Source organism: Aquila chrysaetos, chromosome 4, assembly GCF_900496995.4.
Source record: "Aquila chrysaetos chrysaetos chromosome 4, bAquChr1.4, whole genome shotgun sequence".
NCBI classification, from domain to species: Eukaryota; Metazoa; Chordata; class Aves; order Accipitriformes; family Accipitridae; genus Aquila; species Aquila chrysaetos.
The window spans coordinates 53,897,550-54,001,525 of record NC_044007.1 but is presented as its reverse complement, the minus strand read 5'-3'; the positions used below and the strand labels follow the sequence as shown (position 1 = coordinate 54,001,525).

Below are 103,976 nucleotides of genomic sequence, written 5' to 3'. Positions count from 1 at the left end.
CGCCCGGCCGCCGCAGCCGCGCGGGCGGTTGACGCGCCCGAGGCCGCCGCCCGCCGCCTCTGCCGCGCGGGGCGGGGGATGGCGAGGGCCCTGCGTTGTCGGCAGGGCCGCCGGCGGGCTCCCGTCACCTGGCGGACGCATCCCCCGGGCAGCGGCGGCCTGCGGCGCCTGGGCTGAGGCCGGGCGGTGGCCGGTTGTAGGGGTGGCGTAACGGAGAGACTTGTCCCTGGGGCTTCGGTGTGGAGGCGTGAAGGCCTAGTTCGTCTGCCTCAAACCGGGCAGTCGAGATCCATAAGCTGTGGTTTGTTCTTTAATGCTTGAAACACTTTTCCTCCCCTGGAGGGGGGAGTTGGTGTATTGTCCAGAGCCTTAAAAATCAAATTTCGATTAAAACTTTTTAAAAGTTCTTGGTTTTGCAAAACCCTCGTGACTTTTGCATTGTGCCTTTATAGAAGAATGGCAGGACTAGAGTAGCAGCAAAACTGCAGCTGAAATAAAATAATTCAGGAAATAAATACAGTCTTTTAAGGAACCAGAGAAACACACTTGTCAGGAAACTGTCAGGATCTTTTGGTTTGTCATTCATTGTAGGGTAGACCAATAGCTTTTCCTCCCATGATAAACAATAAGGACATAGTTGGGATACACTTTATAAGCAAGCTTAGAGAAAGAAATTCAATAATCACAATTTATGTGCTCAGGCTTCTGGAAGGTGCAGCTTATGCTTCTGATGGCGCTAGCTCAGAGAAACTGTGTTACAGGTTTTGTGTGTTCTCGTTGCACTTGCAGTTTGTTCTTTCATGCTGTGTCTTGTTCTTATGTTCTGAGTTTATGCACAGCCTTTCAGTGCTGTCAGTTGAGTGTAACACTTTAAAGAGTTCCCTCAGTATTTGCTGTCATTTCTGAGAGAAGTCTCTGGTCTAAGCGTACATAAATGTAAGTGGAAACATTTGAGGCTGACATTTTCATTGCCTGATACAACTGCTTGTACAGATTGAGATCTAGAAGGCATATATGGCTGGACACTTTGATCTCTGACCTTCAGTCCCTCTAAAAAGATGATATCCCCCACCCCCTGTTGTAAATTAATTACTTTCAAGCTTTGTGGTACAAAATTGCATGTTCACTGATCTCTTATTTAGAAGTGCTCAAGGGGTATGTGTAGTCTTCCTAGGATAGGAACATGAAATGAAAAAGAAAACTGTCCGAAGGGACACAGTCCTCCTCCTACTTGCTCTGTCCTGCTTGTCTAGAAAAGGTACAAGCAGGAGTGCTCAGAAGAGTGCAGCTGCTTCTGTTTTAAGGACTCTTAGCTGTGAAAGGAAAGGATTGTGAGGGCATGTAGGAGAGGTTTATAAAACAGTGAAAGTAACAAATGAGTAAGAGAAAAAAAAACCCTCATGGAAGCACTGTGGTTACACTGTAAGAAAGCAAATTGCATAGTGAAACTGAGCACTGCAGAGTTTTGTGAGAACAAAGAGCTTTTGTGCTACCTGGTTAAGAGAGGAAGGGTCTCTTGAGGGTTTTTATACAGGCTGTGACTGAGAGCCCCCTCTAAATGATTACTTGATGAAATTTGGAAGGGCGTATCAAACCTCATTACTTATGAGTTTGTTAAGCAGAATTTTGTTTTTCAGCATACTTGTAAAGTATTTCCTGACTGGAGACACTGTGCTTCCATTTTAGAATGCTAACTACTTCAGGGAAAAAAATGTAGTGAAATATTTCATCTAGTTTCAAAATGAATATGCCAAGGGGGGGGAAGGATGGTTCTAGCTGAAAACCTGAAATGCAGGCACTTCACTTGCATGAAAATAAACTTCTTGTTATTCAGCCTATCTGCAAGCTGGTTTAAAGAGTACCTGCAGTTGCAAAGTTCTAATTCTGCAGTATGAAGTATTTTGTTCTATTAGCAACTGAGTAATCATTTTCAGTCCTCACGGAAAAGAACTTTCTTTGCTGGAAAAAGGAATATTGCTTATACTGATCTCCTGGATTTTAAAGTCAAATGTCATGTTAATTTTCAAAATTAATATTAGCAGTAGTTACCAATTATTTGTTCAAATTGCCATTTGATATTTCAGATGATGCTCAGGAATGTGTTTTTTATGTGTGTGTGAGAATGTATTTGTCATTATGTCCTGCCTGCATCTAATTTTTTCATTCAAGGAATAAATTAAGTATCCGATTTCTTTGTATTAAGGGAGAATATGAACTAAGTTCCAGCCCTGGACATTTTAGATAGTAGATATTTTGTATACAAGGAATGAAAATCGCGGTATCTTCACTAGAATAAAGCACACGGCCCCTATAGCAGAGCTTGCTGCAGTGGCACAATCTATTGAGTGATACTGGATGCTACTGCCTACATATGCTTTGTAGGTACAAAACTACGAATTCCAAATTATGTAACAAAAAGCCCTGCTGCTCCTTAACAAAGGTTTTGTATCTAAGAAGAGGAGCCTGTGGCATCTTGCCTTTAGAACTCCATAGACCTTTGACATGGCCTGTTACAAAAAGTACCTTAGTGAGAACTCCTGAGGTGTGAAGCAAAACAGCATCATTACTTGAAACACTGAGGTGCAGGACAGCATCATTACTCAGAAAACTGTCTGAGAGACAGAAAGCAAAGAATAGAAATAAACAGTGAATTGTCATCATAACATGCAAGCTAAGGTAGATGTGGAGAAGTGGGTTACTGAAGTGCTATCTGGTGTTTGGGGTTTTTTTTCGTTTCCTTCTCAGTAACTTGAAAAAAGATGAGCAAGCAAATAAAGTGGCAAAATTTGTGAAACGCAATCCAGTTGGTTAGTCAAGAGGACTGTAAAGACAGTCCGTGGTTCTGAGATATCCGACTAAGCTGATAGCAGATTAAACTATATTTTTAAAAATTGAAGGCAACACAGGGAGGTGGAGGAGCGGGAGGGACAATGAACTGTTTGTTGGCCCTCCTGTGGTTGAAATTAACTCTGTCAGCTGGGCTTTGTGAGTAAAACTCATTTAAGTTCTCACTGTTCATTGTGTACTTTGTTAACAAAAATACGTGACATGCTCATTTAAAATCCAATGGAAATAATGGCTCTGATGACTACAGATAGGATATAACTAGTTGTGGAAAGTGTGCCTAAGATGGCTGGGATTTCCAAACTGAGAAAATACTATAGTTAAAAGTATAAAAATAGGAAAGATGATCAGGAACTTCCAGTCTATCTTATAAAGCAAGAAGAAGGGACATGGAGATATATTAAAAAACATGCAGAACTGATAGGAAGATATGTTGTCATTTGATTGAAATGTGACATTATGTTTTCACATAATGAGAATTAATAATTTAGTGAGATTTAAACCATTTTTTCTTTCTATGAATAGAGAGGAGATAAAGAACTAGAAAAAATAAATAATGAAATTATGGCCGGGAGACATACAAATCATATACTTTGGCCTTAGGATAAAATATCCAAATAGTACTGACCAGGAAGAGTTTAAGTTGGAAAACAAGTCATCCTGTACCTGATCATAGTAGAGTTTTTTGCACCACTTTCCAAAGCCATATTTGGAAGGAGGACACCAGACTAGATGGATAGTTGTAGGATTTAGCCTGGCAGCTCTCCTAGGTTTGTCATGGAACTCTTTGAGGGAAACCGTGGCGATACCAGGAACCTCTGCGAAAAGTGAACTAGCAAGAAGCTCTTGCCATTCACCCACCAGGGACAAATGACTGCAGCCAAAAATGCAGTGGTCATGAAATGAGTTTGATAGCAATCCACTGCATCTTGTGAGTACCAGAGTCACCTCTCTCATGGGAAATGAATGAGGATGGACCAAACCTTAAAAACTTTCTTCCTCTGTGAGACAAAGAAACATGACTGATTCTTGAACAGGTACCTGAAGACATGTCTCTGACAAATACGCTCTGGGAGAAAACACAGTTTTTAATTTGTGGAAAGGTTGTTGGAGTATTAGATTAATGTCCTCAAGCATTATTATTTGAATAGAACACTGTTGCTGTTATGCTTGGAAAGATTTATTTTTATTTAAGACCACATCTGAAGAAGTCCCTTCAACCACACTCTTACAAGTCATAAAGACTGGGATCAAATACATCATTCTCTCCTGTAAGATGTGTTAAGAAATACGGAAACTTCATAAATACATTGTCACAGAAAAGGTCCTGCTATGCGTGTGGGAGATTATGCTTTTCAATTCAAGTTGATACTGCTGCTACGGGGTCTTATTTGAGTATCTTCCAGCCTTTCTGTAGCTGAGCATCATCACCACTTGCTTTTTCTCTGGAAGGCTGCTTCCTCCTTTTACTCTTCCTCTCACCTTGGCTTCTGGCACTGTTTTCTCACTCCTCCCTTTTACCCTGGACTAATGGCTGCTTTCTCCTGAGCCATCAAGGAGTGCCTTCATCGCCAGCTCCACTAGCAGTGGCCCCATGGAGTCCAAGCCAAAAGGCCATGCAAGACTGTTTGGCTGCTTAGTCATTTAAATGTCTCTGCACGGCGTTGTCCCATGCTCCGGGTTTTGGGATGGTGACACGGTAACCGTTGCCCTGTCTTTCTCACTGTGGGCATCTTTTGCTGTGCAGAGATTCTGTCTGTAAGCACATATCACAGAATTTTTGTTGTAGTGCACTCAGAAGATGGCTAGGATTTAAGGAGCTTCTAGGCTAAGCATCTGTGTGCTCAGCACCCAGGATAAAACACCTGAGGAACATCTTCTGAGTAATCAGTCAGGTGAAAAGGTTGATCTTTGCTGGTTGCTGGAAGAGATCCTCAGCAGTGCTGACTTGCCATGCTCTGATTTCTTGTTTATTCCTTTACAATTTTATATCTTTCAAGTTGGTTGTCTTCCTCTTAAAAAACCTACACTTGCCTGAACAGTGCAGCCTCTGGCTATAGTTTTCCCTTTCTTTTCTTGTGTGACTCTACTCTGCAGCTTTCCTTATGACTTTCTTTCTTAAAACAGATGGCCAAACCCCTGGGAGGGGGAGAGGACAGTAAGTCACTATACTGTATTAGTCAGGCAGAGCCCATTACTTTGGTGTCCTCTCTGCACTTCAAATGTAATGTAATGACCCTTGCTAATTACAACCAGCCAGGTAATTAGAACTGGTAACTCCAGATGGTCTTTTCTAGGCAGAATAGTGAAGGACTTCACTTTCAGCTGGGTGGACCAGTGGTAACGTATGACTGTGCTAGTGTTCAGTGCTGTGAGAAGGGCCATGTGATTTCTACTGATAAAAGGCATCCACTATTCTGAATCCTGGTATGAAAAGTGAAACAAAATTCCATACATCTTGCTTGTTTCAAAATATTTATACGCATTCCGTTACCACCTGTCTTTCCTTCTGCTGTGGAGTCTTGCCAAACCGATAAATATTTTACTGGAGGTGAAATGGAAGTAACAGACAATTTCATGTGCCTTTTAAGTCTTAGTCCTGTGCAAAGGGTTCTTAAGACTAAAATGCTGATCAGATAAGACACTGCCAATTAAAATAGTGATCTCACACATGAGGTGCTAAACACCATACAGATCACACATCACAAAGACTCCTTGTTATCATGAAGCTGTTGATAAGGACTTCTGGAATGGAGGGACAACACAATCATCCTGTAGACAGAGACGTGATCCTTTCTACTTCGGCCAAATACTGGGACTGGTAGACCCTTATGAACTGGGGTTCACAAAGCGTGTAGAGCATAACAGACCTGGTGTCTGTAATGCTTTATATAGTACCGTATGCTCGGACCAGTACCATGGACAGTCTCAAGTGAGCAATAAATAATCTAGAATGTTGTTTTGCTCAGCAATCATTACCATTGCCTGACCTGTAATAAGTAACAATTGCCTTTTATTCCTCTAGTAAATTTTTAATCTGCAAATCTGAAAAACAGACAGCAAAACAGCGTGCAGATACTCTTCTGCCAGGTCTTGCAGTTGTACTGATGCAAACCGACACCTGCTAGAAAAATGCTGTAAACAAATAAAGTTCTACAGAAAAAGCGTGCAAAATTAAGAGTTTTCTCAGGCTGACTGAGCAGTCTCTGCCAATCTCCTGATACGGGAGTGAAGATGGTGGTGCACTTCTCTGAGATATGACATTGGCTAAGGCATCAATGGTCCGTCATTCAGTGAGGACAGTGAGGGCTGTATGAGTCTTCTGTGCTTCTTCCATTCCTTAAAAAGCAATGGATACCATAAAAAACTTTCAACAAGCACATAAACTATAAAACTCCAATGAAGATTACTGAAGATACAATAGTCCTATATGGTAGAGACCTTTGCAAGGAAAAAGACCGCAACAGCACATGATTTCATCATGCCAGGACTCTCACAGCCAAAAATCGGGATAGAGCAAGTGTTGAAAAAACAGGCCAATTCCCTGTTCCGTATGCTACTGCCAAAAGAGGAAGGTTAACTGACTCAAAAGGAGACATTAAGGTTTCCAGCATTAAAACAAAAGAGTGCTCCCCAGAGAAGAGTGGAAAGATAATATGTTAGGCTCTTCAGATTCTTTGCAGTGCTCAGAATACTTAATACCAAATAATCTATAGAGTAGACATAGGCAAGGAGTAGTCAGTACGCTTGTCCACGAAATCGCCATTGCTTTGCATAGAGTCACTTGGCATGAAAGACCATGGACTTCCTTTTTGCTATAGAGCATTGCTGCAGGGAGTTTCCCCTCTTCTTATTGAAAAGGGAATGTCTTCAGCTGTTGGCCTTTTCTTCTTCTGTACTCTTTACAGAAATAAGATTAAAATATATACATTGTTTTTTTCAATTCTACCGCAAAAGGTGGAGCAGGGATGAGAACTCCCATTAAAGGCCAAAGTACACAAAATATTAGAAGTCTTACAGTACCAGAGAACAACATATTGTCATCCAGCTTGGAACTAAAGACATGCATAGATATGCAGTGCTGTACATTGGCAAAACCCATGAGGAGGGTCTGAGTAGCCTCATACACATGAGCTGAAGGGACACTGCAAAGTTAAAAAAGCCTTACCAGGCTCATACGATGCACTCAAGTACTCCAAAAAGAACTACCCAGTTCTTGACAGTGATGCAAGTTTCCGACAACAAAATTTGAAGAATAACATATACCAGGGGCAGAGAACAAAGCTAAACGGAGTTCTACCATGCTTCTACAGCATCAAGTGGTTTTTTTTGGTTTGTTTGTTTGTTTTTTTATAACTAGGTTAAAAAAAAAATCAGGTGGAAGAGTGGTCATGTAAAGGAAATCATCCTTTAGTGCTTAAGAGAGCAAAGGCTGGTTGGGAAGATTAACGCCAAAAGGATATCTACATGCATAAATCAGTTGTCAAAGTAGCTTGGACCTCTGTTCCTTAGAGTTTTTAAAAAGCCGTTTATTTTTAAAAATGTTAAGACAATTTTTATTCCTTTGCAATTTATAGGAAACATGCTTCTATGTCTTTCCTCTACACAATGCATGTTTAACAGCAAGGATAGTCAGGGAATTAGTATCTGCTGCTAAGATAATTACCTAGTTTCTCCAGGAAAATCAAATTAATTGTGATTTTTATGTCACATTTCTATACTCGCAGTAAGAATATATTCCAGAGAAACAGGTTTAAGAAATTTTATTGAGTATAAAAGTACATAAACTTAAGGCATATTAAGTAAACTGTACAAAAGATACACTAACAATAAATGAGGGAACTCTATACATACAAAAGCCAAAAAATTTACAAACCACTTGAACTACTGAGATGTGCAGGTGCCAGTGGTACATTCTGATTAAGACTTTACATTCTGGTAAAAAAAGAAAACCAAAATTAAGAGCAGTAATTATGTTCTAGTCTTTATTGTCTAAATTTAAAAGCCATATTCCAGAATACAAATAAAAAGTAACTGACTACCCAACTTCAAATATCACACAGGAGCCGTGTTCAAGAAGCATTGAAAAGTTACCTACATTTTAAAATGTGAAGCCATATTACCTAGTAAACATTGGCCAATGTTAATCTATGTTACATTAGGACAAAAATCCCCATAGTATTTTACAGAACCTAGGTCAAAGCCTGAGCTGGTTCTAAAGTCAATTCAGTTTAACTGATACACAGATCAATAGTTCAGCCCAATAACAAAAACATGTTACCAGCATTACAAATATGGACTTTTTATTACTCAGACTACTTTAATTTCAGAATATTACATTTGCCAGTACATGAAGGAAGGTCGTTGTGACCTTGATTCTTTAACCCATTACCATTGGGTTAGTATTAGTCCTTAGAAATTACATTTATTTTGCTTTCATTTACTGAGTCAACTGACTACTCCACATGGCGAAACACCCTGCAGATACTAATAAAGTCAAGAACAGTCAGTTAGAGAAGCAGAGACAAACAGGTACCAGGCAGCCAAGAGAGAGCATAGCCCCTAAATAAGCACATATTTTAAAGGAACATGATTATTCTGTATAGTTCAGTTTTGCTTAATTAGAAGAATATTGCTTTAGATAAAAATATCAGAAAGATCACAAAAGAAAAAAGCTTCTAAAGAGAAAGAACTGAGATTTTATAAGGATTAGGCTGTTACAGGAAAAAAAAAAAAAAGTAAAGAGTTTGTAAAGGTAAAATGAAAGAGGACGACATAAAGCGGCAGAAATACTACCCACCAGTCAGAAAACTTTTGTAGCTGTCAAATTAAACTTCTGCAGTACAACAAAAGAACAGAAAGTTAGAAGCTTAAATAATGCCATCATTATCATAATATCTGAAACAAAATACTCATACCAGTGTCAGAAGATTCACACCCTATGTTAAGGACAATTGAGTTTTATATATGCTCTGCAAAAATAGCCTAGAATTAAAGACAATTCAGTTTTTATTTACAGTCTCCATTCAGATAGTCCAACTTAAATTTTATTGTATATCCTAGGAATCTGCATTTCATTCCAATATTGTGTCTAATTACAGAAATAAGGAGCAACTTCATTTAGCTATCAGCTGCTAAAAACTTTTGAACAGACCGCGAAGTTGTTTTTATCATTGTGTATTTAAATCAGTGATATTTATCACTGAACTCTCAAAACCACTCAAGGACTTCAATACCTTTATTAGGAAATACCATCATAAACTAAACTATCCAAGATATAAATGCTGATTTTCTTTTTTTTAAAACACAAAGGTATATACAGAGTAAGTAAGAAGATATTACTTTCACATAGCACCAAACAAAGTAGTACATGTTCAAAACATGGGGTTACATTTTCTTCAATGTATTTGGACTGGAGCCGCCCATAACACTAATTTCACTGCTACTTTCCTGAGGAAGAAAAAAAAGTCAAATAGCATCTGTCCTACTGGTCTAACAAGAAGAATGCAGACTCATTTTAGACCATTTTGATGTATCCAACATTAGCCAAATCTACAGCTAGATTCTACAGTAGAATCTAGTAGATTCTAGACAATTCTAGATTGTAGACAATCTACAACAATCTGATTAGCTATATTGCCAGAATTCATAAGTTGTCCTACTTAGAGCTATCTCTGGTATACATATTCAAGAAGTACAGTGAGGATTCATCTGGGACTATGAGCAGTTAGAGACAGAACTTTGTTTTCAAACTGACTATCTTTCTCTAGACTACTTAAAAGACTACTGTATAACTACTACTGATCTTTTAAAAAAGGTTTTTGTAAAAAAAAACAAAAAACAAACCAAACCTTACTCATGTAAGAGGGGTCTCTGGGCAGTTTCATAGATAACTGAACAAGCAGAAGACTGAAAGACATTTACATTTGGTCTTGCTACTAAAAGAAAGGATTGGGAAAGGATATGCACTGTCATGCCTGTGCGCTAAACACTTAACGTATATTACAAAATGCACAAACTATATTCCAGAAAGGAAAGCATAACTCTCTTCTCAGTTAGCAATGTTACAAGTTTACAAAACCCCCTAGTTATTTTTAAGTAGCAGTATCTCAAGTTGTCAGTACCCTCTGCATTTGTGTTGTCACTTGCAGTTCCATCTTTATGTCCACTCTGGCTTGTTATTTTAACAGGTTAACTGTACTCTTGTCTTCTATTCCTACAAGACCACAAATGATTTGATTATAAAGAAACAATGAAATTAAATTGTTCTACAGCTGTCTTGTCACAGATGTTTGTAATCATGTATAATATTTTGCAAGAAGGAAGTGTAAGCAAAGACTTTTTTAAGAAAATGCAAATATATTGTTTAATTCTTTAATGTATTTGTGTCAATAAAACAAAGGAAGTTCATAAACATTTCCTTACACTTAAAACCAGTTTCACTGCTAAACACAGGAAGTACCCATCCTTTTAAAGGGCACCATATCAGAGTTTCAGAAACACAAAATTTTCATCTTCACCATTTTGGTAATTACAGACTTTCAGCCTTCTTTTTATAACTGTCTAGAATTCTGGTCAAGATTGACAATAGATCTTCAGACATGAATTCTTCATAGTCTCTGTCAATTTTCACATTCTGTTCATCAAGATATTTCTAGAAAAGAGTTACAGAAAGTTTATTAGAACTATCATGGTCTCTATTGTACTGGTTCTGCTAAAGCATTTTAAGCAGTCATTGCACTGGTTAAGTGATTTCAGTTAAACACTTCTCTGAAGGATGTCTACCAGAAGCAGATTAAACCTGACAGGATGTTACTGCTGAAATTTAACGATCAATTCTGATTATTTATACCAAAGGTTTTGTCAACAAATTTATTTAACTAGAATCCACAGACTCAGTGCAGCAGCCCTAAATAACTGATACTTTATTGGAAAGAGTAAGTTCTAATTTCCATGTATTTACTGCAGTTGCAAATGTCTCTATAGAAAGATTTAATTCTGAATATCAAGATTTAGCTTACCTCTATAGATACTACATGAGTAGCAATCACTTCTAAAAGACGATTCAAGTTATCACCAGCTTTCCTGCTCTCTTCTGTTGTTGTTTGCATAACAACTTGATATCTAAAATTAAAGACACTCAGAAACTCACGTCCATAATTACAAAATTCCTGACATATAAAACAATCACTTCACCAAGTCTGATATATCGTCATGTTTAGCCATAATTTTTTCTATTAATATTAACTTGAACCAAGTTAGATTTGTATATTAATACTCCGAAGAAAAAGGACTGTATTGTGCTAACTGGTAAGAAACAAAGTACCTTAGAGTCAGAATAGTCTTTCAGACTTTAGGCTGCAAAATGCAGTTGTCACATAAGTTTGGAAACAAACTCGTTTCCTTACTACAACCAAATATATATGAAAAAAAGTTACATGGAAAACAGGAGTTCTGATGCAGCAGACAAACTTTCTAGCAAAATATTAAGTGTCAAGGAGAAACATCTTTCAATTGTGAGTTTTTGAAATTCACGTACTGAGATGGATACCCGCTCAACAAGGAATTTAATGTTAGGATTCAAGAAAATGTCTATCCTTAAAACACATAAAACCCAACATAAACTACACAAACAACTTGAAGTTATGGGCCTTACTGTCGTTGAAGATCATGCAATTCTTTTGTGGCTTCACTGAGACCTTCATTGACACCACTCTCAAGTAATTGTTTATGCTTCTCTAACAATTCCAGTTCATTTGCACATTTTTGCTCTTCCTCTTCTGCTTCCTGTAAACATAAAGAAAGAAAAAAAAAAAAAAAATTGCATAACTCAGGAATAATTAGGACTTTTTCCTCTCCTATATGTTACCTCATTACATCCTAATACTTGAATTCAGAATTCACACAAGTAACTCCAAACTCAGAACTAAAAAAAACCCAAGGACAAACCCCCCAAACCTAAAGTTGCAGGCATTTTCTGTATTGTCTTCCACCCAAAACCAGCCTAACCTTCCCTTTATTTCTCTAACCATATTTCAAGGTCTATGTTGCAGCTATTTTCCCATGAAAGTTCCTCCAAAAAGTGTTATTTACATACTTTAAATAGGTTAGAAATGGAACATCATGAACAATTGTTTCTAGGTTAAAAAAATAAAATCACATTTGAGTAAAGAAATTGCTTTTCCCCTTTGTGTCTGAAAGATGAGTAGAAAATGTAAATAATCATATCTCCAAGGAGAGTGACACTGCTAACACTATACTTAATACAATTAAATGCACAAAACCAAACTAAATTCTGCCATCAACTAAATATGCAATTCTGGTAAATTAATGAAACATCATCCCTCAAAAATAATTTTAATACTGAAGTCTTATGGATAGCATTTTAAAAATTACATGAGGAATTACATTACTATGTCATCTTATAATCATCCAGTTGCAACTGTGTATTTTATGAGCTCACCTTAAGAGAAAAGCATATCCAACAGCATAGATCAAAAGATAAATTTCAGGTGTTTTTGAAAGCAATAAACTAAATTAATTGCCTTCAGCCACCCAAGCAGGTATTAGCAATGAAATAACCCTGTTTTGTTGTTATAGCATAGGAGCTTGGATTTGAAAGAGCAGATATGTTAAACATTAGCTTAGTTCAAAAAGCACTTTTCTCCTGGGCACCACAGCTCCACAAAAGCCATGCTGTTAGAGAAGCTGGGAGGTACTGAAGCAGCTACTTAGTTGTTAACTGAGAGGGCTATGTTTTCTTGCTAAACTGGAAGTGAGGAAAAGGATAGGGACTGCTCCCCCACTAGGGAAGAAAAAACAAAGCAAGCAACAGTTTTATATCATTAAAATATTTAATGTGCTTTTAGTCAAATAACGTTTTCCTTAGTTTTTAATGTGATTAAACACGGTTACTAAAAACTCTAAGTGTATTTATTATATACAAACTGAAAAGACAAGGCAGATTCTGTTAACTCTAAAGTCTCCTTCAAGCACATGCTTTGAGGCATCCTGAGGTCAGATGATTGCCACTGCTTTTATTACTGGATGTAGTAACTTATGATTTACAGCATCTGCCAAAGTATGATGTCACATTCTCTTATGAGAAAGAGAAAACTGACTCACTCAAATATTTCTGAAGAGAATGAGAGAATCCTGCAAGAGGAATGGAAGGAGGCAAGGGCAGAGGTCCAGACAAACAAAAATGCAAACCAAAAACTTATGTATAAATATAAAGATTAAGGATAAGGATATCATTAAGGATAAATTGTCATCAACCTATAAAAAGTTCTACCTTAAGTTTCTGATGGTAAAGATCATCCAGCTTTTCAGCTTCTTCTTTCAGCATTTTCACACTGCTTTTCTTGTCCACTACCATTACATTCACCTAGAATGAAAACATGAACAAGAAAATATAATTCAAAAGGAATTCCAACATATAAATCCATGCCATCACAAACAACACATGGTAGCCCAGAAATATTTAAACTGGGCCAGGCTGGGGTGGCATTAACTTTCTTCATAGCAGCCTGTGTGGTGCTTTGTTTTGGATAAGTGGCTAAAACGGTGTTGGTAACACACCAATGCTTTAGCTATTGCTGAATAGCACTTGCACAGCATCAAGGCTTTCTCTCCCTCCCACGGCCTCTCAATGAGTACGGTAGGGGTGGGCAAGAGGTTGGGAAGGCACATAGCCAGGACAGCTGACCAAAATTGGCCAAAAGGATATTCCATACCATATACTGTCATGCTCAGCAATAAAAACTGAGGTAGGGGAAGAAGAATGGGGAAATAAAATTCTCTTCCTTCCAACCCATCCTGAACCCAGTATTGCTAAAAATCTTCCTGATGACAACTTGTCAGTGATGGTAAGCCACACAACAGACTGGAATGGGCAACTTATTAAAAATAAATCTTTCTGATGTTTGTGGTCAAATAGCTGCATAATCTTCAGTACAGGGAATACACATTATTTCAACCAACAGAAGGAGACCCTAATTCTCACAAAAACTTTTAGGTTCCATCATGATTAAAGCAATCTTCTCACAGCTTTCCTCCCCTCCGCCCTGCCCACAAAAAAACCCCAACCCAACAAAAAACCCCAACAAAACCAACCCAAACAAAAACCAACCCACCACACCACACTTAACCCATGCAAAAAGTCAAATAAGACCAGCAGATAACATTATGGTATCTTAGTCCTAATCTTCATTAATGAACACACCTGTTCCAAAGTATCTTCCAAAGTCATTTTCCGTTGAGTAGCTTTCCTAATTTCTTCCTCAGTCTGGTTTATGATCTCCATAAGGGGAGCCTGTAATATGTATGCAAGAAGATCTGGCTGATGCAATTTGTTAGTTTGAACTAAGATGTACCTCAGTACATCTTTTCCCTCTCCTGTTTTTATTTAGGCTGCTGTACCCTCCAATACCAAATTTCCTCACTATACTATAATGTTGTTATGGCAATGCATCATACAAGCTTTCCAATGAAGTTTCATGGAGAGGTTAAAAGAGACCTTTCCAACATTTCCAAAGAAACACACTTTTTGTGAGTGGTAACAGAAACATTGTGTTGACTCTACTTACCTTGATCTGAGTTCTGTATTTGACTAGGCAATTTGGTCCTGCTTCAGGATTAAATTGAATCTCAAAGTCATGGCCTTTGGAATTCTCAGCACTTACTGGAATTAATTTCAGCTTTCGAGCCAGTTTATGATACTCTGCCAGTTGCATTTCGATCTGTTCAGAGGAGAAAAGGGCAAAAATTGTAGAAGAAATACAAGTGAAAAGCTTTGCAAAAAGTATTCATACAGTACTTTAAATATGTTTCTGAGTTGCTCTGTACAAACATGATGCCATGTCATGCCACAGTATGCAAGAGCTGTATGTATTGACAGTCCAGCAGTTTGCATTGTTTGGATTAAGTACTGTTTTATGATTCTTTCAGAGTTTGCTCTGCAAGGTTTCTCAGTGTGCATGGGTGAGACTGAATGGTTTCACCTGTGGTTTTCCCTAGTCATCTGCCATATTTTTTCCTGCCTCAACTTTTTGAGGATTAGTTGATAGGCAAGGAAAGACATGCTTGGAAATAATCCAAATAACTAAACCAATGATCAGTCATCATGTTGACAGGCCTTCTCTCATTGGTTTTGACAAGAAATGACCCATGGCCACACATCCTAATAACAAAGTTTAACATGAGCATACCTCTAGACAAAGCTTATTAAATGCTCTATGTTCTGATTAGTGAGTGCCATTTATATGCAAACACCAAACAACATAAGTATTTTTTCCAGTTTTATGTGCTTCAGACTTGCACAGTATGAGGAATTTAAGTTAATACCAAGTGTTTCATAAAGCATAACCCTGCCAAATGCAAAATATACTTGAAAACTTTTTTTTTTAGTTCTCCATCTAGCAAAGCAGAAGTTTTTAAATCCTACCACTTACAGGACCACATCTTTTCATTCTGCTTGAGGGAATTTAATTTTCCCCTTAAAACCTATTAGAACGTCCACATAAGGGACCAATCTGGCCCTAAATGCATGCAGAGACATTGATTCAAAGCACTAGTTTTGCATTACTTCCTTGCTATGAAATCTTAACATTAGCCTAAAATTGCTTGTGTTGTCAAAGCAATTTCAAGCGAATGTTATCAAACCTCTTGATGCTGTAACAGTGAGCTGACAGTGGTGCATATTCTAGCTATGTCCCTTATGATGCAGAAAAAAAATGAAAATACGTTTCCATTATGCTCAAAACAGAAAAGGGAAAAAAGAAACATTTTTCAGAGAGATTATAAACAGAAGCCATTCTTGTCACTTCAGCCTGTTAAGACATATCTATACTGTTGTTAGATTATTTAGGGAAGAAGTTAGCAATAGTCCAAGTCCCAAGTTTAAGCTTGCATGATGAAAACTGATAGCCACCTCTCAGCATAGTAGGGTTTTCACATACCGCCTCTTTATTCCTCGCGTATTTTAGCTCCTCATTCCACAGCTGATGTTCTTCTGCTTCCACTTCCTTAGTCAGCTTGTTAATGGTTTGCTGCAACTCATTTCTCTCATGATTTATTCTCTCAATGTCCGCAACTGAATACTTTTGGTTATCAAAGATGTGCTGGAGCCGGGCATTCTCCTGCTTCATTGCTTCTACTTCCATTTCTAAGTTCACAAAACATTTGTTAAATGGATGTAAAATACCAGCCTATATAGTTAAATCTAAACTTTCTGTATTTTTATGAGGAAATAAAATCTGTATTTCATTACTCTAGCGTACAAACAGCTATCAGCCAAAAAATCTCTTTATTAGCAATCCATTTTGGAAAGTTTATTTGTAGTATCATCATACACTAAGTATCTCACTCTGTCCTGAAGCTGAGAATTACAATTACTTTCAACCTATTTCTAGCTTCACTATCCCATTTGTGACCAAGGCCTTCTTACCTGTTGTTTCAACTTCCTCATTAACGCCTTCCATTTTTTGATCAAGGATGGCTATATGAGATTCCAGATTAGCCAAATAAGCTTGGTATTTCTGGACATCTGCTTGAAGAGATGATTTCAGGTTTCGTAGTGATACTCTACGATCCTAGTAAATAGATGGAAACAACAACCACTATTATATTAGTCTAAAATAATGATCTGACTTTCCAGACAAGGCAATAGAGTAATTGGTCAACTTCAGTGGTATAAATATAAAGAACGTCAATAATTTTTTATCTCTGTGACAGTGAATCAAGTTAAGCATCTTTAAAATAATAAAAAAAAAGGCTGATAAGATGGTTTGTACCTCAGTCCTCGTACTTCAGCATTTAGTCTTTGATTTGCATTAGTTATTGCGTTAAGAAAGTTCTTACTACAGGTAATTCACAACTTAAGTATAATAATACACAAAGGTCAGATAAAACTCAGGGCAAGGAAAGCTGGGAATACAAGCAGCACATTTTGCACAGTATGCAGGAGTCTCAATTTGCCAGCTGTGCAGCCACTAAACTATTTTTAAACTCATGATGTATTAAAAGCAGAATCCATCTTTTCAAACAAAATAATTTCCCTAAAATATGTTGTTACCACCAAATCTCACGCTCTCATCCCCCAAGAAGTTCTCATACCAACCCCTTTTGGAAAAGGTAATGTTGAAGTTCAGAAAAAAAAAAAAATGGTACAAGTATTTTATTAGTATTTCAGCCAATGCAAGATCTCATTACCTGAAAATATCTGCACAATATCAAACAAATAGTGACTGAAGACTCCACAGTAAATGCCTTGTACTACAATGGAATAGAGTCTGTAATAACCTGGCCTAATTAAAATCTCAGAGCACTGAAAATGATTTTCCATTTGTTGTAATGTATCATGAGTATCTTTGTTTGATAATGACAATAATGATCAATAATAGAAAATTCAACTCCACCATATAAACAAGCGTAGACACAATTTACTAACCGGCTCACTTTCCTTTTCTTTTTCTAGTCTTGCAATCTCTTCCTGAAGTCTTTTGTTGTCAGCTGCTAAACCTTCTATCTGGAATTCATCTATATTAAATAAATCCTCTGTGGGGGGAGAATAAAAAAAAGAAATAAAAAAGAAGGGGGACAGTTACAAATTAATCTCACTGAATATCATCAGCTAATCTGAATATCTGTGCTTTAGCTTCAGCACAGTAAATACCCATTATGTGGACAATTATTTTAAACTGAAAAAAAAAACAACCCACACCCTAAAAAACAACCAACAAACCCATCACAAAGAAAATAAGCAAAACACCCAAAACAAACAAGTAAAGAAATGAGTTTTTCAGTTCTCCTGTCACAAGAGCTCAAAAATCACTCCTGTGAGGTCAGAGTTTGCAAACTCTCATACAGCCCACACTATAGATTAGTGGTTGTTAGATAAGTTTCATCTGTTCCAGCTTCACAAAGTAGTCTGATTTGTATACTCCTTTCTCATCCACATACTTCCTTGCCCTCTTGAGACATCTTTTCCCTTACTTCCCTCAAACTTAGCCAAACAATGTCATGATTACTTTTTCCTACTAATATCTAGTAACAGTCTGGTAGCTTATGTTTCCCCTCCAACTGATGGTTTAAGCTTGCAACAGAAGTGTCCTTAGTCTGGCTTTTCATAGAAGGGCACAGAAAGCGAGAACTGTGTTTCCTCTTTGTTCTCATATACTGCTTGTATTTCTGTAGGTAATGAAATTAATGTGTCAAAAAAATTAATAATTTTCCATTTCCCTGAAGAGAAACACAGGTGCATGCTGAATCATATGTGGGAACTTCACAACAGAGTTTGGAACTTGTGCAGACTGTTTTCAGAGCTTTTAGAAGCTGAACTTTCTTACTCATCAGATGTGCATCCTCCAGTAATACTTTTCTTTTTTTAGTTGTTAACTTTGTCAGACAGAAACAAGAATCATCTTCATAGATGGAATTTGCATCTGAAGAACTATGTACTGCTTTTCTGTCACAAAGCCATTAAAAACAACAGGGTTACACAGGTACAGATGACAGCAGAGCATGGCCTCTCTGTCAGTACTAGTAACAATGCATAAAAAGAAGATAATTAAGTCAAAGTAACCGAGAGGTACTTGGGATTTTCAGGTTCCTCACATCACTTTCACCTGTAAACTGAGCAAAACTCATGCTAGAAGAGAAACCAGTAACAATTAAATACTTCATTAAAACATGAAAACTTACTTAATTTTGACTGCACTTCTGCATCCACTTCTTCAAAAGTATCTCTCCCTTTCATGAAGAGCTCGTAGCACTTTACAGAGTAGTCCATGAAAAGCTGAAAACAATTTTAAAAGTTTTCATTTCAATGACTCAAAGGGCTTTAAAATATCTAGATAGTCTAAATCTACTCAACCAATGGAATTAAACAGAAACCAAAAATATCTTTCACTGGTTTGACTGCACTTCTGTAAAAATCAACTTTTATTTTCCTCCCTTTAAACATAGAATGTCAAGAGATTATATCCAGGCAGAAGGCAGCATCTAGAATTCACATTAAGAAAGGTCTGGAAATACTTGATACATTTTTCTGGGATACCTAACAAGGATAGTAGATACAGTATTTAAGAATTTATTATCTTGAGGCATATGATCCTCTCAGGCTAGTTTATGGAAACATTAGGTCTGTTTAACAGACCTCTTCAGTAAATATGACCACTATACTTCAGATGTGCAGATGTCAGAGAACTGATCTAGAATTAAAGAAAGGTTACCCAAAAAGAGTTTACTGGAGGCTTTAAATTACAGATCTTTCAGAAGCAATTACACCCGTATTGTAAATTTTGTTTTGACATATATGCATATGAATCAGTGTATAAACACACATTTAGTTTAAAAGCATTTTTACTTGTCAACTGTCAGGTTTGTAACCTTAGTCCAAAATTATGATTTAATTTGATTTTTGCAATTTTCTAATTAAATGTTCTGGCACATCATACAACCCCTTCCAAACATCTGCTGTGAGTTAACACTGAGTTAAATCTGAATAGTACTAATAACCTATGATAAATGAGAAAGCAAGCAACCTGCTGGATTTTTAAGTGCCTGAATTACATTGCCACCCTATTTTGTGGCTCAGAAATTAAACATTACAATGAATTTTTAAATGGTAAACTGAGTAGATACCAGCAGAAGCCAACACATTTATAATTAGGTCACTGTCTTTACACTGTACTGCTGTTAAACATGGAAGATTCAAGTGCTAAAGAGAAATACACCTGAGACACTACTAAGACAATTAAACAGCATGACTCCCTTTCTCCACAAAGGAGAACAGAAACAGTAGCAACTCCGAGAATAAGGCATTTCAATTTAATACCCAGTCTGCACCAATAGACTGGCCGTGATGCCTGCTCAGGCAACTAGTTGATGAGGCTTTTTATATAATGCTACTATACTTCCTAGAGAACTCTGTGAATATAAAACTGAACAGAATATATATACACAGATAAAATTGTTGTCATATATTTAAATTCTGTTGTTACAGCATATGGCAAAATCCACTTGAACAATTCTGATAATAATTTACTTTTTATGGTACCTTATTATGTACAATTCCATCATCTGTCTCTCCTCCCCAGCTCTGTCCATCATCAAACGATGGTGCATTTTCCCTCATAGCACCATACAACTGAAAGGCACAAGTGTACATACAAAGAGTAAGTGCGAATATCCCCATTAGTTTTCATATTAGTTTCACATTCATGATAAGAAGCAGAGTAACATCGGATTAGGATTTCAGCAAGCAGGGCGTAATAGTGCTGCTTCAGAATGGGACCAATCACATCAGGGTAAGGAGCCTGTGCTTAGTTAACTAAAAGCACTGATGAAGAGGTATTAACTGGACATTCAACACTGCCAAATTGCCTTGCTAAGCTAAACACGTCTTTTCAGCAATAAAGGATGGGATTTTCATGTGTGCCCAATTCAGCAGTGGTGAACTTCTGTCACGGATTCCAAATTTTGCTCAGACCTGAGCTGGCAGCAACAGAGAGTTACCACTATTAAAAAAGAAAGAAAAAACCCCCACCCAAACATCCTCCCCCCCCCTCCCTGCCCCCATACAACAATCACAGGACACTTGAATAATTGCTATTGAAAATTCCATCCTTAGACTTCAAATTTAAGAGAAGATGGCAGGTGTCACAAGAAGATCTACACTGAAGATACATGATTATGCCCATAAACTTTTCACATTTTTACATATGTGTAAGTTGTCATTTTCCCCGCCTTTCTCATACACAAATTTATCCAGTGAACAGAGTTTAAAAAAAAAAAATATCATCATAATATAACATTAAAAACTCAGTTTAAAAGTTACTAAAAGTAAGGTTAAGGGCTAGATCCCAGATGGCAGGTAAGAACACATACCATTTTGTTTACATCAATGTCAAACAAAGAGATTTTTAGAAAGCATTTAAGAGATCTGTATGGAAACTAACATTCCAGCCTGAAAACTGGAAATGTTTGGCTTAAAGAAGACAAATGCTACCTTGACACAATCAATTAACCAAACCAAAGCTGTCACGATCTGAGGCCACGTATGTGGTGCTCCCACTGTGTACATGGAGCTTTTTGACAAAGGAAAGGGGTACCTACAAGGTAAAAGAAAATATTTTTAATAGCTGTGGCAAACAGTGATGAAAACTAAACAGCACATTTTTACATGTAGGTCAAGGTACAGAAGGAAGAACAAACTCAATTGTACTTTATACAGTACATCAAAGGGAGGTAAGCTGAGTTCTTACAGCGCTATTTTATTCAATTATCATGGGTTTCTCATTTTGCGATTCACAGAACATCTCAAGTTGGAAGGGATCCATAAGGACCATCAAGTCCACCTCCCTGCTCCTCACAGGACTAACTAAAACTAAGCCATAGGACTAAGAGCGTCGTCCAGACACTCCTTGAACTCTGACAGGCTTGGTGGCGTGACCACTTCCCTGGGGAGCCTGTTCCGGTGACCAATCACCCTCTCAGTGAAGAGCCTTTTCCTAATCTCCAATCTGAACTTCCCCGATGCAGCTTCATTCCATTTCCTCGAGTCCTATCACTGGTCACCACAGAGAGATCAGCACCTCCCCACTCCACTGCCCCCCTTGAGGAAGTTGTAGACTGTGATGAGGTCACCCCTCAGCCTTCTTCAAGCTGAACAAACCAAGTGACCTCAGCCACTCCTCATAAGTCTCACCCTCAAGGCCTTTCACCATCTTGGTTGCCCTCCTCTGGACACACTGTAATAGTCTGATGTCCTTCTTATATTGAGGTGCCCAAAACTGCACACAGTACTCGAGGTGTGGCTGCACCAGTGCGGTGTAGAGTGGGACAATCACCTCCCTCGACCAGCTAGCTATTGAAGAAATGATTGAAGAAATGGACTTTTTTTTGCATATCCAAACATCAGGAACAATGAAGGCCTCATACAAAGAAAGTGTAAACTATTCCTTCATATACTCCTTAGCCCCTTCCTATTCAGCTTAGTATGTTGCCTTGGTCTTGGTAGCGGCCAGACCTGTGTCTCTCCTTCTGAAGCTACTATGGGAGGAGCAATGGGCGCTGCAGTACTACGGAAAAAGGAGTGGGTGCCCTGGGAGCACGAGGTGATTCATGATGAGACAAAGACCTCAAAGGAAAGGCAACAAACGCAAGGAGGGAGTAATAGTCCAATGGATGACATTTAGACTTCCAAACTGGGTGTTTAATCGTGAAGGATTTCCTTACACATAAAAACAAACTGATACACAGGAGTGCTGTTCTTAGAGGGCAAGATTCTTGCTTCTTGGGTCAAATGCACTCTGAAAACAGAAAAGCAGCTGGCAATCAGCTTAATGTCATGCAATTACAGAAAAGAATTTCAGAAAAGCTGCATATCAAAGTATTAATATTACCTACAAACACACAAAGGCTATACTGCTAATTACAGGCATTCTCTCAAAACCTTCTACAGATCAAGGAACACAGAAGTACGATTTTATTCCATCTTTAGACTGACAGCTGCCCAAAGTTATTTTAAGAACATAGGACAAGAAGCTACTGATAAACTGACAGTTCTAAATACACACTCGTGAGCCATTCAGCCTGAGAATTTTTTAAAATGAATTATTTAGGTCCATTTTCTAGCTCTCAAAAGACAACTTAAAGTGAGTTCTCAAAATAAGTCTTTTTATCCAAGAGTACACTCTGATTGCAGCAGAATAAAGGCTCTTGAGAGCAACTTCCTTTTCAACATTTCAGCTTGGTCAGCAGTTTCAAATGTTATAGGTCAAAACAAAGTTTTATTAAAATACTGAGAAGTGAACAGAACAGATTTATACCTACATCTAAGGAGCCCTGGTGCTTTGGCACCATCATGGGCTCGAATATACAGACGTAAAATACACTTCACTTTATTTTTTAATGAGACTGAAAATTCACCATTATCAACAGGCAGAGAATTTTTTTTCTTGGAAAGTGTTCGTGCATTAATGATTCCAAACACTTATTGCACAGGATTAGAAATAAAACACCCAGCTACTTACTGGGTTTTTTTTCATCTCAGTGGTCATTTTTATTATTTCCACCCCCTGCTTTGAAAGCAGAATTAGAGAAATTACAGGAAAAATTATTTCTAACTATATGAACTGGATCCAACATTCTGAAATTGTTTTAGTTCTTGGATTTTAACAGAATGAACCAGAAAAGTCTGTAAAAAAAATTTGTGTCAGTCTTTCAAAGTTTAATACAAATAAACATCATTAATTAGATTTTACATTACAAAGCAAGCTTCCAAGAGCCTATAGTTCTGCAAGTTCAAATATAAAATGTATAGTAGAGTCTGAGAATCAGAGAGTAAACTTAGAGCTCAACAGAAGTGAAACAAAATAATCACAACATTGTAGTTTCAGAGTCTCATCTGAATAAAGAAGCCTATCCATTCTCCCCAACTATCATGCAGAATTCTTAGCTTTTAAATTTCTAGCTGTATCATATCTATTTAGCACAACAGACTAACAATAATGATCTTACCCAAGCTCTTTAAAAACTCTGGGAATTTCCTCTTCAAATTTTGAGTCAGGCAGTTCATAAGAAGGACAGAGAAATCCATAGATAAAAGTGAAGATTTTTAAAAAGTCCTTAACAGATGGAGACTGTAGCGATTTCATGGAAACATTGTGGGCATAACCATTCTCAACAAGAAACTGAGAAAAAGAAACATGGGATATTAGTTACTAAATAAAATCTAAAGTTGAAACCATGAAAAAAAATATTTTCATTAGTATCTTTTATGCCTAATAATGTACATTTAGAATAAGTTAATAAGTTACCTCACAAAGCTGCTTGATACATTGTTGGATGAATGCCTTGTCATGAAGTGGCCTGGGATCCTTGATCTTTTCTGTACCGAACACACCATATTGACTGTTGCGTGAACCTCCAGCCCCACTAGTTCTAAGAATAGAAAACAAACAGAGTTCTTGTGACAACACATATAAAGAAGAAATCTCTTAATGTTTAAGTCACTACAATTGCTATTTTTATGTTTGTTTTGCATTTGTTATGCAAAGGGATGCCTGAAGGTTTCTCTTAATTTAGGCTGATTGGAAAAACATCAACCTGGAAGCCACAATGCACACATACAACAAAGGGACTATTGCATCCTAGATGAATATTTTCTTCAGTTTATTGAAAGAAATAAGAGTTTTATAGAGCAGAAAAATATCCCAAAGATGAAGAAACAAAATGGTGTAGGTGATTGAAAATAATGGGTGAAACATTTAAGGAATATTTAAAAGGAATAGATCCCTGCAACAGTGGGGTCCTATGAAAGAAGATAGCGGCAAGACATCAGAACACAGAAAGCCATGAACTGAGCTGAAAGATTAAAGAATTTTGGAAGGTTTGCATCTTAGAGAGAAGAAGAAACTAAGGCAGAGTGTACTGGAGGTATCGTTCTTCCTTAAATAGGCAAATATATTGAGGAGCTCTTAAGGTCTGCAGTGCATATCATTCCCAAGAGGAAGAACAGCTCTCAAAGCAATTCCTACTCCACAGAATTATTGTTTAGTGATCAAAGAGTGGAGGAAGGCAGACGTGAAGGTCTGCTGGTCTCAGATCCATTATTCCCTGTAATGAAAATCTGCCAAGAGAGAAAAATTACAAAGTGATGTGGGACTGTTGTTTTAATTTACAGTACAGAGATCTAAAGCTATCAATACCTCTTCCCAAAAAAGCTGACTTTTCTTTCCGAAGTTCCAGGTGTAGGTTTGCTCATGCTTAGCTTCCCAAATGTACCTCTGTCCTTCCTGAGGGATAGGGAGAAGGATTCAAGTGACTATTTCTACCATTTCATCTTTTGCTCACGTGAGAAAACTATAAACACATGCATAAAAGCCTAAGAATCTTCAGCATAACTTTTCTAAGATGCTGCTAACTGATTTTAATGCATTATTTGTCCATTATCAAAACTACTTCTGCAAGAAAATTTATAATATACATTTTATACACACATGCACCCAGCAACCTCCTAAGAAATATGTAAGAAAGTGTTACAATTTGAAATGTCATGAGTATACAAAGAGATTAAAGAAAGTTTTTTGCAGAACGGGAGCGCTTGTGCACACATCCGTGGCTGCAAGGAGTTTTCTTCTCGCTGCTCCCATTTTTTTTTAGAGTTGCTACTTAAACACTTAAACACACTACAGTAAATCTCTTCAGAGTTAGTTGTATATACCTGTTCTTAGCAAGATGATCAGCAACACTTACATCTGAGGTGTTTGAAGACCCATCTTGTTGTTGTCCTGCACTCTCAGTGCCATCATAGATTGCCGACCACTGGTTCCGGCAGTACTTGAGCTTCGTCTCATTGTGACTAAATCGTAAATCACAATCTGTCAGTATTGGAAAATCCAGGATCTAAGAATATTTGCTTTTTTTAAACATCACAATGACTTTTTAAAGGGTCAGAATAAGCAAGTAGATCTGTACTTTGGACCAACCAGTGTGACAGTTTTCAGAAATACGAAATACTTGGTTCTCAAAAAAAAAAAGCATGTCAGACTCCAGAACTACAAAGCAGCAGCCACAGCCCACAGCCTTTCAAATTAATTATGTTATTGATGAAAGTGCCAGTGCTTGTTCAAAACCTACTATTTTGCCTTTATTTATATCTGGTCATTTCTAACCTACAGGTTCCAAAAGCAAAACAGCTTAACAAGTTTTTCAGTCCAATCAGCTGGGAGAAAGGTGACACGAATGTGACTACTGTTTCTAGCACTTCAGCCATCCATTTATTCCTTAGCCATTAGTTCTGAGCCTGCTTATTAATTTAGCAAATGATGTCACAATATCATAGCACAATAACTGGGAAGCTTATTCTGAGATAATATTATGGCTATCTTCAGACTACACACACACAAAATACAAATGAAACTGGAAATATTGAACTGTCCCCACAGTGGTATTAAGTGGGATTTTGAGGTAAATAGAATTAACTCTGCAAAAAAATGCCAACTTTTGCCTTCTACAGAGGATCTATTTTATTTGTGGGATGGGCTCAAATGACTAAATTATAACTAATCAAAAAACCTTCATTACAAACATTACCAAAACACATCATCAATATAAACTGCGTTTCACAATCACACTTCTAGTTCCACTTCTCGCAAACCATGACAGGAATTTAGGTTAGGCCCACTTTGTAGGGCAGTTTATGCATGACCTCATTTTCTCTGGGGAAGAAGCTGCATTCTTCCATCACTATACCAGGGATCCACCGCAGAGAGCGTAAATTGTTTTCATAAACATGCCAAGCGACCAGTTTAAGAGCAAAGTTTGCTAGAGTGAACACGCCAGCAGAAGAAAGGTAGAGTGCTGCAGAACTGGGCACAACTACACCCGCTTTCATTAACTGCGCGTTTAGGCGGCACCAAAGGCAGACAGGGAAGCCGGTAGCGCCAGCGCGCCCACACCAACCGCCCGACGCTCCCCACCGCCACAGAGCCCGACACCCTCACGGCCGTGGCTTTCCCCCGGTGCGCGGCCTGCCTCGCGGACGACCGCCCCCCTCTGCGAGGAAGGCCTGCGCCGCGGAGAGACCCTTCCCACCAGCCCAGCCGCTGCCGTTACCGTTACCGGTGCCGACGCCTTCCTCTCAATTTCAAATCCGCCCGCCGAGACGTCACGCAGCGCGCCGCAGCGCCGCAGCGGTCGACGTCACAGCAGAGCGACGAAGAAGCGGGATAAGGCATGAAGGGACGCGGCAGGGCGCGTCGTGTCGTTGCTTCCGCTTGCCTGGCCCCTCCCCCATCCCCCACAAACCGCCTGATTCCCCTGGAAGTTCTTAGGAGAAAAGGTCGTGGCTGTACAACAAGGTGGCGGCGCTGATGGGGGACGGAGCAGCGGAGGTAAATGTGTGAGGTACTGCCGTGCCGTGGCAAGCCGCGGGGCTTTTCTCCGCCCACAGCGAGGGACAGGCCGGAGGGCAGCCCCCTCCCTCCCTCCGCGCCGAGCACCGTGCACCGTGCACAGGCTTCAGCAGCCCTCTCCTCCCCTCTTCTCTCCGCCGCGGCGGTGCGGAGGGTGCTGCGCCGTCAGGCCGCTCTTCCCGCCGAGCGGCGGTGGGATGTGGCGGCGGGGGGCGGTTCTGGGGAAAAACCCGGGCTCCCAGTCCCTGTGTGCCTGCGGGCAGGGGCACTGGGGCCTGGTCTCTGCTGCGCTGGTGCCGCGGCTGGCCCTGTGCTTGTGCCCCTGCTCCCGAGTGCTGTCAGACATACCTAGTCTTGGTTCGTGTAATTGCTGTGCCATAGTGCTCTTTTCTAACTTGTTGAAAGAGTTATCTTAGAGTAAATCTATACTGTATAAAATGATAGAAACTTATTTAAGACTTGCTTACTAGAGAAAAGTGAAATAGGTATGAAACAGAAGTCATGATGGGGAAACCGGCTGAAGTCTGAAGTTTCTGCAGTGTGTCCTGTGTGCGCATGGACATGTCGGTCAGAAGATAGGTGCTACTTTATTAAACAGTGATAGTTCTGAAAAGTGAACTCTTAAAAAAATTCCCACAGGAGGAGTTTGCTCCAGGAAGTGCGTATGATTACTAGGTACGGTCTCAGGGAGTTGATTTTTCTTCCTGAAAAGGGGAGCTGTGATGTCTGTGGTACATCGGCTGACAGCGGGGTGGCTCGTGGATCATCTCTCTTTCATCAACCAGTGTGGCTATGAGATCTGTGACTCCTTTGCATACCCTGGTGGTGTCACCCTCGATACTTCTGTCATATCTACTGGAGATTGTCATGCTACTTCTACCTTTGCTGCCACCTCCTCATCAAGAGATGGTCCTATTCCTGGCCCTGGAGATGTGATAGAAACAGAAAGTAGAACAGCAAAAATGAGATACATGTTTCGGGAGGAGTTCTTTGACGTTTCTAAGCCCCATATAGCTGCAGCTCCTGAGGAACAGCAGTGGCAGGGATGCACTGAGGTGAGTCTCACAGAAATAAAGGCCAGCAGCAACAGAGAGGAGCACCGAGAAGGAACCAAGAGTGGCATCAGAGATTCTGTTGCCAGTGCTAGGAAGGTATGTTCTTCATAATACAGTAAACTACAGTAATCCCCTGGTAAATAATACGCCACTAATATTGTCTTGCACATTTCAGTTTCCTGAGGTTATGTAGGAGAGCAGGAACTTGTCCACAATAGATTTCAAGATGCACAGATAACGTAAGCGCTCATGAGGATATTCTTGTGTCCCTTATGTCAGTAATGTGCATCCTATGACTCTAAAGCAGTGGCTTGCTCACAAAATCTTCTGATATTGGTTGTCATCAGGCACTTGAGCTGAAACTGTGGTAGTCAAGATTGTGCAGATTAACAAGGAGGGGAGGACAGTATGAATTTACTTTCAATCTGTAGATTGTTCAGTACTGTTCCTTATGGACCAAAAAATATAAAGAGTTGCAGGTCTAAACTAACAAATGTAATCATGAAGACATAGTTAATTTTCTCCTGTTATTGGTAAACTGCACTTGGCAGCTGAACAAATACTTTCTAGTATGGGCGCAGAGGAGGCATGAACGTGAACTGTGGCATGCACTAGCTACCTTCAGATCCCAGTGCCATGAGTAACATAACACAGCTTTAAGCCTATGTACCTTGAGAATGCCTACAGCAGCCTAGGTATTTGGAGATCACCTTTTTGCTAATTGGTCTTACACTTGTGATGGAAAAAGATGGAAAGTTTCTTCTGCTTTTAAAAGTTAATCTGTACTTCAGGTATGTGTGGTTATTTTATTCCTTTCATCATGGAGTAATGTGGATTTTTTTTTTTTCATTGCTTGCTCATTCTGCAGAAACGTAAAAGGAAATGTGTGTTCAACCAAGGTGAACTGGATGCTTTAGAATACCATTCAAAGGTAAGTCTGAACAAAAGTATGTTTTGCAAGTACATGAAACCTGACTTTGGGCATGTATGGAGTGCAAGACATAATTGCAAACAAGTTCTGTTCTTGTAGCTTTTTCCACTAATGGGAAGGTACTCTCTCCATTCCTTAAATGAATAAGTGCACACAGAGAATGTCTTCTGTGTAGATACATATGAAACAAACTGAACATGAAACTGTAGGTGAGACATTTTGAAGAGCTGGAAGCTGCATTCACAAAATATCTTTTATTGCTATGGGTAACTGAGCATTATATAGTGATGAGTTGAGTATTAGTTGAACAGGAAGTGACTCATTTGAAGTAAACAGTGTAACCTATTCTGAAGATCAGCTCATCTTTAGTATATCAGGACGCTGTGCTGAAGTTACTCAAAGCTCCTCTGACCAAATGCGCTCCAAGATGTCTTGTTCTGCTAATGCGAGAGAATTTTTCACTCTAACATTTTACTTTGTTGTACTAAAGCATCATGAATGAATTAGAATTCAAGTCTCTATTTAGGCTCGCATCAGTGATGTACTGGTGAAGTTACAACTGAATTACACTGAAGCATTTTAGTAGATCCTAGAAATGTAATCTGTGGATCATGTTTGATGTATTCTTACTGCTTTCCTAAATAGTGATATGAACCTGAACTAGGACCTACGCTTGCTTTCTTTCCTCTGACAAAGGTGCTAGTCATATTTGGCTTTTTGTTTAATTCTGTTCCTCTTGGACTATGTTTAAATGACTAAATTTTTCTTCTACGTGGCAACAATTTTGTAGTAAACGTGCCGTTTGCTATGATACAGGGTAGAGGTCCTGTAATTATTGTGAATAGGCTATGCATGTGCAGAATCACCTTAAAGGAGGGAACTTTGAAGCTCAACATCAAACAGAGGTTTATGAGTTTGAAAACCTTTAAGCTAAAATAAAGTAATTCACAGTAGGAATAAGGGAAGAAATGAAGAGAAGTTTGATGTCTTGGGGGCCGTGTAACTTCAAATGATTTTTGGTGATTATGCAAAAAAGACACAGTTTTGAAAAATTTGTGATCCCAGTTAGCCTCCGATACCATTCACAGATTAGAATGTATTGGTTTTTACTGTATTTGTAGTGTTAAAGGTTGTAGCTCTGCAAGTCAGTTCAGGTTATTTTGGCACTTGTATCTTTAGAATCGTTTTCAAAAAAAAAAAAAAAAAAATTTGTGTCTGTCAGTGAAAGTAGGCGTTGAATCCATTTATGAATTTCAGTCGGAGTCAACACAGGGAACAGTACAAAATATGCTAAATTCCTTCAGCAGCCATTTGTTAAAACTACTGTTTAAATTGCTTGATAGTCAAGAGGCTTTGTCCACCTGCGAAATAACACATGGGTGTAAGAAGAAAAGCCATCAGCATTAATTCAGCTGTACAACTTTTAGCATTTCTAAAGATATATTTATTAATTCTGTTTAAGTAGTATGAACTTTTACTATCACAAACCTAGGTACTTAAAAATTATGACTTTGTCCCCTCAGATGTCTAGATGGTGGTGCTATTAAAGAAATTATTAAAAAACCATATCCTTCTCCCCATATTAATTTGGAAATTGTAATAAAGAGTATTTTGTAAAAACATCTGTAAAGTTGAGGATTCCATAATTATGAGCTTTAGAAACCGTAAGTATTTGAAACCATTAGTAACTGTGATAATTTGCCACTGTAACTGGCAATATTGCTGTTCTCAGTGAACAAAAATGCCCCATTCATAATTAAAACTCGTAAAGGCTCAATGATCTGGGAATAAACTAGTTCTCTACATTTTGCAATGAGAGCATGCTGAAGTGAATGAGAGTGTATGTAGATCCAAGAATCTTGTCTTCCTGGACTCACTGGCAGGTTATTTGAGAGGTGTGTCACTTAGAAAAGTTGCAAAACCAAATTCTAATAATGTAATTTGATTTCTGATTGTACTTCCATATTACTTTTAAAATGCATAAACTATTGTTTTTCAAAGTGAATTAAAATGTGGGAAAATAATGATTTTTAGATCCCAGTATACATATCAATTAAAAATATATTTATGGGCACAGTAACTTGAAATTAGATTAGAATTATAACTTATACTTCAAATTATAACTTTGAAATTTATGTTTGTTTGAAATAATAATATTCCACCTCTGTTGTCTGTGAAATGTTTTATTCAGTAGTCTCTCACTCTTTCTTTTTCCAGGCTTCTAATTGTTGTAACTTTACTGAAAATACAACAACAAAAGTTAGCATGGCCTTGTTATCATGCCCTTGTAGCTTTTGAGTCAATGATCTCAGTGTTTGGCAGGGATCCTCTTCCCGCTCTGCAGGTTGAAAATGTTTTGATTTCTGTTGCATTCCCTGATCAAGTAGATACTTGAAAGATTGTTTCTTCTTCCCTTGTTTTTTTTATGACCATACAGGTCAGGAACCTCATTTGGGAAGGCACATTGCATTTAGTCCAAGAAGGACTCAAAAGTGGTTTTCTTCACCGCAATACTGCAGAACTCAGTTGCAGGAAGAATGTTGTTCCTGGGCACATTGGCTGTGGGTTGGCTGAATTATGTGAAATGGCAAAGCAGTTTCCAGCTGTGAATGAAAGTGACCATCAAGCTGTACATGTGCTAGATGATGAAACCTCTATTCCAGAGCAGGACCTGCTTTCGTGTGTTACAGAAAACAGCTCAAATTCTGCAAAGATAGTTGTGTTAATGGGGCAGAAGTACTTGGTGCCACCAAATAGCAGTTTTCTTTTATCTGATATTTCGTGTTTACAGCCCCTGCTAAGCTGTAAGTATCTTAGGCACTAGAACTTACCACTTCTCTCCTGTCTGAGAAGGGCATTTAATGTCAAGATGACTAAGGACTCAGTGAAGAGATTTTAATATACAGCATCACACTGATAGGAAATGCCATTGCAAGCTTTCAAAGTGGTATTTCTAACTTTGTGCAAATAGGTAAGGGTTTTCAAAGAAATCTTGAGTGGTTAGGAGCTCATGTCATGGGGGGATTATCTATCTCCATGAGGCTCCTTTAAAAATCTCAGCCAAAATATGACAGTTTGAGAGCATGTTCTGAGCCACTGTCAGTACAGAAGTCATATAAACGCGTTAAATTGGGACTAGCTATGCTTCTGGGTCCCTGTCCCACAGAATGAGGCTTTAACATAGGTAAGTCCATGCTGATGTGCTGCTGTTGGGGTGGTGTTCATGCTGTCTTGGTTTTTAGCTAGATTAGACCATGGGAGAGGGATGAGATTATGCACCTTAAAGCAAGGGTTCCCTTACAGATTCATCATGTTCAGCGGCAGGGTCTATTTAGATTGGCATGAACTGATTGTGAAATCAAACCCAGTCTCCCCCAGAGAAGATAAATAACAGTTTGAGAGGCTGCTGCCCCTAGCTGGAGGTGAATGCCACTTTAACAAGACCATGAGTAGCAAACATGAGTTGACTTCTCAGCTGCTACATTTCAGCTGAGAGTATTGGCTTAAGCCAGAATCAGTGATGGGGAAATGGTGGGGTTTTAGAATTAGTAACTCCTCTGTAAAAGTAAATCAAAAGCTATCCAAGCCAGTATCCCCAGCCTTAACAGGCCATGCAGAAAGCTTTAAGTTGACAACATGTGGCAGTCTTCACTGTACTTCATTGTTCCATTAGCTTTCAATTTGACCATTATTATTATTATTATTATCAGCAGCAGCTAAGCTTCATCAGACAGTCTTATAGGAAAGATGTTGCCTGTGAGCAAGAGCTGGGCATTACTGCTCTTCCCTCTAATCAGTAATTTTAGATTGTTAGTTATGTATGTTTCCTCCCTTCTAATGTGCAACTTAGATGTTCACTGATTTTTTTTATTTTTTTTTTTAATTAAGAAGACATGCAGGAGGTGGAATCTTATTATCCACATAATAATTTTATATTTGAAGTCCAGAATTTAGCCAGTTAGCTGTTTTCAACTGTATGAAAGAAGGAAGATCGCTATCACTGTGCTATCACTATGCACAGCTGTTTGGATTCTCCTGGAGGTCAGAGAGCAGTCCAGGAAATTTGAGAAAATGCTTTTGAAGTAACCAACAGTGAATGTTAATATAATGCCATGACTTTAGATTTTTTTTTTTTTTTTTTTTTGAGAAGGTCTACTGTCCATTTTAATTACTGTTTTTCTTCTTCCCTTTCACCTGCCGGAAGAGAAATACTTACTGCTGGTCAGCCCACTGTCAGGATAACACCTCCAATGTTAATAAAGGAATAAGATGTAGAAAGCACATTTAACGGACATTAAAGATTAAGCTGTTGTTCTTATTAGCTATTTAAATAATTAGCATGAGACTCAATGAAGGAACAAATATGTTCTGTGGAAAAAATAAAATTGGAGAGTCCTGGTTTTTTTATGGATATGTCCTGTATCTTCTGTCCTCCAACTAAAGTAAACCCAGCTTCTCCCGTGAAAACTCTTTCAGTTCTATTCCTCTTGTCCATTAATCTCCATTTCATATACTGAGTCTAGCGCTCGGTCTCTCTTCACCTCCAGTAGTGCAAAACACAGTTTTGCAGGGTTTTTTTTCCATGGCTGGTTTGTAGCTCTGCGTGTCCCAATTGGCTTGCTGAAAGATCAAACAGGACAGGAATCTTGTGTTCAGGGCTGCAGCCTTTCACTCAGCTGGGTGCCTTATTACATAGCTTTTGTTAGGAAACTCAGAGAAATTTTCATCTTAGACTTGCACTCTGCTATCAGTTTTTTTCTGTGTAAGTCCCCAAGTTGTTCAGAATTTCTTGGAGGGATCTAACACAGATCACATAAACATCCTTTCCTTAGGTAATCAGCCCAAAATTCTCTGAGGTATATCATTATCTGAATTAAAACAAGCATGCTGGAAGCTTTTAACTTCTTATTTGGAAAGAACAGAAGAAAGTTGTGAGTTTGCTGCGTAGTTGGCTCTTTAAATGTTGTCTGTATGTGGGTAGTTAAGCCTTTATGAGTTTTAACTAGTAGATTTATTTTAAAACTAATTTACTGGCTTTTTTTTTTTTGTAATTTCACTTCCCAGACAAGAAAAAATATGATGTAATTGTGATTGATCCACCATGGGAGAACAAGTCTGTTAAAAGGAGTAACAGGTAAATTTTACAGTAAAATCAAACAAACTGTCATCTTAGCTTACAATGGGTAATTAACATTTTAATGTACTGATGCACTCCAAGACCAATAGAACTGTGAGACTGTAGCTTAAACTAGCAAATATTTTGGCACATGCCTACCTTCAAGTCTATGAAATATCTTGGGGATTTCACTGAAATGGCTTGGATACTTTGCATACAAAATATTTGCAAGAGTAGATTTTAAATTACCTAACTGGTGAGAGAATGTTAGTCCTTGAGACCTATAAGGAAAGTCTGGAGTCAACTGTTTTGTAAGGCCCAGATCATGCAGATACTCATTTGAAATTATTAGCGTTAATTCAGTGGGCATAGAGCTGGATAAATAAGTATTTCCAGGACTGAGGTTTTTAATTATTTTTTTTTTTAATTTGAGCTGTAGTTTGAGCTTCAGTCTGATGGGTAGAAGAGAGAAAGTGATAATGCAGCAGTAAAATCCTCAAGTGCAATAGGAACTTTATGAAGTCATTAACTTAAAATTTTTATGGGCTTCCTTCTCCCCTGAGTAACATCAGGCTTATGCCAGTGGAGCTCTCTTGATTATCATAGAATTGTACTCATGTGAAAGAAGGACAGACAGAAAATAATGGCCTTACAACTTTCTAGAATAATGTCTACTGTAGCTTTTGAAGTTTGTTATGAAGATATAATTTGAAGATGCAGAGACTGATTAGTAGGTTTTACTTTGAAAGCCCTACAGACACCTCTAGAAACTCAGAGTTAAACTCATTCAAGTGTCTTTTTTAACTATGTAAGTTACTCAAAGGAAAACTGTAGTTATTCACAAGCATGAATTAGCCAGCAAGACCCCCTCTCCCTTACAAAATAAGGGCCAAATAGTGGAAGAGCTATCACTGCTGTTAGTTACCTTGTTGACGGCTAATCTTTGTTAAGCATTTGACATCTGGGTTGTGAATCTTGTTTTCTCTGGACAGGCTAGTCCAAGAATTATTTTGAATTTTATCCTTGTTACCTGTTTCTCACTGTTTTTCTCACTGTTGCATTGTATAGGGATCCCAGGTACTCTGATGGTGGCTGTTGATTCCAGTAGGCAGCGTGCCAATGTTTTTGATGCTGCAATTTTGTAGGTTCCATGAATTGCAAATCACTAATAGTGTAGAGTAGCATCATGAGAAAAATGGTAGAACAGGACAGAATCTGGAAAGCATACTGTCTTCACCTATGTAGCATACAGTTAGCTCAAAAATTTGCAGAACTGTTCTGAATAACCTAGAGAACTTTTACCATGAATGGTAATTTAAAAATAATGAATAAGTTCTGCAAATAATTGGAGAAGTGATTACTCTTTTATGACCTTTTAACTTGCCAGTCAAATTAGTGTTGCCCTTGCACTTGTAAATGACTCGGTTGTCATTCTCATTCAGAAGAGGGATTGCTTATTATGAAAAGTGAATAATGTTACGTTGACTAAAGAGCTACTTTTCACTAAATAGCTTTGTTCTGGTGAAAAGATGAGAGTATTGAATTACATATGATAGTTCTTAAATTAAACATGGGCTTTTAGACTTCTTCAGAATCACAACTCGTAATACTTTATTTGGGGGAATAGTAGAAATATGTAGTTAAAGGTTCTGCTCAGTAAAACTTAAGTACATACACTAATGATTTTCTAGCAGATTCTATCAGATTTGGCCACTGGGTGTCAGTCTTGATCCATTTTTATCACTTGTGTTGTCAGGAGATAATTCTTGAAATGTCTTGGCTGTGTAATTTCTTTATCCATTTGTGTTGCTTTGCAATTTTTATATTTGGTATATGTTAACGTGCTTTCTCACTGTATTGGCATATAGATACAGCCACTTGTCTTCATGGCAAATCAAGCAGATTCCTGTACCAGCACTAGCTGCTCCAAATTGTCTTGTAGTCACGTGGGTGACTAATAGGCAGAAGCACTTACGTTTTGTTAAGGATGAACTTTATCCATATTGGTCTGTGAAAACACTTGCTGAGTGGCACTGGGTAAAAGTAAGTTCTCAATTTGTTTTGTTGCTTTCTTGGAGACTGAGAGGGCTTGCACTATGACACTTTATATTCTTACACTTTGTGTATTTACTGCTATGTGCTTTTGTATTTCAAAGGTATGGTATCATCAGTATCTTCCTTTTGATCAAAGAAAATGTCTCGGAAAAAGTTGTGTATGAAAATCTTCCACTGTGTATTTTTAACTCCTTTGTGTTAGATTACTAGAGCTGGAGAATTTGTATTGCCTCTGGATTCTTTACACAAAAAGCCCTATGAAGTTCTTGTATTGGGAAGAGTTCAAGGAGATGTAAAGGAAACCTTAAGGTATGCCAGGATATTTATGGTAAATGTCTTTTTTTGAGGCTGCTAGGATTCTCTTTGTATATATCACTTGTTCATAATATAATGTCCCAAAATCTTCTCTTGGCATTGTGATAAATGAATTTAGTCTCAAACAGGATTCCAATCAAAGTTTACAGTTTATTAAATGAATAAAGGCAAGCAAACAGCGCTGGGTGCGTCGGGAGTCTCTGCTCTACCAAGATGCACACTGTGAAAAACAACCCAGCTTCTTTTATAGTCTAACATCAGTTACATCGTGTCCTTCCAAAAGACTCTCCACCTCCTGGTTGTGCAGGTGCAGTAGTTCTCCTAGAAACTTCTCGAACTCTCCTCATTGGCTGAGGGGTCTTCAGTTCTCCTAGAAACTTCTCGAACTCTCCTCATTGGCTGAGGGGTCTTCTGTACAATGTATCTCCGACCAAGCTCCTCACTGCTCGGGCATGACAGCAGACAGCCTGTGCAACAGGCGACACCCTGCACAACAGCAGCTGTGGCCATCAAAACCCAAGCAAGTTCACAACAGACACCTCCCCCCCAACAAATGCATATAACAAATTGCTTACACACTGCCACTTCAATACACCCTCTATTCATACATACTAAAGATCACCCCGTTCGTAACCTCGCTTAATACTATGATAAATGTCTCAGTTCTCCCCTAGGATCTCTTGTTTAACACTGCGCAGTTAACAACAAAACCGGTTTTGGGCTGGCAAAAAAGAACTATATACATATCATCTGTTTCCTCCTGGCCTGTGGTTATACGAGGACCAACAAAATGGTTAAAGATTACATATACAGTGAGGGTCACATTTTATTATGCGGCCCTAGCATTGTTTATATTGACATGAATCAGATGAACACATTTCACAATCCCCCATTTTCTTTTTTGTTGATACTGATTCGTGTTTTCGTTTCCAATCGTGTCAATACTTGCCGAATTGGTTTCAATTTTGGATCTTCCTTTGTTTTTATTATCATCAGAGAATGAGTTGTTTCTTTCCCTGATTCTGGATCAGTAGGTACTGCAGATATCTGCATTCCTTGTATAACCGAATGTATTAGTCTGGTAAAACAAGGTATTAAACATGGAATTATTAACAATCCCCCAAATACCCCCAATACAACTATCCCAATTTTAGTAAGCCAATCACCGCCCATAAAGTTCTCCCATAATCCTCCTAAGTTTATTCCATTCCAAGTCTGAACTGGGACATGCGCAATTTTCTTCATTTCTTCTACAAGGTCATCTACAGCTTTTCCTTTGTCATCAATTTCTAAACAACAATTACTAAGATTAAATTTCCCACAAACACCCCCTTCTTGTGCTAATAAATAATCCAAAGCTAAGTGATTTTGATACAAAGCGGTTCTCATCTTGGTGGTTTTTTTTGCAATTAATCCAAGTGCATCTCTGGTTTTATTTACAACTATTTCCACTACAGCTTGTAACCTTATTATTCTATTAAGCATATATATTGGGGTCCTGTAGCCCCAGGATCCGTCTTCTGCCCACGTAGCTGGATCATAATAGGCAATGATTCTCTCAGGAGGCCATTCATTATCTTTCTAATTCCCAATTTGTAAGCTCTGTTTATGATGTCTTTCTCTTAACTCACTTGTTTCTGCATACACTTGAACGCCTAGCCGCTCTCCCCGATTTATGGGTAACAGGAAAAAACTGGGTCTTATTGTTCCTAATACACAAGATCCTGCCCAATTCTTGGGTAAATATGCATAAGCTAATTTACCACAAATCCCATAATATCCTTCAGGAGTTGGCCAACCATTTGGTATATTTGTTCCATCGGTCCAATTCTTAAATTGATTATTCATTTCTAGTGGGCTTCCCCACCTATCCCAGTTATTCCGAGTTTCATTCCAAAGGTAACCTCCCTCACATTCCAGGTTACCTACTTGTCTTCCATTATCCTTTAGATTTTGCCAACAACTCCTTCCAATTATACTCGTTTCGAGTAGCCATTGCTGTTCCCTATTACCCTTTCCCATTGTTTTCCATACCTGGGAATTACTTATGTTGCTTTCCATAGCCTCCCATGGCCATCGTTCACCTTGATTTGTTCCACCACAAACATAACAATTAGTTACATTTAATGATTTAGCAATGTTTTCAGCAAGATTTACAAACAGATTTTTAGCCACTGTGGGAATTTCATATTTCACTCCTGTCTCTACCTCATGATAAAATGAGTTAAATAATATTCTATGCCGTACTGATTCCTTTGTTTTTTCCTTAATTATTATCTGTAAAACAACCCCTGGATCTTCCCCAGGTCCATAAATTAATAGTCCAATTTTTACATTTTGTTGTTTCCATCGTTCCAGATTCCACATAGTTAGGTTGACAGGGTTGCAAGAATGGGCTGTACAATTGGGGAAAACTGTCCCGTTTTTAATCTCTGCCTCTAGTTGAGTTCCTTTACATTGTCGGGGCCATCCCCATGTGGAAGCGGTGCTCCAACAGGCACAACTCCATCCTACGCGTCCACAATAGTGATCGCTCCTGGCACTAATATAACAATTGGAAGGTTGTGTTGATTTAGGTCTTGGACATATATACTTTTCACTCTTACTATACTTCCTTCTCCAGCCCATGTTCCCACAGTTAGTATATGGGCCATCATCTATAGCATCACAGGCGTCAAAAGTTACTGACACTGGAGTATTCAAATTGGCTATAATTTTGCTTGTTCCAATTAATCTACCGTTTTCCGAATTTGTCCTGATTTCTGCCCAATATTGATAGGGAAGTTCTTCTGGATCATAGCATATAGTCCTGTTTCTTTCTGTGCATAAAGCATACTGGGTTAGGTTATAAATGCAGCTTCCTATTTTCTGACCTTTACAATCATAGACAGTATGATACACCAAGGTTTGGGAGGTTACCCTTCCCTTTCTAGTAGTTACCACACATTGACTACAGTTGTTTGTAGTAGCCAGGGTCAAAGAAATCGCCCCAAGCAGGACTAGAAGAGGTCCGGTAAGAGCCATAGCGGTTGGCGGTCACAGCCCGAAGGGGTTGCAGCCCTTGGCAGACCTTATAAGCTGCACCACCGGTTCCCTATCCAGTCTTGCCCCCTTCCTTAATCTTAAGGGGTGGTCGCAGGGTTGTAGGGTTAGCTTTTTCCAATTTATATATTATGTCCCAACTATGGATAGTCTACGGTTATCTCTTTATGTTCCCAATTAAAAAAAAAGAAACACTCCCTTATTAAATCAACAACAATAAAACCTGACCCACGGTAGCTCATGCAATGGAGTGGTGGTTCCACAGCGAATACACAAGAACTCTAAACTGTTACTCAGACGATGTTCTTGTCTTCCCCCTGGGGAAATCATGTACTTAAAACACCTAGAACACTTAGCTCTTAGAAATAAACAACACCGTTTACACAATGGACAGGCACTTGTGCCAGCTCCTCTCCAGGGACTTGGAAAGACTTGATCTCTTACCAGCCCCCCCATACACTAATACATTATAATTTCATGGGAGTAACTTCAATGAAATTCCCACAGCAACTTAGCTTATGTTCTTAGGCTCAAATTTCTTCATGTTTTTCTGATGGTTAGCTTAGTTTCTCCAGGCTCAGATGTGACTTTCCACTCCTTCACTGGACCTTTCACTCGTGACACATGTGTCCACCCTTTTTCACCAGTTCTTACAGCCGTTTCTGTAGTTAATAAAACAAGAAAAGGTCCTTCCCAGAGGGGAGATAAATTTCCTTCTTTCCATGTTTTTATTAGAACTTTTATCTCCTGGCTCTAGCTGATGAATTGCAAATCCTAAAGGTGGTGTTTGGGGCATCACCCCAATTTCTCTTAACTCTTTTAGTCTTTTTCCAATAGTAATTATATATTTTTTGATATTATGATCCTCAACCACGTTATTCCCCAGAGGCATTCCTTGAAAATAAGGCATGCCATATAACATTTCATATGGCGATAATCCAGTCTCACTGTGTGGTTTGGTTCTTATATTTAAAAGCACCAATGGTAAGCATTTTGTCCAGGGCATCTGTGTCTCAATCATCAATTTAGCCAATTGCTGTTTGATTGTTTGATTCATTCTCTCTACTTTCTCCGAGCTTTGTGGATGCCGTGGGGTGTGATACTCCCACTGAATGCCTAATGATTGACATAATAATTTTATTATTTTAGATGTAAAGTGTGTGCCCTGATCAGAGTCAATGTACTGGATTATCCTTAAAATTTTTACTATTAATTCCTGATGTATAAGATTCCTCCCTTGAGTATTAATTAAACCTCTTTCTTCCCAAACTTTTCCAAAAGTGTGAACCACCCCATATGCATATTTGGAATCTGTAAATATAGTCCCACTTTTTCCCTTTAATAATTCCAGGGCCCTATATAGGGCATACAGCTCACAAGCCTGAGCTGACCATGATGGGCTTAGAGGTCCTGATTCTACAGGCTTTAGGTCCTCACCTTAGTCTGGGTCTCAATTACCTCTAAGCAGTTATATTGTAATTTCTCCAATGGTTCTCCAAACAAAAAATGTGCTGGACTCTGAGCAGAGGTTACCCTCAGTTCTAAATTAGGGGAGTCAATCAATATTGCTTCATATTTTAGGATCCGGCTATCTGTTAGCCATTTTTCCGCTTTTTGTTGTAAAACACTTCTGACATTATGTGGAGTATACACTTTTAAAGGGGCACTAAAGGTAATCTTTCTAACTTCCTCTATTAATAATGCCGTAGCGACCAAAGCTTGGAGACAAGCAGGCCATCCTCTACTTACTGGATCAAGTAACTTAGAACAATACCCCACGGGTTTCTTAATTCCTGCCCAGTCTTGAGCAAGGACTCCATACACTGTCTTCCTTGGGGTTGTTGATGATTCCAGTGGGGATCCACATTTGGCCATTTCTGATCTCCCGGGGGTCCTGCCTGATTCTGTCTTTCCCAAATTCTCATTCCAGCTTGTCTAATCACCCCTTTTTCCTCAGCAGTAAATAAAATCCCTAAAATAGACTGTATTTCTTCCCAGGTATAAGTATTGGGACCTAGGAATTGATCTAGTTTTTCAGCTACTCCGAGGCGATCATCTAATAGGGTCCCCATTTCTTTCTTAAAATTTCTTACATCTGTGGTATTTAATGGGACTGCCACAAACCCAATGCCTCCTTGATTGCCTCTGAGGGGTACCCCTCGTAAGGTATATAAAAAGGCTCCCTCAGATGCGGCAGTCTTACTTCTTGTACATGCAGCCAGAGGTTTTTCTAATTCCGGTGCTGTTGGTGGTGGAGGCAGGGACAACGGTGGTACTGGTGGCGGTACTACGGCCACTGTAGGGGGAGCCACAGCAGGAGGTGGATTATTAAGATATGGAGGCGGTAAGTTATCTAGTGGCTCCCATTTATCATCTTTTTCTTTTCCCTTTTCGTTTTTATCTTCTTCTTCCTCAAACTTCTCATCTGTTTTTAATGCAAGTATTGAGGCTGGAAAAGGATGTGAAGTCCTGATCCATAATTCTGCATAATCACTTTCCTCCTGACTAAAAGGTTCCTATGAGTTAACATATATATTTAAAGCCTCGCAAACCCAATCTTCAGAAGATCCAAAAACAGGCGAAAAGACATGTGGTCTTAAAGGCTCCTTTGGCCATTCAACCATACAATATTGAACTAATTTTAATTTACTTTTTCATTTTCTGGGGCCCCTTTCATTCCAATTTTGAATCATTATTCCTAATGGACTTTCTGGTGGTATATCCGGTAACTTGCTCCCTTTCTTCTGGTCCTGGGTCTTCGACTTTTTTTTTGACCCATCTAGGAATTTTACTGTGGCAATTCCTACAGCCCTTGGTCACCGGTAAGAGTGTCTTGCAGGGGGTTTAGGACCTATCACCCACCCACGAATCCTATAGGAATCGCTTCGGTCCTTCACCGGCCAAGTCCCTCGCAGGACATTGGAACCACGTTTAGAAGACCTCCACAATCACTTCGGAACTGAGTTCCATCTCAGTCACACTCTTACACACACAGGCAACCGAATCCCACCCAACTAAATGGTATACTCCTTTAAACACTTACGACTCCGTCGTCTTCGTTCGGGCAAAATAAACTGCTGCAGCCGGCAGGGGAGCTCAAAAAAAATTAAATTCTTTGCTTGCCCTTATTCCGGTTCAGGATGGTGTTAGTCCCGATTCGACCGGATCATGAGCCACCAAATGGTGGGGTGCCCCTCCTTGATCAAGTCAGAATGCAGGAACTAAGACCATCCCGGACGAGCCCCCAATTGTGATAAATGAATTCAGTCTCAAACAGGATTCCAATCAACGTTTACAATTTATTAAATGAATAAAGGCAAGCAAACAGCGCTGGGTGCGTCGAGAGTCTCTGCTCTACCAAGACGCACACTGTGAAAAACAACCCAGCTTCTTTTATAGTCTAACATTAGTTACATCGTGTCCTTCCAAAAGACTCTCCACTTCCTGCTTGTGCAGGTGCAGTAGTTCTCCTAGAAACTTCTCGAACTCTCCTCATTGGCTGAGGGGTCTTCTATACAATGTATCTCCTACCAAGCTCCTCACTGCTCGGGCATGACAGCAGACAGCCTGTGCAACAGGCGACACCCTGCACAACAGCAGCTGTGGCCATCAAAACCCAAGCAAGTTCACAACAGACACCCCCCCCCCCCCAACAAATGCATATAACAAATTGCTTACACGCTGCCACTTCAATACACCCTCTATTCATACATACTAAAGATCACCCCGTTCGTAACCTCGCTTAATACTATGATAAATGCCTCATTTCTCCCCTAGGATCTCTTGTTTAACACTGCGCAGTTAACAACAAAACCGGTTTTGGGCTGGCAAAAAAGAACTATATACATATCATCTGTTTCCTCCTGGCCTGTGGTTATACGAGGACCAACAAAATGGTTAAAGATTACATATACAGTGAGGGTCACATTTTATTATGTGGCCCTAGCATTGTTTATATTAACACGAATCAGATGAACACATTTCACCGCATCATCTTTTGGCTGATTGTGGACCTAAAAATAGCCTTAATAGCTTTGGGATAAGGGAGTGCTTTAGTGAGGTTAAAGGATGGAAACCTTTGTCTGTTCTTCATATCTGTCTGTGTTTGGGAACTGGCTCAGATAAAAGCCTTGTGGACAGGGCTTCCTTTGCTGACAGATTCTCTTGGACCATGAGTCCTTGGCACAGGCTGATGCCATTTTGGGGACGCTGGTGTTTTTCTACACGTGAAAACATACAGGACTACATTGTTTGTTCTCAGTGGCTTTGTATGGCTATTGTTAACCCTGTTTTGTCTAAAACCTCAGTGATTTCATAAACTGTCCTTTTATATATTATGGCTGAGCAACATTTAACTTTCCTTAGACTTATCTGAAGTTCTGAGAGCTGCAGCATCACATTTGGTGGTATTAATTCTCATACTTCTTTTCTTGTTCTGATTTATACGACAGGAAATCTGAGGATGTACTTCCAATTCCAGAACATAAGTTAATTGTCAGCATACCCTGCAGCCTGCATTCACATAAACCCCCTCTGACTGGTACGTTTTGTTTTGTTGCATAATGGTTCTGTAGGGCAGACTTGGATATCTGAAATGATGTACCTAGAATGAGATACCTTTATATATGAAGTGCCTTAATTTCCCATATGCCAAGCAATTTTGCTCAACAGGACTTGTGGTTCCTCAACATTTCTAAAAATGTTGTCAGGAACCTAAATCTTGGTCTCTAAAAAGCAATGTGAAAAGTAGAACTTCAAGCATTTATTGTATGAATATTTTGGGTAGACATGTAAAAAAAAGTTGCATTTTTAAAATCTGTTTTTTAAATGCTGCATGAACAGTTTACAGATACTGTATATATGAAGTTATGCCAAATGACCTAAAGTACCTTGCAGGGTGGGGATGAACTTTGGGAATATATAAAATAGGATATCTTCTACTTAGTTAATAAAAGCAGAAACCTCTTTCTTTATTATGTCATCCTGAAATAAATGTTTTTATTTCTGCATGAGTTGTTTATACATCTGCAGTACAGTTGTGCCTTGAAATCCAAAACCTTATTTTAAAGCTGTTAACAACAAGCAACAAATAGAGCATGCCCTGCTTATTTCTGAGGAGCTGTATTTAATTTACTGAAATTGATGCAGTAACTCCATGTCCTCGTTTCAGCTGGGATAGAGTTAACTGTCTTCCTAGTAGCTGGTAGGGTGCTATGTTTTGAGTTCAGTATGTGAAGAATGTTGATAACACTGATGTTTTCAGTTGCTGCTAGTAGTGTTTAGACTAATGTCAAGGATTTTTCAGCTTCTCATGCCCAGCCAGCGAGAAAGCTGGAGGGGCACAAGAAGTTGGCACAGGACACAGCCAGGGCACCTGACCCAAACTGGCCAACAGGGTATTCCATACCATGTGACGTCCCATCTAGTATAGAAACTGGGAAGTGGGGGCGGGGAATCGCCGCTCGGGGACTAGCTGGGTGCCGGTCGGCGGGTGGTGAGCAATTGCACTGCGCATCATTTGTACATTCCAGTCCTTTCATTACTGCTGTTGTCATTTTATTAGTGTTATCATTATCATTATTCGTTTCTTCTTTTCTGTTCTATTAAACTGTTCTTGTCTCAACCCACGAGTTTTACTTCTTTTTCCCGATTTTCTCCCCCATCCCACTGGGTGGGGGGGGAGTGAGTGAGCGGCTGCGTGGTGCTTAGTTGCTGGCTGGGGTTAAACCACGACACTCCAGCCAGCCAGTTAGAGTGGGTATAAATTCAACTTTTCAGAATTGTCCAAAGGATTTGAAGATTTCCGTGTGTTATGTTACCTTTTGCACATTTTTCTGGAGCACTCTTACTTTTGACTAATTTCATCAATAGAAAGTTGTACTACTTTCATCGTTATAACACCTGAGTGCCTTACAATGCTATGGTAAGAAACATATTTAATACCTCTCACAAAAATGGTTTAATCGTCCCCCAAGGGGAAAACTCATGACGAATCGTGCTGTGTAATCACATCAGAAAAGGCAGGTGGAAGAAATGCACAGTGCTGTTGGAGAGGAGAGGCATCACAGTTTGCTTCTCTGACATGCTTTCCTTTTTCTGTTCCCAAGGAACAGAACAACTTCAGTTAGGAAGCTGATCTGGACAGTTGTTATATGTTCACAGAGAACAGACCCCACCCCCCCCCCCCCCCCCAAAAAAAAAAAAAAAAAAAAGGCAGTTCTAGGAGAATCTTTTTGCAGTTCTGAAGCCACATTTTTAAGATTAGGGCTACAGCAGGAAGTATGTGTGTTGGTTTAAGATAATGAATGGTAGGGTAGTGATTTGTGAGACAGCCACCTAGGGCCTCTTCAGAAAACCAATACTTAGCAGCACACTCAGACACAAACAGGAAACTTGTGAGATATCCAAGGGTGCAAAACAGCAGGTTTTATGTATTACAGAGAATTCTAGTGCCAGAATGGTCCTCAGAACAATTCTTTTGTAAGGCAGAAGCTAGAGACCATATTGGGGAATCCTTTATAAATGATGATCCTGAATGGGTTTTGAAAGAAACTGTCCATGCGAATTTACATATTTCTTGAGTCTTGAATGATGGGATTTGATACCATTGTGCAGCATTTGTGTTTCTGTTTGAAAAATGAATTTGCTGTTGCGCAATATCAGCGATTTACAAGGTTTTTATAAAAATCAACGTACCAGTTTTGGCAACTCCATTCAGAACATGGTTATGGAATGAAAAGGTAGACCATAAGACAAAAACTAATTGCTGATGCTTTGACTTCAGTGTTGTAAAAGGGTATCACTTTCATGACCGGACAATATTCTCAAAGTGGCCAGTAGAGAGCAGCTGAGCTACATTCTAGAGTGGTTCAGCAGAAATTTGAACAGAAGCAGAGATTTGGCAGTGGGGGAGAAGGACACTTGATGAGTCACACACATTCTTTATGCTTTGTTTAAGTAGTAACAAAGCCAAAAATATTAGTATTTGCTGATGCTGTCTGGCACTTTATTTCTTATTACTACTGTAAAGGTTGTATGTTGGTACATATGTAGCCAGTTAACGACTTATAACAGTTTATCTCTCTGGGGGAAGAGAAAGATGGAAATTAAAGTAAGCCATCAAAAAGAGATGTTTGGGTTCCTACAGTGCATTTAAGCATGAAATTGTGACCATAGGGGTTTTTGGTGATGCATGTGCTGTGTTCAATGTTTAGAGTTTTAATATGTCATTGTAAATGTACTTAAGCTTCCTTATGCAAATGTGTTAAAATGAAATTTTATTACTCCTGGTTTTGATTCAAATAACAGCAGGTTTTCTTCCTAATTCAATTCAATGTTGCTCTTAGAAGACATAGAAGGTATTCTATTATGCAGATGATGTGAAGTAATGTAGAACTTCAAACACCTTTTTTCCTTTTCCTGTTTCATAGATCCTTCTTGTTATAGCCATTTCTCCTCCAGTTTTTAAGTATGTATGTTTATTGTTAGAAAATAAAATTGTCATATAGGAGTATGCCTAAAAACATTGGAATTAATTCTTGGCTGTGTTCTAGCTGCTTTGTGTATCTCCAGCAGAAGAGTGCAGTGGGAAATCTTGGGAACTCTGTCCTCCTGTGGCAACCCTGGCTTGTTAGGCCACGTTATAGAAGTGGTTTTGGAATTAAAAAGAAGTAAATGCCTTTTGTTTCCTTATGTACCTTGTGAGCCCTTACTGTTAGACTAAGTATAGGTGCATCAACATCTAGGTTTAACTTGAAGCTCAGGAAAGATGCAGAAATTGTAAAGCCGTCTTTGTGCTGAGTCTCAGGTCTTTTTCTGGTCCTACTCTGTTCAGGGATTAGACAAACTGGGCAATAAGGACCTATACACTGCAGACTCTTTTGAAGGGTTACTATGAAATGAGTTCAGTCATGTTCTTTGTGCTTTGTATGGCTCACAAATCAGACAGTGAAAAGCCAACAGTCATTTTCACTTTGTTTCCAATTTGCCATGCAGAACTTGCTATTTAGGTAATGAAAGTTCAAAAGATAAGGAGAAACTGTTGCTTGTTTCAAAAATGATTCTTCCTTTTGCTTATTTAAACATTTTTAGCAGCATGCATCTTCAGTACATGTTTAGGATTAAGAGTAGGCAGCTATGGGTAGGTACTGGATTGCCAGATCGCACTTCAGAAGGAAGTGGGTTTTCTGGAAGACCACTGTTATGTCTACCAGCAGGCTTTGTGCTAGCTTCATGTGTCATAGGGCATTAGATGCCCAAGTATAGGTGCCTGAGTTGCTGTCATAGTGACATTGACACCTGCAAGTGATAAAGAATAATCTATTTATTGTCTATTTAAGTGGTACCTGTAAGTAGATAGAAGTAATTGTGTGGGTTTTGGTTTTTTTTTTTTTTTAAATCTAGAAAAACTTTAATATTTAATCTTTCTACTGATGTAGATCCTCTAACCTGTCTTCAGAGGAAAAAAACTCCAGAGTTTCTTAAGGGCTGCAAGTCAGATCCATACGTGTTAAGATAGCCTTCTGGTGGTATAAAAGCCTAACAAAGAAGCTATAATTTATAACTTGAACACTGACTTTTCCTATTTTAAGGAAACCAGTGTAATGAGATTTTATGCCAACAAAATATAGCCACATTATTGCCCTCTTGATATGGTAATTTCCATTGCAGTGCAAGCTACTGCCTGATGTGATTATGTAAATGCCTACAACCTAGCAATGAAAAATCATACTATAACGTGATCTTGAATTATACGTAATCTGCCTGTTTTTAAAAAAACCTCTGACTAAAAAACGGCCCTCTCTCTGGCAGCAGGAGAGGGGGAGATTCCTGGGACTTCCTTTTTAAATTCTATGACCAAATCGATCGAAAGATTGGCACAAGCTTCTTGCTTCTGCTGAACTGACCCATTTTTTGGCTACCTCTTCTTTTGCTTTCTGGTGAACCAATCTTTGAAGTTGGTTGAATCTCCTAAGTGTGCTTTTAAAATTTGTTCTTTTAGGCATGGAAGTTCTTGGTGCTTAGTAAAACTGCTTTTGATTACTGGACTTAGTGCTGTGATGATATTTTTTTATCTATACATTTTAAGAACAAACATCAACATTACTAATGTGCTCTTAATAAAATTTTGTCACCTAAATAATTGCTTCCTCTACTTAGAAGCCTATATAAAGCATAAAATATTTCTATTTTGTTTTTATATGGAAGGGGGGGGGAAGTTATATAAAGCCTGACTCTGCAGTAAGCTCTACATGATCTTATGCCTATTAGGATCAAAAAGATATCCTACAGATGTCAGGATCTGCTCACAGAGAGCTTATTGAAAGCTTTGAAGCTTTGCTTTCCACAGTCTCTCCCTTCTTTTCTGTGGAAAAAAGTGCAACCTCCTGCAACATGGGCTTGCTTAGATGATCAAGAAAATAGATTTTTGGAAGACCTTTGTTAAAGTCATAGAATGGTTTGGGTTGGAAGGGAACTTTAAAGGACATCTAGTCCAAACCCCCCTGCAATAAGCAGGGACATCTTCAACTAGATCAGGTTGCTCAGAGCCCCGTCCAACCTGACGTTGAATGTGTCCAGGAATGGGGCATCTACCATCTCTCTGGGCAACCTGTTCCAGTGTTTCATCACCCGTGTTTTAAAAAATTTCTTCCTTCTATCTAGTCTGAATCTACCCTAAAAAGTCTGTCCCGATCTTTCTTATAGGCCCCCTCTAAGTACTGAAAGGTCACAATAAGATCTACCCGGAGCCTTCTCTGCTCCAGGCTTAAGAACCCCAACTCTCTCAGCCTTTCCTCATAGGAGAGGTGTTCCATCCCTCTGATCATGTTGGCAGCAAATTGTGCACAAGAAATCCTTAACTAAGTAGAGCATGGAAAAAGAACAATAAATTTTACCACATTTTTTTTAATACGGTGGGTTTGAAAAATATGGTATAAAAGCAGCTACTCATAAGTGGTGTCTAATTAGATGAACTCCTGTGACACCAAACAGCAATGTTCAGTGAAGCAAGCTTTCTGTCAGAATGTATGTTTTCCTCTAAACCTCCCAGACTCTTCTCTGCAAATGTTAGATTTGTTTAAACATTTTAGCTTGCCTCTAAAAGCAGCAGGTTTTTAGAATGATTCCTGCTGGTAGCAGTATTTTTTAGATTAAAAGCTGCCTTGATGACAACCCATCTGAGACATTCATTTGACGTTTGTTAAATATTGGGGGAAGAAGAATAGATTTATATGCCATGCCAAAATACAAGAAAGTCTGGAAACACCTATTACAGAATATTTATGAAAAAGTTTTGAATGGATTGAAGCTTTGGAAGAAGCGATCATGTAGGTAGGAAATGCATCTGGGGTTGGTTAACATTCACTAGATAGTGAAGTCGATGCTCATTTTTCTGCAACAGGAGCAATCCATGATAAGATCAGCTGGGGTCTCCTGCAGGGAGTCTGTGACTGGGAAACTTGATGCAAAAAGTCAGAACTTGGATTGCACCAAAAAAAAAAAAAAAAAAAAAAAAGCATTCCCTCTCATACTTTGATGTATGCTGATTGGATGTATTTTTGCTTTCTGCAATGATTATGTCTGAAGAGACTGAGTTAAGCAACATAATGTTGGATTTATGAGCTGGATTTTTAAGCTACAGAAATACAGAAATCACTGGCAGATCTGATAAAAAAAATGACCAAGATATCCTCTGGAAAAGGAAATAGTTTCATAGTTTTTCTTCTTTTGTCCTCAGTAACAAAAATAAAAACTTAACATGTAATTTTTAGTAGAGATATGTTTTTCAGTCTTTCTGTCTCCTTTGTTTTTCTCATACATATTTTTATACATAATATCTTTGTAGCTATTTCCTGAAACCTAGTTAAGAATTTGTTTGACCCAGCCACAAACTAAATGGCTCTGTATGACAAGTAACATGTTTAACAATAAACTGTTTGCAATAATACTTTCCAGGTGAAATGCAAGATCGTTTTTTATCACTCCAAGAATACCAGTCATAATCGGTGACATAATTGATGTTAATGACAGGCATCTATTTATTTGGGTTTAAGCAGTAAAAATGCCCAACTATAGAAGAAAATTGAGATTTATGTTACTGAATGAAAGAACACAGTTACATAAATATTTCTTCGGTTGCCAAGTTGGTATTGGGGAAGAAGTCCCTCCATTTTTATAGCCCTTTTACTGCTATGCTTATTTAACTGATGTTTCTTATTTTTACCTTTTAACGGTTGTCATCAAAAAAATGTTTTTATCCCCTTTAAGATGCAGAGAAGAGTGTGATCTTAATTAAGGAAAGGATTTATTTATGTATTTTTAGAAATGTTGCCCCTGTGTTATAGGAGCTAAGTGAGTCTTTAGGAGGTGTTTGGTTGATATTAGTGAAAAATTCAGAACTCATCTATGTAGAGGCTGAAATAAATCCTCATTTCCTTTCTCTAAATGAAAACCAATAAATCAAGGCTATTGAAGGCCTTGACAGTATTGTTCAGACTCTCAAGGGCACTTATTTAAAATGACTTTCTCACTATAAATAGTCCAGCTATTTGATGAAACCCCTGAAATTAATTTGCTGTCTCTCCCTTTTTTAATGAAACATTCAGTTTTTCATCCACTAGCAGCACAGGGGAGATTTTATTTGTTTACTATTGTGATTTGTACCTTTGTCACTGTTGTTATCTTCGTGTTTTTTTCTCTTGCACAGGGGTTCTGGCAGATTTTATCAAGACAGATGTGGAATGCTTGGAGTTGTTTGCTCGGAACCTACAGCCTGGCTGGACCAGCTGGGGAAACGAGGTTTTGAAGTTTCAGCACGTTGATTATTTCACTCTTCTGCAGAATGAAACTTGAGTTGGGTCTTGTAGCTTAATTGTGAAATTCCACGCCTTCCTAGCAGACTCTCGAAGTTGCCTTTATTAGTGATGGTGCACTCAGAAGGTAACAGAAATAAAACCAATCGCACTTCAGTTAAAATTCTTGAAGTGACAGGATATCTGTTTAATGGTATCTCCATTTGTACAAGCTGGTCCTTTATTCTGATGATCTTGAGATATTTAAATACTGATGTTAGAGTGTAAGTCCATCCCTGTTTTTTTCAAACCTCAAGAAAAGAAAGATATTTTAAAGTATTCTCACTGCAGCTATCAAATCTGAGCATCATAAGTGCTACAGTTTTGTACTTGTATTATTTTAAAAGAATGATAATGTATTATTTTTAGAGAGTGGCAATGGAAGGAAACAGTTCTGAATTACATGTTTCCTTAAAGAAGATTGTTATTTGCAAAACAGTGAATTTTGAACTAAAATAATTATGAAGACAGTGTATACTCCTATATGTTTGTATCTGTCTGTCTACCTTAGAGGAAATAAAAGGAGCAGTGCTTGGGTTAATTGGCAAATGAATTGTTCACTGACCACATTCTATGTAAAATTACTTTTTAAAAACAGCCAGCAATTCCATCTTTCTGTATATGGTGTTAATTGTTTGAATAGATTGTAAATGATCAGTCTCAACATCTTACAAATTCTGCATATGAAGCTGTTAAATCTAACTGAAATTTTAACAGATTATAAGTATTTTAAAAGTTCTCTTTCCTTATGTTCTTGGAACATTAAAAAGCCATGCCCGTGAGCTGTATTTTTCAGCTAGCATAAAAATGTTAGTTTTTTTTTTTTTAAGAATGGTATACTTTGTGTGTCCTTTGCTGCCCTTAGATTTGCTTTGAAAAATAAAAAAAAGGAGACTTAATAAAGCTTCTGCCACTTACACATTTGCAGCAGTAGAGGCAGAGCTGCTGGACAAGCTGATTTTCCTGATTGCAAGCTCCCAAGTTCTGTTTATAATGGGGAACAAAATGCATTGCATACCTTCCTTACATGAATTTCCCTTTTGGAAGTCTGATGAGCTGTGAAGGTTTTTAAATTAAGCTTTAAATGTTAGCAGATTATTTTTTAATAATTTTATAATAAAAATTAACATAAAAACTTGTCAGTGTCTTATTTGCAGACCCAGTTTCTGTATTACTGTTAAATTTCACATTTTGCTTATTGGAGCAGTGGAGTTAACAAAACAAGGAAAATGCTTTTTCTCTCCCCCCTCAGTTAAACATATATTCAAAATAAGTAAATAATGTAACAGTGAAAGTAGTTAGCAAGCAAAACAGTTCCTACTGCATGATTTTATTTAGCCTACCTTTTAAACTGTCAGTACATAAGCAACCTTACCTGCAACTATAAGGGGTAAGAAGATTCTTTATTTGCTTTCAGTTTTACAAGACTTTCCCTATCTGGAGGTTTTGTATTCCCAGGCAGAATTCCCCTGCCCTCCCAAGATGGTCTCATTCAGTACTGAATGAGAGTACGAGACTCAGGTATGGAATAAATCTGCTGCACATATCTTGTTTTCCAGCACAAGAAATGACGATATTGTCTGTTCCATCTCCTGCTGCTATGAATGGCTGTAGATTATCTTTTAATTGCAAATGAAGAAAAGGGATGAACAATCTTAGAGATCAGGAAACCACCTTTCTCATCCTTTGAGATACGCAGCAGAACCCTTCTAAGGGAATGACCTTCTTCAAGCTGTTTAGGAATTGATGACCTATTTAATCTGTCTCTTCTGTGGAGTCCCTTTGCAAGTCAAGGCCTTCTAGGCCTTCCTCTGTCTTTTGAGCTGCCATGCTCAGAAGCTGAGCAGCTAATTGCAGCAGCTGGGAATCCAGCCTCCTGAGTATGGTTTGTATGTAGAGGGCATATGCAGGCAGGCTGTAACCTTCTCAGACTGGAAATCAAAAGTTGAAGATTGGAGTCTAAATAATACCTGATCCTGTCATAAATAGGTACAAAATTGTGCCTCAGACAGCTGTTTGCTCTGCTACTTTGCCACCACTCTTGCTATGAAAAAAACCTTGTGAATGTGACAGAAGTGGTGTTCTACATCTGCAGCTGACCTGAAACTATTGGGTCTTCTCAGGAGGAGGTTCAATATATCTCAGTTTGTTGCTAACTTGGAAATCTCATGATGGTATTAGCAGTTGCTAGTTTCAGGGTCATCTTTTAAATGTAATTATTGGCCTGTTATGCTTAATTCATAATTTAAATAGCCTCTTACACTTTTCTAGCTGTCCAAAACCCCAGCTGTCCCCAACCAGCCATCAGATCTTTCAGTGTCAGTCAGATGATTCCTCTGAGGCAGAATCTGAAGTGTACTGAAAAATCAGTGATGAGTGAAGCCAGCTAATATAAAAGGACAATTTAAGATCCAGTTTCCTTTCATAAAAGAATAATATTATCTATATCAATTGCTTTATATTACTTCTGTGGTGGAGATGTGCCCTCTGTTTTGTCAAGCCTTGTACAAAAAAGAAAACCTGCTCTGAAGAGTTTACAAACTTGGTAAGAAATGAAAGAACAAGGGAAAAGATACAGATGGATGAATACAGGATAGTAATGAGATGTCAAGGTGAATATGGTAAGTAGCAGCCTAGGTATTATGCACATCTTCAGTGTTCCTAAGAAATGATAGGGTGTTTGCCCCCATTTTAAAAGAGATTTTCTGCTTTTCTATTTTGGTATGTTAAAATTCACACATTCCAAGGAAAAATAGGTGAAGTGTGTACTTCACTAACAACATTGACAAAAGAGGAATTTTTTCAGTTCTAAATTCTTTTTTTGGCAGTTTTGTGAAGTGAGAACTGTGCTCAAGAATTTTCAAGTAGTACTTTATTTGGTACATCTGCTGTTATTTTAGCAGGACAATGATAAAAAAATTCTTTGGGTAGGTGTTCTCCACTACTTCAGGCCTTTTAAAATTACATCTTACTGCAAAATAATCTCAGTTCATAAAGCAATAAGAAGTAATTTTAAGCTGCTTCTATATGTAGAGTACATCAAGTGTCATAATCAAACTTACTTTTATGAAGCTTCAGGTTTGAGTATGATTTTGAAATGTCAAATTAACATATGACCTTTACTTGTATTTTTAAACTTCTATAAAGTAAAAAGAATTATACCAGTAAGATATGTTTTTGGAATAGTGATTGCTAGGCGTGAAGTCCTGTGGAAACAGAAAAGTTTCTCTTGCAAGATTAAACATTATTAAATAAGTGAAGTAAGTGAGCAGCTCTTACCTCTTTATAGGATTCAGGCAGGTATCAGCAGCAGTGACGAGTTGACTTTGAAAATTGATTTCCAAACTACATAAACAACTACAAAATTACAGGAGGAAAATGCTACTATGCCTTGAGAATTGTGTTCATTAGCTTCAACATACCATTTAAGACTTACCCACTGCTTATTTTGGATGAGAGGAAATGGCCTCAAGTTGCGCCAGGGGAGGTTTAGATTGGATATTAGAAAAAATTTCTTTACTGAAAGGGTTGTCAGGCATTGGAACAGGCTGCCCAGGGAAGTGGTGGATCACCATCCCTGGAGGTGTTCAAAAAATGCGTACATGTGGCACTTCAGGACATGGTTTAGTGGGCATGGTGGTGTTGGGTTGATGGTTGGACTCAATGATCTTAAAGGTCTTTTCCAACCTAAATGATTCTATGATTCTATAACAGTAAGAAAATGGAAGATGGCTAGAGAATAGCCAAGAGATGATCTTTGTTCAAGTTGCTGAAAGAAGTCTTGTGGTGTCCCAGCTCGCAGGTATTTTCATAGAATCATAGAATGGTTTGGGTTGAAAGGGAACTTTAAAGGTCATCTAGTCCAAGCCACCCTAGAAAATGTCTTCCTTCTATCTAGCCTAAATCTACCCTCTTTTACATTAAAACCACTACCCCTTGTCCTACTGCAACCAGCCCTACTAAAAAGTTTGTACCCATCTTTCTTATAAGCCCCCTCTAAGTACTGAAAGGTCACTATAAGATCTCCCTGGAGCCTTCTCCTCTCCAGGCTGAACAACCCCAACTCTCTCAGCCTGTCCTCACAGGAGAGATGTGTTCCATCCCTCTGGTCATTTTTGTGGCCCTTCTCTGGACCTACTCTAACAGGTCCATGTTTTCCCTGTGCTCAGGATCCCAGAGCTGGAGGCAGCACTCCAGGTAGGGTCTCACCAGAGCGGAGCAGAGGGGCAGAATCACCTCCCTCAACCACTTCTTTCGATGCAGCCCAGGGTACGGTCGGCCTTCTGTGCTGTGAGCGCACATTGCCGGCTCATGTCCAGCTTTTCATCCACCAGTACCCCCAAGTCCTTCTCCACTAGGCTGCTCTCAATCCCTTCATCCCCCAGCCTGTGTTGATACCAGGTGTTGCCTCAACCCAGGTGTAGGGCATTGCACTTGGCCTTGTTGAACCTCATGAGGTTCACATGGGCCCACTTCTTGAGCTTGTCCAGGTCCCTCTGGATGGCATCCTGTCCCTCAGGCATGTCAACCACACCACTCAGCTTGGTGTCATGTGCAAAATTGCTAAGGGTGCACTTGATCCCACTGTCAATGTCATTTATGAAGATATTGAACAGTACTATTAAACATTTTCCAAATGGTCTGACAGTCTAGTGGATCTTGCTTGACTTAATAAGTTTTGCCACAGTAACATGTTTGGGTTGTAATGATTAGGAGTATCCTACTGCAGCACCACATTGCTATCTGTTGTGGTTTAAACCCAGCTGGTAACAAAGCACCATGCAGCCATTTGCTCACTCCTCACCCCCCAGCCCTGGTGGGATGAGGAGGAGAAAATATAAAGAAAGGCTTGTGGGTTGAGATAAGGACAGGGAGGGATTACTCACCACTTATGGTCACGGGCAAGACAGCCTCAATTTGGGGAAGAAACAAAATCAATTTATTTTACTACCAATCAAAACAAAACAAGGATACTGAGAAGTAAAACCCAACCTTAGAACACCTTCCCCCCAGCCCTCCCTCCTTCCCGCCTCAACCCCACTCCCGGTTCTCTCCACCTCCTCCCCCGGCGGCGCAGGGGAACAGGGGATGGGGGTTGGGGTCAGCTCGCCACACCTGGTCTCTGCCGCTCCTTCCTCCTCAGGGGGAGGAGGACTCCGCACTCGGCCCCTGCTCCACCGGGGGGTCCCTCCCACAGGAGACAGTCCTTCACCAACTTTTCTGTGATAAATGACTTTAGTCCCAAACAGGATTCCAATCAAAGTTTACAGTTTATTAAATGAATAAAGGCAAGCAAACAGCGCTGGGTGCGTCGGGAGTCTCTGCTCTACCAAGATGCACACTGTGAAAAACAACCCAGCTTCTTTTATAGTCTAACATTAGTTACATCGTGTCCTTCCAAAAGACTCTCTACCTCCTGGTTGTGCAGGTGCAGTAGTTCTCCTAGAAACTTCTCGAACTCTCCTCATTGGCTGAGGGGTCTTCAGTTCTCCTAGAAACTTCTCGAACTCTCCTCATTGGCTGAGGGGTCTTCAGTTCTCCTAGAAACTTCTCGAACTCTCCTCATTGGCTGAGGGGTCTTCTATACAATGTATCTCCTACCAAGCTCCTCACTGCTGGGGCATGACAGCAGACAGCCTGTGCAACAGGCGACACCCTGCACAACAGCAGCTGTGGCCATCAAAACCCAAGCAAGTTCACAACAGACACCTCCCCCCCAACAAATGCATATAACAAATTGCTTACACACTGCCACTTCAATACACCCTCTATTCATACATACTAAAGATCACCCCGTTCGTAACCTCGCTTAATACTATGATAAATGCCTCATTTCTCCCCTAGGATCTCTTGTTTAACACTGCGCAGTTAACAACAAAACCGGTTTTGGGCTGGCAAAAAAGAACTATATACATATCATCTGTTTCCTCCTGGCCTGTGGTTATACGAGGACCAACAAAATGGTTAAAGATTACATATACAGTGAGGGTCACATTTTATTATGCGGCCCTACCATTGTTTATATTGACACGAATCAGATGAACACATTTCACATTTTCCAACATGAGTCCTTTCCACCCGCTGCAGTTCCTCACAAACTTCCCTGGTGTGGGTCCTTTCCGCGGGTCAATCTTCAGTCACAGACTGCTCCAGCGCCGGCTTTCCCATGGAGTCACGGCCATCTTGGGGGGCCTCCGCTCCCCCGCTCCCCTCCATGGGCTGGGGGGGACAGCCTGCCGTCTTGTCTCACCGCGGGCTGCAGGGGCATCCACCGCCTCAGGCGCCCCTCCTCCCCTCCTTCCTCCTCACTGACCTCGGTGTCTGCAGAGGGGTTCCTCTCACATCCCACTCCCCCCACTCACTGCAGGTTCCCCTTCCTAAATCTGTTCTCCCAGAGGCGCTACCGCCGTTGCTGACGGGCTCGGCCTGGGCCAGAGTCGGGTCTGACTTGGAGCCGGGGAAGCCTCTAGCAGCTTCTTACAGGAGCCACCCCTGCGGCCCCCTCCCCCACTACTGAAAACCCTGCCACACAAACCCCAAACAGTATCCCATGCTCTTCAGTCCTCACCTGGGTGGGGATTGGTTTTTGCAGAGAACACAGCTACGGAAAGGAGCTGCTGTTTCACAGAGCCAATGTGTAATTGTGTGTACATGCAAAGCTGGTCTGTTAGAGTAGTGTGAGTCAGGATTATACTGTCCTTTGAATAACAACCAGAGTTGTGCATTGCTAGAAATTTAATACCTTTGCATTTTTACTTGTCAGTGCCCCAATGTTACTAATTTATGGGGGAAAAGTACTTTTTATTTGGTTAGAGATGCCCTGATAACGCACAAGGTTTAAAAGCTTGCCTGGGGACTGCATGATAGATTGGTGTTTTTTTGAAGGCTCAACATTGACACTGATAAGTGAACAGCAGAGCAGCTGTCAAGGTAGGTTCCCATGGCCCTGGCCACATCTTGACAGTGTGGGAAGCATGCAGAGGGTTGGGCAGGTGGGTGGCTTCACTGGTCCTACAGCAGCTTCAATTCGCCTTAGTATCACTAAAATGCCATCAAAGCAGCTCTAACGAGGTTGGGTCACCTTGCTGGGCCTAACTGTGAGGATTTTCACTGCTGGCATAAAGGAGGTGAGGCTATCACCTCATCAGGGTTGTTCTTTGGGTGGATTGAAAATTTTCTAAAAAAAATTAGTTTTCACTTGCAAACATTTTTTATTAAACTTGTCGAACTCTGCTGGTGTGCTGCAGAGCCTGGGCTTTCAGCTTTGGATCTGAGCCTGCCACGTGGGCTGTCCTGGGATTAGTTATGGACCTTGCTCTGCGGGGCTGAGACCCAAAATGCTTGGGGTTTCCAGGCATCCTCACTTGGAAGCACTCTGGCTGCGAAACGGCAGGTGGTCCTCCTCAGTGGTCATCCCTTCTAGCTTTTTAGCTTTATAGCTCCCTATCAGACCTATGAGAAGAAGGGGTGGGAGACACCATTGTCACTGGGGTCTTGGCACTGGAATCCCAGTGTTGTTTTTCTTAAGAAATGTGTCATTTTTAATCTTTTCCCTGTGATGAGAAAATTTGAAATTTCTATTACTCTTTTCAGAACATTTACATATTTCACTTAGTAGTTTGCCATTTACTTACGACAAAATAAGTCTGACTTTCCATACACTCTGGTTATTGCTGTTCATTTCTTCCTTTCTCCATTTTCATCTTCTGTTTCTCAACTGATTTGCTTCAATCAAGCATCCATTTACACATCAGTAACTTTATTTTGTTACATCAGAGTCTCATTGGTGTTATTGGAATTGCCTTAGATTTCATGTAACTGTTGGGAAGGCTTGGACATAAAATTGTGTGATTTAGGAAAAAACAATTTGAATTGATTTGTTACCTGTTCAAACAACTGTACATAACAGAGTGTGGCATGGGGTTGGAAACAAGTAGCTGGAGGTGATGGAAGAAAGAGGGGCTGCTTAGTAAACACAAGCAACAGCATCATTGAATGTGCAAGCACAGCCATCCTGAGGCATCTGAAGTATGACGTGGCCACACTCTTGTAGTTGAGGATTTGAAATTGTGGCAATAGCAAAATTGACTACTGTCACAAGGACATAAAAATGTGCAAGCCACATGAGAGAAAGGTGTGATTTCTCCGTTAATCCTTGTGTTGGCAAATTTGTAGGAATGAGGATAGAAAAGAATCAGCAGTAAGTAAGATAAACAGAACAACAGTACAGTAGCAGGATTGTTTTCCACAACTGGAATTTTATTTATCAGTTTTCTGGTGCTACCTGTTTGATAACAGAAGAACAAAGTGAGGCCCCATTTGACCCTAATGGAAATGATAGCCCTGCCTCTGAATATAGGTGACTTTTTTCAGATCAGCTAGGGAGATAGTATTCATGGTTAACGTACTACTATTAAAATGGTATGAAGGCAAATACTTGAGTAAGATTTTTTTTTTCCCCGACATTCAATATCCAGTGGCATGTCTTCTTTTTTCCCCTGTCAGTAAGTAAATTATCTTAAAATAAAAGAGCAGTATTGATTATCTCTAGTTGGAATATTGGACACCCTTATTCAGTTTTCCTTTTCTGTGTAAAACCAAGCAAAATCTTCTGCTGAGGAAGTGGGAGGTCAGGCATTCTCATTTTGTCTGTAACATTGCCTCTATTTGTCTCAGATGATTAAACCTTGTGGAGCTGACAGTCCTGTAAGCACCCAGAATCAGTGGCATATTCCTCACCTTGGCCTGTCTTAGACCTCCTCTTTTTTCCATTGTCTTTCCTTCCTTAAACAGCATTTCTTTAACAGTTAATGTGTAAGAAAATGAGGGACTGTAAAGAGGAAATAACAGACAAAGTGGAAACCGATGCCCAAAGCGCAGCAGAATAATGAGAAGAGAATTGTATACTTTCATAGTCTAGTCCACAGCTAGTGCCACTGCAATGCTTATGGGTCTCTAAGCCACTGTTGTGGACTCGCTCATAGAGACGTTTGAGACTTTACAATCTGTAAAGATCCATCGCTTACCCTTTTTGGGGCATTTTTCAACACAGAAGAATAAGTGCAGTTCCCCTGGCTGGCATTGTTAGCACAGTGGATATTGCACACTGCTGGTTACAGGTCAATTGCAGAAAGTACAAAAATCTGAATTTAATTTCTGACCTTTTTTTTCCAATTGCATTATTCAGGCAAATTGCAAGATGAGGGCCAAAAAGAGAAAAATGTCATAGTTTTCTCATCCACCTAAAGGAGGCAGATATTATTATATATGTCAGAAATTGAAAGAATAGCTAATAATGTAATAGGCTAAAAATATCAGCAATGTGGGTCATGATTTTACAGGATCATTAACTGAAGTTTGTAGATAAATTTTACTGTGCATTGTCTTGTAACAGTTATATACTATTGATTCAGGAGACAGCTTATTGAAAATATTTTTATGACACTGTTACTGCCCTCAAACTGTTCAATGTGTGGATTCAACCATGGGACCTTTGTATCTTTTATTACTCTGTGCACTCCAAAAGTTAGGCTGAGTTCAGAAAGAAAGTATGTGTCCTTTTCTGAGGTTGATGGTTCATCTATTGGCTCACATAACTTCAAAGAGACAGTTCTGACATAAAAATTACATTTTCCCACATCAAAGTGACCCAGTCAAAACTTCCATCTAAAATTTTATGAGGCCTACAGCCTAACTCATTAAAAAAAACCAAGAGGGTTTAGATTACAAAGAGCTATTTCTGACCAACTAACGGGCAGGCAAAGTTACAAGGATTTCTAAATTTCTAATAAGGTCAAGGAAGTGCAGAACATAAGAGGAATCTAAATATTATTACAATTTTCACTGCGTGATGCAACTCACACACATATATATAATTTTTTTGGTCCTGTGATCTTCAAGGTTAATTGTGATAAACCTCAAAGTAAAAAATGCAACATTAACAATCCTCCTAACATTATAGGAGGAAACTTTCTGTTTTTATACTGCTGAAAAGCCTCATTTACAGAGACTGGGAACTGTCTTACACAACAATTAAATTTCATTGATGTAATCATTGCTTTGTATAGCCATTTACATAATGACATTATAGATCTGTAAGAGAACCAGGATTATATTATTCCATAACAAAGTTACTGAGGTTTTGGTATTATACTAAGGCTCTGCTTTTACATAGGATTTCATGAGAATGGTCTTTAAAGGAAATGATTTACCCATTATCACACTGCTCTTTTTGAGGTCTTAAGTACACCTCCAAAGCCTAGGCCTTTTGCTAACTGTCTTCTGGTGATAGTTGGTAATTTCACTCTAAATCACTATGGTGAGCAAACTCTTCTTTTAAATGAGTAGCTTGTCTATTCTTGACCCCTGCATACACATATAAGAAGGTGAAGCACAATAAAATTTAATATCTCGCTTTGTCACACGTGTTTCTTTACAGGAGAATTTGATTAGTGTACAAAGCAGTGTGTGCAAAAGAAGATATCCCACAAATTCAGAGAGGAATGATGGGCATTGAATAGTGATCAGACAGTGGGATGGGTCCTTTCCATTGGGGATGTGTTGCCTTGTAGTTGATCCCTCCATAGTGGTAAGTACTCTGCTTGGAAAGGTTGCATCAATAACAGGGGATTCACTTAAAATTAAGATGTTGCCTCTGAGTTTTTAATTCTCAGTCATAAATCTTTGCCAGAAATCTAAATAGCTCTCTAACTTTTCCAGATTTGATCATTATGCAAAGCCTCTTTGATGATGGCAGTAGCAAAAGCAAGTGAAAATAAATCCAAATGCACTGGTAGAGTTAAGACTCCCTTTGCAGCCTGGAGATGTGAGATGATATCTGTTGTCTTCATCATTTTTTACTGTCTAGCCATTTATGAAATGCTTACCCAGTGAAGATGTAATAGTTTTCATTTAAAATTTTGGTACTAGATATTTAGTCTGAGACCAGCTGTGACACTTAAGTATTTCCTGCTTTGATGAACCAGATGATGAAATAATCTAATTAGTCTCCTCATGAGAAGCAGTCAGAAGTATGATAGCTTTCCTGTTTAAGAATCAATAAAATGGTAAGATGGTAAAATCTGTCAGGGCATCTGTAACATGAATGTTTTATTATGAAAAAATGGATGCTTCATACAGATCTGATTACAGAGGATTAGTTATCTTCCTTTGCAATAGCCAGGGATTAGCAAACAGTCCTTATCCTTTTGCATACTCTATATATTTGTGTGTTTGTGAGAGAAGGGAGTATATGAGTGAGATTTACAGATACAAGTATTTAGTTTTCTTTCTCCCAGTGGGTACTGTAGGTGACAACTTCATTTTTGCAAGACCTTTATTCTTTCTCACCTTTATGCATAGTAGTTCTTGGAGGTACATGTGATGATCCTCAGCTAGTATGAACTTGGGAAGTTTCACTGAAGTTGATGAAATTGTGCTAGTTTACACGAGCAAAGATGTAGCCCTTTGCCTGACAGTTCCTGGTGTCCACTTTCCCCATCACTGATGATCCCTTCTGTGAATTTTGCAGCTTATTTGGACTGTAGAAAACAACAGACAGCTCCCTATAAGGCAGGCGTAGTATTTTCTAAACCATCTGTGACTATTTTTTGACTCATCTTTTTCCATGTGACCCCAGCCTTTTTACTCACTGCAACAGAAGTAGCTCCTTCCATGTCTTGTAGGGGCACCAAACCAAACCATAATTACAGGCTGCATGTGTTTATACTTAATCATTTGCCTTGAAGGAACTGAGCTGCTGCTAGCATTTAAGGGTATTTGCAGTTCCCTACCTTGTGAATGTTGCAGCCTCGTGTTATAATCTGCATTTGTATCCCACCTCCTGTAGAAATGAACTACAGCTTCTCTTGCTAGCTAACATTTTTAACATCTTTTATATCTTTTATTGACCCTTAGAAACATCACAGACCACAGTTTTAGAAATACTGAGCTAAGTAGCAATTCTCGCTTCCAGGTCACACTCTGTGTTGGAGCTATGCTCTCTCTTTTATACTAACACTTTCACCTGCAGACATTCCCTTTTATCTGCTTGTCCTAGTATAGCTTGTTCATGTTGAGATATAAATCTGCTTAGATAGAAAAAGACCAAATATTTCAGGAGGCTTTCTAAAAGCAGCCAAAGCATTTATCTACTTCGGTTACAAGTATTCCAGCTCTACCTAACAGAGCTCTGTGTCTGGGGAGAGCTTAATGTCATATACAGTTCTCCCACTGGATGGGGATATTTAATGTATCATTTATGAGTAGTAAGCTGCTTCTTTGACATTTACAGCTGTCGTTGCCATTTCTTGCCTTCTACCATTTCCAGGCAGTGAGTCTTCCAGGAGGGCCTGAGCTGTCTCAGGCTGAGGCTCACTTGCCTCCTCTGGGAAGCTGTTTTGTAGTTTCAAATACTTCAGCTATTCATAAAAAGGCAATGCAACTTTGCTAGCCCTGAAGAGTATATCTGTCTCACTGACTCACCAGAGAGATGCTGAAAACAAATATACTTGCCAGGCCCAATAGCAGTGCTTGGTTAGTTGGCTATTTCATGCAGTTGGAAGGACAAAAGTAAGCTTTCTCAGGAAGGGCTTTGGGCAGACAGGTCAAGATGGCGGAGGCACCCAGCCAGAACAGCAGGTCAAAGGGAGCAAGAGCTGGACTGCTGTGTCACCTTGTTCATTAGAGGAGGAAGCACTTAACTGTCATGGGTGGTGTCAGACTGAATCTTTAGCACCTAGGAGAAGAAGGAGAATTGTTGAGTATGACTGTCCTAGTTTCAGCTGGAATAGAGTTAACTGTCTTCCTAGTAGCTGGTACGGTGCTATGTTTTGAGTTCAGTATGAGAAGAATGTTGATAACACTGATGTTTTCAGTTGCTGCTAGTAGTGTTTAGACTAATGTCAAGGATTTTTCAGCTTCTCATGCCCAGCCAGCGAGAAAGCTGGAGGGGCACAAGAAGTTGGCACAGGACACAGCCAGGGCAGCTGACCCAAAGTGGCCAACAGGGTATTCCATACCATGTGACGTCCCATCTAGTATAGAAACTGGGAAGTGGGGGCGGGGAATCGCCGCTCGGGGACTAGCTGGGTGCCGGTCGGCGGGTGGTGAGCAATTGCACTGCGCATCATTTGTACATTCCAGTCCTTTCATTATTGCTGTTGTCATTTTATTAGTGTTATCATTATCATTATTCGTTTCTTCTTTTCTGTTCTATTAAACTGTTCTTGTCTCAACCCACGAGTTTTACTTCTTTTTCCCGATTTTCTCCCCCATCCCACTGGGTGGGGGGGGAGTGAGTGAGCGGCTGCGTGGTGCTTAGTTGCTGGCTGGGGTTAAACCACGACAATGACCAACAGGAACTCTAGGAAGGGATGACTGGTAGCATGCAATGAGGGAGCTTTTATGAGGATCTCCAAGAGAAAAGTAAGAAGTCTACATAAAGTCTGAATTCCAAAATAAAAGGTCAGTATAAAGGTCAGGATTCCTGGTGAAAACTTGTAATGCTTGCCAAGCTGTTGTTAAAAAAGGAAGTCTCCACCACTAGCCTTTAAAATTTTTAATGAACCTTTCACTTATTTCTTGAAAATTTTACCTGTGATGAAGATTCTGTTTAGCTTGTGTGGTCTGAGCTCACTTCTGAGTTATTTTCTCCTCCCAGTTTATGTTGGCAGTATGCTCAGCCATGCATGATGCAAAATGTTTAGCTGTGTATAATGGAAAAGATAGGAAAGGCAACTCAGGCCTTCAGCTGTTGTTTTTAAAGAACCACCTTTCACATGCTCATTACTGAGTAAGAGGCTCAGAGTTATGTATGCTAAGTCACTTTTCTGGTTTACTTACTCCATCTTCGAAAGCATGATTGTAGGTGAAGAATGAAAATGGAGGGTCCAGAACAAGATGAGAAAAAGCAGAAGTGATGGTATCAAAACACTGCAATGAAGGATAATGTCTAAAATAATGTAATTTAAAGGGATGGTGTTCTACTAGAAAATGTTGTGGTACATTGTGGTGGTCACAGCAATTGGTCTCATGTCATCCTAGACCTAGATTTGCTTGAGATTTATTTATGCTTTCATGTGATTTTGAATGTCACAAAACATAGTCGTCTAACTCTTGAAAACTCATCTGAGACAAGAGTATTGTATTTCTTTAGCTCTAAACAATAAAAATGCTTAGCAGGTACAGTTGGTACTTCCTCAGCCAATTAATAGAACAGAATTAATTTTGCTGAGAACTTTATTTTGCTTAACAGATAATATAGCCATCAGCCACTCATTGCCAGTCTAAGCTTATATTTGCAGTGTGCATAGGTTTTTAAATGTGCTCGGTGTCCAGGAGAGGTTTTGTCTTGCCAGACAACCAAGATGGATGGATAGTCTATTATTGCTCAGTTCTAATCTGACTATTGCATAAAACAACAATGAAAAGATCACAGCAGAGAAAATGGTGCACGGTTTTATGAAAGAAGACGTGCTGGTTACCGAATTAACTGAAAGCAGATCCAGACGTCACTGCCAGTTCTTTTACTGTGTGCTTGAGACAAGTATCCATGGTCTCCTGTCTTACCTAGCACCTTCTTCTAAAAACCCTCTGTTGTGGCAAAGCTGGTTGTCAAATGAAGAAAAGCAGCAAATACTGAAAACCACTGATGGTGGCACTAGAGGCCTATCCCTCTACTCTCCTCCCCAGAAAGCTAATGAGGAACATCAAAAATAGATGTTATCAGGCCATCAAGAATTAACAACATGCAGCAGATGGTAACACCTACCCTTTGCTGTATGTCTAATTTTAGCCCAGACTATTTACCAGCAAGTTGTGGCAAAGGTTAAGGAATCCAGCGCCGAAGAGTGGGAAGCGAGTAGAGACAGGAGGGGGCAGAGAGGTTCTCTCTCACTTCTGGACCTCTTTTAGGTTATCATTTTCATCAGTGGCTTCGCACACCATGATTACTTTCAGTGAAATGAATGAAGGTGATTCTTTCAACCCCGAACTATCAACTGGTAGTTAGAAACTACAGCCCTCGAAATCTATGACATACCCAAGAAACTGGAGCTATATTTTATGGCTGAAATTGAACTATCTCCCTGAAGGTGTGTTCCAGGTTTGTGTGGTGGGTTTTTTGGTAGCGGGGGAGGGGCTGCAGGGGTGGCTCCTGTGAGAAGCTGCTTGAAGCTTCCCTGGCTCCAAGTCGGACCCGACTCTGGTCCAGGCTGACCCCATCAGTGATGGTGGTAGCGCCTCTGGGAGAACAGATTTAAGAAGGGGAACTGGTAGTGAGTAGGGGGAGTGGGATGTGAGAGGAAACCCTCTGCAGATACGAGGTTAGTGAAGAAGGAGGGCAGGAGGTGCACCTGAGGAGGGGATGCCCCTGCAGCCCGTGGTGAGACGGCAGGCTGTCCCCCCCCGCCCATGGAGTTGAGCAAGGGAGCAGATGCCCACCTGCAGCCTGGGGAGGAGCCCATGCCAGAGCAGGGGGATGCCCCCAAAGATGGCCGTGAATCCGTGGGAAAGCCCACGTCGGGGCAGTCTGTGACTGAAGATCGGCCCACAGAAAGGACCCATGCTGGAGAAGTTCATGGAGGCCTGTCTCCTGTGGGAGGGACCCCACGCTGGAGCAGGGGACAAGTGCGGAGTCCTCCTCCCCCTGAGGAGGAAGGAGCGGCAGAGACAACATGTGATGAACTGACCCCAACCCCCATTCCCTGTCCCCCCGCACCACTGCGGGGCAGGAGGTAGAGAATTTGGGAGTGAAGTTGAGCCTGGGAAGGAGGGAGGGGTGGGGAGTAGGTGTTCTAAGGTTTGGTTTTACTTCTCAGTATCCTGTTTTGATTTGATTTGTAGTAAATTAAATTGATTTTGTTTCTTCCCCAAGTTGGGTCTGTGCCAGTGACCATAAGTGGTGAGTGATCCCTCCCTGTCCTTGTCTCGAGCCATGAACATTTCTTTATATTTTCTCCTCATCATTCCACTGGGGCCGGGGGGGAGGAGTGAGCAAGCAGCTTCATAGTGCTTTGTTACTGGCTGGTCTTAAACCACGACAAGGTGTTATGAGGGGAAATGCAATTACGTTACATGGTGTACATGTGGGATGTGCACATGTGCTTACAAGTGTACATATGTATTTTAACTCATTACATCTTGTCCTTACCTGGTATTTTCTCTCTGCTTTATTAATTTTTCTTTCCTGACACTAGCAACAGGATTTGTGTGAACAGTGTGATTTAGGACAGTAAACACACATTGTTGCATGGTGGATCTGCCACTCTTGTGACAGATCATCTAGACTGAGACCATGTCTTCACCGCAGGCTTAACTCAGGCTCCTACCCACATTTTAGTACAAATCTCTCTGTCAGCAGCGCACTTAAACTTTTCACCTGGGCTTATCTGAGCTCTGAACAGATGTCTGCTGGCCGAGCGAGGGGCACAGGCTAAAGCCAAGTTGCTGCTGAAAGGCAGTCTCAACATCTGACTCAGCAATGCAGCTGTGCCGTGCCCAGTCCAGTGCAGGGAATGGCTGCAAAGTGCTGGGAGAGAATGAAAGATGTCAGGATTTCTCCCCAAGGGATGAAGAATGCCACTGGCAAACCCTGCACCAGGTAGTTTTGAGACCGGGTGATCTGGTTTCTCAACCAGAAGAGAAGCTGGAGGTGTCCACCCCGAGGCTGCAGCCCCCCAGTGATTGACAACCAGCATTTAACAGCCTTGCCTCTGTGCTCCCTCCCTGCCGCCATTTACTGAAGCCAGACCATACCAACTTTGCTGTAGACTTAGCTCACGGGTGTGCACATTCACGTCCTGCAGTGCAAGACCATCTTCTTGATGCTAACCAAGGGACAGGCTGGATTCTGTGTCCCAACGTGCACCCTTTTATGGGCCTTTTCTTGTTTGATCCCTTCTAGGTCTTTTGGCCATAGGCTTAAATTTGCCCATGAGTCCATACCAGGAAGATGCAGGGAGATCTACAGATTAGAAGAGAGTTGAAAGCTTCTGAAGGAGCATGTAAGCAATGGGAGGATTTTCCCCAAAGCACTGGAAGACAAAACCTTCCTTTCCTCCTCCTTCGAGAGGGTCATGTAAAGATTTAGTTTCTTTTTTGTTTAATTGCCATACCACAAGCTGTGTTTCCTAATGGGAAGTTCCATACACAATATGTTTAAAATGTTTCTCTGCTGTAGATGCTTTGTGTGAACAGCACTTCAATGAGAAACAAGCTGCTCGAAGTTGCACAAGTGAATAAAAATGGCCTGAATCCCTGGTTCTGATATACTGACTAACTACTGTGAGTCTTCTGTATTTTGAGCCTGGTTTGAAGCGCCTGAAACTTATTGCTTTTTAAATTTGTTATTTAATGGACTTCTCCTGGGAAGACAGCTCTGGCCTCTCTAGTTGGTTCAGCTACATTTTTCAAGAATAAAAAACTCACAAACCTGTTCATTTTGAAAGTTATGTTAATGGAAAAAGGACTGTTGATTTTTTTTTTAAGGTTCAGTTTTCACATTTACAGTTGGAAGGAGTCATAAGGAATCGTTTGAGGAGTTTTGCCTTTTCCTTTATAGACCTGCTGCAGATTTCACAGGTACATGCATTAAACTGCTGTGCGTATTTCAGCATGAATATTTTTTTGAGGGATGCAAATAGCCTTTTGTGTGTAGTCAATATTGAAATGCTTGTCATATTAGTTAGGTAAAGCACAATTTGTTATTGCTGAGTGAATCTAGTATCACTGGTGATTGCAAAGTATGCAAGAAGCCCCAATGATTCCAGCGCTAACCCATGTGACCGTTTAAGAAGGACAGACATTTATTAAAGTAGCATAACTGTGTATCCCAGGATTCTCAGGGCTTCAATATCCCTTTAGCTTGTATTTGTATAGCATCAAGTAAAATCAGTGCCTGGGCAAATACAGCTGAGCTTTTTTTTTTTTTTTCTTGTTACTTATCTAATGCAAATAGTTGGTAAAATGAAGAAAAAAAAAAACCTCTAAGGTTTCTTATTTCCATACCTCTTTAATTAAGATCTCAAGAAGTTAATAACTTTAATAAATTCTACAAAAAAACAGAGAACATCTGGCATTTGACTTCATAGCAAACCTGGAAAACAAAAAGACACATTTTGCCTTTATCCAGCTGACTGCACCATCCTTGGGCAATGAGCAATGAGCCAGAGTCTGATCTGCTTCCTCAGCTGCCTTAAACTACAATAGGCCTTAAAATGAGACTTTCTAGCACTAATAGCATTGAAATTAAACTTTCAGAGGATTCATTCAAGTTGAAAGTTTGAATATGTTGACGCACAAGAGGCAAATGCCCTTTCTCTGAAGGACTTTATTCTGCAGCATGCTCAGGAACTAGCAACAGCCTTGAGTTAATTGAATGCAGTATACAAGAGAAGTATAACATAGCATCCAGACGCAATACAATATATTCAAGTATTTGTTGATATGTAAGTAGTTAATTGACTGTGTTGCTGTGAAGCACAATTCAAGGTTATTTTATTTTCCTTAGCACGAAGCTGTACAATTACAAAATCATACAGGTTGCAAAATATATTTAAGGGCAAGGTAGGCTTAACTACAATGGTACAAATGACCATGAATTTTTTTGCTCGCTTCTATCTTACTGTACCCTTCAGTCTCATTCTATTTAGTTTTTCTGCTAGGAGGAATGATGGTAAAAGAAATTGTGTGTGGTTTCCAAGGGCATGCATTCATGCTAAAAATGGTTCACATTTAGATTCCTGATTCTTGACCAGTCCCAACTGTTCATGTATTATGACTAAAGCCTCTCAAAAATATGGAGATGTTAAAAAAAGCATACAAAAAAACCTATACAGGGGTTAGTTTCTTTGTCCTCTGTTTCTAAACCTTTTAAACACCTTTTCTCCATGATCATGAAGTCTAAACTTATATAAAAGCTGAGATTCTCCTGGAAATCATTATTCAAAGGTCTGGGGGAGTGCTGAAATTTCAAGACTTTTAATGAAATTTTGAGAGCTAGATTCTCCTTTTTCTTGTACCCAAGCATCCATCTGGACTGCGTGAGGCTGATGTGAAGATGAACGTGAAAGTAACACTCCACCTTACATTCCCTTTCTTTAGGTCAGTATACACAAAACCAGAGAGGTCTTGCTGGGCTGGAAAATTTTGCATTTTTGGACTGGTTTTCCTATTTTTTCTCCTGTGAGCCATCAGTGCAGCTGCAGCCAATGCTGCACTGGATGAGGAGCAACCTGGGGCAACAGGTGGAGGGCAGACAGGACCGCAGGGTGTATGGATATTCCACCAACCTATGTCACCCTTGGGGTACAATGGTGAGGAGGGGGTGAAAGGGTCAAAGGGAAGGTTTTTGTATGTTCAGGAAAAAACTAAACCTCATTAAAGGTGTACAGTACTTTTACTGGCTGAGCAAATGGCACAAGCTTTCTTTACCCCCTTTCCTGTGCAAGCACAGATACACTTCAAAATGTACAATTTGTGTGTGTGTGGAGCTGGGGGAAGTGACATAATGTAACATTTATAACTGTAGCTACAACTTAAAATGAGGTAGCTACAACTTAAAATGATGAGGTAGCTACAGATGCTGTTATACAGTATTTGGCACCTTAATTCCTTGCTATTTAAGGCAGTCAAAAATGTCTGTGAAACATCTCGAAAAGCAAGTGACAGGCTGATCCTAGAACATAATGACCAGGAGCTTTTTACAAATTAAATAGCATGATGTTCTTAGGATGAGTGTTAGATAGGAGAAACTTCCCAGGAACAAGTATTTGAGGGCAAAAAATGGGATTTCATTGGGGAAGTAAAATTACTGTAAATTATGAGTAGCTTTTGGAACGGGATTTCCATGCGGAACTGTTACCTTATCTATCATATTATCTATACATTAGATGTAGTCTATCTGTATCTAAGAATGAAAGCATGCCCTCTACATCTTCAGTTATAGCATCTGTATCAGCTAATCTCCCTGAGAGTGCCAATGTCATGGTTTCCTCTAATATATGAAAAAAGAATTTGGATTGCATATTACTGTATATGTTCTTGGTTTTCTTCTTCGAATTTGATAGAAAGTTATAAAAGTTTTCACATTAGTGTTGAGACCCTAAAGCACTGTACACAAGCTAAGAAATGCATCATACTTAATAAGAAAGGAAATTGAGAAGTTGAAATGGAATAATAAAGGAAGAAAAACATTAATGCCTGCATGACCCTGGAAAATGATGTTATGTTCTGTTACAGAAATTAAAATAACTTCAGCAAGGATTTATTATTGAAGAAAACTAGATGTGGGACTAAAACCCAGAAAAAAAAAAAAGAAAAAACAAAACATCACCACAAACAAAAAGCCTTTGGCAGAGAAAAGACACCAGTCAAGACCCAAACTGAGTTTTAAAACTATTTCTAATTAAAATGTTTCCTTTAATATGAACAATAATACAGGAGAAATATATTTGAAATTCAAAGCAGGTTTATTACCTATAGCAGAGCTTCTAGATGCCAGTTAAGGAGTTATGAATTATAATATCCAAAATTAACCCAGCTATAAAGAAGTCTATCTGTTAATAGTTTTGCTTATGCATCTGCCATTTTGGTGCCTAAGCACTGTTTGCTCTTTTTATCTGGGGTAAAAAACAACAACCAAGAACCTGTGGAAAGTTCACAGTTTTTAAAGATGTTCTAGCCCAAACTGTTTTGACACAGCTACCTGCAGTAATTGCCCAGCTTGGCTATTCATTAACCATTTGTTGAATTTTGTTTCCATGACAACTTCCTATATTATACTATCTTATAAACTCAGTAGAATTCAGCCATCAACTTAAAACACCTAAATGTTTCTCTGAGTTGCATCTCTTGTTTCCTTGGCAACTTCCTCTCAAGTCAACCTAGGATATTTCAAGGCACCCAAGACAAATTGCATCGCATTGATCTTTTTAATGAATTTACACTGACCTGCAGTATACACATTGTACCAAACTTAAAATATTAGATGACAGAATCTTTATTGATTTCATTCAAATGCCACTTCTCAGCTGAAATCCAATTACTTGGCCCCACTGCGTACATTTTCCCCATTAAGGCTGCAAAAACAATGCTGTAAGGCGCTATCTATACATATGCAGACCAATCTGAAGATTAAAAACAACTTTGCATACTAAGTGTAATATTTCTGACGGAAACAAGGACATGTTTTTGCTGCAATGTAATGTGTGATTATTAAGATAAATTCTAATGAGAAAAGGTAAACACAGGAGAAACCACAAGAAACTTTGATACTTGCATTCTTTCTGGTACATTGTAAATGCCATAGTTAAAAAAATCATAACACAAGAAAAACCTCCCAGATGCTAAATGCCCCTCCCTGCCCAAAAGAAAAAAAAAAAAAGAAAAAAAAGAAAAAGATGTAACACTGATTCCATTCTGGTCACAAAATGTGGCAAAAGTTGGTGACTCAGTAGGTCTTCCCTAATTCTGAACGTGCTATAAATTGTGCTGTCTTGGAGCAGTGTAAGATGCTGAAACAAATGAGATGAATCTTATATCTTGGTTGCAGTCTCTTCCTCCAAAGTCCCTTAAAGAAATAGTGGCCAGCTCTGAGCCAATATTTAGTCTCTACAGTGCGTAAAGACCATTTTCGTCTCCCACTTTTCTCCTTTCACATTGACTGGTCCCACAGCCTGAAGAAGAATTGGGACCTGGATCTGTGATATTTGAATGGAAAAGTGGAAAGCAGATCAGACCCTGAAAATTAATCTCGTTTAGCGGTAAGAAAGGACTAAAAATCTAAGATCCATGCGCTTGAGTGTTATACCCATCTGCATTATTTAATCCTACCATACTGAGTTTTTCCCAGTGTAAATCCATATCCTGTTATTTCTAAAACTGGCCTACCTTCTTCCACTGGCATCTGTACTTTGCTGACCTCAACCCTGGTTTAGCATCTTCCCATTTTTTTCATGACTTCCTTTTATCTGGTTTATTGAGCATGCCTCACTCTAAAATAAAACTAAAACCAAACCCAGATGACACAACAAGTGCACAGGCTGATATAGCCCTTGTGCAGATGAATATGGGAATATGTTTACAAAGCCATTAAAGTTAGCACCTGCAGAGTCCTTTGCTGACATCTTTTTCAGAGCTCTCCTGCAAGGGTAATTTGCTGCTTTCAGAGATGTTCTGGAAGCTTTTGTATCTCAGCTTTGGCAATAGTTTGAATGTCTCCAGTTCGCTGTTTTAGAGAGGAAGAGAGATCTGAAGTCAAGAGAGTTCTCTGCAGTGCCCATGCTTACTGCTTTGCCAGCTTTCGCAGCATCTGCTTTTGGAGCCAGAAGAAAATTTATGTTTGTGCTCGTATCCACAGAGGCTCAAGGTTTAGGAACAGGTGTTGACTGTGGTAGGAAATTTCAATCTCCTTGTTCTTAAAATTTCTTCACAAGGGTGAAATAACCCTTCTTACATGGCAAGAACAGCTTCCTCTTCTGATTATGTGTGACTGAGATGAGCTGGCTCAAGCAAGAGCAATTTTCTGAGTATGTCTGAACCTGAGGTTTTAATCTCAATCAGTCAGCCTTACCCAGGAAAGGTGTCTGGGGTAGTCTCTTTTGGTGAAGATCCTTTAAGTCTAGCTCCAGTCTGGTGCAGATGAGATCAGAAGGAAGGGAAGAAGCAGTGGAAGCAGAGAAGGACCATATTTTTACTGCTGTGGGAACTGGCTGTCACGGTGTCAAGAAATACCAATATTTGTGTAAAGGAAATAGAATTGCTGCTGACAAAGAGATGAATGAAGGATGTTTTAAGAGACAGAAGAGTGATTTTACTGATTTGAAGTTATGCTCAGTGCTGAGGAGCAACCTGAGAGGGAATTAACTACTTTAAGCTTTTAAAAAGCCTATCAAACAAACAGACCTTAAGAGAGCCTTGAATCACATTAATGCTAATTGACAGATGTGCAACACTTGAAAAAAAGATTTGAGATATACAGTTATATATAAAAACTAAGTAACAATGGCTTTGTAAGAGGTAACTGGAGATGATTAATTCATACCCTTAAAAAAAGAATTAGTGAGCTGTTTGTCTAAGCCAGAATGATCATTCCTCTACTTTGTGTCTGCTGCTTTCTTACTTTCACCTGGCAGGAAATGATCCTTTGAAAACATAACAACTCTTATAATTTTCTACATGTTAGAAGTCTCATTAAGTATAATAAATTATTAATGCCAAAGATATTAATGGTGGAGAGCATTTGTTGCATCAGAGCTACAAGTGTTAAGCCCTTCTGGAAAAAGCTGTGGCTTGTCTGTGTCTGGACAGTAGCAGTTTACTGGGACCCCAAGCCTGATAGCCTGATAGCTTTGGGTAGGATAAATAATAACATTTATAAGGGCCAGATTATATAACGAATGTGTAATTTCAGGCAAACTTAAAATGTTGGGCAAGTCAAAAGCTATTAAACTTCCTTGTCTCTTGAGCTAAATTATATCTTTTTTCTAAAATAATTGCACATGTTCTTTCCAAATCTCAAATGCGTTTCATAGTGTTTGGTAGGTAACTTGCACTGCCAAGACTTGCTGTTATGCAGAATGCACTTTAATTTGGAATTTAATGGATTTCTTATGTCACCATTCAGGGTTATAATATGGTGTTTTCTCTGGTGTTTTAGCCTAGTGTTAAAATATTAATATTAAATTTTTAGTAGAAACTGTTCTTTGAAAGTATTTTTTTGTTCTTGCTTTTCTCAGACTAATTGTTCTCTGATGCACAAATATTTTAACTTTATTTAGGTGGCTGTATCAATACATGATAGACTGTTATTGCTGGAGGGAATTAAAGGACTAAGTTCAGGGAAGACTGTGAGAGTCTTTCCAATGATTTCAGTTGGCTTTGGATCATGCTGGAGCAAATATTTTAAGCTACTTCTCTTCAGTTCCATATTGAGACTAGTGTTATGGCAGGTTCTTAGTAAGCTATTTTCTTTGTCAAAGTATATGATGCCAAGATGTGTGACCAAGAAGATTGCCTGAATGTGATCATCCATTTGTTTTAGTCATAGTGTAGCTCTCAGCAAGCAATACAAATGTATGTGTGTTTGAAATAAAGGGTGTTTGTTGTATGTATGGAATCAGTTGTTCAAGATAATGTCTTACTACACCACTACTTGCCTGCAAAAGGTATGCCCAGGTGGAGGACCTCCTGCAGCCAGTGGCTGAGCTGCAGGAGGCAGTGAGAAGGCTGCAATAACATCAGGGAGGCTGAGAAGGAGTTAGATAGCTGGTTCCAAGCACAGTCTGCAGTGGACCCACAGCGCATGGCCAAACAGCCGAAAACTCCCCCACCAGCACACACAGAAGGGAGGGGGGCCAATAATGTGGAAGAATGGAAGCTTGCAATGGCAAGGACCTGCAGGAGGAAGAGACTTCCTCTGAAGCCTTAGGTGCCCTTGCAGAACCACTTCACTGCTCTGCAGACTGAAGAGGAAAGACCCGTCACATCAGCAGAGATGCTGGAGCTGAGTAAGGCAGCCCGATCTGCTCCCCATGTAACAACCAGTGCAACTAAGAAAAAGCGACAGGTGGTAGTAGTAGGCAACTCTCTTCTGAGAGGTATGGAGGCACCCATTTACTGACCTGATGCACTTTCTAGAGAGGTGTGCTGCTTACTGGGGGCTCGTATCAGGGATATCACCAAGAGACTACCGAGCCTTGTACAGTCCACTGACTATTATCCGCTGCTGTTGTTTCACATTGGGCACCAGTGATACAGCCAGGAGCAGTCTGAGGAGTATCAAGAAGGATTACAAAGCCCTGGGAGCAGTGGTAAGGGACTCTGGAGTGCAGGTAGTTTTTTCATCATTCCTCCTGGTCAAAGGGAAGGGGTTTGAAAGGGCCAGTCAAATCTGGCGACTGAACAAATGGTTATGGGACTGGTGCCACAGCCAGGGGTTCAGCTACTTAGATGATAGGACTTGCTTTGAGAAACCTGGTGTACTGGGGGCTGATGGGGTCCATCTGTCAGAGAAGGGGAGGAGCATCTTCGGTCATAGGCTTGCCAAGCTGGTGAAGAAGGCTTTAAACTAAGGTTGCCAGGGGAGGGGAACCTCAATCCAACCCACTCCTACCAGTTTGATGCCAGTGCCAGCAATAGTTGCCCAGAGCCTGGAGAGGGATCACAGGTCAGCAGGACAGCACCTGAAGAGCAGCACAAAGGAATTCCAGCTACTCCAGCCAGTAACCAGCTTCATCAAGGCCCCAATTTAAATGCCTCTATGCAAATGCACATAACATGGGGAATAAACAAGAGGAGTTAGAGACGTGCATATGCTTGCAGGGCTATGATCTCATCGGCATCACAGAGATGTGGTGGGATGGCTCCTATGACTGGAGTGTTGGAACAGAAGGATGCAGGCTCTTCAGGAATGACAGGCAGGGGAGATGAGGAGGGGGCATCACCCTTTATGTCAATGACCAGCTGGAGTGCATGGAGCTCCACCTGGGGATGGATGAGGAGCTGACTGAGAGCTTATGAGTCAGGATTAAAGGGAGGGGAGGGACAGGTGACATTATAGTGGGGGTCTGCTACAGGCCACCCAACCAGGAAGACCAAGTGGATGAGGCCCTCTATAGACAGATAGGAGCAGCCTCATGTTCACAAGCCCTGGTCCTCATGGGGGACTTCAACCACCCCAGTATCTGGTGGAGGGACAACACAGCAGGACATAAACAATCCAGAAGGTTCCTGGAATGCATCGATGATAACTTCCTTCTCCAAGTGATAGGGGGACCAATGAGGAGAGGTGCTATGCTGGACCTTGTTCTCACAACCAAAGGGGGGCTGGTGGGGAGTGTGAAGCTCAATGGCAGCCTTGGCTGCAGTGACCATGAAATGGTGGAGATCAAGATCCTTAGGACAGTGAGGAGGGTGCGCAGCAAGCTCACTACCCTGGACTTCAGGAGAGCAGTCTTTGGCCTCTTCGGGGATCTGCTTGGTAGAGTACCATGGGATACAGCCCTGGAGGGAAGATGGGCCCAAGAAACCTGGTTAATATTCAAGGATCACCTCCTCCAAGCTCAGGAGCAATGCATCCCAACAAAGAGGAAGTCAGGCAAAACCACCAGGAGGCCTGCATGGATGAACAAGGAGCTCCTGGACAAACTCAAACACAAAAAGGAAGCCTACGGAGGGTGGAAGCAAGGACAGGTAGCCTGGGAGGGGTCCAGACAAATTGTCTGAGCAGCCATGGAACAGGTTAGGAAAGTGAAAGCCCTGATAGAATTAAATCTGGCTGGGGACGTCAAGGGCAACAAAAAAAACTTCTATAGGTACATTGCTGGTAAATGGAAGACTGGGGAAAACATGGACCCTCTCCGGAAGGAAACGGGAGACCTGCTTATCTGGGATATGGAGAAGGCTGAGGTACTCAATGAATTTTTTGGCTCAGTCTTCACCAGCAAGTGCTCCAGCCACACCAACCAAGTCACAGAAGGTAAAGGCAGGGACTGGGAGAATGAAGAACTGCCCACTGTAGGAGCAGATCAGTTTCAAGACCATCTAAGGAACCTGAAGGTGCACAAGTCCATGGGACCTGATGAGATGCATCCAGGGGTCTTGAGGGAAATGGTGGATGAAGTGGCTAAGCCACTATCCATCATATTTGAGAAGTCACAGCAGTCCTCTGAAGTTCCCACTGACTGGAAAAGCGGAAACATAACTCCCATTTTTAAAAAGGGAAAAAAGGAAGACTCTGAGAACTACAGGCCAGTCAGTCTCATTTCTGTGCCTGGCAAGATCATGGAGCAGGTCCTCCTGGAAACTGCTAAGGCACATGGAAAATAAAAGGAGGTGATTAGTGATAGCCAACATGGCTTCCCTAAGGGCAAATCGTGCCTGACAAATTTGGTGGCCTTCTGCAGTGGGGTTACAGTGTTAGTGGATAAGAAGAGAGCAACTGATGTCATCTACCTGGACTTGTGCAAAGCATTTGACACTGTCCCACATGACATTTTTGTCTCTAAATTGGAGACATATGGATTTAACGGATGGACCAGTTGGTGGATGAGGAATTGGCTGGATGGTCACACTCAAAGGGTTGTGGTCAATGGCTCGATGTCCAAGTGGAGACCAGTGATGAGTGGCATTCCTCAGGGGTCAGTATGGGGACAGGTGCGGTGCAACATCTTTGTCAGTGACGGGGACAGTGGGATTGAGTGCACCCTCAGCAAGTTTGCTGACGATAGCAAGCTGTTTGGTGTGGTTGACATGCTGGAGGGAAGGGATGCCACCCAGAAGGACCCTGACAGGCTTGAGAGGTAGGCCTGTGCAAACGTCATGAAGTTCAACAAGGCCAAGTGCAAGGTCCTGCACATGGGTTCGGGCAATCCCAAGCACAAATACAGTCCAGGTGGAGAATGGATCGAAAGCAGCCCTGAGGAGAAGGACTTGGGGGTGTTGGTTGATGGGAATCTCAATATGATCCAGAAATGTATGTTTGCAGTCCAGAAAGCCAACTGTATCCTGGGCTGCATCAAAAGAAGTGTGACCAGCAGGTCAAGGGAGGTGATTCTGCCCCCAGCTCTGGGGGCCCCAACATAGGAAGGACATGGACCTATTAGGGCAAGTCCAGAGGAGGGCCATGAAAATGATCATAGGGCTGGAACACCTGTCACATAGAGAAAGGCTGAGAGAGTTGGGGTTGTTCAGCCTGGAGAGGAGAAGGCTCCGGGGACACCTTATAGCAGCCTTCCAGTACCTAAAGGGGGCCTTCGAGAAAGCTGGGGAGGGACTTTTTACAAGGGCACGGAGTGATAGGACAAGGACTAATGGCTTTAAACTGAAAGAGGGTAGGTTTAGATTAGATGTAAGGAAGAAGTTCTTCACTGTGAGGGTGGTGAGGCATTGGTACAGGTTGCCCAGAGAGGTTGTGGATGCCCCATCCTTGGAAGCGTTCAAGGCCAGGCTGTATGGGGCTCTGAGCAACATGGTCTAGTGGAAGGTGTCCCTGCCCATGGCAGGGGGGGTTGGAACTAGGTGATCTTTAAGGTCCCTTCCGACCCAAACCATTCTATGATACTTTCAAATCATTGACAGAACTATGGATATTTTTGAAGGGAAGGAACAATAGCAACAGCAGCTTTATTTACTCTGGAGACAGCTAAAAATCTTACAAGTTTAGAGAGAGGATGCTGATCTGTGCTTGTACTTTTGGTGTAAAGGAGTGTAAAATATATGGCTTTTGTTTGTTCCTTTTAGTTTCATTCCTGACTTAAATTCAGGGGGATTGCCAAGAAACAATAAAATGCTGCATGACATGGTGGTACCTCTTTTGCAGCTGGGCATGTGCCAATGGCCTGAGGGTTACATCTGCTTTGCATATGCATTTGCACAGTATATTCATCAGAGCCTAATGTGCAGGGTTAGCCTTTATATATTTGTATGAATTTTAAAGCAACTGCATAAAATATGTTTCAAAGGCTGCAGGGGAAGAGTATGAAAAGGAAAACTGACACTTCTTGTGTCCATCTCTCTCTTCATGCATTATTTAACACACCTTCCTCTGCCAATATCCATCAGGCTGAAATTCTTCAGGAAAAAAAAAAGCTAAAGCTTTGTTTGGAAGACAAAGAACCTCACAAGTCAGATGATATTTGTCCTGGAGCTGAATGTTCACCCTTCTACATGCAAAGCAACATCAGAATAAAACAAGATTTTGGTGCCAGCAGCACCCTCAAGTGTATGAAGGATGCTTGGAATCTCTTCCAAAACTGTCCAGCCAGTGAAGTGCACCATTCACCTTCATTCCTTATTTACTTTTGATTTCCCTAGGTGAAGTCTTAAAGCAGTGAAGACTTTGGGGTGCAGTTTTCAAATGATGATTGGCCTCAGAGGGCCCAAGTTTTGGCTTCTCTCATGCCTGCAAAACCAGAAGGGCTTTCCACCAAGAAGTTCCTGGTGGCCAAGGATTCTCCTCCTTCTCTACCCCTTACTTTTGAGAGGGGCCGTATGAGAAGGTATGTTGAGGAAGAAGTGGCTATGACCATTTCAAGTTGTGTTCTGGTCACTTGAGGCTTCTGCAAAGATTTATTTAGAGAACTTCCTTCTACCCTATAGCATCTCTTGTGCTCAGAGTGGGCAGTAGCGATACCTCAGGGACAGGAAGCTCAACAACATCAAAACACTTTAGAGAATTTCATTTCAGAGACAGAAAATGTAGACATTTCCCTTTTGTGTGTTTTGTTTGTTTGTTTGTTTGTTTTGTTTGGTTTGTTTTGTTTCTCTTTATTTCTTTTAAATGAAAGCTTAAATCTGCCTCAGCTTGTGAGGTCATCATAGAGTGATCCATGGGAAATGAAGTATTTTCATAGCACATAGCACATTTTAAGGCCAGCAACCAGACAGACCAAGGGCTATGCAGTCTAACAACATGTTAACAGAGAGGAACTGAATCTTTCATTGTATTTGTGCACATCATCTCTTTTTTTAAGAAATTGTAACAAAAGTAAGGTTGAAGTGTCAGATTCACAGGATTGCTCGTGTCTGTGTTAGAGCCCCCCTTACCTTTGTCACGGACACCTGTTGGGTGTGCGAATGCTCACACTTGGTTGTAAATCAGATTTCAACCTCAGGTGAGACCTCAGCTTGAGACCAGCACCCCTACCCCAGGCCCACCATGCTCATAAGGCCTGAAGAAATGAATAGATATATTCATTACAACAGAGTCCTGCTGCTCTTAAGGCTGCACACAGTATTCATTTGGAGAGGTCTATATGAGTCTATTATAACCTTGTCAAATATTTGCCTTTCACTTTGAAATAGTGCATGCCAGTTGTCAGTCAAGGTTGCTTTTTTTTGTCAGGACGTTCCAGCTGTAGCAGATCTTCTCTTCTGTGAGGAAGATGACCTCCCCCTAAACTACCCATATTATTGCAGTGCTAAAAGTAAAGCCTTAGCAATTTAAACAGGAAAGTGCCTCACGATTTGGAACAGAAACTGTAAATCTGATGGGAACCAAGGGGCTTGGGTTACAGGTGTGTGACCCAATAGCCTGGTGAAAATACATTTTGATTTGTCTACTTGCAAGGGGTTTTGCATCACACTTTCAACGCAGATGTTCTTTTTTAGAAGACAGAAAACCTTTTTATCTTTTAAACCAGAGATGTACCAATATTGAATGAATGTGAGCTCTATTTACATTTGACTGAAGTGCTTTTGTCATGGTCTGATCAATCCTTCCTGAAGCTTGCAGAAGCTTTCCAGCTGGCTTTGCTGAACTTTGCACTGTCTTCAGTGTATGACTGTAGTTTGTAAAAGAAGGCTCCAGAAGGCTTTGCTTACCTTAGATATTATTCCTCTATTTAGATACCCAAAGAGTTATTAATCCACATGACTGTTGTGTCATTTTTTTCAAATCCTTGCAAAGATTATTATTTATTATAGGTATGGTAACAGGACAATTTTTTATAATATAAATAACAAAATTGTTGAAATTGAGTGCCTTATTTTTGCAAATACTCTTGACAGATATTGCTGGGCTTGCTATACTTTTTATTACACAAATTAACAGCATGTAAAATGATGGAGGGTATAGTCTAGTGACTCCATATGAATATTGACTCAGTCAGGGACTATAATCAATGTAAAACTCAGAGGTTTTTATCCTGAAAAGTTACAACTAACTTCTGATTTTTATTTGTTTCTATTCCGTGATTCTATTTGGAAGTTATCTATCAGCTATGGAACAATTATAACCGTATAGTCATGAAATTCTGTTGTAATAGGTGGTACCCTGCAGTGCTGCATCTATCTTCTCATGTGCCTAACAGCTCCATGTTTAACTCACAGCAGTATTTTTTCATGTCTGTCTGAGGCAGATGTGGATGTGTAACTAATAACACTGAAATATATGAATGCATTTCCATAATTAGTGTCTTGTGAGGATAGATTTGGATTTAATGGGGGATTCAAGTCTTAAGTGTCTTGCAAATTGCAATATATTGATTAATACTATCCTTTCAACCAGAACTTAGTTTAACAGCCACCTGTTTCCAAAAAATCCAGGAATCCACAACCGGAGTAGCCTAGCATTTAAATCAGAAAAATAAATGAAGTTAGATGGACACACTGCAAATAAATTATCCTTGTAAAAGAATATTATTGAAGTTGTGGTTGGTAAATGTTTGGAAATAATTTTGAATATTTTTATGCAGGATGTATTCAATAATTAGAATTGGCCCTCCAGGTAACATTTTATATAGCAGTAATATTTTTCGAAGTGGAAAAGCTGAATTACTAAATGACTTAAGGGCACAATATTTACCAGATGTAATCAGAGTTTAAGAATGAAGAACAACCAAGATTTGCTTTTCTGTATAACTGCTTCCTGCAGTAATCATGTGAGCTTCTAAAACTGAAATCAGAGTACGTGTGCTGGGCAAGGGATGGTTTGCTTCCATTGGTCCTCCTTAATTAAATTCTCCATGTATGCTACACTGAAACCGTAGTCACCCAGAAGGAGCAAACCTAGACAAAAGGAAAGCAAGAACCCTGGGGAATTTAATATCACTTCTCCTGTTTCTATTGGGCTTGCCTTTGCACAGCGTGCTTGGAGCCCCTTCTTATCTATTTCTTAGGGAGAATCCAGCAGCAATTATCAGAGGATTATCACTTCTGAAAGAGGTATGCAGAAGGAAGAAAAATGAATGTTAGTAGCCAGAGCTTGTTTGTTTTTTGATGTGGAAATGTCAGTCAAATTTTGGTAGCCTGTTACTCTGTAATGAAGGAGCTGCCCAGCTTTCTCACCATCACTTTTGCTATGTATCTCTGTGTCTTGGTTTGCTTTTGGATGGAAGATTTTTCTCACCTGTTATTTCATGAGGTGAGAAGAAAGTCAGAAGAAAGTAATTACAGAGATAGTGTCCTGCCGGGCAATATCCAGTTGATTTATTGATCAGGCTTGTGAGGGCTCCACTGGACCAGAAGTCCTTTGATGCCTGAGTTTGCTGCTGGAGGACAGTGTCTGGAACAACTTCTATGTGCAATAGAAGACACCTTTACTCGCTTCTTTTAACAAGGTGCCTGCAACTCAAAGTGTCTGTGAAAGGCATGTCTGTAAAGTTTATTTGGTCTAAAGTGACTGAGTATGAACGACCAACATTTCAGAAGAAGAAACATTAAGCACTTCCCTTCTTCTGTTCTGTTAAAAGTACACCAGAAAGAGGTCTGAAAACAAAGTTGTAGAATTTAATTTCAAAATAATTTCCTATCTAAGTAGGATAAAGAAGCAACCGTGTAGTGTGTACAAAGACTGCAGTAATTGGCTCAGACCTGTGATTCTCCTTAAGCAGTGACTGAGTCCCCCCTTTTGGGGACTGCGGAGCAGTGACTGCCTTCCCCTTGCAGGCAACTGGCCTCCCACACTTTATCTGATTGTCAGGAGAAAATCAAAAGGAGAAAGAATTGCAAGGGGAAACTAATGTTTCTCAGATATAGAGATTTCTGTGTCCTTTCATGCCTTGAACTTTGTTTATCTTTATTGCTACACCATCTGCAGTCCTGTTGCTAACTACTGCCCATGAAAGTTCATGCATGGTCACAGCTGTCTTGGACTGTCTGTCACCTCACACCAGGCAATGCCTTCTCCTGTTCTGCTATCAGCCAACTCTGAACTGTTATTAATACCATTCTTCAGCATCTTTGTGCTTTTTCCAGAAGTTCGGAAGACAAATATCAGTGCCTTTCTCTGCATTTTGCAATTTGCACAGAAATCCACAGTTTTATGTCTTTGTACCTGCAGCTCAGGAGTCAAGGACATTGACAGCTATTAAAAAGTGTCTCAGGTAGTGTGGTAAGTGTGCAATGGGAAATAGTCTTTGCCCCAACCATGAAGATCCTTCTGGTATTGTAACACAGAAGATTAAACTAAACTGAAAACATTGCTGAAACTGCAGGTATTTGTGAAGCTGCTTGGACATTAGCCTTACATGTGAAGGTGACATTGCTAGGTTTGTAGAGGTAGGAAAAAAAGAGAAACAGCACAGGACGTGCCAGTCAGACACTTCACAAACTTTGGTGCAGACCTAAGACAAACCTGAAGAGAGGGCATACTTTTTGTTCAGACAGAGCTTGAAAGAGGCTGGGAGCTCGAGGAGAAAAGCTCTCCTGTCTGATTCTTCTTGCAGCTCAGGAAGCAGGCTTTGTCCCCCTATCACAGAGAAACAGCTCTGCGTCGGCAAGACCGAACTCCATCCTAAACTGCTTCTCCTGGTCAAAAAGGAAAGGTGGTTCTACAGCTGCTTGGATTTAAGTGGACAATATTACCTTTTCACATGTATAGTCCTAAATATGTACATGCAATTAAACTTTTCTTGGGGTATATATTTTACAGTGATGCCAAAAGAGTCAGCCTCTGGCACTATGTGAATGCAATGGCAAAGAACTAAAGCCTATCTCCTAGTGTTGGGTAGGATTGCTATTAGCTAAAACCACCCCTGGCACTATCCTGCCTCTCTACCTCATTGACGAGTCTCAGCTCTGAACTTTGTCTTTGACCCTTCCCATCTGGTCCTCATACAACTGTGAAGAAAATGTACAAACCCAGTTTTTCTTAGGAAAATATCAGGAACATACTATTTTCAATCAAAACATATGGTCCCCACCCCTTGTATAAGACTCGTTTTTTGGCTTGCATGTGATCACCCAGTGGAACTTCATCCATAAGAAAAGTAATAAATCTGCCAGGAAAGCTCATAAGTTTAGCTTATTCTGATTAAATACAAGGATTGTTCACTTCCCTGTTTCATCAAGGATTATAACCAAGATTTTAAATGTGGCCAGAAGGGACATTTCAGCTAGTGATTCAGTTTGTAAGACAGAAAGCAGGTTTTGTATAGGAAAACATAGTTAAATATACAAGCACAGCATGACTGTGTGAATTTGAAATACAGTTGCATAAGGGTCTTGACATTTAACATGAAAAATTTCTAGGAGGGATTCATTTGGGGGTGCGGGTTGAACACCATTATTTTTCCTCTCATTAGGTTGAGTTTAACATACAACATTTTTATAAGAATATGAGGAAAATAAACAGTTAATTCTTTGTGATCCAGAACTGACTGGACAAAGGGCTGGGTTTTAGGGAAGATTTTTTGTGTATTTCTTGAATGACCTAAAATATTTCCAAAAGAAAATAAATGTTTTGAGGGACTTTTCACATAGCAGTTCAACTAGCAAACAATCACCTCTCCTGAAATTACTGCTTATAGTGCCCGTGACTCAGCATGAGTTTTCTAGCAGTGACTCGTGAGAGAAATGATCTACTGGTGGTTTAGGGTAGCATTCTTCTTCCTTACTCTGTCCTTATCCATTCCCTGAAACTGCGGGTTGAATTCACTCATGGCTTTGTCCCATCTTTCTCTTTTTTCTCTTCCTTTTTCCCATTAAGACTTCCCCAAAGTAATTTCTAATCCCCACCTCCCCTGTGGGTGGAAGCTATTAGTGAGGCAGCTGTATGCCAAGGATCAGTGTTTTACCAATTGCTTGTGCATTTCTGTAGAATAACAGAGGAAGTAAAGGAATTGCCAGAATGAATCAGACCCATGATTTCTCTAATCCACCATCTTCTGACATCATATATATATATTCCTCTGAACCATATAAATTCTCTGTACTAGTTTCCTGCTTTCTCTTCCTTTTCAGAGGTCAATTTTGCATAGTCTGTGGAAGTATGGAAACAAAGATATAGTAGCAGAATACAATAGGATTTCAGTTGAAGGAGAAACATATTTCTGGGCTGTTCCATTTTCATAATAAATGCATGAAAAGGGATATCCCCTGAAGCCTGAACTGTATAATGAATAGTGCACAACACTCCTTCCACTTATAAAGCTAGTTTGGGCATTTACCACCAGTGAGTGTATGAGCACAAGTTCATTCAGGAAACACAAAACAAAAGAAGCACAGAAAGGATGGGATTTGAGGCAAATGCTTGGACCTGTAAAACTCAAAGCATGTTTCCAAAGTTGAAAATCAGATGTAACCATATTTAAATAAGAGGAAAATATGGTAGAGAAGAAATTAATTACTTGTTGAATGTCACTTAGAAGGACTTAAGACTGAAAAAGAGCAAAATTTGAAGAAAATACCCATATGGAAAGAAGGGATACATTACATTTGTTATCAAATGAAGCACATTAAACATCATTTGTGTTGCAGAGGAGAGCTGGCAGAGCAAAATCCAAGAAAATAACAGTTTGCTGGAAAATGCCAGTTTGTTAAAACTAAAATTTGGAGGATGTAACTTAAACCCCTGCTTCATCAAAGCTGAAATTTTTGTTCTAAACTCAACCTATGTCCCCGGATACCTACTAACTTGGTGATTAGGCTTCCTGGGAATGGGACTTCAGGTGCAAATCCCTCTGCTGACTGCTTCGGGCTGTGTGTGTCACAGTCAGAGGAAAACATTTTCTGTGGAGGTCTGGGACAGGAATGAAGTTGCCACTGCTGCAGAGATGACTTCTGGGCAGCCAAGAGCAATGTGATTGCACTGCTCCCTGTCTCACCAGACACCTGTGCTCTGCAGCAGCAGCATGTGGGGTGGCCTGCCATAGGGTACAGGGACATGCTGCCCATCCTTCCACGTGACCAGATGTCCTGTATGTTTCTGCTTGGACTCTACCAATTCAGTAGCAGGTCCTGTGCTCAGCCATCTATCTCAGGCCCTTAGGATTGGGAAATGTGGTTGCATTACTGTAGGCTTTTTATCACATGGAGGCAGGTGGCATAACTTCTGCTGCCATTAAAATGCAATTCTCCTCAATGAATCCTTGCATGCATACAGGGGCTGCCACACTAGATCATTTGCAAGTCCTGCTACCATCTGGGATTTATGTTGAACATTATTCAAATAAAATGTGGTGGAGCCTCAGGAAATTAATGGCAGTGAGGAGAATGTACATTGAATGCATTCATTGACCCTATTCCATCTGAAGAAATGCAGTCATTCCAGGACACAAATTTGCTATTGCCTAGGAGGAAAAAGAGAATCCATTAGAATCTTTTGATAATAGATTTTTTAAAAATAATGATTGTTACAAAGGAATTGTGTGTATTAAAGTTCATTTTACAAGAAAGAAAGTGTCATGAATGTACTGGTGAATTATTTTCAGGTTTGGGCCCATGTATCTGACTGATTAAAGAAAGCTTGAGTTTTTCAGGCAGTCTCACATGTGATGAGGCTGTTGTTATGGCAACAATAAATTTTTTATGAGTCATAATAATGACAGAGCAACATCTTTTAAATTATCAGGATTTAAAGTTACAGCTGCTTTGTTTTGTCTTTCATATACCCCTTGAAAATATTGAAATATTTTCATGACTCTATGGTACCATCTGTATGCTTTTCTTGAGTATGTAAAAAAAAGGAGCTTTAAGACGGACATACATTAAGCGAATAACAACTTTCATTGTGCCTCATGAATATTCCTTTTTCCAAGCCCTTTGTGATTACTTTTTACTATTTTTTTAAGCAGATATGTTTCTCACTCGCAGTGTGACAGTCTTAAGTGTAGCCAAAGTGCTGGAAGGATTGCTAGGTGTTCCCAAAATTAATATTGCTGCTACAGTAACTTTCAGTTAAGCTTGAAGGTAGTAGTTTTTTGGGATGCTTCTGGCAAGTTCAGGAAGCAATGGATGTCCGTGATCCTCGTGACTCTCCTAGATATCCCTGCTGGAAAGATTTGATCTGACGTGTATGTATTCCTCACTGCAGCCTGCCAGGATGTGGTGCATGTGCACCTGCTCTGACCATGACCACTGCTCTCACCAGAAGTCCTGATGATACTGCAGGAGTGCAAAGACAGACTTTTTTCCAAGAGAAGAAGGATTTTTGTCCTCTTCAACGGAGACAGAACAGGAGCTACATTCACACATAACTTGCATTTGTCACTACTCATGTATTAAGTAGAAATATCCAGATATTTCAGTCTTCAGGCTTCTTTTAGGCCCAGTTGCCCTCAACATATCCACTTGAACAGGCCATCCTGCTGTTATTATTGACCAGGACAATTTTATTCCTTTGGATGAGCTAGGCTGTACTAAAAAGAAATCATGAGTAGTAGCTTCAAATAAACCAACTGTGATTAGGATACTTCTGGAGTCAATTTTCAAGCCTTTGTTGTTTATTCTGGAGCATACTCCATTCACATGTAGGAGCACATGTATTTTCTCTGCACTGAATGTGTGGCTCCTCTACTTGCAGCCTGAGGAACAAATGTTTCAGCTCAGTACTTTTCCTTTCTACTGAGGTTTTTAATACCAGAAAAAGGGGTTGTGGAAGAATAACAGAAGTGTGAGTTATCTGTACAATTGTGTGGAAAAACCAGAAGTGGGATGCAGGAAGAATTTATTCATCGCTCACTGTTAAGGAAGCCACATGCATAAATTATAAAAAAATACAGTGCATGTTTGGCTTTCTGTACATGTCTTGTGTGTCTAAGAAAATATTTTGCTTATTCCTGAAAGTGTTTGAAATAATATTTGGTCCTCTATAACTGTCAAGCTTCTTTACCTTCTTGCTCAGATCTGCCTTAGGCCATTTGCTCACAAGTGTCCATATATCATTGCTTCTAAACACCTAAGAAATCATTTTAAATGTTAAAAAAGCCCTTGCCCATCTGTCCTTTGAATACCTTTCAATGAAAAAAAAGCATTTTCATGTAGAATTTGATGATAAGTAGATCATGCTTTGTCCAGCACTGATAATTAGCTTTTTTTTTTCCCATTTGAAAGTGAGGTCGTCCTCAGTACTCACACTGCCCTTGGCATCTAAAGGAAAGCATTACACTACAATTGAATGAAAGGTGTCTGAAAAAGATTACTTTTACAACCTGAGACCAATCATCATATGAATGAAAAAACGCCCATTACATGTTTTTATTATGGGAGCTTTTTCCTTCCTTGTACTTTCAAACAGCTACTGCATCAGCACATACACTGCTTGAAAAATAACCATTTTCTCATTGGCTTCAAGGAACTGTCTAACTGAAAAATATCAGGAAAGACTTTTCTTTATATGTAGTTTGGGGGTGGAACAAAATATGTCTTTGCTTACATGGCTCTGGTTTTAGATTAGTTCTCAGAACTGAATTAATAAGTATTTTTCTAGCATGCCTGAATATTTAATTTTGTAGACATATAAATGTCATATTATACACACATACAACATCATCAGTTTGGGATTTTTTTGTCCTTCCCAGACTTTTTTGAAGGAGAAGGACTGTTCAGAATATGATACTAAGATCTTGAAGGACTGCAAAGGTTTATCTTTGGAGGAGCACTCCATAAACTTAGGAGCTTACTAAATCTGGAGCACCTAAGGATTTCAGATGTGTCAAAGGATAGGATTAGAGGTTTGGGGTTTTTGTTTGTTTGTTTGTTTGTTTCAGATTAAAGGAATGATTTAGAGAAAAACACAATGCCATCTAACAAAGCGAGATGAAAACATAGCTAGGGATAGTCAGGTACAGATGCAGAACAGAGCGCGATGGCTATGCAGAAATATCGCAGAGAAGGCTTTTGTTTACAATGGTTCACAAGCTGAACGTGAGTTACGGTGTTGCGGCAAAGCAACCAGTGTGTTATGATGTATATCAACTAATGCACTACCCTTAAGATAGAATGAAGTAATACCATCCTGTTTTGTACTGGCACAGCTTCCACTGCTGAGATGTGGCTTGTATGGGTGTTGAATTTAATAAGAATATGAATGACAAACAAATTTAAAAAGGATATACATGAACTGTAGAATCATACAGATGTAAGATTGACCAGATAAAGACATGGCAGTTACTGAATATTTCTCCTTTCCTACAGTCTTCATTTTTTTCATCTTTCCACAGGTCACCAATTCAAAATTGCAAAAACTAGCTACAAGAAGGAAGATAAAATACTTTTCTACATCTGCTGTTTTCTAAGAAGACAGGGAAAACTAAGTTGAGAAATTGACTTCAGGATGAGGAATGTTCTTCTAACAAGACAGTGAAGCGCCAAAGTAGATTGCAAGGAGAAATGCTGGAATCTGTCAGATTGCCTTTAAGAACAGGTTGGAGGGACATCTGTCAGGAAAGATGGTAGATCCTTAGGGTGAAGAAATACCTAGATAATCTCTTCAGCTCTGTTTCATAGATTTCTCTGAGTATTGCAGCGTGCTGCTTTGCCTTACAACACAATGCCATCCATGGCCTGAACAAAGCTAACCAAGTCTGTGTTGTTTCAATTTTCTTCCACCCTCCTTTTTTTGTGAGTGTTCAGAAACAACTAGTACACCTTGTAGCTGGTACTTCAGGAGACTGGGTAAAAATGTTATTTGAAAAAATTGTACTCATTAAATGACACTAAGACTTTTGCAATAAAGTGATGCAATATAGCTAGAGTAAAATATTCCAGTATGAAGGCATATTAGCTTTAAACTAAACCTTGGCTACCCCATGGAGGACATTAGGCAAGTGGTTCTTTGCTGATTCAAGTCTCCACCTTTTTTAGTATCTAGGCATGCATAAACACACAAGCTCCCATCCCACAGCTAGAATGCAATAAATTGCAGTAAGGGTTTCTCTAGGGTGCTGAAGATGTGCTGTGAAAAGTCTTTAAGATGAGTGGAAATACCTTATTTCAATTTTATCTACAGTACCTGTCAGATAGGGCCAGTCCTCTGTATCATTTAGTGAACCCTTCACTCACTCTCTTTGGCGACCAGTTAATCGCTTCCACACCATTTTAGTAGCACTACTTTGTCAAGTAGCTCTTCAATGATTTGGGTGGGTATTAAAAACATGGCTCTTGCAATACCTGGAGGGCCAGATGCTGATACCTTTTTGCAGCAGAACAAACACTTTCCTTCACAGTTATCATCCTTGGAATCTGTGAAACGAGGTGCACTGCAAAAGCAGTGAGTTGATCTCCACATTTCGGAGCCAGGGAGCAGGCTAATGCCCTGAGATAACTGTGTGTTACACTCTGGCAGGTGTAGGTGGTGTCGATGTGCGGCATGCAACACCAAGGTCTCTCTGGGCAAGACTAAGGCATTAGCTTGCCTGCTTGATATCAGTCACACATTTGCACACTATACAAATGACTGTAGAGGATGGCAGAAGGCTATATAGGAGCAGCTGGTTGCTGATTTCCTGGGCTATAAGTGAAAATCCTTTAGGTATCTGCTAGGTGGGAATAACATCAAGTGACAGTTTCCACAGACTCCCTTCCAGTGCAAAGGTTTGCTCATATGTGGTGGGAGTGTGATGAGAGCCATCCCCAAGGACTTGGCCCTTTCTTGGAGAGCAGTGTGGGCATAGATGTGCCTGTGTCTGGCTGAAGCTGTTTGTGTTTTCTTCACCTATTTTGCATCCGTCTGTTATCTGTTTTTACTCTCCATCTTTCTGATTATGTATAGAAGTACTTCAGTTCATCTTGTTGTTTGTATTTTCCTGCAAAAAAAAATAAAATCTTTCTGCTTTGATTTGTATCTCTATACTAGATATTGTTTATATTTTTTCTCTTTTCACTTTTCTGTTCTTTTTCCAATTACCTCACAGTATTTAATAAGATCCTGGGAAATTCAGACCATAACTTCCTTTTTGTATAGCAAAGCTTTTGTTCCTAGCTTAATATAGGTGGTTTTCAATATTTTTTGTCAATGGTAGTGATATAAATACATGGTTTTATGGAAATATTTGTTCATCTCAATGAAGATCATGTGGAAAAGATTAAAACAAATGTTGCTCACTATGAAAATATTAGTAAGAGACTGTTTAAAGATGGTGATACAGATCTGTTTTCTACAGTGAACAGGAAATCCAGCTCATACTGCTACCTGATAAAAAGAGGCATATAGAGGTTTCTTCTTATCTAAGTTAAGTTATGTGTCAAAAGGGATCAAAATTGACTTGTTCATTATTCCCAGTGTCTAATAGTCATTAATGTCCTGGTTTTAGGTTTATCTTTTTTGAAACCATAAGTAACAAAATTAGAATTAGCTCTCAAATCTTCTTTCATTAGTAAAGATGCCATCTTAGAACAGCTTTTCTCAAAAGCCTGAAAAACATTTCTATAGTTTGAATTTTCCAAAAGCTTGTAATAGTCCTAAAAGTTCTGATGCTAGTCCTGTTCTTCATTATTTTTCTCCTACCTGGGACCATTTTATCAAAGTAGCTCCAAAATACTGAGCCAGCCAACTGCACATAATCTCTCACACACACTGAACTTAAAATAGCAAAAAAAGATCCATGTTCCTGAAAAGCAGCAAAACACAATAGTTTTTTCAAATTGTATAATTTATCAGTCTCATTTTTTAGCCTGCAGGCAAATGATGAAAAATTCAAGCTTTGTGTACTGCTGCCTAGGAACTGCAACTTGCCATTCATACTGTCTCTGACATGTTTTACCTGCACAGCTAACATGTAACCTCTTATTTCAAAGGCTCTTTCTGCTTGAAAGAGCTTTGTGCTTGTCGACTCCTGGTCACTAGTATTTGCAGAGGTATAACCAAAAGGGAGATTTTCATCTGTAAACCCATGAGGATATTACAGTAGCAAATGACTGGCTGAGGAAAAGGAAGACTAAAATCCAATCTGATAGTCAAGAAGTAATGCCTCTGGGAAAAATAATCTGAACTATTGTTTTGGGTTTGTGTGGTTGGGTTTTGGTAGCGGCGGAGGGGCCGCAGGGGTTGCTCCTGTGAGAAGCTGCTCGAAGCTTCCCCGGCTCCAAGTCAGAACTGACTCTGGCCCAGGCTGACCCCATCAGTGACGGTGGTAGTGCCTCTGGGAGAACAGATTTAAGAAGGGTAACCTGCAGCAGGGGAGGAGATTGGAATGTGAGAAGAACCCCTCTGCAGATACTGAGGTCAGTGAAGAAGGACGGCAAGAGGTGCGCCTGAGGAGGTGGATGCCCCTGCAGCCCGTGGTGAGATGGCAGGCTGTCCTCCTGCAGCCCATGGAGTTGAGCAAGGGAGCAGATGCCCACCTGCAGCCTGGGGAGGAGCCTGCGCCAGAGCAGGGGGATGCCCCCAAAGATGGCCGTGACTCCATGGGAAAGCCTGCGCTGGAGCAGTTTGTGACTGAAGATAGGTCCGTGGAAAGCACCCATGCCAGGGAAGTTTGTGAAGGACTGCAGCCCGTGGGAAGGACTCACATTCGTGGGAGGGACCCCACGCTGGAGCAGGGGACAAGTGCAGAGTCCTCCTCCCCCTGAGGAGGAAGGAGCGGCAGAGACCAGGTGTGGCGAGCTGACCCCAACCCCCATCCCCTGTTCCCCTGCGGCGCCGGGGGGAGGAGGTGGAGAGAACCGGGAGTGGGGTTGAGGCGGGAAGGAGGGAGGGCTGGGGGGAAGGTGTTCTAAGGTTTGGTTTTACTTCTCAGTATCCTTGTTTTGTTTTGATTGGTAGTCAATTAAATTGATTTTGTTTCTTCCCTAAGTTGAGCCTGTCTTTTGCCTGTGACCATAAGTGGTGAGTGATCCCTCCCTGTCCTTGTCTTGACCCATGAGCTTTTCTTTGTATTTTCTCCTCCTCATCCCACTGGGGCTGCTGTAGGGAGGAGTGAGGGAGCGGCTTCATGGTGTTTTGTTACCAGCTGGGCTTAAACCATGACAACTGTCATAGGCAGTGATGGATATATTAGTTACTACCACTCTGGAAAAAAAACCTCTGAGTTGCTGTGAATAATTTTCTGAACATGTCTATTAAGTGAGATGGCCTAGGTGCAAACAGTTTTTCAGGAAGACCCTAAAGGTCTGATGGCCAAAGGGTAGGAGCATATCAGAGGACAAAACATTTGGTATATGCTTTAGTTTTTCTATACTATTCCTAAACAACTGCAATTAACCACTTACAGAATCAAGACCAAATGATTTTATAATCCATCTCCAGATATAATAATTTTCTATGAGAAAGCTTGCAATAATGTTTCTTTACAGTGCTTGTGATTACATTCAGGTTTTGTTTTTTAGTGCTGCCTTTGACTTTTGAAGGTGGAAGATGTCTTCCTATGTCTTAACCTTACATAATATGACAAGAGAAGACTGAAGAATGTCCATTTTTCATTAACCTTCAGTTTGACACTAGTTTTTGCACTAGTTCAGGTTATTCTAGAGTGGGCAGGTCTGGACTGCAACCAAGGTGAGGCAATGGGCACAGCAGCCTCAGCCTAAGGTAACCACGCTACTGGGAGTTCATTACACCTGCCAGCCAGTCCAGTTCAGGTCTGTCTGTATGACCTGAAATAATCTCTGATTGCCATAGAGATTTACTGAAGTTCCTGGGATTGACCTGAAGAGGCAGCAATCCTTCCTTAATTCTCAGTATTTTGATTTGATTTGGCTGCTCACTTCCTAGAAACACATCATCAAGTGAAAAGAATGAGCACATTACATGCAATGGTGTGAAAGGCCAAGCTGTTGATTTAATGAGATAATGGTGTAGCTGTTTGAATTGCTGAAAAAACTGAGGAGCTTGCTGAGAAGTGAGGAAAGGTATGTTCTCATTTCCAACTTCCTTAAGTAGTTCAACCAATAGCTGTTTCTCTGCAGTTGCTTTAGACTACACAATAATTTTTCCCTATCATTATATTTATTCACTTAAGAAACACCTTGTTTTTTGATTCCTTTGACATATAGCTAGATCTAAGCCTCAAAAGTCATATTCATGTGTTCCATCATTTTAGGAACAGATGATTTCCATAACTTGTTTTACATGTAGTGAAGAACAGAACTAAAGAAAACCCCACATAATGTGTCAAAATGGATTTATGTTTATTAAGTATCTAGGCTCAGTTTCTGTCTTTTCTCTTGCATGAATAAAACCTTCTACCAAAGTATTGAAATCTAGCTTTTATATAGTATTTGTCTTTGAAAGATGGTCAAATGTTCTATAAACTTTGTTGAAGGAAGTGTGAATGCTCCTCTGTGAAGCATCAGATCTACTTTGGTGATGAAACTGGGAAAGCCTAAAGTGCTGCAAACTGTGACTTGGATGAAACTGCAAAATTAGTTTGTAGCAAAGTGAGAGAGAATATTTATAAACCCTGACCTGCAAGCCCCTTCTTGGGTTAGTGGATAATGTTACTTCCCAGCTGGTGACAGCTGCCAGCTTCAGTTAAGGTGTAGTCAGATGCGGTCTTGTAACATGACCTATGTGGATTAGGAAATCATTATCCTGACTTCCATTTATTTGTCTTTTTGATGCCAGCTACCATCACGTTAATTTAAGTCTGGTAACTGAGTGTGCTAAGCCCTCCCTAATACTAGACTAACAACTTCTACTCTGCACTGCCATGTTCCATCTTCTGACTTAAGCTTCTCCCAAAAAATGAAAGCAAACCTCACCCACAGTAAACAGGTTCTCCCAAACACCTCTGTTAACACATTGCCATTTACATGTGGTTGCCCACTGCTGTTTGCATAAATACTTGATGTGCCTTGCTTAGCAGTTTAAGTCCCATATATATGTATTTTTTTCAGCCATGCTTGTGCATAACAAAAAGCTGTGTTCTAAAACTTCTTCAAAGTAAGTTTTGAAGTTCAAAAATTTTTGACTTGAGTATGATACCGGGGCACAACCCCTGGAAGATTCAGTGTTCATCTTCATCTTGATCAAATATAGCCGTGTGTAGAGATGCACAATGCATAGTGTATGATGAAGATTTCAGGTGACTTGTTCAAGGTGAATATCAAGCAATATGAGAGAAACTGTTTTTAGAGAGTGTGGCCATCAAAAACTCTGGCCACTAAGTTTGTAGACACTTCACTCTGTCCTCCACTGCCATGTGGTTATCTAATCGGTAGTTTTTCTTCTGGTTGGTGAAGGGTTGTGGGTAGCCATACAGCACCTTCTCTTCCCATTGCCCAGTCAGGATGTTCTGACTTTCCTGAACAGACCTGCCATCTCACATCACTGGTGCAGCTGTGAAAACAGATCTAGGTACAAAGTAATGTTCTAGTGAAAGAAACAGGAACTGACTTTCAAAGGTGCTGAGAAGAGTAGGTGAAAATCAGGCACTGATAAGGAATCATGAAAATAAACCATAAAATATAAACCTAAATCAATTGTCATAGGAAGTGTTTTTTCTGAAACTGAAAATGTTGTAGTAGTCCCAGTGTGCTGGAATAATAAAACATTTAAAAACTGCTGTACTGAGACATGACTTGTGGTATGGAAGCAGAGATTATGCTATGGTATTAGCTTTTTAAGCATATCTTTGGTGATCTGTCAGCTGCTGAAGCTGTGGGCAACCCGGAGGACACTTCTTGCTGACACTAGAGGCACAGAAGGCTAATTAATGAAAATCTCCAAGTGCTGAAACAATGCAGCTAATAGGATTTTGAAATTTTGCATGCCTGGGGTTAATACGGGTTGTTTTGACCTTCTTCAGAGAGCTAAGAAGACAAAAAGGACTAAAGCTGTAAGGAATGAGAGCACCTGACCTGAGCAGACATGAGGATTTGCCTGCCAGTATCTCCCAGGGGACCAAGGAGAATGAACTAGCAGTATCTGGTTTAAAGAAAGGCTTTTCTGTAAAATACTGGTACTATGCTTTGCAACAGATCTGGCTGGTGGCCCAATAGCAACTGACACTGAAAGAACAGGCCAGGGCTGAGCTAGTGTCAGATCTCTTGTGATGATCATTGCAAATCCCAGGGTAGTTCCAACTCTAAAAGTCTGTGATCTAGCAAGAGCAGATCATGGGGCTCCATCCCTCCACCTTGCCTCAGCAGCAAGAAGGAACATGGCCAGAACCTGGGAAATGGGTGGAATGTTTTGCACAGGTCATAGAGAGATGCGTAAAAAGACATATTTTGTCAGCCTCCAGTTAATTTCAATAGTGGGTACTTGTGCTACAAAATGACAATGATTTGCTTGAATGTCATGATAAGAATATGTTGTAGTCATAAAACCAACCATAAAAACTACTTATGATAAAAGAAAAACTCTACAAAAAGGTCAGATAATCACTTACTAGAAAAAAGTGTGACAGCCATAAAGTCAGATGTTGAAAAAGTAGATGTATTTTAAGAAAAAATATTAGTTTGGGCATAATTTGTTATACAGAGCTTTCAGCCAAAGATAAAGGGTAATTTATCCATAGATAAGTGTACCTTCATAACTCAAGTAGCAAAATCAGTGATGAATGTATGCACAAATTCCAAATGCCTTGGATTCCAAATATTATGACCTTGAGTAATAGCTGAAACATATTTTTATTTCTTACAGAAGTGTACTGATTCAAGAGAATAGCATGATGGTATCACCACAAGTACTCTGGTGTTCTGAAAATCTGAAGGGATATAATTTTCAGTCATCGGATAACTTGCATTTGTGGGTTCTGTTTATGTCCAAGTTGTTTCCACCCCTTCATACCCATTGAGAGTCCTGTACAGTACTGAGAACAGCCTAGGATCCTTGACAAATACCTGGCAGTGCCAACAGCTGGAGTAGCAGAACATGAATTCCCCAAAATGGAAAGTCATCCAAAAACATGCTTCCTGGATCCTGACTCTCCTTTACATCCTATTAGCTAATTAAATATATGCCATCAAAGTGAATCTGTAAAAATAAGTTAAAAAATAATGTTGATGATGTGCTTCACATACTCCTCTATGCAGGCTTTCTTATCTGTCCCTTGTGGGCAAGAATCAGCTGGACCAGATAGTATTTCCACAGTGATTTTTCATGCATTTTTGTGATATGACAAATATTTGCTGACAGTTTGTAACAGGTTGCCATTGTGGTCCCATGGACTTTCCATGGAGCTGCAGGAAAAAGCCTGAGGAGAGAAACTGGAGATCTAGAAAATGTGACTTCTGTGGAAAGATTGAATATACTTGGTTAATTTACAGAGAAGACTTGGATGGAGATTGTAACCGCCTTCAAGTATATAAAGAGTCTCTGCTAAGAGATGGAGCATTTTCTGGTACAGAATTTAAACTATAGCCATGGTGATTCAGTTTAGGCATTGATAAGACTTATATTTATTAAGCATTTGTTAATCTCAACAATAAAATGCTTAGCAGAACTGGAAAAATCTCCATTTTTGGGGGGTTTAAGGAGCAGTTTAGGCAACAGGTTGCTGAGACTTCCATAGATGATTTGGACTGGGGCAGGGGATGGACTGGGTGACTTCTCAGAGTTGCTTTCAACCCCAAGTTTAAGTGCCTGTGATATTATTCTGTGATGTTCACTGAGCAGTTATGTGTTATCAATATCAATTAATGAACTGAAGGACTCGGGGAATGGGGAGATGAAACTTTCTCATTGGTAGCAACAGATCAACACCAGATAAGATACACTATGCTATGTCTGTTCCTATTTCTTAATATCTTCAACTGTTAGTGTCATCAATGTGCTGCTTACCATGGTATTAAAAACACTAAAGAAAAATGCCAGAATTATATGGGTCTTCATGGAAGACCTGCAATTTTCCATTGCTTCACTGCTTGACATCTCACAAAGCAGAGCCTTTAAATTGTAGGAGAAAAAACTGTTCAATTATTTTTATAGAAAGAGAAACATGTAAGTTATAAGCAAGAGTTTTGCTGTTATGTTTACTCAGGGGGAGAATATACAAAACATAGGTTTTCTTCCTCGGGTGATAAGGGATCAACTTGCTTTGTGTCAACTACTTCTCTCCCCATCTAACAATATAAAAAATTTTGCAGTACTCTCACCATTAGATTCACTGAACTCATTAGAGCCAATGGCTGATTTCAGGCGGATGGTATAATTAGAGAACAGCATTATGTTACCATTTTATTTTAATCTTGTGAAGAGCTGAAGCAAATATATATTTAAAGCTGATTGGACCTGCAAAATTCTTTAATTAAAGGCAGAGTAGAAATGTGTATTTCTTGCAATATAGTTCAACAGGAGCTATGTGTTCCAATGTGATTCAGATTAAGTATGTTTTAAATGTAACACTATTAATTTTAATAAAGAAAACAGTACAGTCTGTTAGTCATTTAAGTAGTTCATCATTTACAGAGAGAAGGGTATAAATGAAGGAAAAAATGGTATCAGAAAGCTGACTCATCTCTTTTACACTGATGTGTAAGGAGGCAAGAGTCCATGGAACTCAATGGAAATCTCCAACAAAACACTTGTGGAAGACAGCAGAAAATCAGACCTCAGCTTCTTTGGGGGTGCTTGTTGACCTGAGGACTTGTGCAAATACTTGTCAGTTTATGCAAATGGCTGTACTTGATTTTCCCAGAAGGGCAATTCATTTATGTGGCAAATCTTGTGCTCAACCCAGTAAATGTTCTAAGCTCACTGTGTGTATTAATTATGTACTTACCTATTTGCAAATAGTCCATGACAAATTTTAAATTGCTAGGATACTCCGGGGAAGCATGAAATGGTAAAGTTTGCTCCTGGAACCCTGGGGAGGATTTCTGTCTCTTCTACTTGAAATAGCAACACAGTCTGTTCCTGAGAAATGGTAAACATCTCTCTGCATTGCTGAGCACCCTTTTCTTCCATCAACTCTTACTGGAGTGCTGCATGTTTCTGCAGCCCTAAGTGAGTGGAATGGATTTATCAGCTTCCAAAAAACAGAAGGCAAATGAATCCTGCAGATAACTCCATGTTTCTTGTAGCCTGTGAACACTGATATATTGAAAAAACATCCCCAAAGTGGAACCACTGGATTTATCTCCTATTTGGATGTAACATGTGACCACAATTTACTCCCTGTGGTGTTTCGGGTTGTCTTAAAGACAACTGCGTTTTTTGGGGTCCCCCTCCCCTCCAAGAGCCAACATTGTATAGAAGTTATTGGTATACTGAGTACTTCTAACTGCAGCTTTCAGCATGGGATACCTCTATCAGAAAACCTTAGTGGCATTATAAAGTAACAATCCCTTTAGAGTTTTGTAATAGTTGAAGTAATGCAAACGATTTTGTCATTTGTCATTATAATCCAATACAGCAAAACAGTTACCTTATAGGGATGATGATGGGAAAGGCTTTTATATGATTACATCACAAGATGATAAATGAGAGCAATTTGTGTTCATTATAAGAACAGCACCCCAAAGAGAAAGCTGTTATAAATTTTGTCCTGCCTTCCCTTCTTCCACCACAAAACTAGAACACCAGCTTAGAAATAAGCAAACAGGCTCTGACAACAATCCAGATGGAGAAAAGCAAAACCAGTGAATATTTGTCTGCATTTTACTCTAGCAAGAACATTGAGAATTAGAAAAGTAAAAGAGAAACACAGGAGGATACTTAGGACAAATTCTTAAAATATAATTCCCCCTGTTTCTTGAATAAAGAATATTTTTGTTCGGTAAAGTATTCATCCTGTGTGGAAAATAACTGTCTTGTTCCTGAAGTGGAACAAAACTATATTTTGCAAATCAGTCAATGAAAACATTTCATTTGATAAACTGGAACTATTTCAACTTGAATGTAAAATCTGAACATTTTAGTATGTTAATTACAAATTTGAAAGAAAAATAATGAAAAAGTATTATTATTATTTCTAAATTTTTTCGAATCCAGAGATGTCAGTCTCCCCCCAGCAATTTTGTGTTGACTGATCTGCATTTTCAAAAGAAAAAACATTTGATGGGTAAGTTTCCAACCCATTCTGTAACTGAATGAGTACTGAGGTCAGCAATTAACGAATCCTTTCTTCCTTTTCCCATATGCATCACTGCAACAGCAACAACAGGCTGGAATGAAATCTTCTGATGCATTTGTTTCCTGTGGCCTGATAATTGCCAACTATTCAGCCATGATGCCTTAGTTTGTGTCTATGTGGTCTAGATTCTAGGACTGAGGTCAGCGGCATTCAGCCTTGCAACTTTGTGCACATTTAAAAATATATTAGCAGATCTGCTTGCCTCCTTCCTCTCTTCTTTTTCTTCTCTTCACCACTTTAATAATGTCTCCATCCTCCCTGTATGACCTGTGATATTTAACAAGTTGGGCATGGAAAAAGCAATGCAAACAGTCTTTGTGCTGATGAAGAAAAGATGAAGGGTGAGCTCAAACACCGGTGTCTCCTAAATCCTTGTGGATGTGTGATCTAAAGCTGATTGAAGTCATCACTGGATAGTGAGTTGTCTGTGCAAGTAAAAGCAAGGACTGTGAATTGGGTTGGTACTTTTGTTGAACAGTCAGCATTAATGCTCAAGAGTCTTGTGATATTCTTAAAACCCTTGTATAGAGGGGTTTTCTGCTAAATCGCAAAGCTTAAAAATAGGGCTGAGGGACTCTGTGAAGACAGAAAATCAGGAAAGTCTGGAGGAGGTGGCAGAGTTCTAGGGATGAGGTGGTTCTAGGAAGACAGCAACGGGAAGCTTTTCTTTCACCCCGTGATCTCACCAACAGCCGAGGATGCAAAGAGATTTAACTCAGGCTCCTGTCTGGAGACCATGTGAAAGGAAAGGCCCAGAAATGTGTCTCTGCCTGGGCTCAAGGAAGAGCATGCAACAAGGCGGTGTAGTAATGATGATTGAGTGTTGAAGCAAGACCTGGCATAGGACACCAGACTAACAAGAAGTGAGAGAGCTATAGGGTCCAGGCAGGCTTGTGGGTGCTGATGTCCTATCAGGAGAGGATGTAGAGAAGTAAAATGAAAATACTTCTGTATGGAAACCAGACAGCAGTCTTGGGTCTGCTCTTCTGCTCTGGGACTCTGCCTGCCCCGTGGCTGGGATGTGGGGAGGGAGAGGGTGGCAGGCTGAAGGGACTTGCAGCTACTGGGTGTTCACATCAGCAGGTGGGCATCACGGGAGTAGCAGACAAAAAGGACAATGTGTACTGGATCTGGATCCTGGGGTTTATTTAAGTACTGATGAGATTAGAGCTTTTACCCTTGATTATCTCACACACTTACTCACTTCTCCTGCCCAACATTAATGCTCCCATGGCCTCATTTTCTCTTTCCCACAGGGAGGCTGCAGCTGGTCCAGGAAGGTTGGATGAAGAGTCATGTCAGTTCGTGTTGTACCACTGCTCACAGCTACTAGTCTTCGGCATCACTGGCCAAGGGCCTTAGGCAGCCCCTGACATTTGTCTCTATGCATCTCCCCCATCCCCAGGATCTTCTACACTTCTAGGATCTCTCTTCCAGACAGGAGTTCTTCTTCTTCTTCCCAAGACCACTTTTTCTGAGACCACTTCTTCAGGCTCGTCTTCTTGGGCACTGGCTTTCCCAATCTGAATACTGTGTATGCAGAAGACACTTGATTAGTGGCTCTGTCTCATGTCTCTCTATTAATTGAAGGGTTTGGAATGTGTCACTTGATTAGTCCAGGTGTTATCAAAATCTACAACCAGCCCATATCAGTTTCAGTAGCAAGTAGCAGGCTTGAGCATGCAGAAGTTGAACTGCAGACATTCACCCACCCACACACATACACCCAATAACCTGCTGCCTGTCAGCATTCACAATTTAAGTTTTTTTTTCACCTATGAAACCAAGGTTTGAAGGTTTTGAATTATAGTGTTGATATGTATGACTGAATATGGAGGATAGAAAAGCATTGCTATGGCTTTCCAAAGTCACATCTCTTGTTAATACTGAAATCTTGCTTCATTTCCTGAGTAAAGTCAGTACCTGAGAGTGAGGTTGGGCTGTTGTGGGTTGATTCTTCAGGGGCATATTTGATTTGCCTCGGTTTCTGGGTGGGAGTATGAGATGATCTTATGAATCTAAGAGGAAACCCTTTGGTCACTGAATCTAGCCCATTTTGGTGCCAGTTATGCTTAAGAGAACAGCTGCAAAAAGCACCATCTCCTCTTTGTGCTCTTCTGACACACACAGAAGTTGGGAAAGACACTGCCAGTAGTGAGAACAAGTAGTAGCACCAGTGAGAGAGAGAAGACTCGTTTTTCTACTGTCTCCGTGGCTTTGTTTCATATCTAATTCATTACCAGAATAATCCACTCATTATCTTTTTATTGAAAGATGTATCATATGATCAGTTGTCTTCCTGGTGCAATAATGTTTTCAAAATGCTGTTGGCTGATATGTATGTATTATACACTAGGGGCATATATGCAACACACAAACATTGTTCAACTTTAATTTTAGCAGAGTTACAGGATACAATCTATCCATTATTGACACATTCCATGCAATATATTTAATACCAGTAATAACAATGTTATACCAGTGCGGGAGCATAATCATGGACTCAACGACAGATCAATATGATCATAGTTGAAGACCCTTTACTAGAGCATCAGACATCATTTTATACATTGGTTACATCCGTACATGCGTTTAGCTATTTTACTATTGGTTACACACATTATTCACGCGCTGTCCGCATGCCTAGTTACACTTAATGATTGGTTATATCAACACTGTACACACGCATAAACATAAGACATAATTGGTTATACTAACTAAAACATGCGAGACTTGTCTCAGTCTAATTGGTCAAGATAAACTGCCGAATTGAGGTTCTTTGTGCCAAGTTCCCTTTATTGTGGAAAGCGCACCTGTGTTCTTCTAATTGGTATCTTTCTTTTTTTGTCTTCTTGTTTATTCTGTTCAAGGCCTTCTAAAGGTGTCTGGAATGCTCTTGCGACCGTTAGCTAAATATGTGTCCACAATTCCCCCTTTTTTGTTTTCAGTCAATTAACACAGCCTTACTTGATCTATCAATTACTTTTTAAACACATTGCAACATACAAGGCACACAAATTAAAATACAAAAAAACCACTACGAGATAAATCAAAACTATCTTAAAAAAGGGATTGCTTGGTGTTGCTGTACGGAGGCATAAGCAATCTCCTCCGGTCACATCAGTCAGGGTCATCCAGATGTTTTCTTTGGCTTGCGGCGGTATCCATG

At 39.8% G+C, this 103,976-nt stretch overlaps 2 protein-coding genes and 1 long non-coding RNA gene across 12 annotated transcripts; 2 read left to right on the top strand and 1 right to left on the bottom strand.

The window, feature by feature from the left end:
* Positions 1 to 10,198: 10,198 nt before the first annotated feature.
* Positions 10,199 to 26,629, bottom strand: NDC80 (NDC80 kinetochore complex component). 4 transcript variants are annotated; one of them, XM_030011335.1, is made up of 17 exons: positions 26,473 to 26,629; positions 25,105 to 25,210; positions 24,558 to 24,644; positions 23,667 to 23,790; positions 23,368 to 23,540; positions 20,855 to 20,957; positions 19,904 to 19,993; positions 18,547 to 18,640; positions 17,294 to 17,400; positions 16,292 to 16,436; positions 15,804 to 16,009; positions 14,433 to 14,585; positions 14,069 to 14,158; positions 13,139 to 13,231; positions 11,501 to 11,631; positions 10,866 to 10,968; positions 10,199 to 10,498 (listed from the first exon to the last, which is right to left on the bottom strand). In XM_030011335.1, exons 2-17 carry the CDS (start codon positions 25,203 to 25,205, stop codon positions 10,376 to 10,378), a joined length of 1,923 nt encoding a protein of 640 aa, XP_029867195.1. In that variant the 5' UTR covers positions 25,206 to 25,210; positions 26,473 to 26,629; the 3' UTR covers positions 10,199 to 10,375. The 4 variants fall into 4 exon arrangements, with proteins under 4 accessions (XP_029867195.1, XP_029867194.1, XP_029867193.1 ...); XM_030011334.1 differs by having other exon boundaries at positions 26,467 to 26,538; XM_030011333.2 differs by lacking the exon at positions 26,473 to 26,629 and adding an exon at positions 26,060 to 26,427 and having other exon boundaries at positions 25,073 to 25,210.
* On the top strand, positions 26,600 to 51,916 carry METTL4 (methyltransferase like 4). 7 transcript variants are annotated; one of them, XM_030011340.2, is made up of 10 exons: positions 26,600 to 26,744; positions 27,405 to 27,916; positions 28,689 to 28,751; positions 31,189 to 31,555; positions 33,816 to 33,885; positions 35,736 to 35,910; positions 36,125 to 36,231; positions 43,728 to 43,819; positions 46,833 to 46,949; positions 50,987 to 51,916. In XM_030011340.2, exons 2-10 carry the CDS (start codon positions 27,488 to 27,490, stop codon positions 51,130 to 51,132), a joined length of 1,566 nt encoding a protein of 521 aa, XP_029867200.1. In that variant the 5' UTR covers positions 26,600 to 26,744; positions 27,405 to 27,487; the 3' UTR covers positions 51,133 to 51,916. The 7 variants fall into 7 exon arrangements, with proteins under 7 accessions (XP_029867200.1, XP_029867198.1, XP_029867201.1 ...); XM_030011338.2 differs by having other exon boundaries at positions 27,236 to 27,916; XM_030011341.2 differs by having other exon boundaries at positions 26,600 to 26,757.
* LOC121233239 lies at positions 43,826 to 45,466 on the top strand. The gene is made up of 2 exons (XR_005932182.1): positions 43,826 to 44,436; positions 45,021 to 45,466. It is a non-coding gene; the product is annotated as an uncharacterized LOC121233239 (long non-coding RNA).
* Positions 51,917 to 103,976: the final 52,060 nt, after the last annotated feature.

Bases quoted from the DNA above. Each gene is read 5' to 3' on its own strand.
- METTL4 (XM_030011340.2), top strand. From the start codon at position 27,488: ATGTCTGTGGTACATCGGCTGACAGCGGGGTGGCTCGTGGATCATCTC. The intron at 31,556-33,815 runs GTAAGTATCTTA...TTCACTTCCCAG, and splicing joins TTTACAGCCCCTGCTAAGCT to ACAAGAAAAAATATGATGTA. The intron at 36,232-43,727 runs GTATGCCAGGAT...TGATTTATACGA, and splicing joins GATGTAAAGGAAACCTTAAG to CAGGAAATCTGAGGATGTAC.
- NDC80 (XM_030011333.2), bottom strand. The intron at 11,632-13,138 runs GTAGAACTTTTT...TTATGTTTACAG, and splicing joins TTTACCATCAGAAACTTAAG to GAAGCAGAAGAGGAAGAGCA. The intron at 10,969-11,500 runs GTAAGGCCCATA...CTTTAATTTTAG, and splicing joins TTGCATGATCTTCAACGACA to ATATCAAGTTGTTATGCAAA.